At 55.4% G+C, this 141,461-nt stretch overlaps 1 protein-coding gene across 1 annotated transcript; it reads right to left on the bottom strand.

Annotated features, from left to right (window-relative positions):
* Positions 1 to 22,752: 22,752 nt before the first annotated feature.
* Positions 22,753 to 137,904, bottom strand: RXRA (retinoid X receptor alpha). Its single transcript, XM_050907826.1, has 10 exons — positions 137,811 to 137,904; positions 59,692 to 59,957; positions 54,490 to 54,640; positions 53,347 to 53,526; positions 40,511 to 40,680; positions 34,646 to 34,775; positions 30,132 to 30,264; positions 28,920 to 29,011; positions 27,113 to 27,218; positions 22,753 to 23,374 (listed from the first exon to the last, which is right to left on the bottom strand). The coding sequence occupies exons 1-10, from the start codon at positions 137,836 to 137,838 to the stop codon at positions 23,227 to 23,229; spliced, it is 1,404 nt and encodes a 467-aa protein (XP_050763783.1). The 5' UTR covers positions 137,839 to 137,904; the 3' UTR covers positions 22,753 to 23,226.
* Positions 137,905 to 141,461: the final 3,557 nt, after the last annotated feature.

The raw sequence follows: 141,461 nt of genomic DNA, 5'->3' as shown, positions 1-141,461 counted from the left end.
GATCTCCCGCATCTTTGGCTACTCCAGGTTTTACTAGGAAAAGACTCTCAGAGAAAAACCCAAGAGCTTGGCGTGCATCGGCTCAGGAAGATCTTCATCAAGCCGGGAGCTTTCCCAGGCGCGGGGCCATCCCCACGAGCCGGGAGGAAGCTCTCGCAGCCCGGCATGGGCGCTGGCCGCAGGCAGCCGAGGCTGGAGGCTGAATCACGGTGGCACCAACACCCCCCGCAAGCACAGATGGCAGAAACCAGCACCTTGGGGTGCTCCCCATCACCGCCTCCTTTCCCTGCACCCAGAGGCACCCTGCACCCCGTGCAGCCCCAGCATGCAGCAAGACACGGCTGCGAGAGCGGTGGGAGCTGGAGCAGAGCGGGGCAGGAGCAAGGGCTCTAGTCTCATGGGCTGCTGGAGGAAACAGGGAGCACTGGGTACTGCTTTACCTGCTGCAGTTGAACAGGGCCAGGGGACGGGCTCAAATGCTCCTGCACAGCCCCTGGCACAAGTCATGCTCCCCCAGACAACGCTGGGGACCGGGCTGCATGGAGGCTGCACCCTGCTCCGGGGTGGGGGAGAGCTCCGTTCACCGAGTGCAAGTCACGCTGTGTCACTTGCCCACGTGGCCAGAGAGCAAACCTTGACCCAGTTTACAGCATGGCCATCACCATGGGGTGAGAAGAGCCCAGCCCCGAGCCTCGCTGCTGGGATGTGCCCTGCAGCCTTGGGCACATCTCGAGCACCGAGAAGCTCAGAAAATCTGGCCCCATTTCCAGGATCGCTGACAGTTTCCCTGACTGACCTTGGGCAAGTCATTTAATTCTTCCACTTTCATTCTCTGTCCAAAAAACCTAAGACAATAACGCTTCCTTCTTCCTGTCCATTTAGACCATAAGCTCTTTATGGGATCGCTCTGGTGGCGTGCGATTGAGATGTGTGTGCCTGTGGCTGTGCTGGTAAGGGCAGGGGGATGTCTGCCATGAGCCCTCCTGGCCTCAACAAAAACCCACTCGCGGCCCCCCACTGTCCCTGGGGATGCTCAGGACCCGCAGGAAGGAGCAGCCTCTGCAGTGCGTGGTCCCTCGGGGGGCTGCCTTCCCCCCATGTGTTCAGGGCTACATCAAGGTAGGAAAGAACTGGCCTCTGGGTTGGATGGCCAGGAATTTTGGGGATGGAGCTGGGGAGGAGGGCTGCCTCTCCACGGCTAGGCTGTGGCCCCCAGGACTCCCTCCGATGCCTGGGTTTTATGAACTCCCTGGATTTATCACCAATTCCCTCTGTACAGCCGAAGCTCTGCCAGGATCTCTCTGTTGTCTTAAACTGCAAAGCAAAAAAAGGTTACAAGCTGATGGAGAGATGCCAGGAAAACCCCAGGAGGGCTAATCCGCGGCAAAACCTTCCTGTACGCGAGCTGATGGGCTGTTTCTGACTCCAGCCCAGGGGGAGGCACAGAGCGGGGAGCGCTGGACAGGCAAGGAGCCCCCAGGCACCGCAGGGTGGGGGTCCCCAGGCAGGACAGGCAGGCACCAGGCAGGTTTCAGACAAGGCAGATCTGTGGGGAGGTTTTACTCAAGTTGGATGAATTTTTCCATCTCTTCAGTGACGGGAAGGAGAAGGGAAGGCAGCGCAGGCAGCGGTGTTTTACCACCATGCCCCACGCAGCACTTCAGCATGGGAGATCTGTGGTAAAGAGAGGCTGCAGAACATCCCCCATCACTCCTGCCCTGCTTGGGGCTCCTCCAAAAACCCCGGCTACGCAGCCCAGCAGCCCAGGCCAGGCCTGAGTGGGACACGGGGATGCTGGGGACCATCTCTGGGGCCACCACAGCCACCCACTGCCCTGTTCTGTGCCCGCGAGGCCACGCTCTGTCCCACTTGTGATCAGGAGTTCACTCACGTTGGTGTTTCCACCCAGGCAGGGCAGGACTTCCCCTGCATTTGATTTTACGGGTTTTTTACTTCTCTGGACAAACTGGTGAAACCCAAGTTTTTTCTTTGGATATTTTCCTTCAAACAATCTTGGGTTTGTACTGAAATAATCGGGGTCTTTGCCTTCAGTGACAGTGAGCTGAGAAATTCCAGCTGAGCACCGTTTTCTGAGTTTCAGTAGCCAAAAGATTAGGAAATAATCCTTTTTTTCAGCCAAAACTCCTGGAGAATCTCCTCTGCCCTCATTTCTGATGAGCAAACACACACACACACACACACCCCTTCTTTAAAAAGAGACTTTTATGTGGAAGCTCCAGCAGCGCCCGTTTCCTCCTCGGCGTTAAATGCAGAGATGTCAGCCCGAGCCATGTCTCTTCCCTGCCACCATCCCCTGCCCTGTGGGGAGAAGGGACCCCAGCACCGCCCCAGAGGCTGACGGGTGCCTGGCACCGGGGTGACCGTCCCGGTCCTGCCCTGCGAGCGATGCCCAGTGTTGGCTCTCTCCAAAGCTACTGCTCCAGGAAACCCCGAATCACTCAAGCTTTCGTTAATGAAAGTGAGTCGCTGACATGTCCTCACATCAGCTGCTTAATCAGACACACTGGGATCCAGAGCTGTTCATTAAAAAAAAAAAGAAAACACAAGAAACCCAAATTGCTTCTTTATTCACAGCCAAGGAGCGACTCGCACATTTTTCTAATACCTCCGATCAGTCGCCGGCTCCCCTAGCATCAGCAATGGTGGCTCTGCGCAACTTCATTTGGCACAGGATTTCCCCTCCCCGTTTGCACACCTAATTTTTTCCCGTGGGAACTGGGGAGGGGAAATTTTTTCATTATTCCCAAGCCTATTTTATGACAGTTTAACCCCTGTCAGCTGAAAGCCCCGCTCTCCTGCAGCCTCCTGCTTTTTCAAATGGAAAGTCCATTAAATCTGACAGCAACATCTTTATCTTTTCAAGTGGCTCTGTCCCAGTGCTGGGCTCCAGAGACACCGCATCCAAACCTCCCGAAACTGGCCCAGGAGCCAGCATCAAATAAGCAAGGTTAGCTGGAAGTTGCCTGGAAACAGGAGTCCTCATGGTTGCTGAACTGGGATCAACAGCTCCTGCTTACCCCATTCACCAGCTGGGCTTCCAAAAAGTAACCAGTCCCTTGTCAGTGTGAGCAAGAAGAGCCCAGCCCAGGACGCGTCTCGGCTGGGAGCAATCCAGCCCCAGCTCTGTACGTGGGGATTTCAGGGCTCGTGGCAGAAGCAGACTTTCAGGACAGAGGAGGTTTGTTTGGATAGATACAGGAGGCATTTCCCCCTCTCCCAAGGGATCAGCAAGGCACAACGAAGGCTAGGAAAGCAATAAAGAAAAAGCCCATCTGGACGGCACCCTTCTTCTGATTCATAATGTTAAATAAAATGCCAGAAACTGAGCTCTGGGGTTTGTTTTTTTTTTTTAAGCAACCAGTAGGTCCTTCATATTTTCCCACTTACATCATCCAGCATGGTTTGAATCTACAGTGACTGGTAAAGCCTCAAAGGCATAATTGCAGTTGTCTTAGGAAAGTGAAATCATATGGTGTTCCCAAGATCCCCTCCCCCTTGCTTTTTTCCTTCTCTTTTCTTTTTTCCCCCCCCCTCTTTTAATGTTTCTCACTCAGCTTCCAGATGTTTCCTGAGGAAAAAAGAAAAAGAGCAAGAAGCAAAGCAAGGCGGAGAGGCGAGTGCTGTAGTGGAAAAGGCCACGTGGCAGCAAGAGCTCCCCGGCCAAAGGAGGGGAGCAGTGAAAGCCGCAGCCTTCGTTCGGAGCAGCCCAGCGACTCCCCGGCTGCTGGGGCACAGCAATCTTGCTGCCTGTGGGCTTGACACTGGACCACGCTCTCTCATCCCATCCCATCCCATCCCACCCCATCCCATCCCAATCCTGCTGGGATCTGTCCCAGCCTCTCCATCACCCCACGGTCCAGGCTGGGAACCCTGTAAAGGTCCTGAGCTGAGTGAGGCGTGCTGAGCATCAACATATGCCCCGGGCACAGTCAGCCTCCACATTTGGGGAAATCCCAGAGCCATGTCGGTCTTCTTGCAACCTTATAACTCAGACCAGGCTCCTCCTGTCGCCCTGTATTGAGGTGGTGACTCCTGACAGAGCCTTTGCCAGCCCCTTCCTGAGCTCTGGGCGCTTCCAGGACTTTGATAAACCACCGTTTCTATGGGTTGCCAATGCCTTTGTGGAGGTACTTCCACCTGCCCATAGACCTTCAGCTTAGGGTGTGAGTTTGCACCTAGAGAGCCTCACATGAGGCACTTGCATCAGTTTTTAAAGACCCCCAAGTGCGGCAGGCATCCAAGCCCCACTCACCCTCACATATGATGAAGGGTAACAATTTATGACTGTGCTGGAGTGCCAAATGGCCTGTTAGAGACAGAGCCCTGCACGCTGGCACTGGAGGAGCACCTCTGTCCCTGCAAGCAGCCTCACTACAAGCAGAAATGCTCACCCCACCATTTAGGCAAGCACAGTCTAGGCATGGTTTCAATTAGGGCTGTAATTTACTGAGCTGGCTTGGAGGAGGGTAACACAAACTCCAAAGGAGGTGCCTGAAACCCTGCCTTCTCTCCACCGAGCTCCCTTTCCTTGGGGAAAGGGAAGAAGGAGTCACACCCTGCTGAAAATGCCTCTTTCTTCCTGCACAACTCCTGCTGTGCTGGGTCCAGAAAAGCTGTGGTCCCAGAGGATCAGGGATAAACCCCATCAGTGGGGCAGGCTGTGCTAAGCCCACCTCATGCCTCTCCCTGCCCTGCGATGGGAGGAGAAGCCACAGTGCCCACAGGAGGAGGTGGTGAGGGGTGAGCTCAGACTCCGAGGAGGGGAGGGCAGGGAGCACTGTCTGCGGTAGCCAGACCAGCCTTGCCTCCCTCCCCAGCCAGCAGAGAAATCCCATCTGCGGTGCTTTCCTGCAGTTTTGTAGCGGCTGTAAGAAAGTGGGGGTGGCCCCGTGCTGCAGGAATGATCTTCCCTTTGAGCTGACAGAGCAAAGGATGCAGCAGCGCTCCCAGCACCATTCCCCTGCGGCACACAGGGTGCTGCAGCCCCAGGAGACCTTCACGATGACACCACTTGACCAGTGGGCCCAGCACAGTTGTTAGGGAATGAGGCAGGAAGAAAGGAATCAAGCACTTCCTAGGGACGAGAGAACCTGCCGAACTAGTAGCATGAAGGGGTGGGAAGGGATGCAGCCAGCCAAGAATTGTTGAGAGTCTGGGTCAAATGCATCTCTGAATCGCCTTAAAGACCTCAAAATTAAGTCATATCCAGTGTCTTCAGAGCATCAAACTCCTAATAGTGAGGGGGTGGTTTCCAGCCTCCTGTTGGGAGTGCAAATACAGCTCATCCAAACCCATTCTAGATGTTCTGCCCTTGCTGGAGAGGAGGGAGGAACCATAGCTGCAGCCCGCTGGGTATATTGCTGAGTTGTTTTAGAAACAACAGTGAGTGCAATGCATCCCATCTCCCTGCTCAGAGCAGGTAGTAGGCTGAAGGGTTGTTTAGCTGTGCAAGATTGTTGGTTTGTGCCTCCCCAGTGCAGGCACCAAAAGGGTTAAATGTAATCTGCATGGGAACGCATCTCATTTGTACAGAGCCAAGGCCTGGGAGGGCTTGTGCTTCATCCCACAGGCAGTGTTTGAAGGGCCTTCTCTACCTTTAGCACACAGTTTACCATTCCCAGTGGAATAGAAATCTAGCTCCACCCAGGGCAAGAATGAGACCTGGCTGAAGGAGCCAGAGTAAGAAAAGGAAATTTGGCCTCTAAAAGATTGTCTTGGGTTTCTAGATAGTCTGTACTTTTGCTTCTTAGCCTAGGCCAACCAGATGTTACTATCGCGGGCCACTGCTCAGCTCCACACCGAGGCCTGCCTGTCTGCATCCCTGTCCACGTTCAGCAGAGCCACTGTGTCCTTCCCCAGAGAATTCAGCGTGACTGAGCCTTGAAGTGGGCATCGCAGTCCACACACCCCGCAACACCCACCAGCACAGCAGCTCGGGAGTCCAGACAGTGAAAAAGGAAAGAAAAAGGGGCAGAGAGAGAAAGAAAGAGAGAGAGAACATGTCTGGTATTCAGGCCTGGGAGCGGCCGAGTCACAGAGGCAGCATTAGCAAAGCGTTCAGCCTTGCACAACCCTCCCTGTGTAACAGCGCGACTTGGTTCTGGCAGCAGTTTCACCCCGGTTCCCCCCCCACCCCCCCGCTGTCCTCCTGCTGGGGGCACGCTTTCAGGCAGACATGCGGGGGTGCCTCCCCGCCGCTGCTGATCCCCCGGGGCAGAGACCGGGGAGAGCAGAGAAGGGGGGACGGGAGGGAGTTTGGGGGAGACCCAAGCGACGGGAGGGTGGAGGGATGGGGGGGAGGCAGGACCTGTTGCCAGCGCGTTGCCAGGGCGACGCGCCGGCGCAGCCAATGGGAGGGCGCGGCGGCGGTAGATGCGCGGTGCTAGGGCGCCACCTGGCGGGCACGACAGGGCGCGGCATCGGCACCGGGGGAGCACTCCCGTGGGGACAGACCCGGGCACCGACCGGCCCCGGCCCCGGTCCCGGCCCCGGCCCCGGCAACAGAGCCGAAACCCCGGGGGCTCACCCACGGGAGCACGCTGAGGCCTCCCCACGTAATCCTGGGCCCCGCCGGTTTGTAAGCTGACGTATCATCGCAGCTGGTTTACGCCGTGCAATGCAGGAGCAGAGCACACGAGTTAAGGGAGTTCTTTTGCCTTTTTGGTCTTGATAAACCCAACGGGAACCTAAGGTCCCAAGTTTAAAAGATTTTCTTCCTCGCATAAACTTGCCATCATGTTAACAAGCCACAGGCTTCCTCCGGTCCTCCCCAAAACTGCTTTGCTATGGGTGCAAGCTCTAACTTGTTCACACTAGGAAACAAAGCTGGTCAATGACAGCTTCACGAGACTTCCCGAGAAACCTGTCCGTAGCACTGGCTTCTTGTTCTGGTTCCTACCACTGGTTTCCATACTCTTATCCTCTTCAGATCATGCAAATCATGTAAACACAACAGGTCCAGGGAGGTTCCCTTCCCTTATGACACCAAGCTGAGGTGCTGGATTTTCCTTTCACATGGAATTTTTCCCATGGGAAAAAAAAAAATGCTGTTTATTCAGCACTGTCAAGAGTGGAAATAACCCCCCCCCACACTCCTGGCATTACAGATGCTAGAACCAAAGCTCTGTGGGAGAGGGGCTAAACTCTGCAGCACCAGGCACCAAAATGTTTGGCCTCTCAGCAGAGCAGAGAGCATTATTGCAGTTCAGAGCTGTTGTAGGCAAAAAAACACAGCTTAAGTTGTGAAATCTTACAGGTGGGAGATAGTTGGATGTATATCTATGGGGAGGCGAATGGCAAACCAGAACTTTTGAGCTCTCAACCAGAAGCCTGCTACACACAACCTGCAACCAGTGCAGACGGGTTGTAAATTTTGATAAAAGAAAGTGGAACATCCTGAATGCTCCAACTAGTAAAGAGACGAGAGACAGAACCACTGATTAAGAGGCTGATCATACATTGTGCCCCTGCACATAGACTATTTAGATCGGGGAAAAATGGGGACTTACATTTCTGGAAAGTAGACAAGGCCAGAAAGAAGGACTCCCGAACTGAAGAAGTGGTTTTGGAAAGAAGTAGGAGGCCTGGAAAGAAAGGAATTTCCTCATGGCTGGAGGAAACATCCTGGGATTGATAAGATCCTGGAGATCAGGGAGATGCGAGGAGGCAAATGCGGGGGATGCTCAGGGAGCTTGGCCGCCCTGCCGAGCCGGGTGAACGCAGCACTGGGGGGAGCAAGTGAGCCTGTGTGAGGGAGCCGGGTCGGGGAAAAGCTCAAGTCTCGCTGATAAATAAACCCCAGCATCCAGATCCGGTCTGTCCTTTACTCTGTCTTGCCCATGACAAGGGCACATGGCTTTGCCATACCCCTGGTTTTCTCCTGTGTGCTCAGGATCAGTGCTCCAAAGACCTTGTGCTCTTTTCGACTCAGGTGGGGAGGCGAAGGGCTCCTCTCTTCGCTCTAGTTTCTCCTCAGACCCTTTGTCCTGGCTCTCTGCCCAGCTCCTCCGCCAAGTCCTCAACCTTCAGGTCACTGCCCAAGTGCCCTGCCTGTCCTCAGGGTCCCTCTGCCTTGCAGGCCGAGCGCTGTGATGGAGAGCTGCTCCGGTGGGACAGACGTAGAAGGGACCACCACCAAAGTCCCTTGAGCAGGGTCTGCCCCTGAGCCCCCCAGACCTCCCTGTGCTGTGACAGAGGACGTGTATTTATGGGCCAGCTCTCTGAACCAGGGATTATTATGGAGATGCTCAGGCTGAGGCTGCAGAATTAGTCTTCAGCCTTTTGTTTAGCTCCTTAGGACCCGGATTTTGACTTTTAAAACATTTTTATAAAACTCTATAAATAAATCACATTCTGTGCGCTTGAGTCAACATTAGCCTAAAAACCACCCTCCTTATAGCTCATGTCAGGCAAATAAGACAGGCTTGATAACTGGAGAGAGTGATTTATAAAGGCACCATATGGGAGCTTGTCTAAGAATTATAATTGATTAGTGAGCGGCAGAAATATTGCCGTGGTACGGAGCATGAATACCTCAAAGGTTTAGCTCCTCCAAGGGGCCTGGCACTACAGTGACTCTGGCGTTTGTTCCATCCCGAGCCCTGTAAAATCATTCTCCATCCACACCCCAGTGGCAGCCAGTTCCCTGAGGGGCTTCTCACCCCTCTCACCCAGGAGCAGCGGTGCTGAATCTGGAAGCATGCTGATAACTTGAGGACACGATTCATCCAAGGATAGCAGAGGTGGGCGTGTAAGCGCAACCGTCCATCTGCCAAGCCCTTTTGTTTTCTTGGTGCTCCAGGAAGAACTTCTGGCCTGGGATCTGTCTAGACATCACAGGCAGGTATCAGGCAGCGGTTATTCTCGTGGCAATACCTCCAAGTGCCAACAGACAGTCCCAGGCAAGCAGGGAGGGGAGGAAAAGTACCACAGCTTCCCTCTTAATCAGGGATTTGGGGCTCAGGGAAAGCGAACAAGACCCCACGGCACATTGAGCACTCAGTATGTGTCGGATTTGTTCCCCACTGCGTTGCAGCTCACGCAGCTTGCCCGGGGCCGTCCTCAGTCTCAGCATGAAGCTGGGGGGCTCTTGGTGCTGTCTATGCATAAAAAGTGTTCCTTGCAGACCTGTGGCCTGAACCGCCTCGGTAGGCAAGAAGAGAGAAATAAAAGACTCTATTTAGAGTGCGTGACAAAAATTCGTATTTCTAGCAGTAGGTAGCATCCAGTGCACATTAGACAAGAGTTGTTGAGTTAATTAGAAATGTATATTTGATACCCAGTCTGAACAGGGCCCTGCACGCTGCTGAGGTTTAATAATTGATTTGTAATTTATTTGCCCATTAATTCTTCCTCTTTCAGAGCGAAGCCAAGAACTCGTGCACACTCGTCCATCATCCTGGCCAGCAGCGCTGCAGCCCCTTCTCCCACAGAGCTGTCGGGGGTGACAGACTGGAGCCTCGTGCAGGCTGTAATTAGTTACTTACTTCAGAAGCTTTTTATAGGAGACTGTGTGCCTCTCGAGAAAGATTAACAAAGGGTTTATTTCCTGCGGGCTCGGGCCGCGTGTCAGCAAAACCCAGGCTCCAGAAATTATTGATTCGCTTTCCATAAGGTTTGCATTTTCAAGGTAAGTGATTTGGCTGTTACAGGCATCACGTCCCAGGGCTCCATTCATCACGGCACAGGAATGGGGCTGACCAAACCACTGGGAGCAGGTTCAGGTTTAAACAGAGGCTGCAACACTTTCTCTCACTGTCACCATGTATTACAACAGGAAAAAGGGTTTCCAGGGTGCCCATTCCCAGCTAATCAGAGAGAAAACATAATTGCAGGTGACTGCAAGACCCCCGCTCCCTTCTGCTGTCACAAGATCAGGGGGTTTACAGGCTCATTCCTATATGCTTATTCCTTTTATTTGCCACATGTTTTCCAAACCTTCAGGACTGTATCTGAGTCGTAGTTTTCAAGCCTTCTACTGCAAAGCAGATTAGAAACCCCCATTACTTTCCAGAGGCAGACAGAGTTTCCCAGATGACTGGGAGATCCTGGGATCCTGGAAACGAGCGACAGCCCGCATGGACCGGTGGATGCTGAGACATCCAGGAGCAGCAGGACAAACAAGCATGACACCAGCAGGATGGAAAAAGGGCCCAAACAACAACAGTTGGCAAGTGGGAAAGTATTTTGAATAGTCAAGATGGACAGTTCACAGAGGTGAAGAACACATTTTTAATAAAGAAACATGCAGCTCACACTCTTGCTAGGAAGGAGAGCCCTCTGTTTCTGTCCAGTGCTGCAGGGCAGAAGCGACCGTCTCCCCTCCTGTCTCAGCAGTCCTCGTCCTCTTTCCGCTGGCCTGAAGAACTCTGGCTGTGAGAAAGTGATCTAATGATAGAGGCAATAAGGAGGGAAAAAGTGGGTAGGAATGGGGTAGGAATGGCACCTCCCCACACGGGCATGGCAGAGGCATGGCAAAGCCCCCCAGGAAGGTCAGGAGGCCCAGAGACAATTTTGGCAGGAGCGAGGCCATAGAACAAGCCAATCTTCATGTGTGAAATCTCACATAGAGCTGCTGCTATAAATAAGGATGATGGATTGATTGCCATAAATCATAACCCTGCTGACATCCCAGAGCTCTCGCAAGCAGCAGGGATGCTCGTGTGGCTGGTTGTTCTCCCCTGGCAGAGGCAGGAGAGAGATTAGTCATTCGTTGTGTTTCCTGAAACCACCTCCTCCCTCCCCCACAAGACGATGGCTTGAAGAGAAGGAAGGATTTGAAGCTCCTTGTGAAAAGGCTATGACCGGTCTTAATCATTGAGTTCCCCAGATTCGTAGGATCAAGCCCTCATACTCCCGGGGAAAGTGTTGCTGTCAGCAAGGCTACTGCTTATTTCGAGCAGAAGAAAACAAGAATCCAAATCATCTTCCTTTGAGGTTAAAAACCTCATTTCTACTCTGTTTACTGAGATGGCATGGAGACTGTACGGCAGCCCTGTCCTCTGGACCAGATCAAAGGGGACATGTCTGCTCCCACCGCAGCTGGGTTCACCCTCGGCCGCAGGCTGACCGGGTCCAGCAAACCCTACAGAACTGTGGCAGGCGAGAGCTGCGGAGCGGGATCAGCTGTGTGCTCCGCTCACAGACAGCGATGGCATCTGCCTGGAGGATGATCCTCCTCAACAGCGCGGAAACCCCACCCAGGGCTCTCCGTAGAGGCACAGCCTGGTTTAGTGGTTACAACCCGGGGCTGCACAAAAGCACCTGGTTCCTTTGTTTGATCTGTCTGTAACTTCCCTGACTTCAACAGCGTTGTTCCTGATTTACATCCCCGTGAAGATATGACAGTCTCACCCTAGACAACGTCCCTCAGCAAAGCACCAGCGGTTGAAACCCAACAGACCCAGTGACACCCCCAGCCAGCAGCAGCCCAGGGACGGCTCCCCTCCCGTGAGCCCTTTAAAACCTTTTCTACAACCGTACTTTTCTTAAAGTTCAAAACGTTCTGGGCATAAATCCTTCTCCTCCCTTCCATGCTGCTGGAAGTTTGCTACCGGCTGTATATTTTTAGATTTTAAAAATGTCACCCTCAACTGCTCTGAGCGCACGTAAGTACTGTAAGAAACAAACCATATAGACTTCCTGTCAATAACACCAGCCTCAGATGGACTCCCTGCAGCCCTGGCAGAGTAAATTATAGCCTTTCCCCCCCAATTGATGGCTGGCTGCTTATTATTGGCTTTCATCTTTATTGCCTCTTAAGGTAAAATGGTTGGAGTGACAACAACAAATAGCTAGCCACAAATTGTCTCTCGTGCCGGCCTTCCTCCTGCTTGTCAGCAGGCTGAGATGCTCGGAGAGCCCCCAGCACCCAGCAAGGATGCTGAAGTGGGCTGCCTGCACCCTACCAAGCCATCCAGGGCGCCTTTCTAAATCCCAGCCATCCCTTCTCCTGCCACAGTCCCTGCAGGGACCAAGCGACACGGGAGGGACACTCACCAGAGGAAGCACTGGTCACTTGGCCCTATTTCACCCTCTCGCTTACACCACTACGAATTTTTATTGTGTGGGAGCATCCCATATTAGACACCAGTGAATCCACAGCTAGCTGGATGGTGCAAATGGCTCTGCACATGGGGAGTGTTTCATGTGGCTCATCCCTTGCTCGCTACCCCAAATTCGCCCCTGAGACCCACCCCACTCCCTCTGCTGTCACCGCAACAGTCTGGTTTGTGCTTGGGGACACGGTGCTGTGTAAGGTCAGAGCTAAAAACTGAGTGACCTGAGCTGTACTGGCTTTGTAATGCAGAACCTGAAACTCGTGGTGAGCACTTTTGATGTGCTTGAAGGAATCTCCTGTCAACGAGGCTCTTCCAAGGGGCAAGGCAGAGAGCTTGGGGCAGAAGAGGTGGGAATTTCCAGCACAGAAAGATGGCAGAGACAGTGGTCCCCTAAAAAGAAACAAGAAGATTTATCAGCAAGTGAAGACCAGATCCTTCCAGGCAGGGGTTAATCCATGGGGTCTTTGGGGACCCACCTCCACCCTCCAGATAGCAGGAAATTGTGCACAGCATATTCTTTGCCATAAGGAGGGAAACATTTTTGGAGCAGGAACAGACAGGCCAGAGCAAGCTTTTCTCATCCAACCGGAGTCTGACGGGAGGATCCGGTTTCAGAGGATTAGGTAATGTCTTCGGATCGCCCTGGAACCCACGTCCTGATGTGTCTGCTCAGGCAGCGAGCTGGGAGGAGAGGCAGATGTTGATGGCCATGGACACACAGGAGCAACCCTCCCAACCTGTCCCCACTCAGCCTCCTTGCTCACTGGTGGTGTGTGGGCAGGGATGGAGCAGGGATGGAGCAGGGATGGAGCAGGGGGACGGGGCAGGGATGGGGTAGGGATGGAGCAGGGATGGAGCAGAAGGATGGGGCAGGGATGGAGCAGGGGGATGGGGCAGGCATGGAGCAGAGGGATGGGGCAGGGATGAGGCAGGGATGGGGCAGGGGTGACGGGCCCTGGCTAGTGACTGATGGGGGGCAAGAGACCCAGCAGGGGGGCAGTGCCATCCCTCTCTGCTCATCCTGTGGCACATCATGGTCAGAGTCCATTTGATTGCCAGTCCAGGGGGTGAGGAAGGGTTTTTCCCTCACGCTGGGCTGGTGGGATGCTGCAGGGGCAAAGGTTTCCTCTGCCTGCAGCGTACATTGTAACCCCCTCCCAGGTTCTACCAGGGCATTGGAGACCACCTTCCATCGAGATGAAGCCCTCCGCCTCCTCCAGCCCCTCCTGGTGGCACTGTGTCCTTAGGGCCCCACCACCCTCCTATGATGGTGGCAGTGCCATATCCCTGCTCCTTGCCCACCACAACCAGGACAAGTGGAAAGCAACCCCTTGAGCGGGCAGAACGGGGCAGGGAGCCCCAGGAACAGGCTCCCGCCTGCAAAGTTCACAAGCAGCAAAGCAGGAGGGTGGTGGGAGGCTGCGGCAGGCGGACAGGGCTGGGTGGGAGCACCCTCCCCGCTCCGCTCCTGGCTCACTGGCTGACCTTGAGGCAGGCAATTCCCCCTCCCTCCTCTTGTCTCCCTCCCCGGCTCGCTCCAGCTCTGCGGTGCACTCATACAAGGCAGCCCCTACCATGGCGAAGGATGTGGCTGCACTTATTACAAGGTAGGGCGCTTTTATGTTATAAATTAAAAGGTCCAGACAAAATGAACACCAGCTGAGTCCTCAGGAATCACAATGACTCAAACACAAGCTTTTTATAAGAAAATAAATTAAATGACTTGGCTGTTTTACTCATCAGGCTGTTCTACCTTTAACAGTATCCTAGCAAACACTTGTGTCTTCATTTAATTTTCTTCAGCCTAATACCCACCATAAAAGAAATACAGCAGAAAGCCCGTCTGATAACTTTAGCGAATTTCCATTTGACCCTCCCCCTGGGTTTTGGGTTGAGTGTTGAGTGAATGAGCTTTAAAAGCATCTTTTCATTTAGTCTTCCACAGCAGAAAATCACTGAGCCAAGAATCATACCTCACTTTGTCAGTAGAAAAACAAGATGTGGGCTTAGTGGAATTGAGTTGCGTTGGAGCACGGTATGGAAAATCTTGCATATAAAGCCAAACAAGGTTTCACTGCCAGTGTTGTAAGGGAGAGAGATGCAAAATTTTTGTGGCTAGTATTTCTCGCCTGTGCCTTGGGATCTCAGGCTCTTTGGAAATGAAAGATACTCATTTTAGGCAATGCTTTACTTCAAGCATTTTGTTAACCCTTTGTCATACTGCAAGGAAAAAGCAGACGCTTGTATTCGTTGAAGGAAAAACGAGTTAAAATACTTAAGATACAGTGCTTTAGGCGGTGGGCTGTTGATCTGCACAACTCGCCGCAGCGAGACGTTTCAGAGTCAGGACAGAAATTTCAGAGCCAGGGCAAGGAGGAGGAAAAGAAATGGAGGTGACCAACAGCGAAGCATCTTTCAGGGACAGAAAGCTGCTCAGCAGATGGGCTCAGAAAGGCCTGAGGTCCACGCATGGCACCAGGGAGACATGCGAGGGAGGCAGAGCTTCACTTCACAAACTGCGCAGCCTTCCAGGATGCTGTCAAAAGCGAGTGATAAACCAAAACACTTTTTTTATGTTTTTTTTTTCACGGGTTGTTCTGTTCCAGCTTCGGGGCTGCTCTGGGCTGGGGGAGCGGGACCCGGGCAGGGGGAGCGGGCATCCCGGGCAGGGGGAGCGGGCATCCCGGGCAGGGAGAGTGGGACCCAGGCAGGGAGAGCGGGCATCCCGGGCAGGGGGAACGGGCATCCCGGGCAGGGGGAGAGGGCATCCCGGGCAGGGGGAGCGGGCATCCCGGGCAGGGGAAGTGGGCATCCCGGGCAGGGAGAGCGGGACCCGGGCAGGGGGAGCGGGCATCCCGGGCAGGGACAGCCGGCATCCCGGGCAGGGAGAGCGGGCATCCCGGGCAGCCGCTCCGCTCCTCCCGCACGGGCAGGGCTCGATCCGGTCGGGAGGTGGCAGCAGCACTTTGCTCTTTGCTCGGACGGGCCACGCCGGACCCCAGGGGCTGCCCGAGGCACTGCCCCCCCCCCCAGCACCCCGGGGGGGATTAGCCCCGCTCCTGGGAGCTGCTGGCCCGCAGCCTTCTCTAAATTCAGCCTCCTGCCCTGCGCGTACAGTCACCCACGCTCACCCACGCTCACTCCCAGCAGACGAACCAGCCCCGGGGTCTCCAGCCTGAAGTCCCACCAGGGAAACACCCGGAGCACAGTTCCCACATCGCCCTGGGGAGCCGGGGATGGAGAAGGGAGCGCAGGGGCAAGGGAGAGTGATCAGCTGGGTCCTCAGGTGTGTCCCCACCGCCTGGAGCCCCAAATTTTGTTTGTACCAGGGACTGAGCCTGAAACCCAGGTCCTCTGAGCTGGCTGTGCACCCATCTGCCTGTGCTCCCATCTGGTCCCATTTTCACCCACACATGGGCGAGGTGGCAGAGGCACCCTGGGGCACGCCTGAGGATGGGTGTCTGTACGGCTTGGTGATGCCATGGGGAGACCCATGGAAATGTCGCTTGGAAAATGTGATGCAGAAGGCCAAGGTGCCCTTTGCGGCCCCAGCGTGGGGGGAAGGCGGCCCCACGGGGGCATGGCGGGACCCCGACCCCAGCCCCGGGGCCAGCTGGGGTGAAAAGGCTACTTGAGAGAGGTCAGGAGGAGAAAACTAACCTGCTTTTCTTTGGCAATTATGAAGTGACAAATTACCAGTGAAAGAGCTCATCTGTCTGTATTTATTTGTAGAGCCCCTCCTCACTGCAAAACTAAGGCATGGAGAGGACCGGGATCACAGCCTTCCTCCTAAGGATTTCAAAACAGTCTGCCGACACCTCACTCCATCTCTGTCAGCACTGGGGATGCACAGAAATTAAATGGCCAGCCTGGTGCCACCAAGCAAGATGCATTTCCAAGAGTGAGCACCCCGAGCATGCTCTGCACCCCTCGACACAGCATCTTCCACTCTGTATCCCCTCAAGCACCCGGAGGACCCGGAATGGCGTTTTGCAGGGGAAGCTGAAGTCCCCTCCCAATCCCACGCCTCCAAGAGCTCAAGGCTTAAAGAAATCTCCTATTAGGAGGCTCCTGATAAACCAGAGAGCTTTGGATCCCTTTGTGTGGGCCATCCCTGAACTCCATGTCTCCATGCTGCTCACAGGGCAAGGGTGAATCCTGCGCACACCCAGCCCCGAGACACAACAAAAGCCCCAAGCCATTGCATGTGTGAGATGTTTAATTGCATTACAACCATCTTCTGTTATCAAGGAATCAGGAGGGGAGTCAAAACAGGCACTTTGATCCCCGCAGAAGCTGGAGAAACAGCAACGAGTTGGCCAAGGTGCAAACCTCCTCCTCCCTCCCCAGCAGCAGAGGAGGGGGAGCAGAGCCCTTCCCCAGAGCCAGGTTTGGGGGCCTGGGAAAGCCCCCCGCCTTCCTGGGGGAGCAGCAGCAAACACAGCAGCAATCGCCCACAAGAAAAAAAAATAATAAAAAGCAGTGGCCAGCTTGGCTTTGCTTTTCTTTCTGTTGTTAGCGATTTTAAATATAGAAGCAAACCCGATTTTCAAAGCAAAGTGTGGTTTTCGAGCCAGTGGGCAGCAGTAACCTGGCCGGCCCGTGGTACGAGGGTGGGCATCCCGGTGAGTGCTGCCCCACGGATCCCGGCTCACTCCACCCTGGGAGATGGGGGAAAAAAAACCCTCAGGAAGGGAGGTAAATATTTACTCTCTAAACACAAACTGCTGCCTGAAGGTTAACAAGACACACAACCACTCCTCTGCAACAGGAGCCATCAGACGTGTGAGTGTGGCTGGCTGGGTGCTCCCCAGTCCCTGGGGTCTCCCAAAGCGGGGCAGGGGGGGTGGGAGCGGGCAGCGACCCCGCACTGGGGAGCAGCAGGTTGCTGCTGAGGCGGATAATCCCCCGCGCCCCTTCCCCTGCCCTCTGCAAGCCACCTCCCAGGGCTTCCCAAATGAAAAAATATTGCGGCCAAGTTAGAAACACACGGATCGTCACTAACCAAATTGAAACTCTTATTTTCCTTCTCTATTTGACTGGCTCTGCAGCCGTCGGGGGAGGATTTATCTCTGCTGTAAACGCAAGAGCAAGTTCAATCTTGTTTGTACCTGGCAACAAATCCAGGTTAAGCTAAGGCCAGCGCTAACGGCTCCTGTTCACGCACTCGCTGCATCGGGGCTGCCAGCACCTCCCTTGCAGCAATGCTCCTGCTCCGCAGACACTGATGTGATTCCAGGAGGGATGGGGGCTGGAAAAGGGCCCGCTGTCCCCACGCATCCGCCGGAGCTTGTCAATACACCCTTGTCACCAGGCTGGGGGTGCTGCCCAGCTTCCGTGGCCCTGTGCTCTCAGGATGTGCCCCTAAGTCAGAGGCACCCCCCCCGAAGCCGAGCCCCCCAGGTAGAGCTGGGAGGGCTTTGCCGGGTGCCGCGATGGCACGGGGACCATCCCTGCCCGCAGCCCTGCCAGTGTCACCCCCACTGCCACCCACGCAGGGAAAGGCCACCACCCGCAGGCACCCGGCCGGCACGTCCCTCCGGCGGTCTGGCCATGCTGGGCATCCTGGTGGCCACAACGGCCACTTGTCCCGCGTTTGCTGCAAGGCAAGGAGAGGGAGACGCCGCGGGGGGAGTGATGGTGTCCCTAGTAGGGTGCAGCTGGAGATGTCAAAGGGATCTGAAATTCATTCAAGGGAAATTCCTGAGGGAAAGGGAAAAAAAAAAAAAAAATCTCTTTTGCTGAGTCTTGGGGTTCCCCCTACGGTTCTGCCGTTGCTCCTTACTTACAACCTGGCTGGATTTACTCTGACTTGGCCTCGCAGTGAGCAGGAGGGATGGTCCCCTGGGAACGGGGACCCTCCAGGGCGATGGGGACCCCCCCAATGGGGACAGCCCCCCCATAGGGGGACCTGGAGGAATAACTCAAGACACACCGCTGAAGAACAAAAGAGGACTTGGACTGGGTTATATTTTAAAATGCTCATATATTTTCTTTTTTTTTTCTCCTTTTTTCTTTTTCTTTTTTTCTTTTTCTTTTTTTTTCACAATTCTAATACAATTGTTCATCAAAATACTGGCGTTTCCAGCAGCAATTCTTTTTTTTTTTTCTTTTTTTTACTTTTTTTTAAGTGAATAATAATATACGGTAGTGATTTCACAGTAAAACAGACCTGCGGGAACGCCGGATATACGTGACAAAAGACACCCCCAGACCAGCCTGCCCCCCCCCCGCCCCCTCCCCCCCCCCGAAAAAGATTTTGGAAGTGGGGGAAAAATAAAAAGTTCATTCAAAAAAATTATTTCAAAAGAGATTTCATATAAAGCCTTTAAAACACAGTCAAAAGTTTCTCCCTCTTCTCCAGATCCCTGTCCCTGTGGCTGAACACTTACAGAGAGAAAAAGAGAGAGAGAGAGAAAATAGAGAGAGTTTATAACAATCTCTGTAGAAGAAACAAAACAATCCAGAAAGAAAATATCCAAGAATACGTAAGGGATAAAATTACATTTGTACAAAAATAGATTTTAACTTTATTGATGCTTTAGATATTTTTCCTTTTCTTTTTTTTTTTGTCATTCTAAATTTTAATGTATTTTATTTTTTATCTATGCATCCCATAGCCAAGGCATCCATCACTAAGTATTGGGAATTGCTAAAGCTATTTTTACTCAAAACCACCTGCTGCTCAAAACAAAAAAAACAAACAAAAAAAAAACCAAAACAAAAAGGCATCTTAAAATAGATGCAGTTCCTTTGTCTCGAGGAATAAAGATCCAGATTTGGCATCTGCCAATTCGGAAAGGGCTTCAGATACAATGTACTCGCTTACATGAAGCAAAAAAAAAAAAAAAAATAAAAGAGGCAAGAAAAAAAATAGGAAAAAAGAATCGACTTAAAACAAAAAACCCACAAAAAGTCTGTAATTGCTACGGTTATAGTATATGTATATGTGAGTGAGGATATTTATACAGTGTATATATCTACAGTACATACATGTATACACACGCACATATGTATCAACTTAAACCAGATCATGCACGCTCGTCACTGATGGGGACAGCATCAGCTCTTGAGCCACGGTCCCGCCATCTTCAACCCTTTTTCTGAGCAGGAGCTGAGCCCAGCCAGGGAGGCAAGGGCTCTCCTCCCCGGGGAGCTGCCGGGCAGGGCGGGGGGCACGCCAGGTCCAAAGTGCAGAGAAGCTGCCGGTGAGCTCGGGGCATTGGTGTGGGCTTCCTACACCCATGGGTGCTGGGGAGATGAAGGTCCTTTGCCCGTAACTCCATTCCTTGGGTCCCACCCGGCAGCGGTGCTCAGCCCTTCGGTGCGGATGGACGCTCAGGAAGCTTCAGCATCCTCACGGGGTGACCCGCGGGGGTGCTGGATTCGGCTCGGTTTGCGTTAGGGCTTGGTTGAAACGTGCACGTGGAAGGCGGCAGCGAGGAACATCCAGGGCGGCAGGTGGGTGGCTGAAAAGCTGATGTTTGTGCTATCTTTAGAAAATTAAAGATTGTCCCACCAACAAAAAGGAATTTAAAAAAAAATAATTAAAAAATAGATCACCCTAATCAAACCAGATTTTTGCAAGAGTACTAAGATCTGGTTAAATGAAAGTTCTACCTCTCTAGTGAATAATGTGCCTTTTTTTTTCTTTTACCCATTTATCACCTCTTCAAACAAGCATGTAGTATATTTATAATTATTATGATGAGGACCAAAAAAAAAAAAAAAAAGCCAAAAGTGAAAAAGAATACAAATGAAAGACTCAAACTCATGCAAAAGCACGTTGCTTTAAGGCTGCTGTGGCAGATGTTACCGGACGCACAAAAGCTTTTCCTTCTGATGGGGAGGGCTGGGCTGCTGATGTTGGAGGGGGAGGCGCCGGGGTGGGCTGGGGTCCAGGCTCTGGGGGTGGATCACATGCGTTCAGGACCCACTGGCAACCCGAAATGCCCGGTGTGGCTGCTGGGGGCAATCAGAAGAGCTTCACTGAAAGCAACAGTCATGCTGAGTTACAGCAATGCGGGGGCTCCCTTGACACCTGCCGAAAACAGAAAGCCCAGGACAATGCTCAGCCTTTCCCCAAAACCCTCCTCAGCCAGGGCCAGGAACTGAGGCTGTGCGCTGCTCCAGCAGGGAAACTGAGGCACAGAGACGCATGTCCTGACCAAGAGCCCCTGGCCCGCCGAGCCTTCCCCTTTGCACCACGCGACTTGCTGAGGACACCCCCTTGCTCGTGGCATTTTATTTTTATTGGGTTAAATGCTAACTGGGATGGGATGGGATGGGATGGGATGGGATGGGATGGCATGGCATGGCATGGCATGGCATGGCATCGGACGGGATGGGAGCTCCTGCTCTGCAGCCCGGCGGCACGCAGGGCTGCAGCTGGCCAGACGGCCACCTTGCAAGCCACCACAGCTCAGCACCCAGCACCAAACAGCCCCTTCCAAGCCACCAATGAGGAAAAAAGTGGTTCCACCCAACAAAGAACAGCGGGTTTATTCTAGTGCAATGTCCACCAACTCTTTCACAAAGCACCCTCGTCCTCTCCGGCAAGCGAGCTCCAGGCTCCTTTCCACCGGCGAGAGCCGGGCTGGGGGCTGCCGGCTGCCCGGGGGCTGGTTTGGCTCCGGGCTGAGCTCCGTGCCGGCTGGCTGGGAGCTAACACCTCCCTGCAAGCCCCTGCGGGGCTGCGCCAGCCTTCCGCTGGCAAGGAACAGCCTGCTCGTGTTTACTGGCACCCTTTACATATTTCATTTCTCTTGCCTAGTTTTCTTGGCAAATTCTTGCAGGGTGAAGCTGTTTAATAATATTTTCGGCGGCATGCAGGCTGCTGGAGAAACACAGCCAAAACACTTTCCCTGCCTCTGTGGATTTGCCACTTCAGGCCAGCCTAAGGGAAAGTTATGACCTGAAATCCTGAGTATTTATTTAGCAATGAGATGGCCTGGTTAACTGCAGGGGATGGAGCCGGGGACTCGAGCTGCCAGGCGGGATGACGACAGGCAGGTGACAACTGTGTCCCCCCCAAAAACAGAGGTGGGAGCTGGTGGGCACTGCTCCATCCCCCTCCAGGCACAAAGGAGATGTTTAACGAGCCAGCTACAACCCACGGGGAACAAGAAGAGAAATACCTTTGGGACCTAATACTTTGCTGTTTCAAAGCACAGAAGACACGAAAGCGGTGGGGAAGCCCTTGGCCCCAGGCCAACCACAGGCACCTCGTTCTTGGCTCCGAGCACCCGCCTCACGGTGTGTTCAGGACAGTCCGTCCTGCCAAGGGGGGAAAAAACCCTCCCCAACATCCCTCACTGCTTGCTCTGCCTTTTTTTTTTTTTTCCTCTAACTCATTTTTTTGGTGGGGCTCTGGAGACACCTGATGAGGGTGAAATGGGGAGGTGAAGGGGGAAACGCTCCCTGGCTGACCTCCTCTCCCCACATGCTCCCTGGGGAATTCCGTCCTCTGGGGTGTGAGCACGTTCCTGGGACCGTGTCCCTAATCCCCAAAAACCTGTCCGTGTTCCTGCTGTCACACCAAAACTCAAGGAAAAGGACCGTGCAAAAGCCAAGGCTCTTTTGGTGCTCTCAGCATCCTGGACGGGCCGGGGATGGGCACGCTGCCCATGCGGGCAGGGGTTGCTGCCGTGTCCCCCACCCAGCCGGGACTTCTCAGCCCCCGCATCCCTGCCCGATGGGGGAGATTCAGGGGAGGGGGAGCCCTGTTCTTGCTTCACCACTAATTAACAGCCACAATTACCAGCCTGGCCAAGCACTCCCACTAATTGTTGCCTTGCAGTGTTTTGCACGGCAGCTGCTGAATCAACAGGAGCAGCCTCCTGGGCCAGCCGAAACCCCCGTGCGAGGCGAGGGCTTGTGCGAGGCGAGGGCTTGGGCACCGCTGGCCCAGGGAAAACGCTTGCTGGTACCTGGGGCTGCTGCGTACCCGCACTGCGGGCACAGAGGGGGTGTTTTGTCGAGCCCACCCCATCAGCTAGAAATGCTCCTCCAACCTCACTAAACCAGGTCAGGACCAAAAAAACAAGAAGGAGCCATTGCTGACACACCAGCTCCTGCTGCTCCAACGCAACAACCCTTGAAATAAAGTGTGGGTCTGGCAGGACAGGCTGGACCGAGCCTTGTGAGTGGGGCCGTGCTGGGATGCTGGGCGCAGCGCTGAGGGCAGGGGTCCCAGCAAGACCCTGCGAGCTGGGAAGGGCGATGTTGAGTCCCTGGCAGCCTTAAAGCAAGTGCTCCAGCCGGCTCGTGTCCGCACGGGCAGCTCCACACCAAGCGCAGAGGCATCTTTAGGAAGAGCAGCGATGCCCGGCTGCCCTCTGGGACGGCAAAAGGGGATTTTTCAGGTGCTGCCGCCCATGGGACCCTCCGCGCAGAGGGTGAGAGAGTGCCCCGGCTCCCTGTGCCACCAGTCGCCTCGTTATTTGGGGGGGATTCAGCTCAATCCCAAATCCTCTGCTTTTAATTGAAAGGAGAAGGCTCTGTGCAGCCACGGGTGACTCATTCACGGGGCACGGGCCGGGCCGCCTCTCCAGCCCGCCTCTCCCTCCGCGAAGTAACTACCGAGACTACTAATAATAGTTAGAAACCAAAAATAGAAATTTTTTTTTTTTTTTTCCTTTCTTCTCTTTTTCAAAAACTCCATCCTCTGAAAATAGCCAGCTGCAATCCGGCGAGTTCAACCACTCCCCTCGGCTTGTCCAAACCCCACTGCCCCAAGGGCTGGGACCATCCCCGTCCCCGCTCCTGCCCCGGGGGAAGCACCGCCGGCCGCGGCACGCACACGGGGTAATGCCAAGCCCGGCCGGCGGCTCACCCCGAAACTCATGGCACGGCGGGGGCCGGGTTGCGAGCCAGGGCAGTGGGTGGCAAGCTCTCTCCGCTCCCACTTCTCTTATATCTAGCGCAGGGAACCAGCGAGCAGGTCTTGAGATGCAGCAGTGACAGCAAACGTACAAGGGTGAAGGCGACGAGGAGGCGAGGACGGCAGGGGGTCGCCCCGGATCAGACGGTGCCTCCAGCGCTGGGGAGAGGAGGGAGGGACAGGCTGGGGCGGCGGCGGAGGAAAGCAGAGGAAGGGGCCCTGCGAGACCCCGGCCGGGCGAGGGACTGACCCAGCAGCAGTTCTCTAAGTCATTTGATGGGGCGCTTCCAGCATTTCCATCAAGAAGGTGTCGATTGGTGTGTCGCCTATTAGCTTGAAGAAGAAGAGGTGCTCCAGGCATTTCAGGCCGATGGACCGGAGGGCTGGGAGACGGAGCAAGAGCTTTGCGAACCTGAGGGCAGGAGACATAACATGGTCAGACATCCCACTGGCAGCCCCGCTTCTGCCCCGACCCCCAAAGCTTCTGTGGCCGCTCCTGCTCACAAGGGCTGGGAGTCAGACACAACCTCTTTTGCTACCAAAGTCGTGGGGCTACACCCAGAGCTGTGCAGAGAAATCATTAATTATGTCCCTAGCCTTGAAGATCAGGCAGCCACGGTGGATATTCACAACAAACACGTGCCAATAGCTGAGCTCGAGGAGTAAAATAAAAAATGAAAGGCCATCCCCTGGACTGGGGTGCACCACTGGCTTCATGCATCTGTATCACGCACGTCCGTTACCGTTCAGTGGGCACTCTGAGGTGCTCATGGGGTCCCTGCACCGCAGGCACGGGGAGAAGGCACCACGGGGCCAGCCTTGTCGCAGGCAGTGGTGCAAGCAGCTTCAGCAGCTCGATCTTTGGTCAGGGCAAAGGGCAAGCAGCCGGGGAGGGGATGGAGGAGATGCTGAGTGGGGTTAGCTGGCACTTGGCTTGGCGATGCCCCTTTCCTGCAGGCACTGGGCACCTCCCAGGCAGCTCCGCCAGCCATCACTCTGGGCTGGAGGCACCTTGGGGGTGAAGCCAATGGAAGGAGACAAGGGCTTTGACACAAAAGCTGGAAGGAGCGCTGCAAATTCGCCGGGACACGGGGTGCTCCCCTTCTCCCTGCCCAGCGCAGGGCTCCAAGGAGCCCCAGCTGAACAAAAACCCTTTCTCCCCAGCCTGCCCTGCCCGGCGGAGAGGCTTGTCAGGTTGCACCCGAGATGCCGGCAAGAGCTGACAGGCAGGAGGGCTGCGCAGCCGGGCAGGGGAGAGCCAGGGGGGCTGGGGAGAGCCGACTGCTGCGGGAGCCGGCTGGGGCAAAGGAGACGAGCCCGAGGGCCGGCCAGCCGTGCCGGGGAAAGGCTGCTGTGTGTTGGGCTCTGAGGGCGGCAGGAGGCTGCGGAGCCAGGAGAAAGCCAACGGCTCCTGCAAGGGTGCTCTGGAGCACCCCGCGGTGCCACCCGGGGTGTCCCCACCCTGCCTGCCCGCATCCCAGGGGTGCAGGCAGCAACCCCAGACGCTGTGGGATGTTGCCTCCCCGCTCTCAAAACGGGGAGAAGGCCCTTTAATGGTTCGGAGTGCGATTATTTGTCTTTATTGCTGCACAATCAGGGCTTGAACATAAGCAAAGGCCACAACAAGCCCAGGGAGAAGTAGACTCTCTAGAAAACACATGCATAGACAGAGACATGTACAAATATACAGATATTATACATGTATGCGCACTTCTCTCTCCCTATTTTTTTTTTGCTGAGCTGGCGAGAACAGTGGGAGCAGAGCCAGGAAAAACAAATCAGTCCTACCATCCCATTCAGGAAGTTTCACTTTAAACCAAACCAGATGATGGCTCCAGCCCTCGGATACGTTTAACTGTGAGATAACCAGCCCGCAGCACAACGTGCCAGGGCTGCGGCCGGGAGGGGAGAAAATAGCCCCGATTCCCTGCGGCTGCTTGGTGTCACGTACGCACCGTGCCCTCCCTGCAGAGGAGCAGGGGCTGGCGCGGGGGGAGCACGGCTGGGTTTTTCCTAGGAATGCCTCCCTCCGTCTTGCTGCTGCAAAGAACTTCCCTTTTGGTGTTTACATGGTGCTCGCAAGCTCTCGATGGCCAGGGACTAGGCTGAAGTCATGCACCGAAGGGTATCTGAAGTGGTGAGGAAGGCAAGTGCTCGCTGCAGCGTGGAGCAGGCGAGGGAGCCTGCCACGGGCTCGACCAGGCGTTTGCTCAACCACAGGAAGAACTTGTTTCCAGCCCCAGATGGTGATCACACTGTGCCATGAGACCAGGAGGATGGAGAGAGCTCCTGAGAGCCTTCTTTAGCTCTTGTGCAACTCTGGACTCCCAGCCCACGAGTTAACCCTCCCGAGCCACCTGGGCTTATTCCACCATTGCCCTGCACCACAGAAGAGATGGAGTAAGGTCAGCAATGCCCAGTCACGGCTCTCAGGACAGCCCTAAGCATGCAAAAACCTTTAAGGTCATCAAAGAAGGGTGTGAGGATCACACAAGGAGGTCCCCAGCCCAAGGTCATTCAAAGCCAGTGAGAGATCAAACTCCGGAGCCCCCGGTGCAGGCTACCGAACCTAAAATGCTCCCTTACACATCGCTGATCACTGAGGTAGAGCCCTGGGGAACTGATTTTGACTGGTGGCTCAGCGATTTTGCTCAGTCATGCACAGCAGCTTCGTGGTGGTTTGGTCGATGGAAGAGCCGGGGCTGACCCCATGCCAGCCCCCTGCCCAGCCCCACCCCAGCCCGCAGCAGTGAGCAGCGGCGTGCGAGGGCAGCACGACCCAGCGGCGGACGCTGGACGTCTGTGCAAAGCAAAAAGTTCATCCCACTGGAGGAATAATCCAAGAGAGCTGCTGGCCACGATTCCCAAGGCAGCTCTCCTTGTGCCAGGTACGGCTGGCTGCTCGTTGTGAGCCCCAAGGGGAGCAGAGCTCTTCTGAAACACCAGAACAGCCAAAGTCCAGGGTCTGGGTCTGGATTTGCTTAGGAACTGCAATTTAATAATGCTTTTTGGAAGAGGAGTTGGCTTGAGAGTTGGCCTGAAGTCCACACAAACCACCTGGGAGAGGAGAGGTAATCACTCCTGCTCTGTGCAGCGGGCTCAATCCTCACTTCCCCTCCTCGCCACAAAGTCAAACACACCCAATAGTACCTTCATCCGAACTCTCCCTGCCACAAGCCAACCATGAACATCCAAGAAGCCCCTTAACAATGCATCTTTTTTCATCTGCCAGCACATTGGCACCCAAAGGAGGGAAAAAATAAGTCCAATATTCCTTCTGAGGGCGTGATCTGCCCACTGCATTCATTGCTGTAAAAGCATCCTTTTTTTAATTTAACCATCCAGACACGCAAGACCGGGAATGCAGGTGAGATGCAAATCCCAGTTGCTTGGGCTGTTTTTCCCAATATTCACGCCTCAGCAGCGATACGCACCAGCAACAGTTTCCAGTGCTTTGCTTCGTTTCTCAAATGACTGTCAGTCACTTAACTGGCAGTTGCCAGCTTCAGGCTGTAACTGGGAAAATGCGCCCACTCAGCTCTGGAGCGGTCCAGGAAAGCATTCCTAATTCCCCCTCCCATTCCCAGCTGGATTGGGGGAGGCGGGGAGGGGAGAAAAGAGCATCAATTGAGGCTTTCACTTCCCAGCAATGATGCTCATCTGCCACTGAAAATTAACTCCGTGTGCGTCTTATTTTCACTGTGGTTTGCTCTCCGTGGTTGCCAAAAGGGAAATGATACCCCTTCCCCCATGTGCTCATCCCACTGCTGCGGCCGCAGGAGCCAGGGCTCCTCAGGTCTCGGCACCGCCGTTACTTCCCGACCTTGTCCCGGCTGCGTTGCATTTACTGGCACGGGAACAAAGACCTCTCTGCACTTCACAGGGGGATTTTCTAAGGACGTTCACAGCTGAAGCAGGTAGAAATGAGTGGTTTTCTCTGCAGAGAACCGTCCACTCCCAGAAGACATGGGAACAGAGAGCCCTAAACAGAAGGGAACCAGCACCTGCAACGCAGGTGCAGCGACCCTGAGGACGGCACTCGGACCCTGGCCCGGGCTGCAGCACCCTTTGCACAGCCTGCAGCACCCATTGCACGGGGCTTTGCAGGGGTGTGAGGCTGCAGGAGGACAGGGCACAGCCAGCGACTCACCTCCCGGGCTGGTCGGGGTATTTGTGTTTGCAGTATGCCTCTAGCGACGCGTACACCTTCTCCCGTAACGCCTCCACTTCAGCTGGGTTGGAGAGACCTTTCGAGTCTGAAACGCAACGAAAGGACCATGAGCCAAAAACCTCCAGGCTTTGCAGGGGGCAGGCAAGGACCGTCCCCCCCGTGCACCCCCCAGCCCCCTCCATCCCTCCCGGCACCACCAGACCAGGGCACAGTGTGGATGTGGGGTCTGAACCCCAGGTATTCCTAACTGGGGTGTGTTCAAGCTCTGAAAGGTTTGCCCTGTAACTACAGACCTGTTTTACTCCACCTCATACCCCAAACCCAACCATTTTGGCTCATTCCAGTGGTCACAGGCCCTCATGAAAAGGGTTTAAGTCTCCTCTCAAGTCCTGGGCTTGTGGGATTTCTCCCTCCAGCACGAAGCACCGTGGCAGGGCTAAACGAAAAGCTCCCGCTCTGGCAGGTCCCCCGCAACGCGGCGAGGAGCTGTTTTTAGTAGGGTGAAAGGGACAGTCAAGCAATCGATATCCCCAAGCACATGCGCCATGGGAACCTCTCCAGATTCCCCTTCTTTTAACCATATACGGCTAATCCCAAATTACAGACAATAAATTACTGGTGATTACAAGGTGGGGGGGTGGGGGGAAGTCAAGCAGAAAAACAAACCCAAGAAACAGCAATAAACCCTGCTGAAATGCCCTGGCCCGGGTTCGGTGGGAAAGGCCAGAGAAAGAGCCGTGCCTGGGCACAAACCATGCTCCTGCGAGGGCAGGGAGGGGAAGGGGTGGCCGCAGATGTGGAGGTCTGTCCTCGGCTGCCATCTGCTTTTGCCCTGGACTGACCCGCTCTAAAATATAGAGAACCCCCCCAACAGAGCTGTACAGGTATCTGCAGGCTGGCAGTCTATGTCCTGCTGCAGCAGGGCTTCGCTCTCTGAAATGCTGGAGACAACTCCCAGCACTGAACCTTCTTCTTCCCTTGGGCAGCTGGGGCCAAGGGGGAAAAGCAAGCAGCATGAAGCCTCCTGGAGTCTGTAAAACTAAGCAAGCTGCAGACAAAAAATAAAGTTCTTGTGTATTTTATGAGCACGTTTCATGCCTTTCACCCTCTGCAGGCTCTGCAGAGGGCTTTTCCAGAAACACAATTAATAAAAGCCCTTGGATGCTGAGATCAGGAAACAGAGGACAACAAGGTCCATGCTCTAACTTTGCTCTAACCCATACTTTTGTCTTAAAGGATATCTAGATTCATTTTTGCTCCTATTCAGGGACAACTGCCTCAAGCACCAGAACTTTCTTTTTACAGCGTCGGCCAAAACACTGAAAATAGGAAGACTATGTACGCTGGTCAAAGCGAAGCCCCTCAAGCTCAGCAGAGAACTCAGCCCATCAGTAGGAGTCAGCTCCAAAAGCAGCATTCGCCATCTCCTCAGATGATCGCAGCCGAGTCCCAGCCAAGGCTGGGCCCTGCATGGAGAATATTTCGGACCATGAAACCGTGCTGCCCTCTATGAAGGAGAAAACACCCCTTGGAAAGGGAGGCCTGGAGAGCAACCCTGGGCATGGATCCAGATCCATCCCCGACCTGCAAAGGACATGCTTGTAAGGTGGCAGATGCACGTGCAGCACTTAATTTGACTTTCATTCTTGCCTCTCTTCCTTCTTGCCCTGTCCTCGAGAGTTGGGTGCCCCCGGTTATTTGCAATGGAGCTTTATAGGTAAGAAAAGGAGCCAAAAGGACACAGCATCAGCCAAGAGAGGACTGGAGAGAAGGTAACGGCATGTACCGGGGTTGAAGAGGACAATGGCTCGCAGGCAGCCTAGCTCTGTCTTGTCCATCTGCATGTCTCGCATTTTTGACACGAGTTCTGTCAGTACTCTGCAAAGGACACAGAAATCACAGGCATCAGCATTAAAAAGAAATGAGACAACACCCAGGTGTCAGAACCAGAGTGAGGTCCTCTGGTGCATGGTTAATGAAGTCATGGGATAGTGCTTGCTTATACCAGCTGAGGATATGCCCTCATTTTCCTCCTGTATCAAAAATAGCTCATTAGGAACATCAATAGTTCCTGTGAGATACAACAGGGACCATAAAAACTGGCTTCGTACATTCACTGAGAGGCTTTGGCACCTGAGAAAGCTGCCTAAAAATAAAAAATAATAATACAAAAAAAACCACAACAGGTATCTAAAAGCAATTTCCTCTGCCGGTAATTTTTATTACTCCCTTTGCTCTTACTGCAGGTGCCGGTCTTGAAATATTTTCCACTGATTGCCCAGTTTTTCCTGTCAGATCCTGCAGTGAAGTCATGATCTTGCACTTATGACCTCACAGGAAACAAATGATGTCACCCAGGTCCGAAGAACAATTTCCTTGCAAAGCAAAGAAGCAAACGTGATTTGGTTTCAACTAAGCTGTATCAAGATGAGTCTTGGGCAGAGAAATCAGCCACCATTTAAGCAGCGTCTGGAGCCACGCTGTGGGTCAAACACCCTGGAAGTCTGGCTTTAAAGCACTTTCCCAAAGCACGAGATTGAAGAGCCCTCAGGATACGCATGTGGAACTTGCTGCGTATTTTTGGTGCTTTTTCATTGTGAAAATAAAATCACGTCTTGGTCCAATTAAAGATGAAAAGAAATAAAGAAGTGGCCTCCTCGTAACATTAGAAGGCATCTGGACCCCATGAAAAAGGCTTTGATTTGCGCTGGGCAGCCCTCTCCCTGACTATTTCAGGCTGTTGGTTTCCGCAGGTTTAAGAGGAGGGATTTCATGGCATTGCCTGCAGCAAGGACCACGACATTTCCATGCACGCCGTGGGATGGACGCGCCTCAGCCCGGGCTCCTCCGACCACGAGCCCACGTCCCAACGCATCCGACCCCTCAAGCAGCTTGCAACGTGGGGAACGGAGGCAGACCGGTGCGGAGACCGAGACGGGGATGTCTAGGCAAGGTGGCCTGAGATGCGTTCCCCACCATCCATCCTCCCCCTGCCCACCTGTCGAAGATGGCCCCGACGCCAGCACTGTGCGCGCTGTTCCGGTGCACGTGGAGCCCGGTGGCTAAGAGGATCCCGTCTTTCACGGCTATGGAGCGGTGGGAGAAGGAGGCGATTAGGAGCTCATTCCACCCTGGGGAGGAGAAAACAACCAAGGCCGCAGGTTAGAGCCATGGGGTCCTCAGCGGGTTCGGGAATCAGCAACGTCACCTCCTCAGCGCTAAAAAGAGAGGAGGAAACCGCTCAAGCACCGCCTTTGCTAGAGTAACGAGGCTGGCTATGGGAAGGGAGCAGGGAGCCAACCCTTTCTTCGATGTCAGGGAAGGAAAAAACCATTAAGGAACAAACACACTAAAAATATAATGCTAATAAGGGAAGCAGTTTCCTCTATAAACCTTGCAGGCACCAGAGCAAACAGCTCTCTGCCCTGCTCCTCTCACTGTGAACCTACAAGTGGGTGCAGAGCCCTGCGTTCCCCCTCTGACCTTATACGCGGTGCCTCTGAGCAGTTAAAGACCTATTAATGCTTTATATCAGCTAATTGGGCTCATTTTCAGGCCGTAATGGGGCACAAAAGTTCATTCACCATTATTCAGCTGTGTAAATCGGGACCATGAAAACTCTTGCTTGCAGGTTTGTTGCTTCTGCCATATAAATACTGGAAGGGACTGCCTCTCAGCTGCTGCTGTACAGGGATGTCCCACATCCATGACTGCATTACTAACAGCCTTCCATAGCTGCTTGGAAATCAGCTTTTGTCTTATTAGTTACTGGACGTGCTACTTCAGGAGATAGGAAAACATATCCTCTGAGCCCGGACATCACGGGAGCAGTTTGAGCTAGTTACAAATGGGGAAGGGAAGGGAGATGCGACCTCCCTCCTTGCCTTCCAGCTCCCCTTCCTAACTTAACACTTCTTCAAATTCTTAAATCCGTTACCGGCTGAGTTCAAGAACGCCTGAAACAAACCCATAACAAGAAGAAATGCTGTAAAATTTGAAGGGTGGAAATTTTGGTGACTTTCAACCAGGAGAGGCATCTTCAGTAAGACAAGATGGATCTTCTGCAACACTCATCACGTGGCTGATTTACCCGGCCTGAAAATTTTCCAGGGTCCACAAACATCAGGATATTTGATTATTTTTTTTTCTCCAGGCTGGAAAAGCAATACAACAATATCCTTCACCTCCTCTCCTGCCACAGAAACCTGTCTTTTCTCACTGACTGGAATAAATACAAGGTCCACATGTGCTGTATTTACCTACTGTTGCAGAGATGGGTTGTGCCATTAGAAATGTTGACAAGGAATAAAGTTCACTCTTTCCTAAGTGGCCACAGGATGTTTCCACCCCAATCACAGGAACACTTATTTGGCTATTTACTGGGCGAGGCCTGGCACTTGCAGAAGGATTGCAACACTGTGAAACCCAAGGAGGACAGAGGAGAAGACGCGGGACTGCACCAGGAGCCTGCAGGAACCATGCTCCGTGGCTGAAGAGGACCTCCCAGAGCCAGACCCACAGAAAGGTGCCGTGGGTGCCTCCCACCAGCCATCACACGCCGAGTTAGAGATCAAACAAGTCTACCCAAAGAGTTCTGCATTTCAGCCCAAGCTCTGGAGAAGCAGAGCAGATTTCTTTGACTGTTGCGACTCCTTTCTCATCAAACAAGGTGGCTGCAGCCTCCAGGGATGCTTTGGCTCCTCTGGGGTAGGAAGGCACCTGGCAGCACAGTGATCATCGTGTTAATCCATCTCACTACCAAGTTTCCCCAGCAGCCCTATAAAATGAACTGCAGCTGCAGAGATGTAGTGCTCAGCATCCTCTGCCAGGCTGGCCTCGATGCAGAGAAAACATCAGGTTATTCCTGTCTCAGCCACAGCAAGCTTGGAAACAAGAAAACCCAGGGAAAACAGGCTTAAAAGGTCAGGTTTCCTTCTCCTCCAAAAAGCTCAGAGAGGGAAGATTTTTAAATGATTCAGGATTACAGGAAAGCTACTGCCGGCCCATCCAGCACCGCTCCTCCAAAGATGTGTGCTCCACTTAATTTTGCCTCCGAGGATGCATGACTGAACCTGACTGACGCTCTTAGCTTAAATATTTCATGGGCAGCTGTTCTCAGCAGGCCGCTCTGCCCACTCAATAATAGATAGAGACACTGGTTAAAAGACTTGGGGGGAGGTTATCTGAGGCCCCGACAGAGACGCTTGGAGCAGGGAGCCCATCGGAGCCACTCCAGGTGCTCAGCCCACCTCACGGCCATGGGGTTAGAGCCACCATGAAATCTGGGATGCAATGGGGTCTGCAGCCCCCTCTCCTGCCCCATGGAGTGGCCCCTCCAGGATGCCAGCTCGAAGCTGGTCGTAACAAGCACCAGCACAAAGGAGAGAACATCAGGTCAGAAAGTCTGTAGTTCAGCTTTCACTGGCGTTCTTCTAAAGAGAAAGGAAAACCTTGAACTGTTGTTGTGGGTTTTGTTTCCATTTCACAACAGAAAAAGGCAGGTTTTTGTCTGAATCCAGTTCTTCCCTGCGATATTTGCAGAAAGCCCTCAAAGACTTCTATAGAGATGCTTCCCCTGCTCATCCACTCTCACAAGAGGCTCTAGCGACCCTCTTCAAAAATACACTTTTTGTATTTTCCAGAGAGGGCCGTGAGCCAGCTTTGGCAATACTCACACCCATGGAAAAATCAGAGGAGCACCTTCACCAAAGGGCTAGCAGGAGCCGTCCAGGGAGGGCATGGGACTTGGCCAAACTGCAGCAAGAATAAAACCCCCAAATTCTTCATTCCCAGACTACTGCTGTAACCACTAGATGAAATGTGACTATAAAAATCTCCTTTCAGTAATATAAGAAGAGTGGAAAACCTACACCAGTAAACGGTGCGACTTAATCGCCCAGAAACCGTTGAGGTCAAGGATTTCAGAGAGGTTGCAAGAGGGACTGGGTATCTGTATGCAGGGCCAAGGTACGCAGTCACACTGGTTGACAGTCAATAAAAAATGGCAGAGTATTAAGATTCATGCATTTGGGCTACAGTCAGCCTTATTAAACAGAATGACAGCTAGTGTTTGTGTGGTGGGAAGGGGGAAACACCAATCCCATCATCTTCCTACTCTGGAGCCCTTACACCTTCTCCCGAAGCAACCTGGACAGACTTTGGACCGGAGGACTTCTGGCAGTTCCTACGTTTTGTGTGGAAGTGAATACTTTGCACTTGGTTCTTAAAGCACTTTCCTGCCCAATTTCGTGGGCGTTTATTTTGGGGCACACACTTTCTACAGTAAGCAGCCAGGAACGCTGCCATCAAGGTGGATCAGCAGTGTCTTGTCTACAGATGCCATCAACCCAAGGCCAGAAGAGTCAGAGAGAGGAGCACGCACCCTGCAGGGTTTCCCCCTCTTGAATTCCCTACAAAAGTGCATTTTCGGGGAACAAGAGGAACTTTTAAAACTACCAGCGACTTCAGAGTCCCCAGATTACTTGGGTTTGGCTGCCAGACTGGTTCACTCCAGGTAGCTCACCAGCTCGCCCTGCTCTGAGGCTGCACCTCTGCTCCGCACCAGACTCCTCCATCATTGCTTTCTGAATTCCCTTGACTACTTCGAGTAGCCAAGGTTGGTGTCTCTCACTGCCAAGCGGAGAGCTGGGTGCCACTGCCAGCCGTCAAGGTCTCCTCATTTCCTCTCCCAGTCTCACCCTTCACATGGAGTTTGCCATTTGCTGGAAGCCACTTCATCTGTCCCACTGACAACTTGCCTTCCTCTTTGTTTAAGGGAGCAAAACTCCCCGTTGAGTCAAGCCAAAGCCTTTTTAATCACTTATCTGATGATTGGAGCTATGCAAAGAGCCTCATGCCTAAAATGCACCCTCGTCAAGCTCTGCTCTTGATTTCTTGCCTTCCCCGGTCTTTGTGGACAACCTGCCAGCAGTAGGGGCTTGAATTTACTCGAAGGAAGAAGACCCTTTTCACAGCTAACTGCTTTTCACCTCCCAAAGCCTCCGTTCCTGCAGACCCCCTGCCGCACAAGGAAATTTAAAATAAGCCCAGAGAATTTTATTTTCATCTTGGTGGGTGGGAGAGGGAGGGCAATGTATTTTTCTCCCCTTTCTGGTTTTAATTATGATCAAACATTTTAGTTTGATGAAATTTCATGGAGTCCCAAGCCCACTTGGTCTTTCAAGTCTCAGCTTGGGAGGAGGCAGCACGTAGCTCCCTCGGTTTAAATCACCCAGCGCACATCTCCGAGCGCCTCGCTCATCAGAGATGAAGCCGGGCCATTTTTCAGCTGATTGGCAGCTGGTGCAACATTTCGGATCACATTCAGCAACACGTCCCTTGGGGCTTTTTAAATCCTATTTAGCAATTGAATTATCAGAGGCTATTACTCAGAATCAGTTAACGGCTTTCAAGTTGCCGAGACCTAAATCTAAGTGTAATACCTGTCACCGGCGAGATGTAGCACTCCTACAGCCCCGTGCCGGAGCCCACGCGGGGACGGTTCCCACTCACCTGCTCTGAGCAAGATGACCTGGTCGTCCAGGGGCAGCTCGGAGAAGTGGGGGATCCTCTTGGCCCACTCCACCAGGGTGAAGAGCTGTTTGTCTGCTGCCTGGCATATGTTCGTCACCGGGTCATTGGGCTGCCAAGAAAAGGAGATCGAAAGGCTCGGAGAAGGCAGAGCAAGGAGAAGAGGAGAGGCTGGAGGAGCAGCTGAAGGGGCTTGCTGCCTCCCTGCTGCAGGGAAGGACCCCAAAGTCAGGAGCACCCCAGAAGCAGACGTTATCAGTCACAGGGAAAGGAGGTGACTTGGCTCCTCCACCACATGGTTTGAAGTAGTTTTTAACAAGCTCCAAAACAGGAACCAGGAGTGTTGAGACCCAATATCCATCACACTGACTGATGAACCAAACTAGCTCCAGCCTAGGGAAGGGCAGGCTCCTGCACCCGTGCAGCACGCATGTTCCCCGTGCCAGCATCTCCCAGCTCCATAAACCAGCACCAGAGAGGGCATTACAGAAAAAAGAGAAAAACGCTTTCCTTTGAAGTATTATCCAGTAACAAAAACCATCTGCTCTCAAGGAGGACAGTCAGCCTAAATACACCAAATCCCTGTTTAAAGGAACTGCTAACAGCTCAAGTGGGCTTGTGATTAGGAACTGGAAGAGCCTGTCTACCCCTGGCGAAGACAGACCTTGCTAGTACAAGTGTGTATACAGGGTTTGCCTCTCTGGACAGGGATGTATGAGCCCCTCCACATATCCCACTGTAATCCCTGCTGATATCTAGCAGCTTTGACTGTACGATTATTTTTCTTCCATGTCCTTAAAAGAGCAGTTTCCAAATCAGAGGAGGAGTGTTTACTTCACCCCTGGATTGCAGGGGGAAGGGGTGTGAATTCAGAGGCAGAGCAGACACGAACACCAGCGTAACCTCTTCCTCCTGCAAGTCTCGGTTTCAGCAGGACAAGGCCATTCCTCATCACAAGCTGGCTGCGCTACGGCAAACCCCTCTCGCAGGCTGGGCAGACGAGAACCACGCTGCTAAGTCTCACTCCTCCTCCCTGGAGCCGTGCCCCGGACCCCTGCCCGGTCCCCTCCGCTGTCCCCTAGCAGCAAACACAAACTTTGTGCCTCAGTGGCCAGTGTCTCCCATTCTCCATGCTTAAAATAACCAGCATCTGGCAAGCTCAGGGGCACCCGCCTTCAAGTATTTTCACCTGTTGCGTGCAGAGATGGATGGGAATGGGCTCGCGTTCAGCAGCGCAGCTGAGGAGCGGGGAGCATCGTTACGGGGATTTTCCCTCCTTGCTCTGCCCATCTCCAGCAGTTCCCCGAGGGGTGCAAGGGCAGGGGAGTCTCACTCCGAGGGAGCTGGAGCTCTTCCCTGGGGAAGGAGACATGAGCAGGGACTGGGCTTTTCCCTGGGAGAGCGAGATAAGACGGGATTTCCTCTGGACAACAGGAAAAGCCTAAACTGGGTGTGAGGAGAAGCTTTGCAGGGTTAAGCGTTTCACTGGAAACACAGGGAACGTCGGCATTCAGAGGCATTTACAGGAAGGGTGAGAAGGGATGCCCGTGGCCCAGGCTATAGGAACATCACCAACCTCAAGTCATCTCAGTTTGGTCAGGAAGCTGGAGCAGCCAGGTGGAGAACCCAGGCATCCCGGCTCCCGCAGGGCGGGATGGGGATGGAGCCCTGCATGCCCCAGAGGGGAACATGACTTACGGGAGACCCCACGCTCCAGCAGAACCTGACCCACAAAGCAACAAGTGCCTGCACAGCCCCGTGAAAGGGGTATTTTAGGAAAGTTAAATGTTTTTGCCAAAGCTTTTATCAGGGATTGCTTCCAGGCAGGTTGTCACCGTTTCTAGGACTTGCCCTGATGCAGCAAGCCAAGCTCTGGGTCTCCCAGCCCAGGCTGTATCACCGCCGCTCTGCAGGCAGCACAAGCTGTACCCAGCCTTCGGTGCTTCATACAAAGCCGCAGCGAGGGGCCCAGCCTTTAGTTACACCTCAGATAGCAGTTCCTGGAACCACCACCGTGCTTCCTGGCAGAACTTAATCACCGTAGCCTTGAGAGACAGCTAAAAGTATCATCCCTGCAGGCCGAAAGGGCCCTGCCTGTCTCCAGGAGGGGATCTGCAAAGCGGTGCTAGAAACCCTCCCCGTGCGTGGTAAGCAAATCCCCTCCTGCAGTAAATAGCAAGGGCACGGTGCCGGAGTGTGACAGAATGAAAGGACACGCAGGCACCTGATCTTTCTGGAAAACTGGAGCTTGGAGACATCTTCCAGAAAATGGTGACTTGAAACCACCTGCTCAAAGGCCAATTAAGAGCTAATGGGGATAACACCTCTCAGTTACAGGCTTTGCCTTTCAGTGGCCAGGAGCCCATCCGAGGTGGTGCTTACACTGCAGGAGCCCAGCTTCGCGGCTGCCAGGGACACAGAGGCAAAGCCATCCTTGCACCCCGTCGTGCTGCCCGGGGATAGGTACCTGCTGAGGGCGTACGGCCAGTCCCCAGTTCCCGAGGGACAGGGATCACACGGGGTCTGGGGGGCTTCCTGGGACACACAGTGTGGAGGAATCCTGCAGCCATGCTCATTTACAGCTCGCGGGAACCTCCCAAAGGGTTTATCCCCTTTGCCACGGTCAGCAGCCAGGCAACTGTCGCAATTAGCAGCTATTTGCAGTGCGGAAGAGCTGTTATCAGGGACTCACCGGTGCAATTACTTCCAAGTGAGTGTTTTAGTGACGGTCATCGAAACACTAGTCTTGGCACTCTCCTACCACCCAAGGCAGGAGAGCAGATTTGCAGGGGCACATCCCTCTGTCTTAGCTGCTTTCTGCCTGGCTCAGCACCCTTCCCCATCCTGTCCGTGCCACCCACAAGGATCACACCCCACTGTACTCCCCTTTCCCCATCATGGGCTTCAAATGATGAATATACCCCATCCTCTCTGGGGTCAATCAAGGTGTCAGGACAGAACCATAGGTCTCCTCCCCGGTCACGTACTCGGAGCAGCACACTTCACCAACAACAACGTGTTTAGATACCAGGGCTGCTGGAACAGCTCACAGGCTGCAGCCCCCCTGCCCTCCCCTTGTACCAGCTCCGAGGACTGTGCTGAAGCCCCATAGTTGGGTCCCACACTGTCCTAGATGGAAGAAATCAGTGCCAGCGCCAGCCTGGCAAAGCAGAGGGACCACCCTCAACCAGAGTTGGGATCTCTGGTCTCAGACCAGCCAGGGGACCATGGCACAAGGCGACAGTCACAGACACGAGAGCATCTAGGAGAGGAGGGTGTTAACTCCTACAGCACACTGCCACCTCCGTCACAGCCCGGTTGAAATGTCCTTGCAAGTGCTGGAGCTCTCCAGCTCACCGGCAGCATTCAATGCAGATGGACTAAGGTGCAGGGGCACAAATAAAAGGACCCAACATACCAGGCTAATAGGAAACAGCTTGGTTTTTATCCCGTGTCTATTAGGGTCTGTATTTGTCTGCCTTTCCATCACATGGGCTCTCTGGGGAGGGCTGGGAGGAGGGCAGCTCCTCCGTCTTCCCTCGCCTCATCTGGTGGCCTCGTCACTGCGAGCTGCTGATCTCATACATCTGCTAAACTTGCTACAAATGTCACCTCATCGACAGAAGCCGCTTGACAATAATAGGGCATTTCAACAAGCCTCCTGCTTCTATTTAGATGCAACACACATCCTTGTTCACAGTAATGCGTGTTGAATTATGCAGGAACCAGCTTTCAATTTGCTACAAGAGGCTGAGGAGACGCAGTGCCAGACGAAGCCATTTATTTCAGCTCGCTCTCTGGGGTTTGTTTTCAAGTCAGCACAACGCTGGCTACAACTCCCCTGAAGTATTTTTAATCCTGATAGCCGTCAGAGCCTCTCCGAGCCCCTTGCTAACCACGGCTGAGCTGCCTCCTCCAAAAAAGTCCCTTGCAAGCTTCATGGCTGCTCTGGTCAGAGGGCATCACTGCCTGCAGGCTGCAACTGGGCTCTCAAATGCAGGGGAGCACCATGGCCCTGTATCTGCTTCTGGATTGTTTCACTAAGGAATCGGCTCTGTCCGTAGCAGGAAGCCTTAGGCACCAAAAAGCCTCACCTAGCAAGCCAGCCATAAAGTGTTCTTGCAGGTAAAGGCCAGAAAGAGCATCCCATAGAGGCAGTCACGACTTAAGATTCCTACAAGGAGAGGCCTGAGTTTGAGATCTCCTGTGAAGCCCTGCCAGATAAGGTATTCCTGGCTCGATCCTCCAAGCCTCATACAAAGAAAGAGATAAAGTATTATTGTAGCAGAAAATAAATACTGCAGAGTCCTTCCACTTGCTAGAAATAGCTGCATTCCATCATCTCAACCTCATAAACACCTAGCAGAGAGCAACAGAAAATGCAGAGGGATATTTCAGCGTATGGTCCTGCTCTCCCGGGTTAGCCAGCCTGCACGCTCGCAGAGCCCCAGCTAGACCTCTGTGCCCCCCCGAAGGACTGCTCGGCAGCCAGGAGATGCTCCCCACTCCAGCCTCTCCCCTCCCCAGCAGCAAGGCTGGCAACAGCTAGCAGGGTATCGGGGTAATTTACACCCGCCGCAGCCCTGATGACACCTTGCAGCGGCAGTGCCCCCTCCTGCTAACAGAGCGTGCCGTGGGATGGTGCGTGCCTGCCAGAAGGCATCGCCGTAAGGCAAATGAGAAATTAAACACGTGCAGCTGACCCCGGCCCCAAAAGCGCACACATACTGGCGTACGGCAATTTATTTTTTTCCTCTCCCCCTCCATCTCTTTGCTTTGAGACTTCGCAGTCCCTCAGTATCCCAGGGCTCCCCCGGTGTACCCGGGGTGGGGGTTATTAGCCCCACTCCTGACCCTACTGCTGTATTAGTTGCCTCAATTGCAGTCCTACCTTTTAGAGGCATTCCTCTATTCCCACTACTTTCACGGGAACAGAGGCTATTGAGGAATGGGGACTGCATCCTAAATGTTGCCTAGACTGGGCAGAAGGTACTTTCTCTGCAATAGGGCTCTTTATGAGGGCTTTGCACAGGGTCTATCCTAGAAACAGAATTTCAGAGGATAGGCTGGCTCTCACATTTGGAGGTAGCTGCTTTGCAGGGAGGCTTTCTCTAAGCAAGGCTATAACCTGCTGATAAGGGAATCTCTTAGGAAAGGGACCAAGACAGTTTCCCTCATCACAGCTTCTCACTCTTTTCCTGTTTCCCTGTCAGCTATCACAAGTTCACACAAGGTCCTGTTAGAGCACAGATGCTTCAAGCAGGCCCAGTTATAATGCAAGTTTCTAAATGGGAAAGGAACTTGAAAGCAAACTTCTCAGCAAACTTCTCCAGGTTTTCTCTTCTTAGAGCCAAGCAGCTGTATAATTCTGCATCTGAAAAGTCACACCCTAATTTTACAGCTCTTATCTCTTTGCACTTCAGCCACACAGGTCTGTTTACTGGCTTGATTGGACTCTGAGCTCTTCAGAGCATGGAGTGTCTTCCTGCCTTTTAGCACTAAGGGCTGTTAACCAAAATAAAGTCTTCTCTGTGAGCCCTTCTAATTATGCCTTACAGTATCTGTTCCTTCCCTATGGCTGTGAGACAGAAAAGTGCCAATGCTGGTGGTTGCACAGGGGCAGAGGGGTTTGCTTTCCTCATGCTTTCATCTAAGCTCAGACGTGGCGTCCACAGCAGAGCTAAGAAGTTGCATTTCTGAGCTCTATTTCTTTTCCCATAAGATAACTCCCCTCTGACCTAGGCTCACTGTTATATTCGTGCTAGGTCAATCCTGATGCCCCACAAGCCATCCCTTCTGTCCCAAGTGCCCGGGATGGGGTTGGGGCCAAGGGGAGAGGTGCCTTACCGAGCTCGGCGTCAAGCCCATATTTGCTTCGATGTACGTCTCTGTCTTTGGCTCCACTGCGAGTTCAGCTTCCAAGATCTTTTCCACGGGCATGTCCTCGTTGGCGCTACTTGTAGACTCCACCTCGTTCTCGTTGCGGTCCTTCCCCCGCTGCCTCTCCTCCTGGACAGCTGAAAGAGGACAGAGAAGGGACAGTGTCAGTCTAGGGCTCCCAGCCATGCTGTCACAGGCTGAGCTGGGACTCCGAAGCTCCATGGAGCTACAGGCGTTACTTAGCCATGAAAACCTCAAGCATCCTCAGACCTGTAGGATCACACAGACATCTGATGCCTTGTTCTCCCACCTGACCTTTCCACCACTGTGGTCAGTGGGTCTCGGGCTTGGATAGTCCAAGGGGGTGTGAGGTTTGGGGAAGCCGCCCTGGCCTGGGAGAGCTGCTCCGTGTGTGCTCCCCTGGGAGCACGGCGAGGGAGGCTCCCGCTCAGACCTGGTCTCTGCTGGGAAACTCCCCTTTCTGCAGAGGGAGAGGTCCTGGAAACAAAAAGGTTAAAGACAAATGATGAAAAGCAAAGGAAGCTACGCGGCAAGTCACCGCGGGAGAGGGAAATGGATGGGTACTGCTGCAGGGCAAGAAAACAAGGAGGTGAAGTGATAGCATAAGGGAATCCTAAATAAAAGATAAATCGGTCAGTTTAAAGCATAAGTCCAGAGTTCAACCATCTTCTGAGCCTGTTAGTGCTGAATTTCTGTGGAGGTCATGTCATGCATCTAGTTCCCCGGTCCAGCAGTGATGCTAATGGCTGCTGCAAGGCTCCGTGGCAGGACGGTGCTACCGTGGGACAGGAGCTGGGAGCAGGGATCTGCCGGCAGGCGCTCTATGCAAACCACTATCCTGTCTTTGTCTCTGGGCAATTTCTAAACAGACAGGAGAGACCTGTCCCAAATCCTGTGTGGTAGGAGAAGCTAGCTAACTAGCTAGAAGCATGTCACATGCTGATAAGTTAATGTCTGAGCAGTACGTAGATGAAAAACACTTATTAGATGCTAATAACATTATTATTAATGGTTTCCCTTTGAAACCAGCACACATGCTTTCCCTAAACCTGGGAAGTAGCTTTATGCAGACAGTTACATCGGTAACTATCTCTTTCTCTATCATCATGTTACATACCCTAAATCACACACTTTTCCACACACCATTGTTTCCCACAGTACGTTTTAGCCCAGTCTAGTTGAGAACAGCTCAAGCAACAGGAGTTTCCATCACCGGTCATAAGAGACAACTCCCTGAACTTATCCAGCTCTTTGTTGAGGACTGAATGAGGTATTCAGTAATGTAAAAGGCCTGCTATTTATTGACAATTATCCCAACACTTTACCTCTCTGCTGAATTTGAAGCTGGTTATGTGATGTTAAGAGAAAGCAGCAGGGGCACAGGTATTGTTCTAGGGAAATCAGAGCTGTCTGTAACACAGTAAGGCTTTTTAGGCAATCAGTGGGACCAGCTCTATGCCAAGTGCAAAAATAAAACCTAGAATATAAAACTTATTTCTTAAAAAACAGGAAATTAAGAGACATGCTAAAAGAGTCTTATATGGACATTGATCCCATTAACCCAGCTCCACCCCAGCACGCGAAGGCCTGGGGCTGATTTCCACCGCTCGCCCTCCCCTCCTGCAGCAGCCGCCGGTGCGGCGTTGCTGTTCGCTGCATGTCAACAGTGTTCAGACTCCTTCCATGTGAAAGCTGTTATGCAAAAAGCAAGAGGTTATTTTTTGCAAACTGCTCCTAAGTTTATGGGCTGCAGAGGCTCCCGAGGCCCACGCAACATTTTCTGCTTGGTCTGCCAGAGCCAGGTAAGCTGCTGCTGCTGTCAGAGCTCAGATTTGTGTCGTGGCTTTTGTCCATCTGGCTCTTGTCTGGCACGGATTCTTCTCTTCACTTTTCCAGGCCAACATAAAATCCTGCTTAAATTTCTCCTCCCACCCCTACTCCTGCTTTCTCAATCATCAGAAGGCTAGAAATTTTTGCTTAATGCCAACCCTTCTTCAACAGCACAGATGCACCAAAACTCCTTTGGGCACATTACAAGAGATAAAACACCTACTAAATAACAGAAAAGCCGAAGAGAAAGGCAAACCCTCAACAAATGGGATTTTATAAAACGACTTAAATGCCAAAGACCTGATGCACAGTCACAGCAGGTCTCAAGGATAAAGGTGCAAAGCGTGGTTCCTTGCTCTGAGATCAACCACCTCCACCGCTGGGGCCACTCCGCCGGGAAGGGGTGTTAGTCCAAAAAACACATCCTCTTGCTCAGCCGCCAGTGACTTAGCTGGACCTTGGGATTTGTGGGAAAGCATTGCAGAGGTCTGAGGAGACAGTGGCTACTTAAAGCCTTAAATCTGCAAATCTCAACCTCATCAAAACCAACAGTCACATTCTTGGGAGTGAAGAATCAGATACGCTTGAAGGGTTATAGGAGAGTGAATCTTACAGGTCATCGTGACAGCATTTGCTAGTGACTAGGCTGAATCTAGCCGATATAAACGATAGACGGAAGAGACAGATGGAAAGAGATTATACATATAAGTAGTCATTTCTATTGATCTGTGCTTTGAGCTGCTACACCACAAAGTTGGTGCTGCTGCTCGCTGCGGAGCTGGTCAGTGGAAAGCTGACTCATCCCAGCCTGCTTAGCCCCACACAAAACCCGACACTCGCCCCTGCCCAGCCGGCTGCCGGCAGCAATGACACACCAGGCAGAGCAGATGGCGTATTCTCACCGACTATGTCAGGTCCAAAGATAAACCAAGCCCTTGCCAGGGAGAGCGTTACCTGCTTTGCTACCCGCCGTGTTTCCAAGACCAGACAGCCCTCTCCAAAGCCAGGACAAGTCTGGTATCACTTTGTGATCCCCCCTGCAGCTTGGATGACCTCCATCCATCCCCTGTCCCTGGCTCTCTGGGCTGCGGGAAAGCAGTGACTGCTTCCCAACGCTGAGCTCAGAGATGCCGTTATCCTCCCTTCCCTCTAAGAAGCTGCTTCATGCACAGATCTTCACCGAGGTGTGCATCGGCAGGATGAGGTGACTGTACTACGTGAAGTTCAGTCGCTGCTTGCTCGCAGGACCCGCGGTACCAGGTGTTTATGAACCCGACCTGTTCCTCACTTGGAAACGATGCAGGACAGCTGCCCAGCCCTGGTTGCTGGATGTAGCTTTTGGGGATGCCCGCGAGGCAGCGACTCCTCTAGATGTTGACTCAGTTGTAGATGCTATTTTCTCTCCATTCAGGCAGCTCAAGGAGTGGAGTGGGAACAGCTTCATTCTTCATGTGAGCAACAGGTTCGCTCCTGCAACAGCTCTGCCTGGCATTGGGGTACAGTTGTCAGTGCACACATGAACTCCCCTCCGATGGTCATCTTACTGTCACCTTGTTCTTCCAGGTGTGGCACTCCCAAAGTCCCTCTTCAGGATCCAGAGGTTGAATTCATTTCAAATCTAGTGTCTCTACTTTCCTAGTTTCAGATTCACCCTGAAGCATCATACAGCTCCAGGGGTGGCAAGCCCAACGCGTTGTCCTGAAAGGCACAGGGATTTGCAGTCCGCATTCAAGACTCTTGTACCCTGTGGGTTCCAAGACTTGGACTTCCCTGCAGATGCAGCCATCCTTGCAGCCTGTGCTTCAGAAGCTCAGCAGAGCTGAGAGGACATCCAAGGTGCAAGGAGCAGGCAAAAGTGTCTAAGAGCTGCCAGTCATACAGCTTCTTTGCAGAGTCCTCCATGTGTCTGATCTCCACTGACGTAAGTCCAGTGGTAGATGTCTGCAATTTACTGCAATCAGTATTTCCTGAGGACCTGACAAGCTGGTGCTCCTTCTTAGTAGAGATGCTGAGGGACACATCGCCATTTCAGAAAAGAATGGGGACTGTTTCTTGAGATGTAGGAAGAAATAGCAGGTGGGGTAGGGGGAAGGAAAGAAGAAGCAAGTATTCAAGCAAATCAGCTTTTTTTTTTTTTAAAATCATGCAATACGGGATGTCTGTGTGAAGTAAAATCTTCAGTAGTGAGGAGACCCCTCACCGTAAAGACCTAGGACTTTATCTCTGGAGTCCACTCCCCACTCCCACTGGGGATTAGTCAAATAAACCACGGTGGAGGTGACAAAAATACATTTTTCAAATGGATTTGGTTTGGGAGCTGGGTTTCTTTGTGGCTTTTTTATTTATCTTTTAAAAAAGAGAAACACAAATGTGGTAGCTGCATGGCAGCTTGTCTGGTAATATTGAAATGGGAATACCTTGTTCTTCTCGGCTTCCCAGAAGTCTTGTGCGCCGGGATGGATGGTGCTCCATCCCTGTAATACAGTAAAATTTAGAAACAAAGATCATTATATCATTTGGTTCTTGTTGCTTCTGCTGGATTTTTCTCTTCCTTTCATGTAAGTTGTAAACTCACAGGCTAAAGACAAAAAAACAGAGGGGTTCTGCGACTGGCTCCTCCAACCCAAATTCTCCCCTGTGGCACAATCAACGTATATTTAAGAAAAAATAAATATTCTCAACTCTAGAGATGCCACAAGATGCTTCTCCCTCCTGTCTCACACGTGATGCTTTGCAGAATTAGCAAGGACAGGACACGGTGTGGCAATTCAGGGGAGCTGGTTCTGCTGCTAGCTCCCTTCTCTTGCTCATCATCGATGCCCCGCTCTGCACTGTGCCCTTCTGCTTGGCTGGGTGGGTAAGGAGACATCCAGCTTCTGTTCAAGAGGACCTTGGGAAGGGGCCTAAACTACAGAGTGCCTGTGATAACAAGGCACTTGACAGCCTGACCTACAAGGACCTTTCCAAAACTCAGCTGGGCTCTCTTGCTCTCACTGCAGTAAGATGGTGATAATGAGGTGAAGGGCTGGAGAACACATCCCTGCTGCTGCGGGCTGAGCTGCCGCTCACCAGGAGGAGGGAAGGGCTGGCAGGGGCTCTGCAGGACCAGCGTGATCCTCCCATCTCCCAGCGCACGCAATTACTGCCTCAGCAGACGGGCTCGTCTGGACAAACTATGGGGCTTGTCTCGGATGGATGCGGGGAAGCCATCGAGAGGAGTTCATGTCCTTGTCCTTCCACCTCACCGCTCACGCTGCAGCTGTTAGATGAGATCCACTCTTAGGACCGTGCTGTTTCCAACAACGCTGATTTTTCTGGTCATGCGGGTGGCACAGCATTTGATCAACGGTGTGGGTCTATTCATCTCAAATGCAGGAGGCGAGCCAGGCATATTGCTTGCAGCAACACAGAAAACACTCTCCTGCGAGGCAAAGCAGTCTCAGCCCTGTCTGCCACGCTGTGTTTTCAGATGAGCTTCCCCGCGCTCTCCTCTGTGTCGATGGCTGTGCCAATGCTTTTTATTTTTCTTCAAGGAGACTCGTATGGTTGAGAGGTTTTCTAGTCTGATTTTCTTAACATAAGGGAAGCATTTAAACGTTGCAATCCACTTGAGGAGAAAAAAAGATGTTGTAGTCAAAGAGCTCTGAGAGGCAGCCCCACCTCCTCCAGCTATGTCTCAGCCGAGCCAAGCACAGAAGCCTGTGTTTTCCATGGCACCTGATGAAGAGGCTTTCGTGTTATTCTGCTTGATTTGGCCTCTACTTGCCTAAGGCCAGTTGCTGTCATTTTTCATCTCGAGCTTCTCCAGCCCATCTGCACTTCCCCAGGCCATGGTACAGCAAGATATGGAGCCCCATGTGTCAAGACCACTTCTTGGTGACCCCTCTCTAAGAACCAAAATGTCTCGTCCCGTGGATTGCAGATGAGCCTCAGTTGCCCGTATCCAAGGGCTGACGTGCAAAAATGCCAGATCCATCCTCTGCCGGTGTGCACATCAACACTGGACGCCTTGCCTTTGCTCGTGGTGCAGCATCTGATGGCTAAATAAGCAGGTTTGAGTCCACTGCAAAGTGAGCAACCAACCTAGCTCAGGTGCCCAAACCAACCAGTGCGGGTGGCTGCGGCTGAGTAATGAACTTCCCAGCTGCTGGAGACGAACAAGCTGCTCACTGGGGCTCTGGGGAGGACCTGGAGGACACTGCTGAGAAACCACTGCAGCATCCCCAACTCCTGCCGCTTCATCGCAAGCCTTGTGATGAACGTCGCCAAGTCCCTGCTCTTTGAGCCATGTGAACACCCCAGAATCCCAATCCTCTGGCAAAAGTTCTTTCCTTTTTAAGCCTTGGGCTCGTGGAGAGAAACCTGATACTGTGATCCGCAGACTGATTAGATTTAAAAAAATAAAGATACCAAGTGCATGCTCTGTTTTTAAAGCCTGCTCGTAGATGCAACGCAGGCGCTCGCAGCCGGGTCCCCCACGCCGCAGCACGGCCACCCGCCACGGGCACTGCCACGCTCAGCGGGCACCATGCTTTTGTGCCGGAGGAATGTTAACGAGGGGAGGAAGAGGCACAAAGGGGACAGGATTTTCCACGGAGGCAGAGGCGTTTCTGAGAGCCCCCGTGGGTAGGAGCATTGCAGGCTTGTTTGTTTGCTGGGAGAGCCGTGGAGGCTACGGCGGCTGCTAATTACCACTTACCCAGCGTTAATACAGATGAGTGCTTGTTTCTGAGACAAAAATCCATCCTTCCAGGAACAATAGCGTGGATGTCTGGCTGGGGTTTGTTTCTTTTCATGGAGGAGGAGGGGGAAGGATAATTCACTCCCACCAAAACCGGACTGAATGGGGTTTTCTCTGGGCGACAGATCCAGCATCTAGAGTCCCTGGGCACGAGGAGCCCGGCAGCGCCGCGGGCAGGCACCGATGCTCAGCCCGGTTCTCGGGCAGTGCGAAAGCCGTGGGCGAACAGAAGATGCGCTTTTTGGCCTTGGCTCTCCCGTTCTTCTTAGCACGCTCTGATCCTCTCCTGCCTTCATCCCTTTTGCTCCTTGCCATTCCCCGGCAGAGGCAGGGATCCACAAAGCAAACAGGGATGATGATGCTTTCCAGACCGCTCCAATCTGGATGCATTTTGGGGACATGCCCCTGCATCGCCAGGGCACACCACCCTCCTCCTGGAGAGCCCGGAGGCTCCGGTGGCCTCCAAGACCCAAACCTGCTCAGTCTTCTCTGAGCCTACAAGTGGGTGGCTGCTTTATTTATGAAGTGCTGGGTGGAGGGTTATTGGGGATTTCCGTTTCGCTAGTGGTGGAATTTATTAGGCTCTGCTGCCTTTTTATGAAGCTACGTCTTAGCTGTGTATCATCGGCATCTTGAAGCGCTTATGCCTGAGGTACCTGTTTATATCGAAAATGCCACGATAGCTGAGGAGACTAATTCAGACAGTGTTTCTTCTGCTTTGCTTTCGTGTGCCTCCTTTTTTTTCCAAGATGCAGCTTTCTACTACTGTAAACAACCTCAAAAGCTGAGATACAAGAAATAAATGGTGGTGTCTTCTCCAACATTTTCAACTGAATACTGCATTTTTTTAAGATAAGCAAAATACCACTGCGATGATAAAAAAAGGGACCTTCAGAGTGTTAAAAAGTGGATTGAAACCTTTGCATTCAGTCAGTCCACATGGGGAACGGCTCTGGAAAACAACAGCAAAAATCTCTAGCTCACTTCACTCTCAAAAGCCAGACACCACAAAGCATAAGCAAACAGCAACACTGCTAAAGCAATGAGAGAAAATCATAAACCAAACCCTTTTTCTCAACCTAAGAGTATCCTTAAAAACAAAAAACAAACCCAGCATCATTTAACCAGCTGGTTCAAAGAGCAGCACTTTAAAAGGATATAAGAAACAAGCTCATTAAGCTGAAAGACATTTTCCATTCCAAAATTATTACTAAAAATAACTGTGCTCTTGAACTCTGCCCCTTCACTAGGGTACGGCCACTTGCCTGCTTTTACATTCACTTGGACAGCAGGTTGGAGACCTGAATTCCTGCTCTTTCTCTCCAGACTCCTCTTGCTCTTGTTGGTCCCAAGAGATGCTCCGGGAGGCGGGATGGCTCCAGCTCCGGGGGGTGTAGGGGGGATGCACAGCCATGGCAGGGGGATCAGGCACAGCTCAATGACTGCTGTGTTAGTGCAGGAGCTGAGCTCCGAGTCACTCTGGGTTAAAATGGGGGGAAACTTTGGTCCCTCTGGACTAGGTGATGTATCTGAGCGGCTCGCCGGAGACATGAGGAGGTCTCCAAGCCGCAGACTAGAGTCGCTCCCTGCGATGCTGCAAGCCAAACCCCTCCCAGGTTAAATCCCTCAGCTCGACAGCAGTGCGAGCGAGAGGGGGAAAACCCACCCACAAACACAGGGGAAGAGGAAGAATTACTCAGGCTGTGAAGTTTAATCAAGTCTTCAAGTTAGAGATCAGGCATGCAACTGCACAGAAGATGTCCTGGATCCTCAGAGCATGCCTCTGGATCATGTCACGGCAGCTGATGGAGGCAAGCTGCAGCCACACTGTACCCAGGCCACCGCCATTACAGTATCTGCACCTGGATTTAGGAATGATCTTGGGGGTCAGTTATGCAGCCTGAGCCGCAGCCACTGAGGGAGGACAGCCTTCTGGTCTCCAGATGGGCTATGAGCTTCCTGGCAGAGATGCATCAACATCCATTTTACCTAGTCGGCATCAAATGCTGCTGTTAGTGCTCCGCAGCGCGCTCGGGCTGCAGGCTTCAGCTTGGCAAGTGGTAGCCCTGTTAACAAACTGGGCAGCCCAGCAGGTCCTACGGAGACAGTCGGGCTCACGCGAAGAGCCGCTCATGTCCGGAGGCAGCGCTGGGGGAAGGAGAGGCAGGAGACGGAGCGGGGCCGGGCTGCGCCGGTTCCCAACGTCTGCTCCCTGTGAGCCGTCCAAGGGCGGCCGGCGGGAGCATGAGAAAGGGCTCCTCGCTGGTATTTCCTGCTCGCTGTGCGATCCGGCGGCGTTGCCAGCAATGGTTGGGCCGGGAGCTCGTCACACGAGATAACAACGTATTGCTATGCGAGGCCATGGAGTCTGTAGTCTCCGATGACCCCCTTCACCTCTGAAGTTAACCCCAGCTAATGGCACTGCATGCAAGACGCCTTTATCCCAAGACCCTCAGTGTTTACTCCCACCTCTTCTCGAGACCTCTGCCTCCCTAACTCAAAGGCAGTTTCCACTTTTTCCCTTCAAAATATAAGGCTGCTGATACACAGACACCTTAGACCCTAATGAGTAACAGATCAAGCGGAGAGAGTTATGCTTCTGGATGAAAACAGCCACCCCCACAATAATAACCCCTGCATTAGTCAAGATCCCTGATGGTAATCTTAATTTTGTTGACTATCCAGTATTTAGTGGGAGACAGAGTACAAAAACCAAAGCCTCACACAGCTGGCAGTAATTCATAGGGGAAAAATGTTCCCAGTTGCTTATTTATTATAGCTGCAATACCTCAGAGTCCATGAGGCTCATTCACCGTGAACACCACATCAGGAACTATCTTAAATGTTTTTAACAGGGAGCAGCAAGAAGAGATGCACGCACCAGAAGCAATCTTCCACTTCTGCAGGCTTTCACCCCTTTAAGCCAAGCCCCGTAGCCCTGAAGCAATCTCCCGTCCTTCCAGCAGCACCCTGCAGCCACCCCCTGCCCCTCGCCTCCGCGGGTACGCTGCTTCATCTGCCCTGGCCAGGCTCCTTCCCGGAGCATGTGGTCAAGGTCCATCCCTCCGGCTCTGCCCTTGGCACGTTCACCTAGAGACCCCCCACGTGTCGGGATCAAACCCTTCCAGAGCTCCATCAGCTGCCCAAGAGGTCCGGTTGATTTTACTCCTTTAAGCCAACTTCTTGGCTACGTAAGAGACCCTTTCCTTTCAGCCTTCTGCCACAGGTTTTTGGGTATGAACGTGGCCCTCACCCCTCTTCTTCCCAGCATCACTCTGCAGGTCGCAGCATGGCTCACCACCACGCAGGATGCCTTTAACAGTTAATTTTCTCACCAGAGCAATAGTACTTAGTTTAGAGGGTTTTGCTGTACTTCCATGACATACAAATACCTTTGGGCTACAGGAGAGATACTTCCCCAGCAGGAATCTGCTATGCCTTTATGTAGCTATAAATTAGGTCTCCAGAGCAAGACATTTTTTAGGGAAATGAGGCCCATTACCCTGGCTCTGTTACTTAAAAGATGCAACAGTTTACACTAGAGGATAAAAAGCCAGCTATGCTGTAAGTGAGTATTTAGGCAAAAGGAATTAGCAATGCAGGATTTAGCCCAAAACTGTTCCCCAAAACAGAGGTGATGGGGAGGCAGCGGGACTGGTGTAAGGACAAGGACAAGGCTCCCAGCTGGCAAAGTGGATGGGCAGCAGCAGTGAGCTGGGATGGATGCAATGGGAAGGAGACCTTTTGTTGACAAATCAGGTGGATATCACAAGTGAAACTCAAGAGGTGCTCAAAACCAAAGCTCAGCGAGACCCAACTTCTCCCTTTCAGGTCTAGGACAACACTAGGACATCTCCAAACCTGCCACGAGACAGTGTGAATTTTTAGGTTTATAACAAGAGAGAGCTTTATTTGGGGACCGGGGGAGTTATTCCAGCTTTCCCTACATGGGAATTATACCCCGAACACCTACTGCACCAAGTAAGCCAAGAAAGCCAATGCACCGGCTTTCTGCCCTTCTCCGAAGCTGTCCTCATGCAGCGCCGGCATCAGAAGATCAGCCAGCACCGCCTGAGTGCACTTCTAGAGTTACGAAGATCCCATCTGTCACACTTTTAAATAATTGGCTGATCGTTATGAATTCATTTGGTATTCATTGTGATAATGTTAATCAAGATGAATTAATAGAGTCCTCATACTGTACGCGCTCCCTGGGGAATTCCACCACCATTTAGAAATTAATTAATGGACCTATAATTTTAGCGGTGCTGCCCATGCAATCACCGTTAACGGTAGGCATGAGGCAGGTACCCGATCACAGGATGTCAGTGCAGGCTACAGAGTTAAAGCATTATTGCTGGTGTTCCCTTCCCTACAGACGTTGGCTGAGATGTTCCAGGGGCCTGAAGGGAAAGCAGGTCCCCAGCTGCCAGTGCAAGGCTCTGGGGGCAATGCCAGGCTAATGGGATGCTCCACATCTATCTACACCTGCTTTTCTCCCCTGAGAAGCAAGTGCTGCTGCTGAACACACAGGATACTTCTTGGCTCCTTTTTAGTCACCTGAGTCTCCCGCGGCTGGAGATCAGACTTTCCTCCTCCCGCCACACATCTCCCATGGGATCCAGTACGCTCCACGGCTCTGCCCATCTGCAAAGCAGCCAAGGCAATGCCAGCCCCTCGCACACGAAGCACTGCGCCTGCACTGTACCACTCATCTTTAGAGGCATTTTCTGAATGTCTCAATCTCTCCGTGTAAGACTAGAGGTCTGGTGGGCCAGAAAGCTTTGTTTGCAAGCACTGAAGGGTTAAGCTCGGCAGGGCCAAGGAGGTCCCCTGGGTGCCCTTGCCTCCCAGCCCACCGCAATCCCCCGCCACCGCTGCAATCCCCCCGCACCTCGAGCAGAGACGGCTTTGACATTTGAAGACTCTGCACATCGTGGGTCCTTAGGTAACCCCATAAATCGAGCGTGGCAGGGTCTGCTCAACACTCGGTGCAGCTCCGGCGCTGCCCTATTTAATCAATGCTCCAGACAAGACTAAGTGCTCTTCAAAGGGACCCGGGCTGGAGCGCTGCTCGCCGCAACCGGAGCGACCCGGCAGAGGGATGGGTTTATCGGCCGGTCAGGGAGGCAAGTGTGGCTCTGAAGATGTAAGGGGAGAAGGCAGCAGAGAACTGAGCAGCACCACCAGGTCATTTTCACGTCATGTCTGGTAAAAGCCTGTTCTGCCAGCAGTTTAAAACAGATGCAGTCAGCATTTAAAAAGAGCATTTAAAAGAGGCACTGCCAGGGAGTTTTAGATCCTAAATTTAAATTCCAGTAAGGGGAGAGATGTCTTTTACGAGACTGAATTTCTTTCTTCTTCCCAATGAGAAAAAAATCCAGTATTGCTATTGCTAGGGAATGCTACTGAGTTAGAGCAGCCGGTGCTCGGCGCTGGTGCTGGAGTAGCAGACCCTGACAAGAACAACAATAATTCACTGAGTTTCCCTGTTCCTCCTGAGCGAGGTGTGCACTACAAACAGCGCGCAGCTGCGACACACGCAGGAGCCTCTCACCTCCCCGGCAGCACGGTGATTAGTAACCAGCGGATCAAACGTGATCTTTATCTTGCCAACGTCCCCTAATCAGCTCCAGTTCTCCAGGATGCGACATCCCGCGTTGCACGGAGGAAGAAGGGCCAAGCCAGGTGGCAGCATTTGTCACCCAAAATGCACTCAGCCCCGACAGCTTTCGCATCTCTGTTTGATGGGGCTCTGCAGGGAAAGGGAAGAGCTCGGTGTATTTGCCATCGCTCCTCCCAACACGTGACAGCCGGTGCAAAACGGGGAGTGCAAGTTCCAGGGCAGCAAACAACCTCGCGAGCACTGCCTGCTTTCATTGCCCCCCTGCTCCCTGGTGCCGTGCTCAGTGCCTCTGGGCACTGGCTCGTTTACTAACATGCAACCATCCATCATCCGGGTACCATTCTGGGACTTAGCACCGCTTTGGAGCCCGTAAGAGGCCCTGGCTGTGGCGCAAAAGCAAAATATAAATGAGACACGCACGTTTTTGGCACCCCGATGCAGGCGGCCCTTGGCAAGGCTCATGCTGGCTCTGGTGCACGTGGTGCTGCCACGTTGCCAACAGGCAGGAGCCTACTGGAGCCTCCTAACGAAGGAAAGGTACCTGCAGCACCCATGGGTGCTCGGGCCAGGCTCTCTCTGCCTTACCTTCTCGCTTCATCCCCATCGCAAGACACTTCTGATAGCGGCAGTACTGGCAGCGGTTGCGTTGGCGCTTGTCGATCAAGCAGTCCTTGTTGTCGCGGCAAGTGTAGGTGAGGTCTTTCCGCACCGTGCGCTTGAAGAAGCCTTTGCAGCCCTCGCAGCTGTAAACCCCATAATGTTTACCTGCGGGGGGATGCGACTTGGGTTAAAAGGACTCACTGAGTGCCTCGGGTGCCCCCAGCTCCCCACTTTGCTCTCCCTCACCACAAAGACCACCAGCTCTTCCCAGGGCCTCTCCCAGCCGTGTCTGGGGGAAGCAGAGGTTTCTCAGAGCCATGAGCAGGAGCCAAAGAGCAGTGGCTTCGCCTTGACTTCACTTCCGTAAAATCAGGATGCCCTCCATGGGCTACAACCTGCCTTATACCCAGGAAAAGCCCTCGCCATGTCTTAGCCATACATCAGGGGCAAGGCAGTGCAGCAGTGAAACAGGGGGGCCCCCCCTGTACCCCCTGTGACCCATCCGGACTCCTCACGCCAGACACACGACCCAGCCTGCTCTGCACCACACGCCCACCCTCCTCTTCCAGCCCCGGAGCCTGACAGGCGCAGGAGGTGTCCCTAAGGACCTCACAAACTGGGTGACCGGAGCACTTCTGGAGCAGAAAGCTCCAGTTTTTTAAAACAGTATGAGAATAAAGGGAATTAGCACATCTTTATCTCCCACGAGGGGAGAGACTCCATGTGAAGCACATCTTCTTATCTGGCGCTATGTGACAATACCACTTCGGATCAAAGGATGGGTAGAGAGAGGGACACTCACTAATGCCTTGTCTTCGGACAGGCTGTGCTGCTCAGGGCTGAGGATATAACACCACTGCTAAGCAGAGACCTGGGGTCTCCTGGCTCGGCTCAGAGCCTGCCCCAGACCAGACGGGCTGGGGGAGGCTGGTCAATAAGGGACTTTTCATCCCCTCCTCTGAGGGCACGGGCTCTCTCTCCCGATGGCGAGTCCCCGCCTGCACTCGCTGTGCTGCAGGGAGCCGGGGAGCCATGCAAACCCTCGCCACGCTCTCCCAGGGCTTCCAGATGTGAGCACAGCCCGAGCACGCCGCTGTCAGCCCCTCCCGGGGCAGGCATCGGCCTTACCTGAAGATCTGTCCCCGCAGATGGCACATATGTGCTTGGTGAAGGAGGCCATCGTTCCTGAGGGATGTGCTGGCACTTTGAGGACTCCGTTGAGCCCCAGGGGTGGCTTAATGTCTTCTGAGCTGCTGACGGGATTCATGGGCGAGTTGAGCTGTCAAGACAGAAGCACAGGGCTCAGCGGGCAGCTGGGGCACGCTGACGCAGGCCCGAGCCAGCTCCGCAGCAGGGCTTGCCCATGCACTCACACATGGGGCAGGAGGGCCAAACAGGGGACAAGCTTCCAGTGGGGACAAGTACCGCTTAAAACACCCACCCACAAAGCTGAACCAAGAGGAGGATTTGGGCACATGAGTCCAGAGACCAAAGGCACAAGCGCTCATCTGCTGCCCTGGCATAAAAGCCAGTGCAGCTCTGAGCTGGCAGCAGGATGCCACCGTGTCTCGCTGCTGGCACCGGGGCAGAAGGAGCAGCACACGGCCGGTCCCCCATGCACTATAAGGAGCCACGCAGGGCTGACACCGCCTGCCCCACGAAGGACGCTCCTGCACGATTTAAAGGGAAGGAGAGTTCCTCCTGCACTGCCAGACCCCTGCCCATGGCACAGCCACGGCACAGCCCCCATGGCCAGGCGCTCACAAGCCACCCCGGCTTCACGCCGCCTCGGGATGCGGAGCAGGGAAGATGATTTGCAGCGATGGTTCGTGGGAGAGCTGCTGGCTGGGAGCGAGCACTTGCACGGATGATGAAGGCCAGGACACTCGTGCTTTAGCTCTGCAATTTATAGACATCCTTTTAGCATTATCTCTCCAAAGGAAAGCTTCACAGCAAATAAATAGATCCCAGATGCAATGGGGTCTGGCTTTCCAGAGCTGGCTTGCGTGGGACACTTCTTTGCAACTTCCAGGCTTCCAGCAGCCTGTCCACACAGCTCTCCTTCCCTCCCCGGTGAGCTCAGTCCCCAACAGTCGGTAAAAAAAGCAGAGAATTGGGTGGAAGCTGGGTGCCGGCATGGCCCTGTGGCACTGGTATTGAGTGAAGGATTCCCGAGTTGATTCCCACATTGCCCTGTGCAGCAAGGCAGGGCTGTTACTCCCCCATGTACGGAGAGAAACTGAGGCATGGAGATGTAGGACCAACCCATCTTGATAAGGGAGGCAAGCTCACAGGAACCCTGCCCAGCCCAGGGCAGGTTCAAGGAGGTCCGGGGGTGGACGGGGGAGCCAGGCTCAGTCAGTTCCGGATGCTGTGCCGGCCAGGACCGCTGTGGCTGTCCTCCTGGGGACCAGCCCGCCAGGGACTGCTGCAGAGCCTCCGTCCCTGCCAACTTCTAAATCCAGGGTGGATACGCAGGATTTGTGCTTCCGTTTGTTGTGCTTCTCTTCCCTAATAGAGATACTCAGCAATTGCACTTGTCACAAATTAATTCAGGGAAGTCCCAGGGCTTGTGATCTGTCAATTAGAGCAGCGCAGCCGTTCCTCTGGCTTTAAAGTCTCCAGGCTGGTGGGGAATATTTGGCAGGCAGATGACTAATAACCACAGAACAGAGCAAGGTAAACCCACCCTGGAGAAATGTGATGGATCTGCCTTGCTCTCCCGCCCTGCCTGTGCCAGCTGAAGAATCAAAGGCAGCTGGGACCCGGTGCCGCTGACAGATACGCTCCTGGGCTTTAGCTGCTGTTCAGTTATGCTGCAATAGGGCAGGGAGGGGAGGGATGAGCGGGTGCCCAGGCAGGAGCATCTCTCTTTGGGATCTGTGGGTCCCCAGGCACAGAGCCTCTCTCTGTGTTACCCTGCAAGCAGAAGCTGCTGGCACTGCTGCGGCACACCCCTCCATGGCTTTGGGGTCACCAGCTCCAGCAATTCCTCCCAGTGCACCTTCTGGGAAACGGAGCCATTTCCCAGGTGCAGCCGGTGGCTCGTGTCACGCTGCGTCACCAGCCGCTGCCACACGGGAGCGAAGGCAGAGGCCATCGGCTGCCTGTTGAAGACAAGCCTTTCGCCACCACTTCTCCCAGCCCCAGCAGCCCACAGAGTCCGCCCAAGCAGCCCCCCAAGAGCATCTGGGAGGGACAATGAGCAGAGCAAGATGGGGCAAGTGCTGCACCCTGCCCCTGCACCAGCCCAGGAGGGTGGGGGGTCCCGCCACCCTCCGCAGCCCTGTGCATCAGCAGGACGCCCCGGTCGGAACTGAGTCAGCCCCGGGCTGGGGTGGGGGAAGTCATCGGTTCCTCTCGCAGCGCCGGCCCGAAATCTCAGCGGAGGCACCACGTGCACTCCGGGGTTCCCACACCGCCCTGGCGCCTGCCCTGTGCCTTTCCCTCCCCGCTGGCGGCCGCCAAGCGAAACCGGCAGCACGTGCAGGCAGAGAGGAGGCAGAAGGGGAGGCAGTGGCCCCCCGCCTTGGCACAGCACTTCTGCTCCGAGGCAGGACAACTCCAGCTCAGCAAGCGAGCGGGGATGAGGGAGGAACCAGTGCTCTGCTTCCCCAGTGACGCCAGGACTCCTTGGCTCCTCTCCCTTCCCTGTTCAGTTCATTGCACCGGGGACTGAATCCTGTCCCTTCTGGCAAGCAGAGCTTTATTCCTCCTCCCATCCAAAAAAACCCACCCCTTCTCCAGTCCCTCAGGCACCCTTACAAAGAGCATTGTGCAAAGGCAGAGAGCAGCTCTGGAAAAGCCTAATCCTACGTCTGATCTCTCCCTGCTCGCCCCCAGGCACCCCGAGCTGCTGCCAGCGATGCCTGGGGCGGCTGCGCCGGCGCAGCCCTGCGAACTGCGGGGAAAGTCCCTCCCTTCTCAGCTCTTACTGAAAATCCTGCTTTTTTTTCCTGTTTTCCCAGAATTTTTAGGTAAGAGGGTTTAAATATGTGTTAAATCCCAGTAAGCAGCAGAGCTGCTGGGTCTAGCCTCCCGGTCTGGCTGGGACCTTGCTCACCACTGCGAACTACTCGTGCTTTCAGCCAGCTCCTGCCCCACACACCTCACCCCCGGCCCAGCTCAGCACCAGCATCCCCTCCCCGAGGGGGCCTGGGGGCCTGGGGGCTCCCTGGGTGCTGGGACCCTGCAGAAGGACACCCTGCTTCACACTCAGATTTTGGGGCTGCATTTGGAAACCATGCAAGGTCCCGGAAAGCGCACAGTGCCGCAACGAGGGTGCCGGGAGCGCTCTGAGCATCCCTCAGCGCTGGCAGCAAGGGCTGCTGGCTCCTCACATCCACCGGACCAAAATGGAGAGGGAAAGCGCCCCAGCTTTCGGGAGCCTGCCGGCTCCTTCCCACCCTGGTGCCAGCAGGAGCTGCGGTGGAGGGGACCCATCCTGTGGGACCCACCGCACCTCGCACGCCTCGTGCCCTTCTGCTCTGCTGGCTTTCCAGAGGCGACGAGGCATGGCCTGATGGCAAGTGGCATCTGCCATCTGATTCAAACCACCTTCCATCAGTGCCATCCCCGCCCAGCGACGGGGGCCGCACGCCTCATTACCCCCGGCGCTTTGCCGACCGGTGCAGTGGCGCGGGGGGCTACACTCCTCTCCGAGCATCGGCCCCGCTCCTGCCTGCACCCTCCTCCTCCTCCCGCACTCCTCCATGGGCCCAGGTAGGCGCCTCCGCCTGCCGCAGGGACGGGGACGGGGACAGGGACCTATTGCGCCCAGACAGGGAACAGATGGCAGGAGCCATTAGGCTGAAGACCTCCTAACTGTCACCTCTAGGAAAACCACTTAAGACGAGTCCCTGAACAACGGACAGGCGCTTGCACCGCGCCGAGAGGGCTGGAGCCGCCGCGCTGCTACCTCGCTCCCCGGCACCATCTGACCACGCTCTCAATTCCCCTTTCTGCCCTGTGGCTGCGTTTTATTTCGGTTCCCCTGGCTCACCAATCCCTAAAGCAAACCGCGCCTTATAATTGACGCCGGGGGTGCATCGCCGCTTCCCCATTTCCTCCCCGGCTTGCGGCTCACCCCCGCGTTGCTTCACATCCCCCCTTCTCACTCCTTCCCCACCATTTTGGCGCTCTCGCTGCAAATTTTGCTCTGGCGACCCATTCCCAGGCGCCATTTCAGTTCCCCTTCCCTCGGCCACGGGACAGGAGGAGGCATGTCCACCCCACTCATCTCCCGCACCGGGGAGCAGGGACCCAGCCGCACCGGGCTGCGGGGTGCAGGTCCCCACACATCTATGGGGGTCATGGGCCGGATCCTGCATGGGAGAAGCCCATCAAAAGGCAAATAAAGCTGCTGCCTCTCCGGCTGGCACGGGGATGCTGGGTCCTGGGGAAGCTGCCTGGGGGTCCCCAGGGACGGGACTCAGCACAGCACAGCCCTCCCCAGCCCCGGGTAGAAAGACCTGTTATCTCTGGAAATAAATCAGGCCAATATTTAAAAATAAAGGTGCTGGCAGGTGCTTGACTCCCAGAGAAGGCCTGGAATAAATAAACCGGCAGCGAGCGGCAGGTGGTGGCCAATTCCTTAATCTGCCCTTTTACTAAACATATACCATGCAAGCAGCCAGCAACAGGTGGCAGGGGCTGGCCAGCGCGCCCCGATCTTGCTATTTTTAAAAAGAGCTTATCTCTCCGTAGTTGGAGGTTTTTTACGTAATCTTCAGCCAGCGAACGCCAGTCCTTCCCCTGCGAGGAGAAAGGGGCAGCGGGCAGGGGACCCCTCGGCGTGTGCCATGGGGACCGTGGGCTGGCCCCCGGAGGGGACGTGCTGCTTCCCAGGGAGGGGACGGGAATGCTCGGGTGAGAAACATGGGGTGCAGACAGTCCTAGGGTGGCTCTGGCTCCTGCCCCCAGGTGATCCAGGGGTAGTCACTGCTCCCGTTTCACCCCCAGCCTGGGGACAAACGGGGCAGGACTGGAGGGGACAAGCGATGGGAGGTGATGGATGGCCATACTCCGGCTGTGCTGGTCCCTCGTAGCCCACCCAGGGCAGCCCCAAAGGCAGCTGTAGCCGCCCAGCTCTGGCCAGAGGAGCAGGATGCCTCCAGCTTAGTTTCCTCCTTGGGCTTCTGCTTTTTGCCTCCCTTCGGCGCTTGCCTGCAATGGGGTTTATCTCCCTGTGCTTGCCTGGCCAGTGCAGCCTCCTGCGAGCTGGGGCTTGCAGCAGGGAGACCAGAGCTGGTTCTGGATTGGGAAACCCACGGAGGTGGCTTCTCCCCAGCTCAACAGACAGCAGCGATGTCCCCGCCACCTTCCCCTTACCTGTGGGCTGCTGGTGCCAAATCCCAGGCTGGGGGTGGAGGGGACGGACATTGAGTGCGGGCCCATGGGGGAGCTGATGACGGAGAACGGAGGTCCCATGCCATTGATGGGTGAGCTCAGGGTGCTGATGGGCGAGTGGAGCTGGCCCGGGGAGCCCAGCGAGGAGCCGATGCCCGGCCCGATGGACGGGTGGAGGGATGGGGTGGCCATGGGCCCTCGGCTCGTGGGAGAGTTCAGGGACGTGGAATTGACTTGGTTGGAGAAATCTGTAAGAGAAGAGAGAAATGGGGTTGAGTCTCCGGTCTAGGACAGGCTCTGACACATCACCGCAGCAAGCCCTGAGCAGCAGCCCCCCGGCTCCTCGCCCCACCGAGGGGCTGCTTTTCAACCTGCCCCAGAAATTCCCAAGGCATCCTCCACCTTTCAAAACCACCTTCTGCTGGACTACCTACGCAGGCGTTCAGACAGGCACCGAGAGCATTTCCACCTCGAGAGCCAGTCGTCACTGCCCTCCTCCATCTCACTCACCCACTGCACCCCAGCTCTAAACTCTGCTCCAGAGACAGCATCGCTGCTCCAGCTGATGCACGGGTAGCAACCCCACCACGGGAGCAGACAGATGCCCTCTGTGCTACAGGATAATTCAGATTTTTCACAGCATCACAGGGCCAGGCCATGCGTGGGGAGCGTGGAGGGGCTGCGTGCTCAGCAGCACCCGCACGCTGCGGCGGCGGGGAGGGCGGTTCGGCAGCAAGAGCGTGTTTGTGCACTGCACGTGTGGTTTGTGCGTCCATCCAGGGCACGAGCGTGTGATGGGGAAGTCTGCGTGTGTCGACAAGGAGGAACATGCCTGCCCGCTGTGCGGGTAGCAGGGGGCAGCTTTCTGCAGGCAGCAGCGGAGAGGCTATGTCTGCCTGCGCCCCAGCGGCTCCGCCGTCCCAGGGGAGCGGGAGGAGGGGGGGGGGGCGGGAAGGGGGGGTTAAAAATAGACTCCGATTCTCCCAAGAGGAGACATGGAGCCATTCCTGGCACATTTCCTCCTCATCCTGTCACGCTGCCTGCAAAACAATCCCGAGCGAGGAAGGGGCTGGCTCGTGGCCCCCAGGCAGGCTGCGAGGAGGAGCTGCCGGAAGGCAGTGGGGGTGGACAGGCAGCGTGGGCAGGGGCCCCGCGGCATCGCCACTGCTCACCCCAACACCCGCTGGGACCCCCCCAGTTCACATCAGCAAACACGGATCCAGAGAGGGGGAGGCACCAGCATGGCTGCTCGGCCAGGGGCTGTTCATGGTGGTGTCTGGGAGCCACTGCTTTTGGCTACAGGCCCCAAAGTTAACTAAATTCTGTGAAATATTGTCTTCAGTCACCTGCATGGGGTCAGCTGTCTCCCCAGGGTTTTTGAGCAATTAGCATACGAACGTTACACAGTGGGAAACACACTTGCTGAACCCACAGCAAGCCCAGCCTCGGCAATCTTCCCCGGAGATCACCGATCCCGGCAGGGAAACCCCAGGAGGGTTATCCCAGGAGGGAGCAAAGGCCCAGCAAGGCAGCAATGTGCCTCTTGCAAAGCTGTGCAGCCAGCATCCCACTGCCGTATCCAGAGTCCCATCACTGGCCCCAGCATCCCACCACTGCACCCAGAGTCCCACCGCTGCACCCAGCATCCCATCACTGCACCCAAAGTCCCATCACTGCACCCAGCATCCCACTGCTGCACCCAAAGTCCCATCACTGCACCCAAAGTCCCATCGCTGCCCCCAGCATCATGCTGCTGCACCCCATGTGGTCACACCTCCTGCCCTGGCACCTTCCTTCCAGCCTTGATGCATTCAGCCCCATCCCTGCCTCGTGAGGGTGCTGGTGGGACACAGAGACCCCCAAGGGTTTCCCCCACGCAGAGCCATGGCCACGGGCAGCCGTGCTGTCCGGGCACCCAGAGCCCCCCGCGGCGCGTGTCCCCCCCGCGCAGCCCAGCCGTCCCCAGCACACCTCTGATGCGCCTTCCCCGCTGCAGGCATAACAGGATTACACACGCCACGGGAGAGGCTCGCTCCCTGCACGGAAAATTCCTTAAACTCCCAGACAAGAGCCAGAAGTGGGATCCCCGGGGCAGGGGGCAGAGGAGGGGAGGGGGCTTGGATGCAAAAATGAGGATTAGGCTCCAGGGCTGGGACGTCGCCAGCTCCCTCTGCATGGGTGTCCTGTCCCGTCTGGGACAGGCAGAGGGGACGTGCCCAGACCCTGTGCTCCAGCCACGTGCCACCATCCATGCCGAAACAAGCCCGCGAGCCGGCACCGCCGGCCCTGGCAGGCATCTCGGTGGCTGTGGCGGAGGTGAGCATCCCTGTCCCTGGGGGACTGGCCTTGCATTGGCTCTTGCAGGATGTTGATATAAAACAACCGCCGGCCACCACGTCACCCATGGCTGAGTGACGTGCGGGCGGCACAACAGGAACCCCGGGAAATTCCTCGAGGCTTCGGGCTCTGCTCCTGGGGTTTAGCATAGCGGGACTGTGCTTCCCGGCTCTCTGCTTTTCAGTGTCTTTAAACAGCCGGGAGGAAGAGCGGGGCTGGGTGCTGCGATGTGCTCCGGCGAGCTGGGATGTGGGCTGTGCCCCCGCCGCCATCCCAGGTCCGGGGGGAAAGGCAGGAGCTCATTCTGCAGCAGCCGTGTGTCTGGGTACGAGATCCCAGCCAGTTCTTCTCTGAAGGACCCCCAGAAACACCCGCTAGCCAAGGTGATGAATGGAGACCTTCCAAGGATGCACTGGATCCCCTGGCCAGGGGAAACAGGCACTTGACCTGCCGGCAAAGAGAAGGCAGCGAAGCACAGTCCTTCCTTTTAAAAGATCCTGAATATTTAAGGCCAGAGAGGTCACAGGCAGGTTACTGGCAACCAGCCTGTGCCTACTCAAGCACATCAGAAAGCAAAGCACGTGCGGGGCCGGCACCTCTCCCAAAATACCCATCCCCTGGGTACCACGGGAGCTCCCCGTCCCCAGGCACCCCACGCCTCTGAGCCAGCTCCCCTCACCCATCCTGTTTACACACTTTGCTTTCCCCACAGACACGATCCCTGGCACCCAGCAAGGAACTGGGTGTGTGTGGTAGGGCTGGTCTGGAGAAAATAATTCAGGCAACAACAACAAAAAGGAAAGGAGGCGAAAGGAGGAGTAACCTTGCATTGAACAGGCCTGTCGGAGAGAAGTGTGTGCAGGCACGGACACATTTGGGCGTGCTTTCACCCAAAACCCTTGGCCAAACACTCTGAAATCTGAACCGGACCTGAACTCCTTCAGAGCATCGTGACTCAAAGCCTGGTTCAAAGCAAGCCCTTGGACACCGGGATGTTTCCCCTCCTCATCCAAACGCTTCCTCCTCCGCAGCCCAAAACTCCAGTGCAAGAGCAGCAGCAATGGGAAACGTTTACCTCCAACCGACCAGCAAATATGGAAAAGGGTTTGTGGCTTTTTTTCCTTAGCAAAATCAAGAGTCCACCGGAGGCAACTCAGTGCAGACGCTGCCAGCCTCTGCTGCAAGGGGGAACGCTCCCAGTGGGAAGATGTGTTTGGGGAAAATAATGACTCGAGGTGGAGAGATGGGGATCCAGAGCTGGACATGAGAAGTCCGCCCTCCTCACTCATCACAAGCATCCTATAGGACCTTGAATGCTAAAGGAGCGCTAGAAAAAAATAAATTTAAGAAGGAAAAAAGCCTAGATTGAGGAAATATCCTAATAGAAATAATAAACCCCCAAACTGATGGATACCGCTTAGACTGCAGCAAACAGGGGAGGTATTTTCCCAAACGCATTGTCAGTTCAAGCAGTGTGAGACTACTCATTTTTCTTGCGTAGTTTTGCCATTTAAAGCCATTGTGTCTGACTATCTCTTGACCAAAATAAACTGTGCCTGTTTCTAAATTAAAAAAAATAAAAAAAAAAAGTTCTCAAAGCATTTCCCCTCTTGCCGCACCCATAAATTGCAGCTATTTTCTCTGTGTGTCCTTTGTTTAAACACAACGACCTCTATATATCTTATGAGATGCCCCATGGAAGTTGGGAGATCGGAAATGAGAGCTCTTCAGCAGCTAAAGAATTTCCAATGAAGCTCTTTTTCTTTCTCTAAACTATGAGCCCGCGAGCCACAAAATTTGGATGGGAATTTTTCCCAAAGAGTAAGACATTTAGGGCAGGGCCACATGATCCATCTCAAGCGATTGAGTTATGTGGCTGTACGGAGCCATGTGCGTGCTTTCAGCTCTCCTCTGCGGCAGAGGAACATGCCTCAGCTGAAACCATCGCACGGAGACTAGAACCAGCGGGTTTTGATCTGGCCTCGAGATAAGGAGCCTGGGTCTTGTTTTTCTGGCATGGTGCTCATCGCTGCCCTTTCCCTTAGCAGATACCTGTCTTTGCAAGATCTCTTTTGGATGCCATCCTCCCTGTTTCACAGGTGGGGAAACCGAGGCACGGGGAGAGCAATTCCCCCGACGAGGCAGCAGCCTCGCTAGCAGACACAGACGGCACAAGTAGGGCACAGGCTTACGTGACCTTCACCAAGGTCACGCAGGAAATCGGAGCCAAAGCTGGGAATAGATCCTGGCTATTGCAAGACCCAGGCTAGCATCTCGACTGCTCAATCAACCTTCTCCGTAATTTTTTTTTCCCCCTCCTGGCTCCGTGACAGACAGCACTTTTTTACTATCATTAATTTTCAATAAGGGAAGAAAACATCTTTATGAAACATTTGTCCCCATTCTCGTCCGGCTGCATCAGACACTCAGACCAGTGCAGACAAGTACCAAATGTCCCTGGGCAGCTTCACTGCTATTTTCTATCCCCTTGGCATTCTTGGGGCCAACAGCAGAAAATTCCAGTTTAGACCAGCAAAAATCCATGTCTGGATGCGGCCCGGACGGGCAGGTTAGACCCCCTGGGAGCTGCGGTTGCTGAAAGCATCTGACCGCGCCACCGGCCCTCACGATACTTTCCTGTTGCATTTTATCATCCAATGCACAGGACTCTTCAAGTTCTGCAGCAGCCCAACAGCTAGTAACAGCTTTTGCTGATACGGCAATGTCAAGAAGGGCTGTGAATTTCACATTTCTAGACCACAAAATGTGCCAGAGCAGAAACAATTACAACAGCGCAGAGGTGCTTTTTTTCCCAGGATAGCTCATTTGTACCAGAATAAACTGTACCAGCATAAGCTTTCACCAGTATAATCTTCATTTATGCTTAAGAGGCTTTGCCAGTAAAACTACAGTGACCTAGCTCTGCTGGAAAACCTTTTCTTACATATCCAGGGAGTTTACTCGGCAGCTCGGTGGCTCAGCAGTCTGCTTCTGAGAGAGGGGAAGTTAGAAAAAAAAACATATCTCAAGGCACAAACAGACTCCCGGAGCCATGCTTTTCTGCAGCCGAGAAGGGTTGCAAGACCCAGGACACAACCCCACAGCCCATCCGAGGGGGATCAGAGGGGTCTGCGGGCACCCTAGGGCTCTGGGGAGCTGTCACGGAGCAAGCACCCCACGTGCTCTGCCCCGACGCCAGCCGAGATTTGGAAAGCCACCCGCACCCCCCCGCTTCCGCTTTCTTTTTCTTTTTTTTTTTTTTCTTCTTTTTTTCTCAGCACCTCTTCCTCCTTAATCAGAAAGCAGATCAATTCTGGGTACTAAACAGCAGGAAATTCTAAATTTGGGTTGCGACTCCCTTCCTTAAGTCAGCCCTCCGCGTTCGGGCTTTGCAGCGCTGTGGGGCCACGTCTGGAGGGGATCGGGACCAGCAGCTGAGATCAGGCTTTCGGAAATGTCCTCCTCCTCTGCTCTCTAGTGTCACTTTGGTGTCGAGCAAGTTCAAAACTCTGACACCCAAATGCACGTGAATCTGCACGTAAATGCAGCGCACCAAGCGCTGAGAGCACTGTTCCTTCTTTCGGTGCCTCTGCGGGTGGTGAGTTTCCCTAAATAAACTTGGTAGTGAGAATCGCTGTCCGTTTGCTCTCATTCCTCAAAAGTAGTACAGAAATCTCCTCGTGTGCTTTCCATCCAAGGAACCTCAAATGACAGAGGTTTCCACCTCCCTCCTTTCACCTTCCCCAGTGCAGCCAGCAGAGCAAACCAAGGCACCGGTGGCAAACAGCCTGCACCCACGTACAAAGCGGGATGCTGAGAGCAACGGGCAGGCAGCGAATCTGGGCAGGACACAAGGGTTTGACCATAGTTTTCATGTGAAAATTGCCATGGGAATATAGTGACCACAAGAGGTCAGGTCCTCACTTTTGTCCCTGATCAAAAACTCGAGTGAACAGAGAGTATGTTTACAGCGGATGAATTTAAATAGCCCCTGGCCTACAATCTTGAGTAAGTTTGCTCTCAATTTATACCAGCACAGCTGAGAACTGAAGTGAGGATGGAGCAAGAACTGCTTCTTCCCCTTCCAATGGTGGCTGCTGCCGGCTGCTGCCATGGACCTCACAGTGCCCGACTTGGGCAAACTCAGGGAGACAACCTGCATGGTGCAGCGTGGCTGTTATCCCAGAAAATCACCCCTGGGTCCAAGAAACAAGCATCATCTTGTGGCCCAAGCACATTAAACTGCATTTATAGCACTTTGCCCAGCGAAGAGACACAACCGATCCCCTTAAACCACCCGGGCGCCAGACATGTGGCAGAAGCATCCCTGGGAATGGACACCCCAAGACGTCAGAAGATGCAGCTGTATGTCATCCATACACCCCTTCTGAGTATTGCTGCCACAGTTATAGGCAAAAGGGTGTAGAGCACTGGACCGCAGTGCAATCAAGCACGTTGGTCCTGAGTAGCTGTGATTTCACCAAAAAGTAACTTGAATTGTTTTTTCTTTTCACATTTCTGGACTTGAGTACAAAGACGAACTCGAGAACATCCCTCTCAGACCTCCCCAAAGTCTGCACACGAGACACCACACAGAAATGTGTCTTTTTGCGGGCGTTTAAAAATCACCACGTGCAGTTTCTCTTCGGGAATCTGCTCTGAGGTTTGGGAGAGTGTCTTCAGCCCTGCTCGGCACTTTCCCCCGAGAAGTGCCAGGCGACGCCGCGGCAGTTCGAGCTGCTTGGGGACAGTGAGCAACTCGGTTTTGGCTGCTCTCTGCTCCAGGTGGGTTCCTCCTCCCGCCGGGTTTCACTTTGACCAAACTAAAACCTCAAAGCCACACAGCTTCTCACCCCTAGCTCTCCGCTCCTGCCCGAGCCAGCTGAAACCCGACGGCAAGACCGCTCGGCACAGCCGCCGCCAAACCCAGTGAGGAGCAGAGGCTTTGGGGCTTCGAGCCCAGTCTCAGTGTCCCCTTCCAGGGGGTTTCCTCGGCTGGAGGAAATTCGGCAGCACTCCTCTGCATGCTGCCAGCCCAGCCCCTTGCAGGCGATCGACAGGCATTAGCTGCTGCCTCCTGCCAGCATTTCACCTTACGGGGCTGATGGGCTGTGGGCATGAGATTACAGTGCCCACGAGCAGCTTCTCCACTGCACTCGCACTCCAACCTCTCCTTCCCCCAGCCCCAGTCCCCACCACCGCAGCTCAGGGAAACCTCTGCTCTCCTTCCAGAAGATGAAGGGGAAGAAGCAGTGCAGAAGCACCCCACCGCTGGGCCATGCGACAGGGCAGATGCAGGCTCTCCAAAGTGGTACCCATCCCAAACCTCGCAGCAGTGCTCCGCAGAGCAGGCAGCATCCCCACCCCACGGGGCAGAGCCAGGACACCTCTGTCCCCGCAGCTCCAACGCCCGTTCTCCCTCTCTATCCTATTTTATTTTCTCCTCCATCCTCCGGACACAACTTTGCCGATAACATTAGACCTCCCCAGTGCCAAGGGGAAGGACAACCATGGGGTTGCAGCCGTGGGCTCGGGCTGGCAAGTCCTGGGTGGCGTTTGGGGGTCTCTCCCCAGGCAACCTGCGTGGGTGACCATGGGCTCAGCAATGTTCCTATTTTTCGGCAGCCTGGCTTAAAGCACCATGGGGTCCCCTTTGGGAGCCGCTCCCCTCTAACCCACCCCATTGCCTGCTAGAGCCTGGATGCCCAAAGGTCTGGTGACCCCCCACCGCAGGACCCACATCAAAAAATGGGATGCTTCTGCCTGATGCTTCAGAGCTAGCATGAAGAGGGGGGACTGGCCCCACTGCAGACCATGTGTGTGCAGGAGAAGCACAGACCCCACATGCAGGCTGACCAAGCATGCTCAGCTCCAGCATAGGGGCTCATTTTGTCTTTTTTTGCCTTAAAAACCCCATCCCACCCTCTCAGGAGCCCTGTAAAAGCGCAGCCTGCTCCTGGAGCCACTGGCAGAGCCGGAAGCCTGCGGGGGCTATTCCCATCTCTGAGAGGGAAGGAACCAAAGGCGAATTTTCCAGAAACCGCTCTCCCCGCGAGCCGCCGTGTCACCGGAGGAAACGCTTGCAAACGTCTCTTCCTCCGGCCGCCGTGCCGGTGGCACGCTAGCACTCCTGCCTTCCTGCCCCATGCAGACCCCCATCGCTAACCATCTCCCCCACCCGTGGAGGACCCCCCACCCATGTTTTTTCAGTTTGCATCTCCCAAGCACACGGGGCAACCTCCGAGCCCCCCTCGGCAGGAGCCGGGGCGGCGGGTGGAGAAGGCAAAAGCAGGAAGCGTGAGCAAGCGGGAAAGCATGACATACGGAAAGTGTGAGGAGCCCCTTGGAGAGAAGGGAAAGGCAAATGCAAAGGCAAGCCCAGGGGGAGGGGAGCGGGCAGCGCAGCTCGGCTCTCCCCCAGCCTGGCAGTAGCGGGCGGAGGGGGAGGGTGCACCCAGGCAAACAAGGATTCTGCTGATAAAGCAAATGTGACTCAATCACACGCTTGTGCAAAGATGTCACAACAGTCCTGAGAAATTACAGGCTCCTATTTCATCCCTCAAGGGCCAGCGCTGTCCTTGCTCTTACAATGCGCTCTGTTCTGCTGTCAGCGGCTCAGCGAGTGCCCCTAATTTACTGGCTGGGAACCCGCTGCAGGGACAGGCAATAATAGGTGCAGTGTAGTGCTGCTGCCAGGGCTCCTGGGCTGGCAGCGGGGCCGGGGAGACGTCTGCTGAAGGACTCAACGGGGCGGCTCTTTTGAGCTCGTGCCATTGCAGTCAGAAGCAGTCCGAAGCGGGGGCTCGCCGTCCTCTCCCGTGCCAGCGGGACGGGGGCAGCTGCCCCCAGCCCAGCTCTCTGCCCCATATACGGCAGCCTTAGGAGCCCCTGGGCAAACCCTGCTTGGCGTTGCATCTCTCCATCTTCTGGGGTGTCCCCATGCACCCCCAAAAGGGAGGTTTGGGGGACGCCGACCTCACTGCCAAAGCACAAAGGCTGAGTTGTGGGGACTACAGTTGTCCTCTGCCACTAACCTTCCCCAAACACAGCCAGGAGCAAACCAGGCCATGCCAAGAGGGAACTTGTACCTGCTGGCACTCTTCCAGCCTCCAAAAACCATTGGCGAAGCCAAAAGAGCAGCACAACATGCCAACAGAGGAGAAGATGCTCCCTCTGTTCTGCAATGATGGAGGGCTGCACCCATGGGTCCCTTCAGCCTTCCCTGATGGGCATCAACAGCGCAGGCACATGGCAGTGGTGGCACCCAGGTGCTTCCCCATGTCTGCTGGTCCTGTCCCGAGAACTGGGGAGCTCTGCTCGGAGCTCCTCATCCTCCCTGCAAACGCTGACCTTCACAGCCTCCCTGACTCCATCCCATTCTCTGAAAGGAGCAGGGTGAGAGCAAAAGCGCAGTGGTCCCGCAGGTTGCTGGAGCTCATTATGGCCTTTTAATTACATTCAATTGCAGTTTTATGGGCTTACGGGCAAATTGGAAGTGATCTAATTGCCCTTGAGGGGGTGCTACGCTCTGAGCTATGAAAAACCAAGCAGGATCCAGTGAGACGCAAGGGGAGCTCAGAAGCATTAGGCTCGCTCTAGCAGAAAGAGGAGAAGTTTCGTCTCACGTCGAAGCTCCCCCAGGACCTCGCGGTAATGAGCCGCACACGTGGCACGTGCCGGGTCCGCCGGCAAAGCCGGAGCACGCGCTGCCCCACCGCCCCAGCCCATCCCACCCGCTGCCTCCCAGCACCCGGGTCCCATCCCCACGCTGGGCTCCGGGTGGGAGGATGGACGTGGAGAGGAGATGGGTCTCAGACCTGGAGCTAAGCAGGCTCCTCTCCTGGGGAAGCTGCTACCTTGAGCCCTAAAATACTCCTCTCCAAAGCAGGCAGGGAAAGAAGCGGCCAAAATTGTGCAATGAAGCGGGGCTGAGAGCTCTGGTAAACGGGAGCTCCTGGCTCTGAAACGGGGCTGCCGACCCACGCTGTCAGAGGGGAAGCTCCACTCCTCGCAAGACATGCCCGTGCATGGGTTACAGCCCGCCGTGGGGCTCACAGCCCAGGGGATTCAGTAATAAAGGTCTCCGCTGCTTCCCACAGCGTTAACTCTTCAGATGTAGCTGGGGAGGGGACCCAGCAGCTCTCCGTATTCTCCCTCCAGGAGATTTGGGATGAGCCAAATCCTAAAGACCAGGAGCGGGAGCAGCCCGGCGGCTCTCCCTGCCACCGGCTTTGAGATCTGTGGGCTAAAACATGTGTTCCCCCCTTGCCAATGGGTCCTAGAGGCGTGGAGCCCTGGAACGCCGGGATAAGTGCTCCATCTACCCTGGTTTTGCTAATTACAGGGATTGACCGGAGGTGCTGGCAGGAGTGACAGCACTCCGCACTTCCCAGTTGCTCTTCTCCTCCCGTCTGCGGTCAGCTTTGAGAGCAACCGGCAGCCCACATCGCTTTAAAAGGTCCTACACTATGTGTGCAGGATCCGTCCGACGGGACAAGCTCCATCCTCGAAGTCTGAGATGGCAGCAGGAGGTGAGAGGGGGAAGACACGGCCGTGTATTGCAGACCCCTTTCTGCATCTGGCTTCCAGGAACAACGGCCTACAAACCACCGGCCAGATGGATTATATTATGGTGCTGTGCGCGCGCATTAATCCAGATTTGAGATAATTACAGTCATTCACTTGGCATAATGGGCTTTAATTGATCCAACGTGGCTGGCGCTGGTGCTCGCCGCCAGCGTGCAGCTGGCATCCCAACACCCCAAAGCTGCGCTGCCACCGGCCACACCATGACCAGCAAATGGCAATGCCGCTAACTTGTCTTCCAGAAAACCAGTTATGGTAGTTTTCCTTAGGGGATGCTGGATGACAGCAGATGACTGCAAGGCCACATGGGTCTTCCCATCTCTTAGTTGAGACCCAGCAAGCCTGGCTTGGGCACAAGGTGTCATCCGATCAGGAGACCTCTCATGAGCATCCAAGTGGGACTGAGCCATCCCTCCAGAGGGCTTCACTGCTGGGAGCTGTGCAAGGGCAGCCCATGGGAACACCGTTTTCCAAGTCTCCTTGGAGAAAGGCCCACCTCCCAGCCCATGCTTGGCGGTAGATTGGTCAACAGAGCCCCGGAGGTCACTTCCCACCAGCATTTTTGTGCTTTAATGCTCACAGAGCACACAGAGCTGGAAACCCAGATGGGCAAAGGATCCTGGGGTCCCAAAACAGCCATCCCTTCCCATCTCAGCTCCTTCTCCACATCTCCACCGATGACTGGAGCACGCTCCAGAGCGAGCTGGTTGCCTTAGGGACAAACCACCCACTTTGTGCACTGGAGCTGGAAGTCCAGGAGAAAGAGCCTGAGAACTGGGTACCTACCCAGCAAGGTGCCTGACAAGACAGGGAAGGCAGCTGCCACAGCCAGGTCACCTTCAAGAAAAGCAAGTTCCCTCTGGAAACTAGACGGCACGCACTGTTTTTCAAGAGAAAGAAAGTGCCTCCGGTCTTACGTGACCCCCCCTGGGTTCAGTAACACATGCTGGGTAGGAGGGAAGGTTTAAGCCCCGTCGACATCAGCCGCATGACCGGAGGGATGGGCAGGCAGGGTCGGTGGGTTGCTCCCCCTTCCTGGAGCAGAGAAGAGGCTTGGGAAAGCCTCTCCCTCCCCTGGCAGGCTGCAGCAAAGGATAGTCTGCCTGCAAGATGCCTTTGGGTTTGACTTTCTGGTTCGAGTCCAAAGCTAATTAGGCTGCGCCAAGCCCCATCAGATAGCCTCGGCTAATTGAGCTCGGCACGGACGGGTCAATGTCCAGCGGGTCTCCATGTTCCAGGCGTTTTGTCAGCCTGCAGATAACTGCCAGGGCCTGGGAAGGGGAAGGACCCTTACAAAAATGTTTGCTTCATGTGCAGTCAGAGCCTTTCCCTGCCGGAGCTGCATATGGCCTCAGGTTAACCCCTCGGACGCCACCAGCATCGTCCTCGTGCCTGAGGAACCCCAACGGATGAAGATGCCCCGTTGGCAATGCTGGGGCAGGGGTAAAAGTGGAGGATGTGACTGGAAGATGAAATAGGGCGACTGTTCACCACGCTCTGGTGTGCATCTCTCATGGTGTCACCCCAAGAATAGGCGCTTGGTGAGCCATTCCACGTGCCATACATCACCCGGGCAGCAGACCCACCAAACCATACAGCAAGAGCAAAACAGCTAAATTCCCAGCCACGCAGCTACTGAAAAACCAGCGACACTAACGTGGCGCGCTGTGTGCTCCATGCTCTCCACGCAGCTACCAACGCCTCCTCCAAAGCTGGCTTAGATGTGTCTGCACCAGACCGCAGCCTCCAGTCTACAAAAGTCAGCTTTGTCCAAGCTAACACCACGGCTCTGTGAGCCAACACGGCTGCCGGCACAGGGTTAGCAGCGGTTCCCAGGCATGCCTGGGCATTGCGACCCGGCTGTAGTCAGATGAGGAGCACGGGGGAAAACTGCAGGGCAGCCAAGCACTGGTCTCAGGCAGAGCAACAAGGAAGACGTAGTGAGTGCCAGGGTGAGAAACGAGCTGGACGGGAGTGCTTCGTCCCCACAAGCAGGTCGGAGCCGTGGAAAAGCCCCACACAGACCCATGGCCAGATGCAGAGCTGAACCCAGCAGCTGAGGCTGCTCCCAAGGCTGCCAGGCGCATTTACTCCCAGCTGCTGAGTATCCGTCGTGCCTTCCCAGAGCAGACTACAAGTGACTGCACCCGAGGGCAGAGAGCTGGGCAGAAGAGCAGAGAGGAGGAGTCGGGATTTGAGGAAGGCTCCAACACGTCCTTCCTCGGGCAGTTATCAGCCCCGCTACAGAGCTCTGCCGGCTCCTGACTTCTACGGCAGATTACGGCGAGGAAAATGACAACGTCCAGCTTCCTAAAAACCACGTACTTCCTTTTTCCCTCTAACCCTGCCTTTGCTTTTGGGCCCGAGCATCATCCACCTGGGCAGGAAGATGGCAGCCTCGATCTCTGCGACGGCAGCGGGAACACCGAGTGCAATCCCCGCGTCCGCCCCCTCCACCTCCGGCTGCTGGGGAAAGGCTGTTCCTCTTCAGCTGACAAATAGATGAGACGTTTCATTAATAAACCTCAGCTTCTCCTAACACTTCTGATTACGATCTCTCTGTTTGGATTCATGCTCATATTACACGTTCGTCTCAATTATATATTCCCTTCTCTTTAAATCCCCACTTATCTCCTTTACCACGTAAATCACCGAGTGGGCTCTGGTTTTTTTTTTTTCCTGCCTGCCTGCCTAACTTTCCCTGCTCCAACAGTAGTTAGAAAATAAACAGCAATTTAAACTGCAGCATGTCCGGGTAGCCTCCGAGCTCATCTCCCAGCAAACCCATCCAAGGGGGCCGACATTGGTCCTGCCAAGCCCCCCACCAGTGCTCGCCTCCAGCTCTGCCGTGTTTGCAAAACACTTTTATTTACTTCTTGCTCAGCCTGGGCCAAATCCTTACTCTGGCTTCCCTGGGGACATTTGCCCCCACGAGGCCCTCGGTCCAGCCCGAGCAGAGCATCGCTGCGCTGAGTTGTGAAATGCCATCCGGAGCAGCAGCACAGGCAGAGCCCAGGCTGGCTCCCCTCCCCACTGCCCCACGTCCCTCTGGCAATTAAGGCAATTGCTTGTATGGAAACCTAATTATATTAGGGAAGTATTTAGTAATTTTTAACTATTCTGCTGGTGGCTCGGCTCCCTCCCCCTCCTGCATACCAGCAGCACCGGGCAGGAGTTGTAGCGCTGGATTCCCCTCCTCTTCCACCGCTGCTCTTAAGAGAGCGAGGAAGAGAAGCAAGATGGTGTGACTGGCTGGCAGCGGGCTGGGACTCGGGTGGTGGCCCAAGTGGCCCTGGGTGAGCCGGGGAGCCTCTGACTGCCCTCCAGCCCTGCAGCAGTTTGCCTGCAAGGTTTGCATGGGATGACTGTGCCTCACCAGCGTCACAAGTGATGTCCATCTTGACTGCAAATTCAACACCCCAGTCATTATAAGGTTTTGGCTTGCCCTGGATCCCGGCCATGTGTCTCCATCCTCCCCTGGTAACTGCTGTGCAGAAAGCCCAGGTGGGCAAGAGTGCAGCAGAGAGGCACCACTACGCAGAGACCAGGAGCTCCCACCAGGCACCCACCCTGCACCCAAGGCACCTTGCAAAAAAATAACATCCCCAGGAGCATCTTGGTCCTGTTTGTACAGGGACCACGGGCAGCAGAGCAGGAGCCCACCATGGAGAGCGTTGCACCACAGCGGGCTTTGTGCTGCGGAGAGCTTTGTGCTATGGAAAACTCTCTACCAGAGAGCTTCGCACAACGGAAAGCTTTGCACCACAGAGAGCTTGGCACCACAGAGAGCTCTGCACCACGGAGAGCTTTGTACCACGGAGAGCGTTGCAGGAGCCCCTTGCGCCGGCTCCCCTCCACGGGCACACCCAGCCCCAGCTCACCCGGGAGCCGGCAGGCATGCGAGGTTCCCCCAGCCCAGCCCTGACCCCCCGATTCCCACACCTGGGGCTGGCCTGGCGGCCGGCTGTGCCTTTAAGAGGCGAGGAGGGGAGCAGGATGGCCGGCGTTTTCCGAAGGACCATTAATTTGCCAGCGTCACATGCTTCGCAGCTGCAGCCTGGCAGTGATTTATATGCCTCTGAAGTTCATCAGAGGGAAAAGTACTTTCCAGGCGCAGCGTATCCCCCTTCCCCTCTCTCTTCCTCACCGGCGTGAGCTGCCTGCGTCCAGAGCCCAGCCAAAAACCTGAGGCCCCATCCATCACCCCCGCGTGTCACCCCCCTGCCCTCGCCACCCAGCCCAGGCACTCCTCTTCTCCCCGGCATCTGCGAGCAAAAGAAAACTTCCTCTGGCTTCCTCGCCTCCGTGACCCACTGACGAGAAAGCCATTAATTAATAAGGGGCAGCACTGATCTGGCTCCTCGGCCGGCCAGGGGACTGGCGAGCCCCTTCCTCCCCATCCCTGGGCCCTGTAGCCAAAATAAACGGCAGGCAGAAGGCGGGCGTCCCCTCCTCCTGCCGCCACCCTCCTGCACGCCGTCCTCCAGGGAGGTTCAAAAGTTCAAGATTTTCACATTTCCCTAACGTTATTTCAGGAAATTGCTGGAGAAAGGAAAGACGGCACTGCCGAAAAAGCAATCCGTGTGTGGATATAATAATACACATAATCCAGAGGCAGGACTCGGTGTGCGCCAGGCGTGGTTTGGAAGGAGCCCCATTCCCACCCCGCACGATACTCGCCTTTTATTTTTTGGCTCGGGAGCTTTCTTGCACACCTCTGACTTTCGCAGAGTTATTCCTAAAGCAACGCCGAGAGCAAAGCCCGGGCTCGCCCACCGACGCTCCAAAGCAAAGCAGCCCCAGCGGTGGCAGACGCCAGGAGATGCTGCCGCAAGGACCATGGGTCAGCCCCAGGAGCGACAACGCTCAGAGTGCCAGCACTTACCGAACCATAGCGGCTGGTTTGGTGGCGATGCTGCCAAGCGGGTTCAAATCATCACCGAGAGCATCCCCCGGCACAGAGCTCAGGTGCCAGGCGTGCCGGCCCAGCAATGCGGGTGCCTGGGTCCCGGGTCCTGGGTCCCCAAGGAATTACAGCTTGGCCCCAGATGTGCGCAGGGCTCCCTGCAAACGCTGTCGCTAGCTCTGACGTGCTTTTGCGTTCCTGCCTTCCCTCCTCTTGAAAGCCTTTGAATTTCGCGTTTGCACAAACCTCAAAAGTTGCTCAAAAGTGACTGAGTCGCACCTGGATTTTCATCAAAACCAGGTTAAACTACAGCCTTTGCTGAAGGTTCATGGGAAAGGTTCATAAAACTACTGAAACTCTTGGCCAACCTGAATTTGGGGTTATAATGAAATATGAAACTTCACTACTTTCATGTGGTTTGGGGTTTTTGTTGCTAAACATTTGGTGTAGCAGCTTTGGGCGAGAGCACAAATCCAGTACACAACAGCACGTCTATAGGAGTGAGGAATTCAGATACGCCCCGGCAGCATTCGGCGGGCAAATGATTAACTCTTATTTGAAGCCATCTCATTAGCGTGGGGGCTGGATCCCTGCCACCGCATGCTCGGGGACGTGGGGCAGAGCTCTCGGTGCTGGCAAGGACCCAAGGCAGGAAGCTCGCCTTGCATCGTCGCACCGGTGCAGCTCCAGCAGCGATGGAGCCGCGGTCACGGCAAGAGCCCGGCTCTGCCGGCATCTGCCGCACAGACGTGCTGTAGCACGCCGAGACGCGCCCCAGGCAGACCGCTGGCAGCTACCTGTGGGAGGAGGGGGATCGCACCCATCGCACCCCCAGGTCCATCTCATTCAAACAGGGCACCGCATGCCTTTTCGCTGTGAAGGGCGACCTCGGCTGACGGCAAAGAGGGGCTGGGAAACCTTCACGCCCAAGTATTGCTTCATTCCTTCGAAGGATGCAGTGCGGAGGGTTGGGGTTGGTTTGCTGCAGGTTTTTTTAAGTTTGCTGAGTTCTTGGGGTGTTTGGACTTGGAGCTTCTGCTTTGGGTCCGCTTTGGATTGTGCTGCGGATTCACCATCCTTCAGCACTGTAAAGGGCTGCCCTGAAGAGTGGTAAGACCTTACCAACACTGCAAGGTCAGCTGAGGTGGGGGGGGAGGAAGAGCGAGCTTGCCTGCGCTGGCCCCACTATTTCCAGCTGGAAAGTGGTGAGGAAGACAACCCCTTGAAAATGAGCAGCATAAGCATCCCAGATGATCGATTGCTCGAAGGAACGCGATTCTCCCTGACGAGCACTTCCCAGGTATCCATCACCCTCAGCCTCCATTAACCCCTTGCACTTGCTCTCCGAAAGCTCACGCTCCTCAGGGTCTGGAGGGTTACTTGCCGTGACAGAAAGTGGCTGATGCATCTAAGGAGGTTTCTGAAGATGAGGATGGCACCTGAAGTCTGCATATGTGCAAAGATGGCATATTGGCCAAGCAAATACTAATGGTGGTGAAAAAACTGCCTGCATCCCTGGTCCCACTGAGATGCAGCGTGAACGGGTCCTCCTGCGCTCCCACGACCTGCTGGCATCACCCAGACCACCGCAGGCAGGGAAGAACCGCGATGGATCGATATCTGCATTTTCACATCTGCCCTTCAGGCTCTGCACGGTGTCCATGGCCAGGAGAGAGCCAGGATGGTGCAGAGACAGGGCCAGGCTGCTGACGGAACTCCAGGCACCAGGCATCGCCTCCAAGGGAAACCGCATCCCAAAGGAGAGAGCGGGACACCCAGCCTAGGTGCCCGGAGGTCAACCGGAATCCAGGACATTTGGAAGGCCAATTAAGGAAGTTTGCAACAATTACAGAAATGTGCTAATACCCTGGGAAAGCCACCAGCCCTGAAATGTTGTGCAAACACAGCACTGTTCCTCCTAAGCCATCGTCCCCTTCTGCATGCCAGCACCCAGCTCCCCCAGCGCGGCTCAGCCCCACTCCACCGCAGCCTTCGCTGTTCCACCCCTGCACCATACCTCTGCCAGGTCTCAGCCCCCTCCCTCCCACCTCCGCCTATTTACATCCCTGAGCCATTTCTTCCCCCTCCCTTATACATTTTAAAGCTGCCTATTTTAAAGCGCTGCTGAAAATCCCCGAGACATCCCAGGTAGGTTTGTGGTTGCACAGAAACCAGGGGCCAAGAAGTAGCACTGGGATGTTGGGTCACTTTCTGAACACGGCCCAGGCTAGGAAGGGATTAAACTCATTCACATCTAAACAATAAATAATAATAATAATGTCCTTTTTGCAGTGCAGTTTTTTCAATATGGGCTGATTAATGTATTTGTAATGAGCGACGGTAAAGATTTTCAAGCCATCTAATTAGAAGGCCGTTTCCTTTCCAGACATACCCAAGCCCCTTTGGAAAAGGAAACGTGGCTTCCAACGCTACCTCGGTGCTGTGGAAACGCTACTCTGTGTCCTGAAGATTAATCAGACACTCAATATCCCTGGGGCACCATTTGCAATTCCCAGTCTCCGATATCCTGGAGCCACCTCCTCGGTGCCTCACGCTGAATGAGCATCAAGCGGCAGCCGGCATCGCACAAGCTGTGCTCCAGAAAGCACCGAAAATCCCAGGGAGGTGCCGGTGTGCAGAGCCGTCCCAGCTTCCTGCGGCAGCAAGTCAAACATGATGGGGAGGAGAAAGGGACGGTGCCACCTTGCACGCACCCGTGCAAGCGATGCGTGCGTGGGGCAGCTCATCCTATACATCACGGCTCCCACCACCCGTGTTGATGTACTTTTCCGTTCATGTCTGGCATTCCCAGAAAACACTAACTTCATTATTGATTTGTGCTCGTTTGTCATTTTTATAACCTGGCCAGCACTTCTACTGAAGGCCGTGACTAATTCCACTTCCCCAGGCTGGAAGGGGCGAGAGCCTTTAACTCTTTCAGGACGGGCTCTGCCGACTCGCTCCCCACTTGCAGACAGAAACCCCGGGGTGTTTGGCAGGGGAGCAGGCAGGACTGAGCTGAGGAGCAGGCAGCAGCTCAATGCAGACTGATTGGGGCTGCGCTGGGTTTTGCAGCACCCTCTCATTCCTTTCTCAACCCGAAGAGGCTGGAGCAGAAAGGCAGATGGTCCAGTAGCTGAGATGGAGCTGAGTGATGCTCGCTGCTGGCAGTAGAGAGCTCGGGGGAAAAAATGGACTTTCCACCCATTACTCTTATGCCAAAACAAACCATCTCCCACCCTGTTTTGGAGGTGAGCTGCATCCCCACACAGCCTGCCCAGTGTGCAGATCTAAGAGCAGGGTGGGTTTGCCTGCCAGCGCCGGTGAGCATCCAGCCTCCAACGCACACTCACGGGGTGGGCAAAAGAAGCCAGCCATGTGTCCATCCACCACCCTGGGGGGTCACACAGACCCTCCCGGCCGAACCGTCCCTCCTGGCCAGCACGCTCTGCCCATCTTCAGGGCCAGCAAAGCCCCAGAGAAACCAGCGCCAAGGAGAGGAAACACCCGATGGCTGCATCTCCAAGCAAGCCTCTGGTCCCTGACTCCACGGCGGGCAGCAAAGGCCACTCAAGCCATGCCTGCAATTGCTGCCCGTGCAGCCCCAGCCATGCTCATGGACAGGTTATCCTCAACCAGGAGCACCTCGGGTTCATGTACCATGGGGCCCCCTCCAAGCCTTGAGCTGCTCGTGCATCCTCAAGTGCCTTCTCGTCCAAAGGAAAACCAGCAGCAGGACTTAGTCCTGGCCTCGGCACACTCTGCTCCTTGGGGTCCAGCAAACAGAGGGAGCAACAATAACTCCTAAGCGATTCTCACAAATATCTACATACAAATTAAACTCCTGCAAATATTTTAGGCAGGTAGGAATAAAGCTTGACCATGGGAAAGGGGAGAATGCGCCCGTGATGGGGGGGACACTTGCCCTCCCCATCTGAGCAACCAGCACCCACCACGTACCAGGGGAAAACCCCCAAGTGCTGGGGAGGTTCATGGGACCACGTCTCCTTCCCTCCTTCCAGGCACTTCCCAGAAAAGAGTCAGGATCGAACTCCCAGAGGAGAAGGTCCACTGAGTTAAATGCAGCAGATGCTGCTTCCGAGGGGTGGGATATGGGGAGTACCAAACACGACATCTGCAATTATGGAAAGTCAGATAAAGAAAATCAAATCTCATGCTTCAGGGCATGGGCTGATGAGTACAAGGGTCAGGAAGGAATTTCTCTCCCCTTACACAGCAGTGCACAATTGGGTCAGTGCATTACCGGGCGGCACAAGTCCTTGATTGTTTTTCCTTTTCCTTTTTGAAGCCCTGCGATCTCGCCATTGTCAGAAAAGCTGTATCTGAGGGAGCAATAGCTTAACCTGGTGTGGCAGAGCCGATGCTTCTCCTATCACCCACCTTGCTAAAGATCAGCATCCCTAGTCCCAGTTGAAAGATCACATGAGGACCTCGCTCAAAGCCGCTCCTTCTGCCTTGCTGCTCTGACACTGGTCTGCAGTGCTGCCTGCCCCCTCCCAGCCTTAATTACTTCTACTACAACCTTCTAAATTATAATAAAAATTCCTCTGAGTAAGGACCTTTTCTTCCCCTGTGTTTGTAAAGCGCCGTGTACACCTCTGGCACCATTTAAATAATAAGCAGTAGTAATAAAACTTGCAATGTTGGCTTAGAAAATAACTGCACTGGAAAAGGGGCCGAACGGAGAGAAGCGAGCAAAGAGTGCCGATGGTTTTGTTAACAGAGGTCGGGAAGCATTTGCGGTAACAGCGGTTGCTCTCACTTTACACCGCGTCCAGCATCCTTTCTCTTCCTTAAGCAACTTCTCTCTGCTAAAACTTGCTTAGCTGGGAGGATCTAACCACAGGGAAGAGGCTTGAGTTTCAAATTAAAACAAAGCGAGTAAACAAATGCAAAGATGGTCCGTAACATGTGTCTATCTGCATTCAACCCTTGCTAAGCCAGGCTTTGCCAAACCACACGCTTCATAATCCGGACACAGTTATTGGTCTTTGCCTGCTGCCAAGCAGCTATTTAGCAGCGATTCTACGTCACCAGGGGTGGCATTTTTAAATGTGCTCTGTATTGGTCTTATTCTACACCCGCTGCAGCCAGCAGCTTTCCATCGACCCCACGACACCACACTTTGCAAATCGTACCAAATAGGGTTGATTGGGTTTTTTATCAAACAAGACTGATGATTAGTGCAATCTGAAGTATGAGATTAATTAACGCTGACCACTGTCTGACGACATGAATGCGCCCAACTCTACTCACTACGACCGTCTACCCGGAACCGAATCCGGGGTGCCTATAGCTCTACAGGTCAGACAGGCAGGCTGGGGCACGGCATCCCTGCCCTCCTGCACCCAGGCACCCACAGGCGAGCCCAGCACCCACGTCGGGAACCTGAGCCCCCTGGCCAGCATCACCCGCCTGACCCTGCTACCTTGCCGTCAAGCTAATTTTGGAGTTTAGTGCAAGATGAATTGTCCCAGAAAGGTGTAAATCAGCCGGAGGCAGCCAGAGGGTGGGTGTCGAGCTCCGAAACCCACCGCTATCTGGCAAACCTCGCAGCCGTGCACCGCGCCAGCACATCCACGGGGCAGTGAGTCACGTCTGCACGGCCTCCGGGATCCAGCCTCGGGTTGTCAGGGGAAAGGTGGAATCAAAGGTATGAAACTGTATTGAATGGGAATTGGCATGCCCAGACTTGGTCCCTATAATCCAGAAGCTGAGCCAAGAAAATAAAGCAGGCGCAGAAGGTTGGGATGGGGCAATGGGAGTTTCAGCATTGCAAACACATTGCAGACAAGTGGGAGAATCATCTTTGGGGGAATGTTTGAAGGAGCCTGTGGTGGCTTGCTTGGGAAAATTGAAAAAAAAAAAAAAAAAAAGAGAAACAAAAGAAAGAAAAGAAGAAGAAAAAAGCAGCTCTGGAAGCGGCCGGGTGCTGTGGTCAGGCGCTGCGAGGGCTGCGTGTGGCAGCATCTCTCAGCAGCACGAAGAGCGCTTCCTCCCTGCAGTGCACTGGCGGGGCTGGACGCGGTGGCCAAGACTTGAAAAACAAAACCAAAGGAAGCGGTGGACGAGGCCAGGAGCCGAGCGGTGGCTGTCGGGCGCAGGGAAGCGCACGCCGCTGGGGATCAGGGCAGAAGGACAGCACGGGGCTGAGGACGGTCCTGCCGGGGGGCTGGCACGCAGCGATGGGGAGAGGAAGGGGCTGCGCTGGGGCATCTGGGCCGCACTTCGAGCTGGTTCCTGTCCTTAGCATCACTTTGTGCCCTCAGGTCTGATATTTCAGTTGCCTGCGTGCCTCAGTTTCCCCTGCAGGTGATGGAGATGTGAAGCCTCGCCTGCTCGCATCTACCTCCCTGTCCCTCGTCTCAGCAAAGCTGCAGGCATGCCCAAACCCACTGAAAGGCAGCGCTCGCACGAAGCCAGGCAGCTGTGGCCACCATGCAGAGGAGCCTCACCGAGATGCCCTCCTCCAGCAAACACCCCTCTTGCACCGCTGATGCCACCGTGTCCCAGAGCTCATGCAAGAGCAGAGAGGAAGAAACAGTCCCTTCCCCTCCAGCCCCGTCTGGGACAGTCCCGGGCTGGCGGAGCAGCTCGGAGCAAGCTGGGAACAACATCAACCATGCTGGGAACAAAGCAGTGGTTGTATCACGGTCACTGGGAGAGCTGGGAGGGGAGTTTCTTTTTTAAGTAGAAAGGCTTGGGGGGTTGTTCTTTCCTTTTTTTTTTTGTGGGTTTGCTTTTTCCCTTGTTAACCAAAAATGTCAACGAAACCAAGACTGTTCCCAGAAAAAGGACTTAAACAGATGAATTAATTTCATGTTTGGGGGGAAGGGGGGAAATAACAATGGAAATTCTCAAAAGATCCCATGTTGACAGTTTTTTTAAAAAAACAAGTTTTGTATTGAAACAAATTCTTGTTTCTGCTCCTTTGCAGTGACATGAAACTCTCTGCAAAGGCTGAAATCAAACCAAACCGTTCCAAGTGGTCCTTTCTGGGTCTCTGGTCTGTGTTGGGAGCATGATGCTCTGGACTCAGAGACGTTTTCAAAGCCCCAGGGTCTCCCAGGAGAAAGCCATTCCCCCACCCAGCCCTAGTCCTCTTTATCCTTTGCTTTCCTCTTTTTGCATCGAGAAAAAGCCAGGTGAGAGCAAGGACGGCGTCTGAGTGCCCCAGCCTCTCCGGAGGCACAGCTCTGCTCCCCTCCACCAACCCAACCAGCCAGCAACTTGCACGCAGCGCTGGGCTGCAACCCCGCAGCCCTTGAAGGCAGGGCGCAGGCAAGGACTGCGGTTCCCATTACCAAACCTTTGTCCAACCTCACCGGGCCAAAAAAGAGCTTGAGAGAACTTAATTCAACCCATCAAATACTTTCCCCAAACACCCTTGGGCCTGGGCTCCCAAGGGCTGTGAATTTGGTCTTGGAAGGAGGGGTTGGTTCACCATCCAAACCCTGCAGGTAGGGAAGAGGTGACACATCCCCACATCCCAGTAAGGCCACCTCAGGGGCAGGACCTGGCTCTAGGATCCCAGGTCCAGGTGAGCAGCTTCACCCAAAACATACTCTGACACAGCGCAGTCTTGGGGACACCAGGAGGTGACACTGGATTACTGAGCTCCAGAAGATCAAAAAAATCCCCCAAAAGAGAAGGAAGAACCACAGGCTGAGCCGTGCGTTAGGGCTGCACCATTGCAAAGAGGCGTGCAGTGTCAGCCTGGGAGGATTTGGCTCTGTAGCTCCAACCGGCATTGCAGAAATGGTGTTTTCCTTCATTCCCCACCACCTCTCCTCCTCCATCCCCGGGTTCCCACTAGAGCCCTTAGATCTGTCATTTGCCACAAGCCTTGACTCAGTCTGCTTCAAATTACCGTAACAATGCTGGGCCCCAAGTGGACATGTAAAGTGTCTCAAATTTATTGTAATTTTAAGCCATCCCTAAAACTGCACAGACATTGCTGGAATATTTCCTCCTCCTTTAAGACCCTCCGACGACTCTGCAAGCCAGCGAGAGGGATGCAAGGACAGGCAGGAGAAGGAGATGACTGGAGCCAGCTGCCTTTGCACGGGGCTTTGCTTGCTGTGCTGGCCGGGCTGGGGCATGGGAAGGGAGCAGCGGGGCTCCCCGAGGTGATGCTGAGACAGGGGCAACGTCCCCTGGGACACGCAGCGCTGGACGGGGCCGAGCAGCTGCCGAACCCGTGCTCCATCTCCTGCTTCGGGGAGGGAAACAGCACAGGGCAGAAGCGCTTTTGCTGGGGGCAGGACCACCGCGCATGGCTGAAAGCCTGCGAACGCCAGCCCCTTGCTGCCCGGCAGCTCCTTGCACAGAGGCAGCTTTTCCCGGTGTAGCACTTGGGACAGCCTGGGATGTACCGGGGTGGTTCTGCCGGTGGGGCTGCATCCTTGCTGCCGGTACCCGCTGCCCCCCGCATCCCTGCCAGCATCTGTGCCACCAGCAGCCGCACCACCAGGCAGGCGCTGAGCCTCTGCCTGGAGTCAGCGTAATGTTGTCCCACAAATTGCACCTGTGAAACTGTTACAAGAATTAATTGATCATATAAGTACAGTAATTGGAACTTGCAAAGCATAGATAATTACCTTTTATAAGTTCTTGTAGATAATCCATTATGCACTGATTAGGCCTAAGTAAGGATCTTACAGTCCTAGTTTGATTAATGGCAGATTATGGATATTAAACTCAAACAGGAATAGATAACTTACTATTTTCTTTCTTGCCTTAGGAGTATGTCACCCTATGAGTTATGGTCACAAGTTTTCGAGGTGCTTGATTTGTCCCGGGGGGAAGTCAGGCACACCCGAAATTCCCACCTGACCTGACCGTGGTCCCTCTCCCAGGGCGGGTACCAGCTCCCAACGCTTCCCGGCAGCTTGAGAGCCACCAGCTCAAATCTCAGCAACGTGCTTGCCCGCTAACAGCCGTGTGTCACGCAAGGCCTGACCAGCTCCCAAACCTGTTTCTAGCTCAGAACAACTTGTCATCATCCCTTCCAACCCAAAACAGCAAAACCTCTCCCAAGCATCTCGCCCCCCAGCTCAGATACTCTCGTTTCCACGGAGGCTCAGACCGTACATTTATTTTCCACGATCCTCTGCCCGAGACAGAATATCCATAGGTATTTTGCACCTGCAATCGCTCGATTGCTGGTCCTGCCCGCCCCTCTGCCAGGCTTGGAGGGACCGTCCCTGCACTGGAGCCACCGTGTCCCCTGCAAGAGGAATCTGCCTGTAGCACGGGGGTTCTGCTCTGATTGCCATCACTCTCACGCCCTGTTTGCAGAGCAAGAAGCACAGGAGCAGGATGGGGACAACCGGACAAAATCTGCCTGCAGGCTACAGGAGGCTTTATTTAAGAGGAATAAATAAAAAATAAGGCTGTGATTATCTCAGGCCACTCTCCAGCTGCCACCCAGAAACAGAGGGGGGGGGGGGGGGGGGGGGGGCATTTTTCAAGTGAATAAACAAAACCGAGCGGATGTGACATGCCGAGGCACAGGGACAGATTCCTCCTTTCTTCCTGGCCAGATAACCCCGTTATCTGCACGGCGGAGGGGATTAGGAAGGAGAGGAGGAAGGGAGGAAAACAGCAAATGTGGGCAAGGGGGGAAAAAATACCCAGCGGAGAAGCTGGCCGGAGGGAGTGCAGGAGCGAGGAGGCTGCGTTCAGCGCCAGCCTATTCATCCTGCACGCTCCTGACTGCCAGGGCTGGGGATGAATGAGATTTACTGCCCATTAAAATAAAGCCCTTTCTGTAGTTTATAAACAATGTTGCTGCTCAGTGGGAGGTTGGACATTTTAGTTCATTAAGCAGCAAATAATCTCTGTCACTTTTTATTTTTAAGTTTATTTACATGTAGGGTTGGGGTTTTTTACCCCTTCCTCCTCCTCCTCCTCCTGCCGCCCCCCCAGCCAGCAGCAAAAGAGTGTATGCGCACACAGCCAAAACGCTGCTCCAGACCCTGAGCTCGCTCCTCCTGTGGCCGTTGGCCAAGCTACTAAAATAATCCTGTTTACGTATCAAAAATGGTCCTTACAGTAAAAAGAAATTTATTTCTGCCTAAAAACCAGGCGTGGGTGAATGGGGTGTCGGAGCAACGCTGCTGGGGCACGCAGGGAGGCTCAGCAGCCGTCCTGGGAGCAGAGGGCAGGATCGAGCCCTGGGGGAAAGCCAGAGACACCAGCAGTGACTGCCAGGTCCCACCGTGGCCTGGGACACCAACAGGGACAGGGCTGCCAGCAGCATCAGAGACCCCAGTGCCGGGCAGCCTGGAGCACGGCACATGCAGATGCCCAGTGGGAATGCAAACCGGACCACTTGCCCGAGGCTCCTGGTTTAGAGTAGAAGACCTTTCCCTTGGCATTACAACAATATTCTGGATGTCTGTTTAGAAATGCCACCCCTGCCTGGGAGCCTTTGCTTGTGCAGGGCAACACCTCGCAGGGGCGGAGGTGGCGTGCAAGGAATTGCAGGAGGGTGCACGGGGTGACACAGCTCCAGCGGAATCCCTGTGGCACCTCCAGCTGCGCGTGGCTGCGAGCGCTGGCCCCCTTCCAGCAGCTGGCGGAGGCAGCGGGAGATGCTGCCGGCCAGCGCTCCCCAGCCCCCGGCTCCGCACCAACACGTTGCCAGCAAACTCCTGCGGCAGCGGAGGGAAACCTTGCGCATCAGGCTGGATGCTGCCGGCTGCTGACACCGACTGTTCTTCGAGGCTACGGATGCTCGAGCCCTCTCTACCCTAAAAACACCCCGGCGCAGGGGTGGCACCGCAGTAGAGCCGGGAGCCTTGGCTGAGGGGTCGTGGTCCCCTCTCCACCTCCAGCACCACGCGAGGCTGGGAGGGAACAAGGGCATCGGGGAGGGTCGACACCTGATTTAGTCTCCAACAGCCATAAAGATGCTGTGAAGGTCTTTTGCAAGAGGATGTGAACTCCCTTCTCAGCTGAACTGTAGCCTGGATCATGGATACCCTCCTGAATCGTGCTTCCACTGCAGCGCTAAGTGGCTCCCGCATCCTTCCCCACATCTAGATCCTAAAGCACTTGAGCAGACGGCAAATGTGCAAGCCATTGTATCATTCACTCGCTATCAAAAGCTCACACAGTGGCACTTAATTACAGCCCCGGAAGCACAGGCTTCCTTAATAAATCAAAGAAATAAAGTCAGGGATGATGCACTGAACAGAGGGGGTGGGGTGGGGGGAATAAAGAGCTTACAGTTTCCCACTGTGTGTCCCCTTTAGATAACAGATGCTCTCTTCTTAACCTCTCACTTCATCAGATCAGCTCCAGCTGTGTTTGGATCAAGTGCGCAGCCTGGCCTGCGTCCAGCCTGCCTGCTTCCCTGCTCCGGTGCCAGCTCCATCCCTCCGGCTCAAGGGCTGGCTGCGCCGGGGTGGCAGGGAGGAGGGGAGCCCCTGCTGAGCCAGGCCTGTTTCATTAAGCACATTTTACTCTATTCTTGCTTCCAGTGACCCCAACTCCTTCATAAGAGCACCTCTGGGACTCTCAAAGAGGGCTGAACGCTGGTCCCATCAGCACCCTGAGGCTGTCCTGGGAAGGGCACGAGCAGCCTGGGAGCCGGTCGTGTCGCAGGAACGATTCACGGGTGATGTTTTCCACTGCAACCCCCGCGAGCAGCCCACACCGGCGTAACAGCCAGGAGACGACACTGTTAGTAAACAGCTTCCAAAGGCCGTGCTGATAGCTCCGTGTCGTCTTGGCCATAAATCACGGGAGAAGCCCCCCGGGACGCCCTCCGCTCCCTGCCTCGACGCGCACCACCCACCTCCCTGTTTATTTGTAAGTGTCACCTCCTCCCTCCCGCTGGCGCGCAGCCCGCCGCAGGAGCGCGGTGATGAATGGGGCTGCAACAGCATTAAAAGGAGATCCCTCACGGCAGAGCCCCGCCAGCCTCTGCCGGGGCCGGGCACAAGCAGCCCCCCATGCCGGGCTCCCCCTCACCCGGAGCCGCTGCACCCACACCCACCACCCGCAGCCTCCGGCACGTACCCCCACGGGAAGGCAAGCAGTGCCGGAGGGCTGGCAGAGCCCAGGTCCTCTTACCCGCCTGCAAACGTGCCTTGCAGCCCAAGGACCTTAGCAGAGATAAAGCCTTTGAGAAATCCCACTGCTCCTAATCCCCCAATAGCACAAAAATAATGAAGCATTATCTCATCAGGCCTTATTACCCAGGGGATGGCTTAATAAGGAAGGGACACCCACCTGCCAAACACAGCCTAAACCTGCCTCCTGTCCAGTTACACAACACAAGGCTGGGCACGGCCGCGTGTGCATCCTTCAGCCCTCTTGGACGAACCCAGGCAGGGAAAGGGGAACAGCTCTGTCCCCAAACCGGGGGGTCAGAAGGAGCCCAGACACCCATGAGACCCAACTGCTTCCCCAGACCAGGGGCTGTCACTGCCCCAAACATCGTCCTGGACCCAGCCGGGAGGAGGCAAGCCCTGCCACCAGGAAAAGCTGTCTGCCCCTAAACTCCCTGAAACGGCCCCAAAATCTCAGCCGGCACAGTGGCTTGGCTGAGGGAAGCACCCACTCACAGGCGCTCCGCACCGCCCTCCCCTTGCCAGCTTGGCTGATGCCATGCCACCTCCTCCTCGCACCCCACATCCTTCCTGCCAGCCCTCCCGGGCACACCCCGATACTCCAGCCATGACGCCTGGACGGCTGGGAGAGGAGACAGCAGCGGGGAAGGCTCAGAGATGGGTTTATACCCCATCCTGGCAGCTTGACCTGCAGGTGCCAGGGGATGTTTCTAGCCCATCCCGCAAGACAGACATCTCCTCGCCACGACGGCCCAAATCACGAGCAGCTTCAGCAAATCTTAGCCAGGGCTCAGACTCGGACCACGTGCCCTGCTCGGTTAACGGAGCTGGAGCGTGAAAAGTGAGCCGGTTGGAGGAGAACGCTTGGGTTACAGCTTGAAGCAGCCGCCACGGGGACAGAGCGGGCTCTGACAGCTCCTGGCTGCTCCCCGAGCAGCGATATCTCCAGATCTTTTACAAAATAAATATCATTGCTCATTATCTCGGCATTAAAGTTACATGCTGGGCAAGATGGGTACTGAGCTTTCTCTCGCTAATCTAAAACGGATGCCAGCATTTCTATTATTAATCTCCCAGGTCGCGGGCTCCCTCCCCCTCTGTCGCTGCTGGCTCTGCCACCGCCACCCCCTGTCCCCACGGGAGGAGAGGGGACAGCAGAGCAGCACGACAGCCCCTCTGTGCTTGCTCACACGTGGCCCGGCAGCTTCAGTCCCCGGCTGAGCTACGCTGCTCCTGGGGGAGTAAAACCTCCTCCGAGGCCAGGGCCAGGCGTTTCCTGAGGTTTGATTTCGCTGAACCCATTTCCACGTGCAGCCGCAGTGAAGATGGGCAAGCGGCGGTGCGGCAGAGGTGGTTCCTCCCTCCACGGCAGCATGGGGCATGAGGACCCGCAGAGCCAGGAGCAGGCGGGAGGGTTCACGTCAAGCCTTCGGCTCAAAAAGGTCAGTGCCTGCAGAGTAGCTATCTGCTAAGTGAGGGCTACCTGCCCCAGGGAAGGTCTTACAGTGGGAAAATCATGTCACAGCATCGCCCCTCCACCTGAGCTTTCAACCAGGATTCGAAGTCTGGAGAGAGAGACAACCAAGACACGATGGAGAGCCAAGCCACAGACCCCCCCGGGGCACAGAGAGGGCAAGGACAGCCAGGCAAGCTGCCCTGGAAGCAGCTCCCATCTCCGGCACGGCCTTGCCTTCCTCATCCTCTGCTAAAATCCTACCCTCACAAGCAAAACCAAGACCAAAAACTCTTGGTCCTTGTGTCCACCCCAAGCTAGAGCTGCTCAGGAGCAGCACGCCGGCCCCAGCATCCCAGACCGGCTGCTGGAAGGATCCAAGTGGGTTTGATTCCCACACTGTGCCGTATCCCGGGCTCCTGCTCCAATGTGGTGTGGGGCTGAGCTGCTGCAGGATGTGGCCCGGCAGGGCAGAGCCCAGCACTGCCCTGCTGCCCACGCACATCAGCATCTCCAGCAGCCGCTTCCTCTGAAGCCAGAAGATACTGAGTCACTGGCACAGAGCTGCCTGGCTCATCCTCTCGCTCTCTGCAGCTGGAGGCACCGCGGGCACGTTTGCAATGCGGGGCCCAGCATCAGCAGCGGCAGCAGCAACAGCTTCAGGACAGGGATGGATGTCGCGGCCAGCAGCCCCCAGCCCACCCCGGGATAAACGCAACGTTTCCTGCAGCCCGGCAGCAATCCACACCGTGCCGCATCTCTAGTGGGCTTTAATCACAGTGACGGGTATCGTGGTTAGATGCCGGCTTGTTAAGAGGAAGGAGAGAGTGGTGGAAGAGCTGAGCACTGGGGCTGACCAAGGGTGAGCCGAGCCCACCGTGGAGCAGGGACGGTTTAGCAGATCCCCAGGAGATCAGCTCGTCCCCACTGCCTACGGCACACAGCAGCCCCAATGCCCAAACAAACCCCGCTGGATGTCGATCTTAAATAGAGAAAGTCCCAAAAAATCCCCAAAGTGCCAATACAGAAAGCTTCCCCTCCCCAAATCACACACAGAGGGACCAGGGGAGAAACCAAAGCAGCTTTTCCCATTTCCCCGGGAGGAGTGGGCCAGCTTTGCGGGGGGCGGACGGGGTTAGTGCCTGGGGCACCCACCCTGTCCCTGCTCCAAGCACCATGAAATCGTCCACCAGAGCCCTAAGACACAGCAAGGTGACAGCACCCATCACCACTATACCTCCCATCCCAGGCCAGCTCCCCTCCCCTCCCTTCGCTTCTTCTTTTTAAGAGAACTATTAAACTTTAGCCTTTTTATCATCCACACCAGACCCCAACCACAGGGTTGCTGCATCCTCCCCAGCTCCCAACCCCTCCTCTCGCATCTTACCCGTGAGAGCTGGCCGACCCCCAGCCCCTAGCCAAACTACCGCAGCCCCCGCAGGACGAGGGTGCCTCGTGCCGGGCACTCGCTTGCCAAGGGGGGACGTTTGCCTGCGTCCCCTGACGTCACGCAGCCCGCATCAGGAAATGAATGCAGATTTCGACATCCTTTGGTTCATCAGCTGCTCGTTTCAACATCCCCATGGTAAACCCTCAAAAAAAGCACACCCTGTCACTCCCTCGCAATCTTCCTTCTGCTAACTCGGCTTTATCCAGAAGAGTATTTGTCACCTCCAAATAAATATTTATTAACCGAATTGCAGGTGTCTGGGGCTTCCCACCTCCTCTGCTTTCAGCTGCGCTGACACCAGCGCTCTGCTGAGCGCCCAGATGTCAGCTGGTAACAGCTCCAGGAGCGTTTCTGCCGCCTCCTTTGAGCCTGGCATTCAAATAACTTCTCAAATCTTCCCACTAACCTCAGCGGGAACACCCTGGTTAAAAGACATCTCGGTGCAAGCGGATGCAGGGGGTGATGGATGAAAAAAGCGGTGGTGGGAAGGAGCCTTCCTTGGGCTTTTCCTCTTGGTAAAGTCATGGACAGATAGAATGGAATGCAAAATCCAAAGCCAAGGGCCGGTCCCGAAGGACAGACCCTCCCCAGCCCTGCTACCGCAGGTGTGGAATAAAGACTTTCTGGGCAACATCTGCTCCTTTGCGCCAAATCGAGAGATTCTTGGTGTCCTCTGCATCCCCTGAGCAAAGCTCCTTGGAGGGAAAGACTCCCAGCACTGGAGCATCTTCCTCCAGCTCATGAGCTTAAAGAAATGTCTACAACCCCCCAGCACATTGGACTTCTTGGCTTTGGAAATGCAACTTCAGCTCCCAGACTCCAGAGCTGCACAGCAGACGAGGGGGACATCCAGGGGACAGAGCCCCTCGCGCAAAGCCTGGAGAGTCCATCTCTAAGAGAAGCTCATCCAGGAGAGCCAGGCCAGGCAGACCACCGCGCTCACGTGCACCTCGTGGAGGAAGGCATGGAGGAAGATGGGGCAGCAAGAGGCACAAGGGGAGGTGCAGCCAGCACCTTCCTAAAGTCCCAGGACCTGCAAGAGCACCTGCAGTTTAAATAGGGGGGTGAGCTCTGCGCCCCAACACGGCCCCAAATTTGTAAGAATTGGGAAAGGAAAGCCAGAAATAGCTGCAAATGGCGCTGCTTCCCCCAGCAGTGACCTGTGAGAAGCCAGCCTGCAGCCCTGGCGAGGGGGGATCCGACGGCCTCATCCCACGCTGCCGCAGGAGAGAAGAGCCTCGCCGGAGCAGAGGCACAGGTTGGCACGGTTGGCCGGTATTTCCTGCCGACGAGCCCGGGCCGGCAGCGGCTGGGGCGGTGCAGAGCCAGCCAGGCGTGTGCAGGCTCTGTGCAATGGGAAAGCAGCCCGGAGTGGGGCTGCAGGGTGATGCTGGTGCTGGATGAGGCCCTGGAGACCAGGAGAGAGCTGCACGGAGGGGGGCTGCACCCCTGCAATGAGCCACTGCGGCTCTTTGCTCCCCGGAGCATCACGTTCACCCAACGCCAAAGCAAGAAAAAATTAAGCTGCAGAGAGCCGAAGGGAGACGTGAGGGAGGGCGGGGTGCATGCCGCAGATGGCTCCAGCCCAAGGAAAATGCCCTGGAATTCATATAAAAGCTGCAGGATTTAATTATCAACTTGCTTTATGGGGCAGGGATGTGCCGGGAGCCTGCCCCTCTCCCCTGGTTCTCCCTTTCAGCGGGCTGGACGTTGCCTCCCCGTGCCGCCAACTGGGGTTGGAGCTGCAAAGGAAGCCAGAGAGACACCAACAGGTTGCAAAACCCTGAGGATTCCCCTGGCCAGACTCTGCCTCACCGGGACAGGAGGAGAAAAGTTAATTTTAGGGCATTCAATTTTCATTGAGTCTCTGGGCAGAGCCCAAGGTCCCTGGTTAAACCAATGGGGCTGTATTTGCTCATTAATTTGCCAAGTAGGTACCAGGACATTCATTCAGCAGGAGGGCTGGGACTCCAGGGTCCCCTTGCTGCTTCTGACCCAGGTTTCCTGCCCGATTTCGTGGGGTCACGCTGGGAGCACAGAGCCAGCCAGCCCCGTGTCCCCGGGGGCAGGCGGCAGCTCGACCCGCTTTGCGGAGAGGATGGGGAAGAGGCCGTGTGCCTGCCGAGCAATGCGCTGCCTGAATCTGCAAGCAAACAGAAGTAAGAGCCACCTGCTGTGGTAGTTCATCCCAGAGTAATGGTGGGATAGATTTTAAAAATACTCTTGAAAAGAGAGTTTCCTTGTCCTGCCTGCTCCATGGCGGTACGGGATCAGGTGATGGGTTCGCCGGCTGCCCTCCCCGTCCCATCTCACCCTTCTTGGCAACGCACAAATGGGGGAAAAACGAGGGAAAAAGAGAAGAGAGTCCAAAACAGACTAGCTGCAGCTCAGGGCAGTTCGACTGTAGGAATGGAAACCTTCTGAACACGCATCCCTGGGCATCCCCGAGCCCCAGCCAAAGGACAACGGGAACCACAAGAAAAGGGAAAGCAGGAACCCGCAATTTAGCGCTCCACGGCAACAGGGCAGATGCTCACACCAAGGCCAGCATGCAGAAAGGACACGGGGGTCCCTGTCCCCTCTGGGGACAGCCCAAGGCCACCTTGCCTCCCTTGAGGCACAAAGCAAAGCGATTTAGGCACCTCAAATGCCCCTGGGGACACTGCCGGGCTCCTCTCCAGTACAGCCTCCCACCCAGGGTGATGATAAATCCGAGACTGGGAACGGTCAGATGCTGCGGCAGACACGGGGAGCGTTTTAACAGCCTGGCCTCTCCCCCTCCATCCCCTGTCACCGCTGTCACCGCGTCCCCTTCCTCCCTCCCACCCCTTTCGAATTAGCAGCCATCGACCTCCTCCCCCTGCGGAGCTGACATTAATCCGGCAATGTTTGTTTAACAACAGCTCCCATTGATCTGTAGCCTGATCCCCCAAGTCAATACAGGCTTTCGCCAGGGTCTGGAGTGCAGGATCCGGCTCCAGAGTGGCCCGTCAAGCTAAAACGGCTGCGCGGGCTGATAGGATCAGATGCTGTCAGTGCTGCTCTGGGACCCATTAGCTTTAATTAGCTGATGATGCTGTAGAGGCCACATAAAACAATGAAGGGGATTGATCCCTCGTGTAACACTATTGACAGTGGAGCTGCATCTGGGATCAGTTTGGTGCCGGATGCATCTGTAGGGTCTATAAAACCCAGGCCTGTTTTCTTTTTCTTTTCTTTTTTTTTTCTTTTTCTTTAATTTTAAAATCCCATAATGGTAGGCCTGCCAGTTTAAAAGCAAGTGCAAAAAAAAAAAAGAAAAAAGCCAAAAGTCAACTGCAGGGAGCCCTCTGTGATTCCCGTTGATGATAAGTTAGGGCACATTTAACCACTTCCACCATCCCTCCCTGCCAAAGACCCTCATGTGTACTGCACACGCCAATCATTAAGGCACGCAAGCCTGCTTCCAGGTCACTGTCATTACCCCTGTTTTAAAAACAAGACACCAGCTTTCTCCACATCCTTTGCTCTGAAGGGCACATCAGTCCCCGAACTGCCTGCTTTCTGCAAAGCTCCTTCCCTCCGCGCAGCGTCACCCATCACATCTGCAGCAAGGGACCAGGGTGCCACAAGGAACACGCTGCACTAAGGAAGGAACCCAAAAATACCAGGATGCTGCAGGGAGCTCTTTCATTTTCATCTCCCCTGCTGCAACCATCCGGCTGAGCATCTCCGTGTGCCCCCCACACGCAGTGGGGATTTCCCCCAGGGGACTGAGATGCTGACAGCCAAATGCCTTTACGCCCCAGGTACCCCCTTACGTATGAAGAAATCCCGGTGAGATAAACCCACAGTCATTACGAGCAAGCACAGCCACGGTTCTCCGCGCAGGGAGTACTCCCCAGACACCTTCCAGCAGCACTGGGGAATCACACAGGTTTCACCCTCCCCTGAGCTCCCTTCTTTAACCCCCAGCATTTAGCAGGCACAGCACCACATCCCTACCACCTTGCAGCCCAGGGATGCAGGTTTTGCCAGCCCAGAAACAGGGCCAGGAGCCAAAAACTCCCCTGAGCCGGCAGGGAGTCCCCGCAAAGCGTGCAAAGAGGAGGATTTATATTGCATCTCTCCCCGCTGCCTCCCAGCAGGCAGCAGAGCCGAGGACCACAACAGAGCATCCCTGCCTGCAGCAGCTCCTGCCTGCAGAGATCAACCCTTGGGGGTCCCTGGAGCCATCTCTCCCCACCATCCCCATGGCAGCTATAAAAGCTCCCTCAAAACTCCCCAAAAAGAGGAGGCAGATAAAACTCAGCCCCGCAGCCCTCCGAGGAAGGCAGCTTGAAGCCTGAGCGCAGTGGCAGGCAGGGTGGCAGGCAGGCAGGCAGGCAGGGCAGCGGGAGCGAGCGTGGCGGGGGGGGAGCGCATGCCAGCCGTCGGGCTCTGACGGCTGACACCCTGGCCTAACACTTTCCAGATGTGGCTGCAGGAAGACAGAAGCAGAGCTGTTCCCTGCTGAGGAAGCTGGAAACGGTCGGAGATAATGTGGAATTCCTGAACGGGAGCCAGCACCGGCCGGGGCCGGGGCGCAGGGACAGCCAGGGAGAGGCAGCGCGCCGGGGCCGATACAAAACTCCTCTCTCTTTTGTGTGTGTGTGTGTTTTATTTCGGGAACTCTGCATGTAAAAGCCCTTAATTTATACGCTGTGTGGGTTGACGGCTGTACCCAACAAATGGAACATTTTCTCCATACCCTTGTGTGTGTGATAAACAGCCGCTGCGGAGAGGCAGGGAACAGAGCCTTTTTCTTCACCGTGATAAATATGCTCCCAGCAGCTCCGAGTTTCTTGGCTTGGAGATTATTTTTTTTTCCTCCTTCTCAAAGGGGGAGGCCTCGGCCCCCTCGCCAGGTACTCTGCACAGCACCAGGCAGGCAAGCGGGGCGGTGGGCAGGGCGGTCACTGCTGCTGGTCCCTGCCTGCACTGCCCGTCTCGCCTTGCGCCCTCTTCCCCCCCGAGCAGCGCTGAAGCTGACGTAGTCCTGTTTGCAAACCCCGCTGCCGGCAGCTAACAGAGGAGGCGAGGCCAAAAGCAGCAGGGAGCAGTCCCTGCCCCGCACCGGGCACAGATGGGCACCCATCCGTTCCTGTCTCACTGCAGCTCCCTCTCTAGGGTGCTATAGAGGAGGCACTCCATGCAGGGAGCCATTGAGGAGGCACCCCGTGCAGGGTGATACAGGACCCACCGTGTGCAGGGTACTATAGGAGCCACCCCGGTGCCAGGGTGCCACAGGAGGCACCGTGTGCAGGGTGATATAGGAGGCACCCCCTTGCACACCCATCTCTCAGCTCCTGGGCTGCTCAGCAAGGAGCTGCAGGTACCACCATAACGCAGATTTTGGAAAGGGTGCTGCTTCAACAAGGGAGGGAGGGAGCAATGGGGGCATCGCTGCAGAAATCCCCATGCACCATCGCTCAGAGGGGGAACCCGGAGAGGGCGGGTGAAGAGCAGAGGACGATGGGGTACGCAGCTTCAGCAAACCCCCAACCTCCAGACAGATATCCCGTACCTCCTGGGCAACCTGGGACAACGCACCCGGCCCCTCGAGCGAGCCCACCCCACCCGACTGCTCCGGCTGCCCCAGCCCTGCCAGCGGAGCAGCGGCCATCCCAAACCTCGCCGGGCAGCGGGTCACAGCGCCAGGCAGCTCGCCAGCAGCAGCCCACCGGGCCACGCCAGCAAGCGGCTTTATGGTCCTCCACCACCCTGTCATCCAGCAAGCCGGGGTGCAGACCACCCAGCAACTCCCCTGGCACCAGTCTATCATTGTGCATCTATTATGCAACGGATATAAATATCTACGTGATACCTATGCACGCACATTGCCTAACATGACATACATTCGTCTTCAGGAGAATAAAATGCGGAGCTATTTGGGGTGGCCTGTGCAAGGAGGGTAACGCTCCCCAGCACGCCGAGCCGCCCCGGCTGCAGCAAAGCTGGGAAGCCGCCGGGCAGGAGCACGAAGCACCCGTGCAGCCGCTGCTCCCGGCGGGGGTCTGCAGCACAGAGCCACTTCCTCCGCTGCCGGTGTATTTGCACAGCCGGTCCTGACGGGAGTCCAGTTAAGCTGGCGATAATGGACTTGCAGCGGGATAAAACGGATGTTTGCTGTGAGCGAAAAAAAGGACCCGAAGCCAGAGACGAGGCCAAAGTCAGGAAATTTGCCTCCAAGTCAGCCATGCCCCAGGATATCAGCGCTCGCGTGCAAAAAAAACCAGAATCACAGTCGGTTTTGCAAAATGAAGCCCTGGCCTGGCTGCAGTGAACAAGTGCGGGGGCCCCCGGTGCACCCCAAGCTGGCTGCCACGTTCACCAGGACAGCCACCACGCACATTCCCCCCAGTGCACCAGGGCGTGCCGGGTCCCCAATAGCCAAAATCTGCCTCCTCGTGCTTCCCGGGGACCCGCCAAGGTTGCTGCAGCCAGCACACAGGCACGCAAGCCAAGGTTTCAGCAGGCAGAACAAAACTCAGCCCATTTTCCTCTGGCACCCTAGGAGGGTGCCGGTGCCAGGGTGCAGGCACAGTGGCACCCACAGCCATGCCGAGCCGCTCCCTCGGGGCCACTTGCGCCTATTTTGTGCCCAAACTCTGGCCAGTTCCCGGGTGAAATGAACTTCAAAGAGCTGAAGCCCAGGATGAGAAAACTGGCCTTTCATCCAAAATCAGGGTTTTTTTCCCATTTCTGGCCGAAACAGATATCTTGGAAAAATAGCATTTCCTGTGGTATTTCAACACTTTCTTTTCTCAGATGGAGCCATCTGAGAACGGCTTCCAGGGCCGTCGACGAGCTTTGGAGGAGGCCCAAGAGGAGAACAACTACAGGGAAACGGGAGGGTTTCTCGGAGCATCGCTCAGCTGGCAGAAATGGGGCCGGCACAGGCACGGGCGACGCGGGGCAGGGGCAGAGACTGCAGCAGCGAAGCACCGGCAAGTTCAACTGGGAGCCCTACAAATGCCTCCATGTTGGCAGCCGATGGAAACTGGGGTATCCCAAACGGGCTGACGGCTATTGCCATTTGTAATCCAGCTGATGGGGAGTTCAGGCATCCATCGGTGAGGCAGCTGGGTATGAAATGTTTCCAAAAAAAGAGCGTGTCGCTTCAGGCAGTGTGTGGGAAGGCAAGGACGTGCCACACGCCTTGGGTGTGGCACTGGGGAGACCTCGGCTTTGCTGTTTTGCCACCCGTTTCCTTATGGCATTGCTAATATTCCCCGGGCATCTGCGGGAATGGGATGGCTCAAGGGACCATGAAGAGGCTGGGGCACACTTCAGCTCAAGGGATGCTTCAGGGTCCTTCCAGACAAGCAGGTGCGGGTGCTCCAGTCCAAAACCCCTCCGGTGACACCTGGGTGACAGCTGAGGGGTCTCCTGCGTGCTCCGAGAGGATGGGCATTTCTGCAGCGCTCCCCCCAGGCAATGCCCAGCCTGTCCCCCGTCGTGGCAGAAAGGAATAGGCTAAAGAAGGCAAATACCCCCATTGTCTCCCAAAATGGCCCCTTGGTGACCATGCAGGGGCTGCAGCTTTCGCTGCAGTCGGTAACACCAAAACATCTCCCAGTAGTCCTTTGGCGGGCTGGAGCCGAGCCAGCGGGGAGACCCTGGGAAGCAGCCTGGGAACAGCGACCAGCTCCTGCCGGCCACCCCTGCCCTTCCCACCTCGTGCATCCAGGGATCTTCTCACTGACACCTACAACCTGCCCCGTGCACGGACCCAGCGCCCTGCTCCCCATCACCGCAAGGCGCAGTGGCAGCCTCCCCTGGGGTGAGCAGCACCCATCTCCGAGACCTCCCCAGCTGCTCCGGGGACGCCCAACCCATACGTATTTTCCACACCAGTTACATCTTTATTTCCCTAAGGGACAGGCCACAGGGACTGGCTGCTCCTTGGCGGGAGCTCTGGCACAGCTACCCCCTGCAGCAGCAGTTGCTCCCCTCCACTGCTCCCTCCCACCCTTCCCAGTGACGTTCTCCCTCTGCTTGGTGAAGCGGGTGGGTGGGTGGGGGCAGCAGGGCGAGGGGGAGGCTAATGAGCAGCGCCATCGGCAGAGGTTACCATTAATGATTTTCCCAACAGATCACACCACTCCCCTTTTAACCTCTGTTAGCGAGCCGAAGTCCTTGAATTATACAGCCGAGTGCACCCACCTCACCTCCCTCCCTCCGGCTCTGCCCATAAAACCCCTCACGCTGGCCGAGCCCCCCCGCACCCCAGCAGCCTCCCGCGGGAACGGCAGCCCAGCCTCGCACCCCAGCCGCTGCCACCGCCGGCATCCCGAGATGTCAAAAGGCAGCAAAGCTGCTGCTGATGGGCATGAAGGTCAGCGGAGAAGGAAGGTCGTCTCCGGCGGTGGAGCCGGCCGCCCCGCGGGCAGCAGCGACCGCCGTGTGCCCGCTCCGCCAGCCCTGCCTGCGCCGGGGCATCCCTTCCCAAAGTCTGTCCTGGGGGTTTGTTTGAGCAGAGCTCAAATAAACCTTGTAAATGCATCGCTGGGGGAACGTGAGAGGAAAGCAAACCCACGTCTGTATTTACCCTGAACAGCACTGCTGGTACCTCCGAGTCCCACCTCTCCCCTTCCCTGCTGTCATCTCCACTGCGAAAGCCAAAGAGGTCAGTCGGCTCCTGCTCTCCCACCTCTCTCCAGGGAAAGTGTGGGGCTCTGGCAAGCTCCCGGTGCAATGGGAAGAACAGGGATGCTGTTTGCCACAGCGGGGTGTGATTCGGGATGGTTCAGTACATGGGGGATGCACCCAGCACGGGCAGCAACCCTTCCAGCCAGCCACAGCCGTCCCATTCCTATTTCACTGCTGGGGGAAACTGAGGCACGGAGGGACCCTACCAGGGCTGAACACCAATTGCTGGAGACCAACCCACGTTACAGCACTGCCCTTTCCCCTCCACTGCAAAACCCACGCCTGGGTGGCTGCAGTCACCCCCCTTAGCAGCAGGAGCCGGCGCTGCAGAGCCCAGCGAGAAGAGCCATGCCCCTCGGCGCTGCCCCCCGACCAGCTGCGGACAGGCCAGCGCCATGCCCGCCTCTCTCCTCTGCTTTCCTACTTGTTTCTGCCTGCAGTCTGTACAGAGAGGGTGCAATGCTCATGTATGCCTTGGGGTCCACAACCCTGCCCGCCTGGCTGCGTGCGTGCACACACGCGTGCAAAAAAGCTGCCCATAATCTCCTTTACATCTGCTGTTCCTAGCTCGTCCTCATGTGAGCGACCCCATCATCTACCGAACACAAGAGGAGTAATGCAAATTCACTGCCTTGGTTCCTCACCGCTGTCCCCACATGGCGAAGGCTGGGGTGCACACATCTTCCCAGGGGGGCACAACTCCTTCCCAGCCCAACTCCGCAACTCAAGGGTCGCATGGCGGCCGCGGGGTTTGCAGAGAAGGAGAGGCCGTGGCCAAGCAGGACCTGGCTGAACGGGGGAGAAGAAAACCACACGTCCAGGGACACAGGGGTGGGACACAAGGAGGGATGGGAAGGAGCCCACATCCCGGGTGGGCCGGGCGTCATAAGCCCCAAGCCTTGATGCTCTGCCCTTCCACTTCCCCATCTTTAAATGGGGGGTTCACCCTCTCCCCTCTGACCTGGGAAGAAAACACAGCCCCTGAGGAGAAGCACAAACCCACCATGCATCCCATCTCTCCTCCGACACCTCCTCCCGGCCGGCGCGTGAGCGACGGGGGCTCCAGCCGAGCGGCTGTCGCTTGTGATTTGTGGCGTTAATATTTCAGAGGAGGGGAGCGAAGGGGTGACAACGGCCGGGGAGAGCCAGCTCTTGGAAGTCAACTAGCAGGGTTATAGCTGAAGGCAAAGCAATAACACTGATGGATCTGAGGAGCTGGGGTGGCAGAGGCTGGAGGAGGAAAAGACAGAAGAAAGCAGACGAGGAAGGGTGACAAACAGCAAAAATACATTCTGCCTTTACATGAGGTTGCCATGAGCTTGTTACAGCCGTTTCATCAATTAGCCCTATCCTGCACCAGGGAGCATCACGCCATCTCAGAAGGGGACCAGGAGAGCCAGGCAGCAATGGGACAAGGCGACAGACCCCACTGCTCCCAAGGGGCTGCGCAGCCGCCGTGCTGGGCTGGATCCCCAGCCCTGGGACCGTTTCCCTGCCAGCCGCTCTGCTGCCGGAGGGTGCCAGCAGCCGCCAAAGCTGCACTCATCCATCCCACACACCCACGGGCATCTTTTCCTCAGCCTCTTCTTGCTGCCGGGGGAAGCCGCGGTTCAGCCAGCCCCACTGCCCCCAGCCTCAATAATGCCCCGACAGCCCCAGCCCCCTCCATCCCGGCGGTGGATGGACTCGACAGCCGGAGCCGTTTTTAAGACCTGCAACACTTGAGAGGCTTAACGACAAGAATATCTTGATTATCCCCACCAGGAGCCCTTGAGCAGCCCCTGCTGCTCTCAAGCAGCTTAAAGGATGGGAATTACCGGCGGGGGCTCCCCAGACCCCTCTGCGGCATCCCCCGCCTCCAGCTCCCGCAGCCTGCTGTGCCTCTCCTTCCGAGGGACGGCGAATATCCATATAAACCCCCCCTAATCGCCACCCCGGTCTCCTCCCCGGTGCTTTTCACACCTTCCATCAGCAGCGAGGCATGTGCGACTGGCAACGGGCCACAGCCAGGCCCGCCGCGGCGCGGAGACGGTAACATTTTGCTGGGAAAAGGGCAATTTAATTATCCTGTCTTCTGTTTCGTGACAACACAGGAATGTGCTGCTCAGACACAGAAAGCACCATGCAGGCAAACGGCAATCCTGCCTGCTGCTTCCCAGAGCCGGGTCCTCGCTTCCCAGCTTTCTGCTGGTGGCAAAGAGGGGCTGGGAAAGGCGAGCACACGGAAACGACGGGGTTAAAGCAAAGCCCCAAACCTCCAAGTTTTTCAATAGTCCAAAGAAGCAGGAAAAATGTTTTTGTTGTCCAGCTGCAATGCTTCTTCCCAGCTCAAAGCAAGCGCCATGTCTCATCTGGGGGCTGTTTGGCCAGCGTGGGTCTATTTTTACATGGAAAATGGTATTTTGAAGGGGAAGGTTGATCAGAAAACGAAGAAGTATTAAAAATACTGCAGTCCTCTTTTGGGAGATCAAACTATTCACTGAATCCAGCCAGACTTCACAAACCGTGTCTGACCTTTCAAAGCACCACTTACCAGCAAATTTACTATTAAAATATATGAAATAATGTAAAATATATTAAAATCCACCCCTTAACTAGCTCTACCCACGGACAAAGGCTGAAGGCAGGAGTGTGGTGTCTGTCCTGCTGGGTGGGTTGCAGTCGGGACCACGCAGCGAGGCAGCGCTGGCCCTGCTCCGCTCCCCCGGGGCCAGAGGGGACAAGGACAGAGGATGCTGCCGGGAGCAGCTCCCGTACCATGGGGTGGGCAGGAGAGTGCCGGGGATGCTGGCCCTGCCCGGCTGAAGCCCTGCAGTGGCCAGCCGGGCTCGGTGCATGGGCAGCACGTGTGCCGCGGCGTTTGTTGTGACAGCGGCTCCATTAGCACCGAGGAGCCAAGCCGCCTTCCCAAGGACATGGCGCAGACACCCTAATTAGTACGTTAATGAAACTCACTGGCCGGGAGAGAGCAGGTGTGAGAGGACGGAGGAGGAGCTGGAGTGTCGGTGCAGGACGATGGCAGCCCGAGCGCCGGGGCAGCCACACCGAGGGACAGCCTGACCGCCCAGCTCAGAGGCAGGGTAGGAGGATGGACAGCAGGAGGAGAGCCCGGCTGCAGCGGAGCACAGCTCCTCCTTGCTCCTCCGGCCAAGCAAGGTCCTTCCAAGATCCCCCAGTGCCGCTGCCGCTTGCAGGGCGAGAGCTGCAGTGACAGTAAATAAGCATGAGAGGGAAGAAAGGGACCTTCCAGACAGGAAAGTCACAGAAGGGGAGAGAAGGAGAAAACAGATCAGTGTGGGGCACACAAACAGGGCAGGCGTTGTGCCAGCTCAGTCGGGGAGCACTGCCTCGGTCCCTACAGCAATGCCGCAGCCACCCGAAATCCCCAGCACTAGGAAGCTCCCACACCTCAGCGCAAACCCAGTGACAATCCCCGCAATGTGGCGGCGTGTCCTGCGACATGGTAAATGACCTGGCAGCCTGGCTTACCAACAGGTGACAAAGCAGCGAGCTTTCTGCCCACCCAGGAGGGCTGGTGGTGGCACCTTGGGGATGCCAGTCCCGCTTCCCTGCCAACGGGCTGTGTGCCGCAGAGCCCCAGCGATGCAGGAGAGCCCCGGGAGCTTTCCTCCAGGGTCCCCTTAAGAAGCAACTTGCGCTTTCACGGGTCCCCCTGATTTAATTTTCACTCCCTTCCCCACATCCAGGAGCAGCACGCTCAGAGGCTCCTGGCCACGCAGCCGCACGCAGCCCCTCGCTGCAGGTCAGGAGCGGTAACAGACTGTGGAGCCACTTTGGAAGTACCCGATGCGACAGAGGAGGCCCTATAGCGAATGCCTGATACCAGGCTGGGTGACAAAAAGCATTTCTCTCCTCAGAGAAATCTGTTCCCCCATGCCTGTTGGGGAGCAGCCAGGGCTCTGCTTTTTGCAGCGCCGGCCAGCTTTGCATCAGCTCAGCTCCCCGAGGAGCGGCACGGCTATCCCCCCTCTCCTCCTGCTTCGTCTTTTATGCAAGCAATGAGTCACAAAGCGCTCGCAGGGCTGCGCCATCCCCAAAGCACACACGCAGCAGCCGCAGTGCCCGGCATCGCCGCCCGGCAAAGGACAGGTTAAGCCAGCCCCGCGCTGCCCCGTCTCCAGGCAGGTGCTCAGCCGGGCAGCGATGGGTGCCGCCGGGCAGGTCGGACCCCAGTGCCCTGAGTACCGGGCTGGCTTGTGCACAAGCTTACATTAACCGGCTCTGATGGCTGCTTCGAAACGGCCGCCGCAGGGAAAGCCCCGGCTGGTCACACCTGCCCCTCACTGCGGTGGTGGCAACGGGGGGGCCACGGGGGTACCGGCCCTGCGATGCTGTGGTTCGGGCGACCGCCGCCTGACCCTCCTATGCTGGCTTGGGGTCAAACTGACCGAATACCTGAGCAGGGCTGATGGTGGCCAGAGGGACCGGCGATGCAGCCGGCCGCACGCTCCACCTGCTCCCTGCACTGTGCTGAACCTGGGTCAGCACCCACCCGAGCCCTCCCCGGCCCCCCGACAGCCCCAGCATCATTGGGACCACTCCCATTCACAGGCTGAAGCAGAGCCCCCCAAGACTGCACCACCCCACTGCTCCACCTCCTCTCCCTCGGCAATTTACACATGGGTTTTAATCGTCCCACGGTGCAGAGCGTGCACAGGGCTGGCTCCAACGGCTCCTCCGTCCGTGGGGGTGGATGTGCATCCCCCCACCACCCCACGCTGCTGCATCCCACGGGGCCTCGTGCCGGGAGATGCAAGGTGGAGTGTGAAAACCAAATGTCCTGCCTTTTAGGGGGATGCAGGGCGATGCCAAGTCAACCCTTGGGCTCGAGGCACACACGGCCCCAGGAGAAGCTGGTTCCCCCCGTGGTGGCCAGCAGCACGACCTCGGCTGTGCCTGCCAAGGGAGCCGGAGCAGCGGGGGACCTTGCAAAAGGGGGGGACCCCAACCTGCAGCTCTGCACGGCTCACAGACACGTCCCCGCACCAGAGCCCGTCTGTGCTGCTGCCCGCCCCGGCTGGGCATGGAGATCATAGTGTGCACACAGGTGAGCGAGGAGGAACACGCTCACCTAACTCATCTCTCAGTCTGTCTGCAAAAACAATCACGGCCACGCACATCCCTAAGAGGTGTCTGAATTGGAAATGAGCAACAAGAGTCCAGACTTCAAGGATGTCGGCATTAGATGTCATTTGGGATGTTTTTCTTAATCAGGTCCATCGTCAACACTCAAAAATGTGCCTCTGACACCCTGGGGATGCTTATTCCTGATGCTGCCTCAGGAGCAGCAAAAATGCAGATGATTCAGCTCCAAAATTATCGACAGTGGGATGTAAGCCTCCAAGCAGATCTCTGGCTATTCCTGGGCAAAAGCTCAAAGCCGCCTTTGCTTCTCTCTCCTCCTCTTGAAATCATCAGAGAATATATTCCCCCCCCCTTTTTTTTTTTGGCTTTTTTTTCCCCCCGCTATGAATACATTCTTCTCCCTCCCAGCCCTGCAAGAAGGGAACAGAGCAGGAGCTCTCAGGACAGCTGCCCCGCTCCCCGGGGCCGCAGCCGCTGCCCACGCTGGCCAGCAGCCCGGCGTGCCAGCGGTGCCGGGGCACACGTATGCCAGGAAGGGCGAACACGACCCCGTCGGCCTTTCCCATCTGCTGGCAGGATTTGCACCGACTCGCGCCGGGGCTTGGACGACGGCACGCTGCTGCTGCTGCTGCTATTTTCTCTCTGGTCTCCTAGACATTTACACTTCCTCCCTTCACCCACAAGATGGTTTCCAGGCTTCAATTCTCTTCCCTATGGCAACAAAAACCCAGCCAGGAAACCTCAACCCACTCGCCCGACTCTCTCGCAGGCAAGGGAGGTGGGGGGAGCCCCAGCCCCTCTGGACTGGTCACTTCAGCTCAATACAAAACTATTTTAAAGCAAAACTTTTGACACTATTATAAAGCAAACTTTGCCACACTTGTGGCTCATCTGGGTCCAAGGCTGTGCAGTCCCCAGGAGCATCACTGGACCCTCAGCGAGGAGGGGGACACCGGGAGAAGGAAGGGACTTGCAGAAATCCCCATTGCACCCGCACCCCGGCCCAGCCAGGGCTGAATCCGCTCGGCTGTCGGGCTGGAGCATGGGACAGATGCTGCTCTCCAGCCTGCAGCCACACTGCTCCAACAGCAGGTACACCAGGGATGCTGCACGATGCACACGCTTCTCCTAAAATACCAAATTTGTTCGTCAGGGAAAGAACAGAGCAAAGAGTGGCTGTCAAAGAGGAAAGGGGGAGGAAGGATAAGAGAGCAAACAAATCATATCAACTCAAATCAAAACAGGCCACGGAAATGATTGCACTTAAGCTTTTCACGCCTGGCTAATTTTTTTATTATTCAAAGAATTCCTGTTTTTGTTTTGCCTCCTCGAAGGAAGAACCAGAGGGGAGAGAGCTCCTCCAGCAATCACAGATAATAACCGTCGCGGAAAAAAGGCTTCCTGCTCAAACAATGGGAGACAATTAGCACGAGCCGTGATACGGGAGCATCTTTTAATCGGAATCTGCCCTGCCTTGTCAAAACAAAAAAAGAAACGCTTCACGGGAAAGAGGGCTGCAATTAGGTATTTACTTTGGGTCGGAAAGCCGTGCACCCTGGCACTGCATCGCGCGCTTTGCTGCCGCAGCAAAACGGCAGCGTTGCAGGATCTCCGGGGGAAACTGGGCCAGGGGATGCTCCAAGGATGCCAGGCGAGTCCAAGCAGCGAGGACACGCTGCACCAGGCAGGATGCAACCCTCGAGGTGGCCGCTGGGCTCACAACCCCATTCACATCCCTCATTTCAGCTGTGTTTCTGCTCGGGACTGCCCGGCAGGCAGGGACAAGGAGTAAACTGTGATCAAGCTCAGGCTTCTGCAAGACTTTGGCGTGTGTCTTTGCTTTTTCACAGCACTCCCACGCAGGTTACACAAAGCCACCCATCAGCCTTAGAAGGACCTTCTCCCTCTAGGATAGCTCTCCGATGCCAACGGAGGGCTGAAGCCCTTCGATACCCACCACACGGCATCTGAGATGCTTCTCCGGCCGCTCAGCCCGGTGCCAAGGCCGCCTGAGGAAGAGCAGCTTCCCTCCTGCACCAGCCGCTGCTCCTTTAACTCTGCCGTCGGAGCTCCGGGAGAAGACGCTCGCGCTGAAAATCCAACTGTGCGTCATTCAGCTCTCATTTTGATTGTTAAAAATTCATTAATGAGAGCAGATTGGTATTATATCGCTGCCTTAATTAAAGAGGGCTACGGAACAGCATTTTAAATAGCAATGTCATTTTCTAATTGACACAGCTACATTATAAAGAAAAATACTTAAAACAGAACTTGAAACCGAGCCGGTTTCTTCTGATGGCAGGGTTCATTTTGGCTTAAATTTTTAATCTGCTTGTGAAATATTTACGGGCAAGGAAAGGGATAATGTTTCTCCAGGTGTATGGTTCTCCTCCTCCGGCCCAGTCCCCCACGAGGTTGCTGCGGGAGGAAGGCTCCACCACCCAAGGAAGCTGCTTCTCCATCCTCCTCCATGCAGGACCCCGTCGTTGCAACCCTTCCCGAGGCCCGGGAGCTGCACCGAGCCCCGGGGAGACCCCAAGCCCTGCTCAAGTCACTGCTCCGCCTGCATCCTTTCAGCTAAACCCCACTGGATTTGAGTGGAAAATATGCTTTTTTGGTGCCTTTCTTGGGCCAAGCATTTCTTCCCTACCAAGGGCAGAGGGATGACCAGGGCTGAGCACGTCCGTGCCTGCGGCGGGTGCCAGCGCCGGCTGGCTGGGTCCCTGTAGGCTTGATGGGGAGGCATAGGGATGCAGCATGGGGGTGCAGCACGGCTCAGGCACCGGCCAAAAGCATCCCTTGCCAGGCCACGTTCAGATGCTGAATCTCCCCCTCTCACACGCAGACGCTCAACACCTCTCTCCTGCTATTTAACGTGTTTCACACACAAACCTCCTACAGCCTACAGCTAATTCCATGCATTTAAGAGCACAGATTCCTCCTGGTTTCCATTTAGGAAAAAATCTGGTCACCACTTCAAGTACCGGAGCAGCAAATCAGGGAAGAAAACGGCTTCATACGCCTGGATGCAAATTCCTCTGCAAGGCAGCGTGTCCCCCTCTCCCCCGCCCCGCACGGCCGCTCGCCCCCTGCCCACAGCAGCCTGGGAAACCAGTCCCCGCTCACGCCAGCAAGAGATTTTTCCACCAGCGTTAGTGGAAATTAGTGGCATTAGGCCACGCCTGCGTTTCACCAGCCAGCCAGAGTGAACTCATAGAAAAGTCGTCCGTACGCCAAGTCCATCGAAACCGGTAGCACCGTGCTTTGGCCACCGCGCTCAGCACAAGCACAAGGGCAGGGTGAGCCAGAGGACAGGTTGCTCAGAGGCTTAAACTCTGGATCTGCCTCTCGCTAGCTTTTCAGGTGACCTTTCAGATCTTAGAGACAGCCCACCACCCTGCCTCAGTTTCCCTTCTTGCCAAACATCGCTGCCTGCCTCCTTTTTGCAGGCGCTTTTGTGGCATGCCCGGCTGCGGGGGAGCGGGGGGCACGGGGGCCGGGTGAGCTGGGAGGCAAGGGGTGATGCTACACCCGGCTGCGGGTGTCCGCTGTGCCCCTCACACTTTGCCTTTTCACAACAACAACTTCCAAAAGCAAAACGTCATCAGCCCGCAGGGTGGCCTGGCATCACCGTGTTAGTTTTTTAAAGGGGAAAAGATTTGGAAAACCAACAAGAGAGGGAAAACGTCAACTCCTCCGCTCCCCCTTCTCCCTTGCTCTCCGAGGGAGGGATGCTCACCTCCATACCCCATGGATACCCACGGGAAAGCAAAGGGCAGGAGCTGGCACAACGCAAGATGTGCCCAGGGAGGTGACAGCATGCCCAAGGGATGCACACCCCGCTGCAGGAGGGTTCAGTCCAACCCCTTCCCCATCCAAGCATCCCTTTGCCACCCTCCGCCCTGTGTCCCCAGCTCCCGTCGCTTCCCCTCCTGTCGCAAGAGGGTGAGACTGTCCATCTGGCTCGCAGAGGATCTGGACAGGCTGTTTAATCAGGGAGAGCGATTCAGCTGTAATTCCTTCTGATAAAGTATTACAGATGCTACATTTCTAGCCATCTGGCAGCAGGCTGCGTTTCCTGCCTCTGCTTCTCGCGCTCTCAGGAGAAGAGGGGAGAGAGGGATCAAAAATTAAAGGCAGGATGGCAGGGAGGGCTGTGCCGGGACGGGAAGGGGAGCAGGGCAGAAATTCCTGTCTCCCATCCCTCCCGATGCCACACTGCCCATCCCACAGGCTGGCAGCCCACAGGCACCGCTCAGCAGAGGATGGGACCAGTGAAGAGCGCATCAATGTCCCCAGGAAAAGCAGAGCAAGTGGGACTGGAGCTGTTAAAAGCCAGGCTGTCCCCTGGCAGGGCAGGGACAGAGCCCCCAGACCATCCTCCTTGGCTGGAAACCCTGGCGGGGTGAAGCCCCTTGTCCCCGGCTGCCCCATACATCGTCCCCAGCACAGGCACCGATCCGGATCCCCAGACCCTTGATCCCAATCACAGTATCAGGGAAAGCATCTGCACCCATGCTCATCAGACCGGGGAGAGCCCAAAAACAAATGTAGCAGAGTCCATCCAGCCTCACAACCTAACGAGTAATTTACCCCGAGACGAGCAATCCGGCGGCACGGGGGAGGCTCTGCAAACAAAAGGCAGCTCGCTCGGATTTACCAGAGCCTGAGCAGAACCGTCGCAGGGTTCAGCGCATTAAAAATAACTGAAGGGAAGGGCTCGCACTTCATTACTTTCGACAGAACTGGGTCTTGGTCACGCCAAGTATCTGCTGGGGAGCAATCACGACACCGCACACCGCAGCCCTCCCCTGCGCCACTCAGGTGTGAAGCCAAAGCTAAACAGGGCCAGGGATGAAAGGGGGCTGCAGGGGGCTTTATTTTCCTCTTCTCCCTGACCTGCTGTTGCAAAATGACAGATCCCTTACGCCCAGCACCCTTTGCATCCCTGCTCCTGCTCTCAGGACCGCATCCCTCCATCCATGTTTCAGGGAGATGGGGATGTAGGTACCCCCGGGAGGGCTGGGCAGCATGGCACGAGGCAGCAGCGGTGCTTTCGTCAGCAGCACTGGGCTGCAAAAACACAGGAGATGCCTTGGCAGAGGGTGCCACCGATGTCGGCCGTGGTGCGTGGGATAAGCAGCCCCGGCTGAAGTTTCTTCGTGAACCACAGAGAGTTAAAAGGCTGGCTGAGGCCCTGAAGCATGAGGTTTATGCATATGTAGCTAATGTAATACAATTATACATTAATATATAACTAACAGTCATGGTAATACAACATTACAGTAGGTAGATTATCCCATCTCCTGTAATTTATTATTGTTATTTGTAATCCATTAGTGTCCAGAGCTGAACCCGGGTCAGAGTGCAGTGTCCTGGCACACTTTTGCTCATCCTGGCAGGAGCGGGCAGGTGGAAGACTCTCCTGCTATGGGGCCAAATCCTGCCCCAAGCTCCTGCAGCAGCGAGTCCTGCCTCCCTGCTGGGACCCCGCTCCCAGGGCTTGGGGTCCCCAGCGGGACACATCCACCGACACCGGAGAAAGCCACAAGGCTTTGCCCACCCAACACTCCCCCATGCTCTGCCCCAAAACGCTGGGGCCAAATGGGCCAAGGGGCTCAGCAGGTACCTGGCAGGGGTACCTGGCAGCCCTGGGGCCAGGCCACCGCCTCACCATCACTGCAGAGCCATTCCAGTTGCCTTTGAGGGGAACGAACAAAGCCCAACTGGTTTCGCGCAGCCACCAATTAATCTTGATCGACACCACCCTCCATAGTGAGTCATCCACCCGAAGTCAATTTACATTTTTATTAAATCACACAGGAAAATTAGAAGCGTTATTACCTCCCTCCAATTCAATACATGTTCTGTGTTCCCCCACCATTCACTGTGTGGGAAAACATCCCGGCATCTCCGGTTTAACCGTTTCTTCCCAGCACTCCCCACCCCAAAGCATCCCCTTTTGCGTAGCCTGGAAATAAATCAGGCCAGCCTTTGCAGGAGGGGAGCAGGAGAGAAACCAGATACCTCAAGAGAAAGCGCAACAGCCGGCGATGTTGCTACCCGGGGAAGGAGGACCACAAAGGCAAACAGCGGCAGCCCCCGGCATGGTGCATCCCTGGACACACCAACACGTGCCGCAGGCAGCCCCGCTGATCTGGACCCTGGAGGGAACCCCCCCCAGCTCCAACCTGCTGCTCTTCTCCGCAGGGACAGATCCTCCCTCTCGTGCAACCATCACAGCCCTCGCACGAAGCTGGATCTGCCCCGGGGAAGCTCACTGGGAGGGAAAGGCAGATCCGTATGCACCACAGCAGCCGGGCGATCAATACACATTTATATCCATCCTTAAACCCATCCCATTCTGCCATGTCTGCTGTGCGCAAGATTATATCATCCTTGCTGCTACAACACAAGCATCTAAACTCAACATCAATTTATTTATGGTCTCCACATGATACAAGTAGATCTGAGAGAGAGCAGGAAATGTATCTTCGGAGAAAGATAAAAATGTGCGTGTGCAGGAGTGAGACCAGAGGGCTTCCCCGGGAATAGCTGCGTGTCTGCGTGAATCCGGGTTTGTGGTGCACGCCTCTACACTTATGTGGCTATTTAGTGGGGTAAAACAAGAGGAAGGTCCTCCTGTCACTGCTAGAATTAATATTTGCTTGAAGGGAAAGCCCAAAAGCTCCCACTGGGATCACATCTCCGTTCTGCTGGGGACTGGGATGGAGAGTCTTTGCTCTGAAGAGCTCTTAATCTGACTGGGCCAGAAAATTATTTCTCAACGATGAATGCTCCTATGACGGAAGTATTTCCCAAGGATGAATGCTGATTGTTTGCAAAGTCTGATCTATTTGGACCATATTTCCTATGGACGGAGCAAGAGGAAGGAGGGGAATTTCCATTTTGCGATTAAATTCTGAAAGTACTGTCTTTTTCTCCTAAATCAGGACAAAAGCACGGTTTGAAACCTCTGCGCTTCCTGCCAACGGGGAAGACTCCAAGTTTCAACCACACTCTCTGCAATTCAATTAGCTGTGTCCTAGACAAGGACCGAAAACCAAGTGACTTGCCCGCGGCCGCGCAGGAGGGCAAGCGGAGCCCGTGCCTGCCCACCACCTCCAGGCGCCGCATCCAAGCTCTGATCCCCACCACTGTTTGCAAACCCATCACTGCAACTCTCCAAAAACTCTTCTGCTTGGAGACCTGCACGCTGCTGCATAAAAATGGGCTTTTCTGGGTGTGTGCACGGCTGGTATAGCGCAGGCAGGGCGCCTGTGAGCTGCCTGCCCCTCGGCACAGCCCAGTGAGCGTAGCAGGCTCCAAGCTGGGCACGGCCACGGTCTCATTTCTGCTTGTCCACAACGCCCGGCTGCCCGCTCGCGAGCCCTGCACTGAGCCCTCCTGCCAGGCACTCAATGCACCAGGAGCAGAAAGCTCCCAGGCGCATCAGCTTATGGCACAGGGACGCTCGTGGCACAGGGATGCTCGTGGCAAGCGGAGCTTTTTGGAAGGACGCCGCTGTTGAACCCCAGCTTTGCAAACACCCAGCACGGCCCTTTCTGCCTCTCTGGGCTCTCCCCTCCGTCACCTCTGCGCAGATCTGCTGGCTCAGCATGGCAGAGCCTGCTCCCACCCCTACGTCTGAAAGAGAAGCCATGAGCGGAGACGGGAGAGGGAATCCTCTCTCGCAAGTGAGGTGCGGAGCCCCGCTCGCCCCGCCGCGTCCCCACGAGGCACGCTCCTCCTTGGGGAGCAGCCACGATGCAACTTCGGATTTCCCAGGCTGCCTGAAAAGGGCCTTTCGCGAATTCCTCCGGTGCCTGCAGCGCTTCTGAAGTCCTGTTTTTCCACTCCAGCAGCCCCCCCTCCTTGTTTTCCTTCTCCGGCTGCTGACCCAGATTTCATAATGAATGAATCCATGCAGCGCTCTTCAGACTTTAATTATTTTTTCACTTTTTCTCATCATACATTATGCATCAATAAAAAAAAAAAAAAAAAAAACCCCACACCACAGCACAATTAATTTAAGCTTGAATGGTTAACTCCTGCCTATCACTAATAGCAAAAGTGTCTGGAAATTGCAGCTCTTATTTTAGACCCTGCATTAATGTCAGGGATGAAAACAAACAGTTTTTAAGAGGCTGCGGTAGCTTGGGTAAGACAGCAGACGACAACTAATGTATTTCTTCATAAAAGCTTCTTTTTTTAGGCTATTTACAGCGAGAACCTGCCACTCACCTGCCCCTTCTTCCCCTGCTCTCGCCCACAAGCGAGCTCTGCGCGTGGTTCAGGCAGGATGGCAACGGGATCCAGCGCGGCCCCGGGCAGAGCTGCCTGCAGCGGGCAGGCTCAGCCCCGCGGCCGCTGCAGCCCCACCGCGCTCGGCCCCCCGGCACTCAGTGGGTGCCGTCCCCACGGGCCACGCTTCCCTAGTGGGTGACGGCTGGGCTCCCGGGGAGCGAGCCCACACGCACGGTTCCTGTCTCCATGGCCCGAAGGCACTTTGCAAACATTCATGAATGAACGCTCCCGGCAGCCCGGGGGAAGGTTATTATTAGCCGGCCCGGAGGTCTGAGCAGCAGAGAGACTTTTTTTCTCTCCGCTCTGTCGGCTCAGCCCTGATGCTTTCAAAGGGGTGGCATCAAGCTAGCGGACTCGGTGCAGCCCTGGCACATCCTGAGCATCCCCACCCCGGGCTGCAGGGAGGACCCACGGCTTGCAGGGATGCTCCCATCCTACAGAGACGGACCGGAGCAGATTAACACCCCAGCATCACGACAGCTGATTTTTGGCACAAGTACAGCGATCTCCTCTCAGCGAAGAGGTCCCAGCGGATGAGGCGCTTAACCACAAACCTAATTACTGTCCTCCTCCCTGCTCCTCAAGCCTGCCACTAGCGGAAGGCCAGATTTCCCTGCGCCTCCTCTCCGCTCGCGGCTGTTTCTGCCGGCTGAGAGCGCAGCCAGCGCGATGCTGCCTCAAGTGCGGCGATGGAGCAGCTGCAGAGGGGACAAGAAGCCCATGCTGGCTGGAAATTACGCTAATGGCTGGTTCATTGGATCAGCGTAAAAGCAAGGGGGTGTCACGCCAACAGGCCCCCCTGGGAGAGGTGCGGAGGAGCGCATAGCAGCTCATTTTCAAATCACACATCCATCCCTCCCTCTGCTTCCCAGCTGCCACCTCCTGCTCCGGCAGCACGTGCCTTTGGGCTGGAGCATCCATCCTGCAAAGGGCTCAGCACCCTCTGCACAGCACAGGACCTCGCCAAGCCCACCCTGACCCAAAAGGCAGCCACGGCATGAGCGGGACCAGAGGAAGCTCCCACGGGATCCCAGTCGGAGCATGGGTGACACTGGGTGGGGGAGCACCCTGCCAGCTCTTCCCGGCAGAGCTGAGGCAATGGAGGAGCAGGAACAAACTCCCCCCTTCCCCAGGACCGCAGGGACATCGGTGGAAACCTCCCAGCTCACAACCAGCGGGATGCCATCTCTTTTCCCAAGGGATAAGATTTTAATCCGTCCAACCCCCAGGCCAAGGAAGTCCCTGAGCCATCCCTCCCGGGGGGGACTCGCAGGGGATGCTGCAGGCTTGGCAGCTCTGCCGGCTGCGCCCACGCCTCTCCCTTCCAGGCAGGGCCAGAAACGCATCCCCAGCTGAAGACTAACTTTGGACCAATTCTGACCTTTCCAGCTGAAATCCCAGCCCTGCTGTGGGCAAAGGCAGCACTGTCCTGATTTAAGGATGGTCAGGATCTGACCATCTATCCGCCAAGCTCTTCTTGCACCCCTGCCTACACAAGTCTCTTTAAAGACAAAAAAAAAAAAACAACAAAAACACGCACAAGCAAACACAAAAGGCCCTAATTTGATCATATTCCTCTGAACTAAAAGCACCTTTGACCTAAATTCCCACTGCAGGTTGGAATTCACCCTCTGTAGGCAAAGGATTACGGGAGAAAATAGCCGTGCATGCACGGAGAGACGCAGGCTCCTGCTCCCACCCGGCCCTGGGGTCTCTGCCTCCCACCCTGGGCAGAAGGGAACAAGGACAGGAACCCCCAGCACGCCCCACCCAGGCCTAAAAGTACTTGGGTGTCTCAATTTATGTAAATTGGAGCTAATTTCATATTATCATATGATACTAAAGCAGCCTACCTCTCTCTTCCATCCCATGTGCAAAACCTGTGAGCAGAGCTATGGGAAGCATATGGAAAAACATCTCCAAGCACAAACATCCACCTACTGCGTGAGCTGTTGAAAGTTAGAGAGCTATCCAAAAGAAGGGGATCACAAAAGAGGTTTTAACCAAAAGAAAACAGCCTTGTGTATATTTTTTTTCCTCCAAAAACACCCAGAGACTGAAGCTATGCCTAAACACATGCCTTGCATTTTTGCTACTTCTGGCGGTTTAAAAGGCAGCTCGACAGCGTTCGCCGGTTTTGTTATTAAGGTAACAGCCAGAATTATTCCCACTCTGTCATTACGAGCAGGTTTCCATCCCCTCTGAGCCAGCCAGGCTCCCGCAGGTGAGGAGAGGCTCTGGCAGCAGCAGGAGGGTTTGGTGGGTGCTCGGCGGACCGAGCTGACCGCGTGCTGCTCCTGTGCCACGGCTCGTCATAACCTCGCTCACAGCATCCTCTGAGTTTGTCAACACCTTTGCAAGAGGTTTCCTGGGGAGAAGGGAGAAAGGAGATTACAAGGTGCTGACAAGCTCACGGGATGTTTTTGAGATGCCCTGCGAGCTCTCAGCCTCCGCTGAGCTTCCTCCCGGGGCTGCCTGGAAAGCGGGGACCCCACGGCAAGGCATGGCACGGCACGGCACGGCACGGCCCCTGCTCGGCAGCAGGAGCGAGTGGCCAGCCCGCCCGGGATGAGACCATCAGGTCATGCTGGGCTGAGTCACCTGAATTTACCAGTTCTCATCAATCCTTCTGGCAAGAGGAACAAATAATCCTCAGGGAAAGCTGTTTTTGGAGGCTGTTGAATTGTTCTTGGCACTGCTCGGAGAGCTTCAATTCGCTAGAAAATCCCAAGCATTTTAATATAGCCAGAATATTTGCTCACAGGATGACTAGCCCCGCCACGAAATGGGATCCAGCCTCCGCGGAGCCGGCCTGTTGCAGGGACGCTTCTCCACTGCCTTTTTAATGTCGAGGGGGAAGGATGCCAAGACGGAGCCTGGGGTGTCAGGGCCATGGGGGTCTGCGGACACGGGACCCACCTGGCCTGGCCGGGAACCCTTCCTCAGCAGGAGCTGGACCAGCCCCAACCCATCGAGGTGGGTTGCTGCAACCAGCCGCTTGCTCAGCACAACCGTGGGTCCCCAGCACGCATCCAGCGCGGCCAAGCACCGCAACCTCCCCCCTGTCCCCACAGCGCCGGCGGGTGCCATTAGACGAGGGGCTTAATCCTCGCCTCGTCCCCACACCGCTCTCTGCCGTGCCCTTTCCCGGCAGCGGCCGCTGCCAGCCAGGAGCAGCCCCGGCCACCTCCCGTGTTGACTTTGGCCGGCGGCAGCCGCGTCTCTTCCTTGGGGCCACCTCGCAGGTGGTCAGCCGATGCCGGCAGCCTGTTTTCCCTTGGCCCAGGGGAAAACGCCTAATTATTATTTTTTTTTCTTTCCTTTCTTCTATTTTAAGATCAGAGGCCTAAAATTAGCTCTGCTCGCACAATGGGCCTCTGAGATTTAATCCCTTCCCTCCCCAAAAAGCTGACAAAATAAGTTGCCGTTTGCAGCATTTCTACAAACTTCTCAGGCCACTAAAATAAGTAAATAAACAAACAAACAGCAAGCACATGAGGGCCAAACCATTCTGTCCAGAGGGATTTAAAAATAGCTGTACTTGCACAAACCCTGCTGCCCACCTACTCGCACCCAGCAAGGAGCCCGCGCCCTCGCAGGGCCCCTCTCCCTCCGCAAAACCTCCACCGCGCTGTGTGTACTGCAGACGCTGCTCAGATGCTGCTGCTTCTGAGGACCACAGTAAAAAGCCAACAGACACGAGATTGCCTGCGTGGGCTGTGGTTACCGAGAGCGTCACAGTTACGGCTGCCTCTCCCTAAAAAGCACACGGGGACGGAGCAGGCAGAGAGATGCTCAGGCTCCAAAGGCCATGGGGTGCAGCTGCTTCCCCAGAAAAGTGGATAGGAGCCTACGGTGGGATCTGACCCTGCCGTGCCTGAAACCCCAGGTGACTGTTCACCACGTCAACAGGAGTAGAATTAGCACCCGGCTTTAGTCACAGCCCTGATGCTAATGCACCTCGACTGCGGGTGCACGGGTCCTCCACACCTCAGTGCCTCAGTCTATAAGGTGGGGTAATTGTATGGACCTTGTTCACAGCAAAACAATTAGTTAATATTTGTAAAGTCTCCTGGAGTTAATTAATTGCCATTAACTCATTAGCTAGATTGTGACCTCCTAAGCCCAGCCCCGCTAGGCAGGGACTGGTGCACTCAGCCGGCTCCGTGCGTGCAGAGCCCTTGCACAGCTCGCTGCACTGGTGCCCGAGCGGCGCTGCCTGCACTCTGCAGGGCGTTTCTGCACGGCTGCACAAGGCTGGCGAGCCGTGCCACCAGCACCCTGCCCGGCCCTCCTGTGCCGTGCTCCCAGAGGAGGCTTCGGGGCTGTCCCCCGTGGGGGTCCGGCCACACCGCTGAGCGCTGCCCGCCTGCATGTGTGGGAGCTGCACGGGCCCACCGGGGACCGGGGAAATGGAAGCAAATACCCATCTGGCACTGGATTACCTGCCATATGCTTCCCATACGAACATGTCTGCCTGCAGCTCGGTGCGAGGGGAGGAGCGCACCTTCCCCCTGTGCCCCGTGACATCCCGCGCCCAGCACGCATCCCTTCCCGCAGCGTCCCCAGAAAGCAGCTGGCGCCCGCAAGAAAGCAGCAGGGTGAAAACCTGCCAACACGGTCAGCGTGGACATCCATGCCCTCTCCCTGTGTGCGTACACCCACGGCCATCTCCCCCTCTCCAAGAAGTGATGTCCCTCGCGGGGGAACATCCAGCATTACCTGAGACCACACTAACTCTGGCCGGCAGATGCAGCACCCAACCGCTGCAGCTCCATCCCTGCAGCCAGCGCCACAGCCCGGGGCCAGATCTCCCCTCTCCATCCTCAGGCCAACGTTTGCTCAGAGCACTGGGTGGGAGCCGGGAGCCAGAGTTGCTGCCCCCCAGAAACCACCGCCTGTCCTGCCAGACGCTGCGGCACTTCCAGGTCTCCGGCCCGGCACAGGAGTGATGCTGCTGGACCACGGTGCGGTCCCTCTGGGACGGATGCTGCAGGCAACAACCAGCAAGTGATGCTGGTCTCTGCTGGAAAATCACCTGCCAGCCCTCTGCAGGAAACCCCAGCATTTTATTTCACCCCAAACAGATCCCTGCCGTGCCAGCAGCAAGTCCCACGAGCAGCAGCATCTCTTCGCTTTGCAAAAGCACCCCAGTCACCGCCCCGCACAGCCGCCCTTCTCAACCGGCTTTCCAGGAACAAACCCGCGTGTACCACAGAGCAAAACTCACACTAGTGCAGCGGGCAGAGCCCAGCCCTGGCCACCCCACGCCGGCTCCCCGGGGCAGCCCACTGTGGGCCAGCAGCAGCTCGGCACGCGAGACCACGGCCTCAGGAGCAGCCAACAACAACAAACTCGTGTGTGAGCGACAAAGGGAAAAACTCGCCGAGGAAACAATATTCAGCTCGACTCTTCCCGAGCGCGTATTGTAAATAACGCCGCATATGGGTTTGTTTTATTTGTTTTAATTATGAAAACACAGCCCGGATTGTCCTGCTGGCTTGGGCAAGCTCTGTCCCCAAGCAGGGGAAGCGAGCTAGCAGCCCCGCAGAGCCACGCTGCATCTAGCAACCCTACAATAAACAAAGGACCCGCCACACCTCGCCGGCCTCATCCCTGCCCTGCGGAGCTGTGAGCTCAGCGCAATCCTCAGCGGCCACATTATCGCTTTACCAGGCTGAGCCAGGCTTAGGTGCAGGAGCGGCTCGGGCTCCCTGGGCTGCGGCGGGAGCCGAGCACCGTGCCGCTGGCCGGGCAGCCAGCCCAGGCGGCACACAGAGGCCAGCGGTGCCGGTGCCCTGCGACAGCTCCACAGCTGGGAGGGAAACAAGCACCCGGAGACAGAAATATCGCACACTTCAATGGCTGTTTCCAAGGCAATCGCATATCTGGGTCCGTCAGTCCTGCGTGTCGGGGGCTACAAGCCTTTCTGAGATATTTATCCCCTTTCCTTCTTTTCCCCTAACTATCTTAACACCAGATTTTCTCGCCGATGTCTCCATCACTGCTGCTTTTGTCCTGACATACCAGTGCCATCGCTCCATGCCCCTGCTGTGTACGTCGGGCAATGAGGCCAACCAGGAGGCACCTTCTGAAATTATTTTTTTTGCGTCAGAACAAACCTTTCCTTCTCTCGCTTCCTCCTCCTGGTCCAGTCCGGGATGGAGGATCTGGCCCTCACCTCCCAGTGCATCCACCTTGGCGCATGCTGGGCTAGGACAAAGCCAAGCAGCCCAAAGCCGAGACAAGCTTCAGACACAACCAAGTTAAAAATACCTATTTTTCAGACAAAAGTTCAGTCCCCAAATGGTAAGAGAATCCAGGAAAAATGCGGCAGGCCCGGCTGGTGGCCGGCTTCCAGCGCGAGTACCTCCCTTCGGAGGAATCCGGCGAGGAGTCTCGACTAATCCACCCAGGACACACCAGCATTTCTTCCTTGTATTATTGGGTTGGGGTTGGTTTTTTTTTTTTTTTCTTTCTTTTTTCCGTCTGCTCAGCAGATTTGACATTTGCTGGGAAGGCGCTCGCAGCCGCGGGGACCAAGCCAGGGTGCTGCGCCGGGGGACGGCCGGAGGGACCCCACCGCTCACTGCGTGCTCCTGGCACCAGCCCAGGGATTGCAGGTAGGAGCGGCTGGAAAAGAAGGGACTGGTGCAAGAGCCTGGAGCCACCACGCATGTGCTCAGCGCTCAGGCAAAACAAATACACAACATTATCCCCGTGCCTCAGTTTCCCTTCCCCTCAGAGGCGTGCTGGGGGGCAACACAAGCACTTTAGGGGAACAAGGCCATCGAGGTGACACAGGGACAGTGCTGCAGGCACCCCAGCAGGAGAGGTCCCCAAGTGCCTCCTTCAACGCCAGTGAGGACCCAGGTCTCCCCCCGAGGCCATCCCACCCCACCGCACCATCACGGACCCTGCCTCCACATCCTGCTCCTGCCCTCACTCACCTGCAATTCCCAAAGCAAGCACCCCAAATCCCCCCTCTCCTCGCTCTCTACCACTGCCTCTCCCCAGCTCTGCACCCAGGGACCCCTCACCTCCCTGACAAGCCCCACGTGCTCCCCAGGAGCTTTTCTGCCCAGGGCAGATCCACCGTCCCCGCTGGGCACCCAGCACGTTCCCAGAGATCCCCGCAGCCGGTTCCTTCGTGCTGGCTGGAGCAGCAGGATGGGGACAGGACGGGGACAGGACACACGTGGCCTTGCCATCCACATCGGCTTGTTACTGTCGGGAGGGCCGGGAGCAGGGGGCTCATGCCTGGCCCTCGTGGACTCGGCACCGGCCCCTCCGCAGCCCCTCAACCAGGGAGGAGCTGCCACTTTCGGGTCAGCCGGCAGGCGCTGCTTTCCCTCCCGGTGAGATGCCCACTGAGGAATGTGCACTTCATTCCCTGACACCCGCTTTAATTATAGGTATCAAGTCAGCTTCTCTCTTTCACAAGAGCCGTGAGCTAATTTCCTGCTCCCCTTTCTCTGCGAGGGGTTCATGAGTCACTCGCTCCCTCTGTATACAAGCAGAGGGTGGTTGGCTCTACCAAAGCCCTCCCCAAGGGCCAGGGCATAAATTCCCAGCACTGAAGTTGTCGGCTGTAAGATCCCAGGATGACCTTCAAAATTTCAGCCCCATTTCCCTGCTGTTACCAAGACAAGCAGACAGGTAGTAGGTGACACTGAGACATGATACGCGCTGTCTAATGTCGACGGCACACAAGGATGCTCTCTGCTCGCCCGCCGGCCAGCGTGGCACGCTTCTCCAACAGCAAAACGCTGACAGTCTCTCCAAAATCCTTACCCAGAAGCACAGCAAGCACATCCCGAGGCGAGGCTTCTGGGGAAGCCCGGCACGCATCCCCGGGATGCAGACCGTGCCGCTGTCTACCAGGCTGTGCAGTTAGCAGATATACCCTGATGTCGCCTTTGCTTTCCTCCCCAGCCGCCGAAGCAGAAGCAGGGCTGTGGCAAGAGCTCCATCGCACCGCTGCCCCATCAACCCCTTTCTTCCTGAAGGGGTTTCCTTTTCAGGGTCATGGTTTGGGGTTTTGGTGGTGGTTTTTTAAACATAAACTCATTAATTTCAGCATAATGAGGACTTTACTGGTTGTGGATTACCATTATTCAATTCAAGGAGACACAAATAATTGTTCACAAGCAGATGAATCTCTACAACCTATGAAAGGATCCTCAGCCCCACTGACGGGAGAGGCAGTGGGTCCCCAGAAGCGGGGCAGTCGCCCCTTGCCTCGCTCGGGTGTGTGCGACCCGGCATGGGGAGGGCTCCCGCCCCAACGCCCACCTCTCTGTCCCAACGCCCACCTCTCCATCCCCAGCCGAGCCGCTTTCCCAGCCGGACAGGTCGTTCCACTGCGACCCTGCCATTTGCCTTTACCCTAGCATCCCCAGCACGTTTTCCTGCTAACCACCCCCGGAGCAGCCCTGCTGCCTGTCCCCAGTCCGCACGGCTCAGGCACGGGCCGGGAACCCCATGGGGGCTCAGGGAAGGGACCCCCCTGGCTCACAGCAGCCACGCTGCACCACTCTGTTTGCTTTATTTTTTAATCAAGTCACGAGACAAGGCGGATGCTGCTCGAAATAAATCATCAACCACAACAGCAATAAAGACAACCAGGCAGCCTCAGCTCAGACTTTGCGAGCACGGGACCGGCAGCCAAGCCACCACCGCCCCATCGCTGATGGGGTGACAGAGCAGCTTGTGTGCCAAGCCTGGACACTGCAGGTTGTCACCGGGGAAATGGTGACGTGGTTGTACCAGCAAAGGAAAGACAGCAGTGGACGCAGCCAGCCAGGCCAGCTGCACGCTGCCGTATCACCAGGAAAAAGTGATCAAGGGTTGCAATAGTCCCTCGGATACCCACCCCGGGGACAAGCATCCCTCCTCGCTCAGGGCTGCATCTCCCCTTTCCAGCCTTCTCCAGCCCCGGGGCCAAGGGTAAAAGGGGAAAGAAAATCTGTGCATGTCTCTCCCCTGCCGGGTGCCCACACGGCTCTTCTGCAAAGATTGAGCAATGTGGGGATGGCAACAGAGCCAGCAGCATCTCCCCAGCCCCCAGGAGGCCCACACGGCTGCCTGCACCGCTGTCTGCACCCTGCATCGCAGCACAGCCAGCATCCCAGCCCTGCAGGGACCCGCAGGCTGGCTCCCAGGAGCTCCTCCAAGGCCACCTGCCTGGATCCCCTGCAATAAAAAGCATCTCTGCTCCTGCACAGAGGATCTAGCCCTTCCTCTGCATCAGCCAGTGCCAGGCAGGATCCGGCCGGGCAGGAGCACCGGGTTGCTGCATCCACGCCAGGGTCCCTCCGACCCCTGCACGGCTCACAGCAGAAGGATGTTCTCCCTTTCTTCTCCGGGAGGATTAGACACACTTCTTTTCTGTCATCGCTTTTCAAAAGAGAGGCTTTTTATCACTGCTGATCCCTGGGGGAAATCTTTCTCTCTCTCTCTCTCTCATGCTTTTATAGCTTGGACAGGGGAAAGGAAGTTTTCCTTCATCTCAATCTCTCTGCTGACAGGCACCGCGAGCATGATGGACAGAGCAGCTCCTCAGGTCCCTGCCTGCACCCGGGCAGCACCCAAGCATCGCCCCGACGCCGCCGGGGCTCCCTACCACCTCCCGGCGCCGTGGGCTGCATCGCCAGCAACGCACCCGGCGCCGAGCCCCGGAGAACGCCCAGGCAAAACCCTTAGTTATTTCGAAAGCCACGTCGCCATTGCGAAATCCCAGCTTGTAAAAACCCCAGCAGAACAAAAGCAGCAAACCCAGCTCAAGGCAGCTACAGGTGCTCTGCCCTTGCCAACCTGCTCCCTGTTCTCTGGAGGCTGCAATTACATTTTCCAGTGTTTCTTAAATGGATCCCCCCCCCCCCCCCCCCCCCCCCCCCCCCCCTTCCTGACTGCTGCAGAACAGATCAAACCAAAGAGAGGAAACCAAAGCTTGGAGCTGGCAAAGCTTTAGACACGCACAGCTATTTTAATGGACCCCTCGCATGCAGAAAGCTAAGAACATGCCTAAGTGTGTGCGGGATCGCAGCACGATCAGTTCTACAGCGAAGCAAGTAAAGCCAGTGATCCCTGAAGTGCTGTCAAAAACTCTAAGTACCCAAAAGTGAAATCATGTTGTTTTTTCACCCTCTGAGCTCTCTCCATTACCGAAATCAGGGCTGAGGTTTGTCACAGCGGCAGACCGGGTGTTTTTTTAATTGTCAACCATGCTGCAACATTTTCTCTTTATTTTTAGGTGCCCCTTTAAAACTATAGAGGAAATCATCCAAAAGAAGTTTGTTCAAACGGCCTGTCAGTTTGAGGAAGTGAAATTAAACCAGAAAAAAACCCCTGAATCCTAATAAATCACACATCCACACACACAAAATTGGAGAAATCTGGGCATGCCTCCAAAGCCAAGTAAATGGATGATAAACAAAACAAACCTAGCTCTGCCCAGTAATAAAGGCTTCCACAGTGGGAACTTCTCACCCGGGAATCACTTCCACTGAGGGCACAGCTCGTGGCACACGGGGAGCTTTCCCGCTCCCCTGCAAAGCTGTGCCTCCAGGGACTGCCAGCGATGCCATGCCTCCAGGGACTGCTAGCGATGCCGTCCCATGCGGAGCTGGTCTCAAGGGGCACAAATCCTGCATTGCCCCTGCTTGCACGAATTTCCCCCCTGCAAAGCCCTGGCCCTTTGGGGGAGCACGCCCTGTCCCCATCCCCGCCGCAGACGGATCGATCACCCCGTGACGCAGAGAGAGTGGCTGTTTGGTTTTGCTGGAGCCACGGGAAAGCCCCGCTCTTCGCACAGGCACCGCTGGAGCCCTGGGCCGGCAGCGAAGACCCGCTCAGGGCCCGCAGACCCACCCAGAGCAAACAAGACTGACAACTTGCAGGAAAAAAAAAAAAAACAATATGCAAAACAAAAGCAAGGGAAAGGGCAAGAGGAATAAGGATGAAGATGCTGAAATAACCCCCCCCGGGCACCTAGGTGCCTGAAGCAGGAGGCAAAACCAGCATACGGGACAGGAAAAAAAGCAGCAGCCAAGTCTCCTTTCAAGCTTCAGATGCAGCTTCCCATTGATATGGATGCAGGAAAGCAATGCCCACCCCCTCCTCACCGCACAGGGTTCATCTTTTCAGGCCACGCAGCGGGAGGGAGAGCAAAGGGAGGAGGGCAGGGACACACACTGAGATGTGTCCCAAGGAGGACAGTCCGGTGACCCTGGTGCAGCCTCTACACGCCCAGAGCTGGATTTTGGGGGGCCCATACTACATGGCACAGCTGGGCTGAGAGCCGAGGGTATGACAGCAAAGCCAGTGACACGTGCCGTGACAACCCCAGCACCAGCCGGCACGGTCCCCATCGCCTCCCCAGCACGGCCGCAAGCAAGCCCCCACTGCAGGGACCTGACCCCGGGTGGGCAGCCCACCCTCTCCCCGATTCTCTCTTTGTTTTCCAGCAGAGATCGCCACGAAACAGTTAAAGGTTTCTAAGCTGGGCTCTCCTGAGGACTCCAGTTAAAAGTCCACCGGGCATTTTCCCACCGTGGACTTTAGCCCCAGAGCACGGGCTGCGATAACGCACGCGGAGGTGCCAGCTTGACGCGGGACCCGCCACCGGCTGCTCCGCCGCTGCCGCAGCGGGATGGGCTGCCACCGAGCTGGGCAACCCCTGCAAAACATGCAGGGCCCCATACAGGGCAGAAAACTGCATAACAGGCCTCAGAGCAGCGTTTTGGGGTTTGGTAGCATGAGGTTATACGGAGCATTTGCAGAGCGGGGAGCAGTGGTGCGCTACAGGGCTCCGTGTTTCTGCCAGGGGAGCTAACCCACCTCCTGTGATAATGATTTGGTGCCCCCGAGGAGCCCGTTCCTCCCATCTCCAGCCTGTAACGGGCACCCGGGCACAAACTCCCCGCAGGGATTTTGCGCAGGGGCAGAGCCCGGAGATTTCTCTCCCCGTTGGTCCCGAGGGAGATTCAAGGGCAGAAGCCACGCTGCTCTCCCTGCTGGGAACAGACACCCGGCTCTCCTCTCCAAGGTTGTCTGCAAATCCTCTTTCACCAGGACTACATATACCATTTTTTAAAAGCTGGGTGATGTAACCAACCAGTATTTATAATGCTGAAAACATCCCAAAGCTCCATCTCTTCCAGCTCCCAAGCACACTGTGTACTCTTAATAAAATAATTGCAATGATGAATAGCTCCTTGTAACATTCTTCTGCAGCTACTGACATGGCCAAGAGCAGGGATGGAAGTCTTCTCCTAAACGCTCCTTCAAGGTACATTGAGGATTTTACCTCTTCACTGCAAAAGATACAGTGAAAATTTGGAAAAGGTGTCAGTCCTGTACCAAGCCATCCCACCACGCAGAGACGGGAACCACAAGCTCCCTCTCCCCCAGCCCAGCCACATCATCGTCTTAATAATAAAGTCAGCAAATCACTGCGGGTCAATCTCAGTCCTTAGTTAAGCTGATGCGATCCTGAACCCGCTCGATGAAATCAATGCCGAGCTGCCGATCCCACCGGCGCTCACCGGGGCCGCGCCAGCCGAACCACCCTGGCAAAGGCTCCTCTGCTGAAGGGTCACCCGCGACCCCCGGCCCCGGCGCAGGGCCGGGCAGCACTGGGAGGCTCGTTTTCTCTGCTTCTGAAATAAGGCTGCGGATTTAATCATTCGCTTGCAAGTCCTCATGTGCCCATGATTTCCACACTGACAATTACAGGGCAGGCCAATGCACTGGGGTTTGGGTTTGGTTTTTTTTTTGGTAGAGTCACTTCTACCTTACTAATTTGTAAAGGTGCATTCAATTAGGGAGCGCGCTGGCTTTGCCTTCCCTTCCCATGCAAAGCAAGCTTTTACTCCCAGCCAGGGCCAGGCTCTCTGGGTGCTTTCCCAGAGTCTATACTCCCAAAGACTTACAATTGAGCCATCAGGACCAGCCAAGGAAGAGCCTGGGGAACCGGTGGCAGAGAGGGACCCGGGATCAGCCCTCACCCCGGCCTCAACTGCAGCTCGGGGGACTTCCCAGCGCCCGGCCCTGCGTGGGGGAGAACTGGCAGGACTGGCTGCTCCTGCCCCACGGGCACCTCCCCGCACCCAGCACGCACAGCCGGCCCCACGCTCGCCCCTTCCCACTTGGCGTGGGTGGCGAGGACCCCAACCCGCACCCTGACCCAGTGCAGGCACTTTTCCACCCCGAAGCGTGCTCTCCTCCCTCCAAAGGGCTGTTTTGGGGTCCCCACATTTTGGGTAGGACTGGGAGCATCCCTCTGTTCTCGGGGATGAGCTTCGCCCTCCATGCCACTGCTGCCCGGGCCGTATCCTGCAGCTTGCCTGCTCATGAATCCCCAAGAAGAGCTTTTGGGCTCCCCCAACGTCGACTGCCGCTCCCGGGGTGCTGCTGAGCTACACCAGGCTACGGCCCCAGGGTGGGCTGCACCTTATGGCAGCCGGGGCAGTGTCCAAGGGCAAATGCCACTGCTCCAAGAAAGAGACCTGGGAGGATGCCCGGATCAGCCTTGCATCCCCTGCACTGCCACGGGGTTTTGGGAAGGCGCAAGGAGAGGTGGAGCCTCCCCATTTGCGTAGGTGGGGGCTTCAGACGGGCACCGCGCTGTTATCTGCCACCCAAGGCTTGCTGCAAGAAATCCCTGCCCTGCAACATTTCCTGCACACACCTAGAGGCCGTGAAACCTTGCTGGAGAAGCCAGACGTGGTTTTCCGTGCCCGCCCAGCCTCGGCTCCCATGGCATAACACCCAGCCGACCAGAGTGCCTGGGGGGAGCGGCGCCGAACACCCCTCGGCGATAGCAGCGCAGGCGGAAAAACAACAAAGATGAGAAAACTGAGCGCCCAAGCTAAACAAAGCCCGCGGTGACCGATGGCCTCTGATTTCCACAGCCTAAACCTGCCCCACAGGTGAGGCATGAAGAGGGAGCGACTTGCCGTAAGGGAACTGCTGCCTTTTCCCTTGGAGAGGAGGGTGAAACCGTGAGGCAGAGTTGCACCGGAGCTCCGAGGCAGAGCCCCAGAGCTGCAGGGCACGGCAGCACCGCTACCAAAATACAACTCGAAACACAGGCAAAAACCCTAACGAACTAAATGTGTGTGCCCCAACCCTACAAGCAGCAGAGAAACCTGCTGGCGGGGTGTAATTCGGGGTGCTGCCTTGCTACGTATACCTCAGGAGCAAGTCCCTGCCCAGCATCAGCCCCCCCTCTGCAGCAGGTTAGCAGAGCCCCCTCAGCGCATCTGGGATTCCTGCTCCCAGCAAGCCCCGGCTCTGAACCACTGTTTAGATAAAGTCTCCGACATTTGCAAACAATAGGTATCAGCTGGCCTGGGGCCAGGCTATCTCCAGCAGGGATCACAGCTAAGCCTTCCTAAGTGCTTAAATGGGGGCCTGCAGGTAATTGTCCCAGGAGTCTTAACTCTTCCAGGAGCCACCTCTGATGTCCGGTCCCTGACACAGGGGCAGCCGGCCGGCACGGCTCACCTGCAGAAAACCAGCCCAGGGAGGAAGGCAGTGAAGAGGACAGGGAATTTAGGGCTGCACCACGACAGCACAGCTTCCAGCACAGGTCATTGCATCCTGCCCTCCCCAAGCTCTGCTCCTGCTCCCCAGCGTAGGGTCAAACGGCTGCAGTGCTCCCCCGGAGCTGCCTGGGCATCCTATAAATACCACGGCAGAAGCTTGGGGAGAGCCTACTGTAAAGCACAAAGTATTAACAGCACGGCTGGCACGGCTTGCTCACAACGTGCCCATCCAGCAGACCACAATTTGCTTAGGGGTGCAGAAAGTTTCGGCTTTAGCAGGTTTACCCTGACAGGAAGGGAGCCTGGGTGGCCTGTGTAGGGTACAGGAAACCCCTTTCTATCACTCACATCACTCCGCTTCCTCTAGATTTCTTTAACCTTTCACTCTCGGCCTGATTTATGCCTTCACACTGATTTTTGCATGCGTGCACTTCCCTGCTCTCCACTCCGGTGCTGTGGCTTCACACCAGCAAAAACGCTGGCAGGGCCTCGGCATCCGTCTGCCCAGAGCTGGAGCAAGCTCTGCAGGGAAGCCTCCTCCTCTGCCTCTCGCCAGAGGAGCCAGGTTTTTGCAGGCAGCGAGGAGGGGAACATGCACATGTCCCACGCTGCTGGGCTCGGTGACGTGACGTGCTTCGGGGCTGCGCAGCCAACGCACGGCTCCCAGCCACCCATGGGATCCGCACTGGTCTGCGTGTGATGGGGAGGCAGCGGGCAAAGCACTGGAGTGGCTAATCTGGGACCCCAGGGACATGTCCCAGCAAAGGAAAATCAGAGATGGAGGCTTTGCTGCAAAGGTGCTGGGCAGTGAGCCCCAGGCTGCGGCGCAGCAAGCCCAACAGTGCAAAGATGGACTTAATTTTCCTTGCAGAGAGGGAAAGGATCCATGACCAGCTCAGTCCTGAGCCCTCCGAACAGGGGAGCAGTGGACTCGGGAGCCTGACTGCTGCCACCCGCTCCCTGTCCCTGGGATGAGCCAGCCCAGTCGGGATGCAGCAGGCAGCACCCCACTGAGAAAGGGCATCCCCAGCACCACGAGCACGTGGAGCAGTGCCCAGCGATGACTTCGGAGGCAGGAGGGCACGAGGACGGCGGTGACGTAGCCTTAATGTCACCTAAAAGGCCTCTTGGGTGAGAAGATTAGCAACTTGTTGCCAGCCTCGTGGGGATCCCGGTGCAAGAGGAGCGAAACGTCAGACCATGTCAGGAAACATATCGGCTTCCCAGGAGCGGATGGGGGGAACGTGCCTCTGCTGAGGCCAAAGGGTCCGGGGCGGCATTGGAGCAGGGACAGCAGCACAGAGCCCAGGGGAAGCATCGGGGTGGGTGTTTGGGGAGGAATCGCAGTTAAGGTCATTTCTTCAGGCCCCCAATTTGGGGCATTTTTAACCTGTGCAGCCGGATAAATACGGAGGGTGGGAGCGGGTGGCCCTGGTGCCACCAGCCATCACCAGGGAGGAGGGACACAGGGACACAGCCAGCACACCGACCCGGGTTTTCCATCCCTGCTCTCACGGCCCAAAGCTCCACACAACAGCCCGCACGGTCCCGTCCCTACAGCTGCCACCATCCAGGGAGAGAAAGAAAAAAAAAAAAAAAAAAAAAAGAGAAAACTCCAAAGCGAGAGCAAGCCAGGAAAGCATCTCTTCGTCCAATTTGCATGGGACATGGTAGGTCACCCCCAAGAGCCACCCGCTCGCAATGCTTCCCCAGCCCTGCACGGCCACCACAGCCGAAGGGAAATGAAGTTGCAAAGGTTATCGTTTCGGTGTTTGACTGAGCATAAAAATCCTGCTCTGAAAACAAAAAAAGGGAAAAGGGGGACGGGAAGAGTGGCGGGGGAGGAGAGGGGCGGCGATGCATGGCACGACGGCCCCATAAACACGGGAGAGGGGGTGCAGGGGCTCACACCACACTAACACACATCTCCATTTCAGAAGAGTTTCCTGGGAAAATAAATGCTAAGTCTGTTATAAAAGTTTATCTGTGTGTGCGAGAAAGAGCAGGCGTGCCTGACTACGGTATAGAGATGTCATTATTTTCATGCATCTGCCTTACCCAATTTTATTTAGTTGCTTTCTGCACCATTTCATGCTCATTCTGCTGCTGAGCTAGACAATTGCTTTATAACTCTAGGGTGCAATTTCACTGTCTGTGAGCCACACGCACGCACACGGGGTCTGCGCTGGGATGGAGCAGGGAGCTGCACCTCCCTCCCTCCCCACCCTGACGTTTGGGAGCTTGCATTGAAATGGGTTTTCTTAATAAATAAAAAAAAAAAAAGAGAGAAAATTAAATTAAAATGCTAAGCCACCATCTCTAATGTATTATAATTCAAGGAGTGCGTGGGGGGGGAGCAGACCCAGAAAGCAACGGCTCCCCATTAAGAATGAGAAGGATGAACTGGAAGGCAATTTGCTCTCTCACGCTAAGTGAATGCAGAGAGACGGAGCCCGGCGGGCTGGAGGGCAGAAGCACTGTGAATCACGCTGGATTTTTATGATCAATTGAAAGTCACACTTGAACAAGTGCAGGTCAAAAGGGAGGGCTGGCCATGCAGGTGCAGAGCTCTGAGACAGCGGTTTTCAACTTGCTGAAGTTGCCTGGTCCCTCGCAGGGACCCCTGCTTTTACCCCACACCCCTGGCCCCCCGCTAAGCCTCCCCCAGCCCGCAGCAGCCCCACGGGTGTGGGTCGGGGCAGCCGTAGGGTGCAAGGGGGTCTCCAAAAGGAGCCCCAACACTGATGTAAAGCAACACGGGGCCGCACATCTCCCCACCACGGTGCGAGCGAGCATCTCTGGCACAACCTGCCGCTGATATGCTGTTATCTGCCACCAGCCGGGTCCTGCTCGGTGGCGTTAGAGGCCACAGCTTCCTGGGCCTGATAAAGTCACTCATCTTACAAAAACGGGGCAGCACAAAGAGGAGATGGGGGCAGAAGGGGAGCCCAGCATGGTCTGGCAAGGATGGCCTGTGGGGAAAGGGGGTGTCTCTTTCTTTTTTTTCCCCCTTTTGCAACAGCCCCCACCTACACACGGGTCCTCAGGGAGAGGCTGCTGCTCCCCGGGGTGCAGTGCAGGGAAGCCGCAGCGCTGGCAAGCCTCTCTCACCCATCCCTCGCCCCCCCGGGGGCAGCCAAAACAGTTTCCCCAGCTCGATGCAATGCCCCCGGGTCTGCTGCTGCCTGCCTCTGACCCCGCTCCTCTCTGCGCCCCTTCGTGCCTCTGCCATCACTCACCATCTCACCCGCTCGCAGCAAGCCTCCTCCGTCGCCTCCCGTGCCAACCCCGTCTCGTCACCTCCACATCTCCGGGCGGATCTCGGCTGGAAGCGCAACCCCTCTCCCGCGCTTCTCCTTCCGCTCTTGCTTCACCCCTGCCATTGCCTCATTTCGACTCTGTTATGGGCACGTAGGAGACGCGCTGCCCACAACAAAACTGTCTCGCAGCAGCCCACAGAGTTCACAGCAAAAAAAAAAAAAAAAAACAACCACCAAAAAAAAAACTTTCCAGCACTTACTTGTCAGCCAAAAATGGAAAAACAATAATCAAATGTTTCTGCCTTCGCGCCCAGCGTCGCACAGCCAGCTGAAACTAGACGGGGCATCCCTCCCTAATCCGCTCCCGGCAGCCCCAGCACAAAGGATTTGCTCCATGAGCTGAGGGGGCTGTAAACCTCGGGGGGCTCCAGGGCTGCCCTCAGCTCCCCCTCCCCTGATTTTTTCTTTTAAGTCTGTAAAAGCTGAAAAAAGCCAAAACTCCACAAAAGAGGAGACCATGAAAAGTAACAACCAGATGGGAATTCCATTACCGTTTTATTGGTCACAAATACCAGTACTGCACCTTTTATCTCTTTGCTCTGCAGCGATCTCGCAGCCAGTGCAATCCGGGGAAAGGCTTATGGCTCAGGCAAGACCCAAACCCAAATACACCACCAACCTCCACTCAGGACCCACCAAAACCAAGAGATTAACCCAAAAAAAAAAAAAAAAAAAAAAAAAAAAAGTCCCCCGGGGTTTGAAGGAGCAATGCCCATGGCGAGAGGAACCATCTTCTACTAGAGCAGCAAGAGGATGCGAGCCCTGCTCCTGATGCTTAATGAAACAAATATTTAGGGTGTTTCTTCCTTGCCCTCTGGTTTGGGAGCACCTGGCTTACACACAAACCCCATCCGCGAGCTCTTCTTTGCTCCCAGGCCAAAAAGCAGCTTGGGTTTTTTTGGCTACCGGGAGCTGGGACCCTCAAAAGCCTACGGGAGCCCTACAGAGCTCAGATCCCAGACGGATCTGCTCCGCGGGGCTGGAAGCTGCCATCCCAGCCGAGGTTTCACAACCGCCCCACACCCTCGCTCCGGGCCCCGTTCCCAGCTTCGTCGGCGCTCAGACGCACCCGCGTGCCTCAGTTTCCCACCCTGTATCTGTCTCATCTGGGCAGACCATGAGTTTTCAAGGCAAGATCCGTCCTCTCCTGATGTGCAGAGGCAGGAGCTGGCACAAACAGGGCTGCGATCAGAATTACAGCCCCAAGGTGCAACCTTGAAACTTTTATTGTAGATCACAATGAAAGAAGAGGGGGAAAAAAAACACAACCTTTTTATGCTTACGAGTGGTCTGTTTGAACAGGATTATTTTTTAACTCCATGTTAAACAAAATTTCAAAGGAGAGGAGCTGCATTTGGGCTTAATTTGAACCCTTTCTTCCCTTTCTTGCAAGGGAATTGTTCCCTGTTTATCTCAGAAAACACCTTCCATTTTGAAATGCTCACTCTTCTCTAAATAAAAACTCAGGTTGTTTCCCTGACTTTGCTTTGCTTTGGCTAGGCAAAACGCTGTCAGAAAAGGCAAGTTCTCACAGCCAGTTTCCATCTCAACAATAGAGCATTTTCCCAGGCTAAATTGCTTCTGTCTGAAAATCTTCTAGCAGTTTGAGCTGGCTGGCATGTGTGGGGATCCTTCTGTAGGGTTTTTTAAATCCTTATTTGCAATATTATTCCGTCTGCTTTGCGCTGCCTTGATGTTCGAGCAGCCTTTGGAGAGAGACAACCACTCCTCCCTCCTCCTCTGTCCTCCCTCCAGGCACACGCTTTCCTTTGAGGAGGAGGAGAGGGGAGAAATAAAATAAAAGACAAGCAAAGAGGAAAATGTCAGAAAGCTGCTTTTTGTGTGCGTGTCAAACGTTCAAAGTTATTCCAGAGTCTAGTCTTTAAATGTAATAAAATACAGCAACTCCTGACAAAATCAATTAAAATAAAACCACCCAGGCTGCTTCCCCTATTGCTTCGTAGCTATACTGACTTTGAGAGCCCACCTGGGCCTTTTAGGAAGCAATTATGGAACTGCCGGGTTGGATCCTGCACCAGCAGCACGCTCGCTCTGCCGAGCATCCCTTCGCACCGCGGGCCGGAGGGAGGAGAGACCCAGTTCCTTCGCCCGCCAAGGAAGGTGACGATGGGGAGACGCGCTGGGGATCGGAGCCAGAGAACAGGATTAATTAGAGCCCAATTAGGTTACCGAGCTCCCAGGGAAGGTCCCCGCAATACCCAGCACTTCCCCGGCAGTGATTTGAGGTGTCCCCGGCTTTGGTTACCACCGGCAGCCCAGCTCGGCAGAGAGGAGCCCAGCCGGGAGGCAGGGACCCCCTCGGTATCCCCACTCCATCACCACCACCCTTGGTTAAGCCCCTTGCCAAGGGCCACCGCCTCTTGCTGTTTCACCGCCTCCCGCAGCAGGGTCACGGGATATTTATAGCAAGAATGATTCGGTGATTTCAGGCAGCCGAGAGCCTTGGGGGAATACCCTGCTCACAGACGGTCCCCTCCGAAAGGCGTCGGGATGCTCGTAGGAACGAGCACCCTGTGCAAGAGGCAGGACCGAAGAACATCCCAAAGCCCAAGCCCCTGCCCCGCGGCGCCCACAGCTCCGCTGTTTGTTTTCTGAACCATCCTGCAAAAAAAAAAAATTAAAAGAAGAAGAAAAATTCAGCCGCGTGGCAGAGCTCTGGCATATGGGAATCCACCCCTGCTCCCAGAAAACAATACTCCAACAAAAAGGTTTTTAACCCGTTTCTTAATAAATATTTATTTTCGCCTTCAAGATGTGGGTGGGACAAAGCCAGGGTGTATTTTCCAGTGAAATGTTTTGATTCCCCCCTTGATTTTTTCTTTTTTTTCAACGGGAGCAAAATGCCAATAATAATATTTGCAATGAATAACTAAAATTCTGTGGCTTTCTCCCCCGCTCTCTTTTAAATAAATAAAATGCCCTAAATACGAGAAACACAAACGCTCTCTCCAACACAGCAGGACAACGCAGAGTAAACTCAGGGACCCTCAGAGGATTTATTTAACTGTCACAGCCCAGATTCTGAAAAAGGCAAAAATTCCTTCCCAGCTTGTTTTGCATATGTCAATTGGGAGAGGTCGAGCCCTACACTATGCTTCAGCAAGAGAGACCGGAACATGACTATACTTTATCTCTCGCTCCTACGAGGCCCCTCTCTAGTGCAAGCACTGGCAGCCCCACGGAGCCGGCCAGCATCTTCCAGATGTGGGGCAGAGGATTCCTCCTTCCTCACAGGGATACTCGGACAAGCCGTGACACTTTCTGCATCTTTCAGAATTTTTCCTCTCTATGGATTTTCCTATCAGCTGTAAATTTCTGAAGCTTAAAAAAAAAAAGGCAGAATTGAGGATCACGCTGAGGTCTCAACCCAGACGTGGGCTCCCAGCAATCTGCCTCGGGTTTTGCACAGCATCCAGGCTCATCCCGGCCACGTGCCCGATGGCAAGGCCAGGGGATGCGGGATGAAGATGCCTCATGGATGCTCAGACTCCCACGCTCTCTTCCACCTGAAGCAGCCCCCACACTCCGGGTTGCTCCCCCCCCCCCCAGATGGACACAGGGAGTTGTTTTGCTGTTTTCCTCGGAGGCGTTCCCGCTCCGGCCTCGGCAGGGCCACGCACGGCCAGTTCTCACCCCACATCCTGAGCAGCTGCAGCCATCCCTGGCACGGCTGCACGGGTGGGAAGACGGACTCGAAGAGGTTGCAACCCAGTGGTGAACTGACCTCCGGGAGGGAAGCACCGGCCTCAGACACCCATTAACTGTTTCTTCCCCCCCCATGAGGCTGAGCCTCGAGGGAGGGCTTCCCAAGCTCACCATCCCCCTTTTGCTCCCCAAGAGCTACCACCTTCTTAGGGGAATGGGCAAAGAAGAAAATGAAGCAATAAAAGGATTGCAATGGTCAGAGCCTTGGGAACAAGCAGCTACCCGAAGAACCAAGTTCCCTGGTTTGCCCATCAGTCCCCAGCCCGGCCCCAGGCAAAGCCTGACCTCAGCACGTGCACCCCACCAGGCTGGAGATGTGGATCCCCCCCAGCCTCGCAAGTACTTGCGTAACGGCTTTTTCTTGATTTTTCCTCCTCCTGGAGACTCGGCACAGCACAGCCACCCCAAAGCAACAAAAGCAAGACATCCCCAATCCTTCAAAACCGAGTAAAGGGAGACCTGTAGCCCCAGACAGCTTCTAAAGCAGCATCCGCTGGACCCCGAGATGTTTATGAGCCTCGCCCAGGGCTGCGGTCATACCTGCGCCATGCAGAAAGGCTGCATGTAGGCAGACACGGGGCAGGCGCAGGCAGCCCCGCTGCCCACAGACCCCACGATCGGGCTGCAGGTTGTCCTGGGAGCAGGATAGCAGACGGAGCCGCAGGACGACAGCGTCCAGCCTGGGAGATGCCCAGGGACGTGCCGTCCTCGTGCGGAGCCTCTGCCTGGCATCTGCCAGCAGCTCCCGAGACGAGCAGGAAAATGAGATACTACTATTAAAAGTGCCCAGCGCTGGCCACGCTTCCACCCATGACATCAGCAGGGTTATATGAGTCTAACCACGGGCAGGACTTGGCCAGGAACCTCCACCAGCTTATCCTTTTTAGGCCAAACTGAGCTGAGATTTTGATGGGGCCACACAGTAATGGAGCCTGATTTTGGCCCCCAGTTGCTCCTGTTCTCCAGCTCAGGCCCGTACTGGTGTGCAGGGAAACAAACTCCACAAGCCTGGCTGTTTTTTTCCCCCCTCGGCTTGCAAATGCCAGCTCCCAATCATGACATGGGATGGGGTTGGCGAAACACCCTGGCGCTCTGCAAAGTCGGGACCCGGCAGGTTTTGGACCATCCCACCTCCAAAAAGCACCGAGGCCCCATGGCCCCACCAGCTCCGCTCTGGTTTCACTGGGAAGGTCTCTGCTCTGGTTTCACTGGGAAGGTCTCTGCTCGCGCTCCTCGCGGCTCCCCTCGCTCTTACAAACTGCTCACATGCTTTCAGGCTCTACCTGCCTCCCATCCTCAGAGCAGGACCATAATCTCCCCCTCCAAAACCTGCAGAACCCACTGCCCTTGCAACCAAAGCTGATTTTTCCAGTTATCGCTGACCAAAGGCCAGTGGATAAAGTTTAGGAGTCACTTCTGCAGCCGTGCAACACGCAGCAGACACAAACCCAGACCACGCACCCTCAACAGCTCCCGCAGGCAGCTGAATTTTCTCCTAAGCCAGCACCACGAAGTTACAACCCCCACCCAGCACCGCTGTCCTGGGGTGGCTGCCTTGTTTTTCCTCTGGATCCTTCCCGGTATGCTGCCCAGCATGTTGCAAAGACCCACCCCTCTCCCTGCCATACACACACACACATTTATAAATGAGCAGATAAATCAGTTGTTTTTCATTTGCACCAGGGTGAAAATCCTTACGCTTATGCGAGCCAGCAGCAAGGTGACACACGCTTCCCCTCTCCTCCCCCGTCAAAGTCAACCTGACTAATAACACAACGTATTATTTAGCATCTACAGCGTAACAGGAGAGCTCAGGTCTGAAAGAAAACGCAAGTATATACGTAGGGGCCTGATCCTGCCCGTATCAACAGAGGTTTGGACTGTCTTCCACAAGAGCATCAAAGGAAATGTTAAGTCTCACAACAGCCACCCCTAAGATTAAACTGCTTCTGTGTGGCAAGAGATGGGCACTTTCTGCTTCGCTCCCCGACACCTGCATTTGATCCACCCAAAAGGAGTCGGCTTGACTTTGAAAGCAGGACCCGCTCCTGGGGAACGCTGCAGGTGGGATGCTTTTAGCCTGAGCAGCAACTCTGGGTAAGTCAACCCAGCAGCATTTCCCACCTCACAGCTGAATCAACGAGGGGCACTGCAAAACCGTGGTTTTTAGGGAAAATAGATGCCAGCTGAAGATCTGCCAGCCCACGGGGCTGGGCTCTCCCTGCCAAAGCCCCCAGACCACAGCAGTCCTGGAAAACCTCCTGGGGGGCAGGGCTAGCTGGGGACCTTGTGATGGTGTTTATATTTATTCCGCTCTTACAAAGGCACAACTAAAATTGCAATTCTTAAACCGAAAAAAACCACATTAAAAAAAAAAAAAGAAAGAAAGAAAACACACCACCACAGGCTAGCAGAGGTTAAGCTCAGATTTAAAGCCCAGAGAAGCTGGAATGGATGTTCTCACTGGCTGTGGGCTTGCTCGGCCGGAGGCTGGGAGCCCACGCGCCGCCGCGCTGAGCGGTGACAGAGATGGCAGGATTCGTCCCTCTTCCCCCTCGCCTGGACTTGGCGCCGGGCTACTTCGCCAAAACTTTTCTTCCCCCCACCCTGCACACTGAGCTCTGCAATATCACTTCTCCTGAAACCGAGACGCAAGGAGGCATTCGCCCTTACAAGCCAGGACTTGACTCAGTCACCGAAACGATGGCAAACTCCAGCTGGAAATAGGTTTTTAAAATATAACTAAGAAGAAGAGGGGGAGGGAAAAAAAAACAAGGGAAAGAGAAAAAAAAAAGGCAGGAGGGTCCCAAGCGTGCCGGCTTCTGGGAGCCACCAGCGAGGGAGGATGCGAGCGGAGGGGCCGGTGCGGGCGCAGCACCGGGGTCCCCCCGGGCGCTCCGCCTCCCCCTGCCCGGCTGCGCGCCCCAGATGCCGGCGGGGAGAGGCGGGGAGAGAGAAAAAGGAGGAAAGAAAAAAAAGAAAAAAAAAAAAAAGAACCCGAGAGAGAAAAGCAAGAGAAAAGCAAAGGCTGCGAGTTGCCAAGCCCTCCTGCAGAACTAGCCCTGGGCGGGGAGGGGGCTCTCCCGGCCGAGCCCGGGTGCCCGCTGCCCCGTTTGAAAATACCGCTTGCGCCGCCGCCGCCCTCCCGCCGCCGCCGGCCGCTCGCCCGGCCCGGCTCAGCTCGGCTGGGCTCCCCGCCCGGGGCCCGCTGCCCCCTCGGCTGCGCCTCAGGGGGGGAAAAAAAAAAAAAGAAAAAAAGAAAAAAAAACCAAACCAAAAATAATAACTAAAATAAAGCGGACAGAGCGGGGGCCACGGGGCAGGCCCGCCCGGCACTTTCCCCGGCGCTGCCCCGGAGCTGACACCAACTCTCCCCGCGGGGCTGCCTGCCCTCCCCGGGGAAGGGGCGCAGCGCATCCCCCGCCCGCTGCCTCCCCAGTGCGGGCAGCTGGAAGGGGAAGCGGACGAGGGGGCAGGTCAGGAGCTTATTTTATTTTATTTTATTTTATTTAACCACCACCAACAACAACCCCCCCCGCCCCGCCGTAGGAATGGAGAATCTTTTTCGGAACAAAACTCACCCAGTGGCAGGAAGTGTTTGGTGTCCATAGCTGGTGCTTAACTCATGCCAAGGGGCTTGGTGAAGATCGGCGGCGAAAAACACACACACACACAGGGCGCGCAGAGGGGAGGAGAGCGAAATCAAAGCGAAAGGGGGAGAGGGAGGGGGGGGGAAGGGGGAAAGAGGGAAAAAAAAAAAAAAGCCCAAGGGGCGGAGGAGGAGGAGGAGGAGGAGGCGGGGAAGGCTGCAGCCCCGCACCGGCGGCCCCGCGCAGCGCCGGGCGCGCAGACGAGGCCGCGGAGTTGTTGCAAACTCCCAACAATGTAACTCCGCCGCTCGGCTCCGCTGGGCGCGATCGGCTCCGCGCCGGGGCCCGCGCAGGGGGGAGCGAGCGCCGCGACCGCCCCGCAGCGACCGCCCGCCCCGCCGCGCAGCGCCGCCCCGCGCCCGGCCCCGCCGGGGTCGGGGGAAAGAACAACAATCATTTCTTTTCTTTCCTTTTTTTTTTTTTTTTTTAAAGTGATGGGGAAAGGGGTGGGGGGGAAAGGAAAAGAAAAAAAAAAAAATGGGGTGCGGAGCGCTGCGGTGGCAGCCTCGGGGGGGGGGGGGGGGGTGGGGGGGTGGCTCTTCGAGTGATGCTGAGCAATCTCAGCTGTCCCCAGGCCTTAGAGCAGGCAGCGAGACCCTCAGCCCTGTTCCCTGTCCCCCGGGGTGTGTCACACGGCGGCCGGCGTTCAAAGCGCGATTTATTTCATTTCCCATAAATGAGGCACAACAAATAACTCTCTGTGCCTGTGCGGTTCGTCTGCAAACTCTCACCTCCTCGGCACTGCGGGTACCACCCCACCGGTACCGCTGGCTGCTTCCCAGAGCAGCCGGGGCCCTGGCCCCCACTCTCCCTGGCATGCCTCCAGGTTTAATAAATGATACTCAGCCCTGTAAGAATGTGTATTAGTGACTTGATGGACCAAAGCGACTCCACTATGCATGAAGCATATTAAACATCATATCGACCCCTCACTCTTGATGGCCGTAACACGCATAACAAACAGGCTCGGTCCACGGCTGCAGCTGCTCACACACGATGGGGAGCAACGCGGTCACGCAGGAAGCCTGAAATGACACCAGGGACAACTGCTGGGGGTTTGTGCTGGCACAGGTAACTCCCAACGCAGAGCCCAGCTCTCCTGCAGCGAGTGGGGTTGGGGGAAATCAGGGGGGAGCTGGGAGAGCCAGGGCACCCCATCGCCGTCCTGGTTTACAACGCACACGCAGAGGAGAAGTTGCCACAACACATGGGTGCGCTGCCGCCGCCAGCCATCATCTCACTGTGCGGCGGATCCAGCCGTGGAGCGTTTCCGAGCCTCTTATCTGCCATGATTTATTCTTTAATTGGCAAAGCGTCTCGTGTCATAAATATTAGCAATCTAGCACCTCCTCCTATAAAAATTAAGCCTCTTATCTTTCATTGCCATATCCCTGTCTATCACCTGCGTGCACTTATCGGTCTATCTCATACCTGTCACCATAGTATCTGAAGCCGCACAAGAGAGGCCCTGGAAAGGCCCTAATACCTGATTTCTCTTACAACTCTTGCCTGCTCTTCTGTGCCTGTCTGCCAGGGGATAGACCCTGCCTTTCCTTCTGGGCAGACCCACACGCGGACGGTTAGATGAGGGGTACACCACTGGCAACCCCGCAGGATCCTGGTGCGGACCAGCTCAGGACCCCCTGCCTCTTTCCCGGCTCAACGAGAGATGCGTTGCAATTCATCGGCTTTAATTACAACAAGAAGAAGAAAAACACCAAGAGGACCCATCTTGCGTCAGGCAAGCGGCTGCAAACTGACACTCACGCGGAGCTGCAGAGTTAAAACAAAATAAAACATCTTGCATCCTTTTTATCCTCTGCTCCTGTAATTTCAGCATGTCCAAACAGATTTTGGTGTGTGTTTATAACTGGTAACTTCATTTGCTCCCGGGCTGGGACCTTAAATGCCAAGTTTCATCTCCAAGTCAGTTTTTATGGCTAAGTTACATTAACTCCTGGGAGAAAAGGGAAAAAAGGAAATACATAAGGATATACAAGAAAGTTGGGGGTTGTTAGAAAAAGCAGGTCCAAAGCCTCTAAGAGTGGGTCGGCGGGGCAAAAATCATAGATCTCGTGGATACCTGCGTACAAACCCCGACAGCAAAAAGGCAGAAATCAGTTTCCCGATACGCAAACTAAAGCTCATCCTTGTGTCTGATAAGGGAAACCACATCTGGGGGCAATGCTCCTCCGTGCCTCGCCAGGGCAGATCCAGGCTCTCGCCTGCCTGTACCACACAAATGCCATTTGAGTCATCGGTGCCATAACAGCCGAAGATGAGTGTGGGCCTTTACGGCTTTGAGCATGTCCATGGTGATCAGATAGCCTGCCAGCCGCTGTAAATGGCTTACCCCGCCACCGAGCACGGGTGGGGATCTGGCCCCAAACCTCAGGATCCCAAAGCACGCTTAGCTTGATGGCTGCAGCAGATATCAAGGTTATTAGACCCATGGCTGAAAATCCACCTTTGTAGACTCTTAACACATGAAATTACCATAACTAGGACATTTCACGCTCCTCTCCCATCAAGCTGTTTAGAGCAAATTAAATTTCTCCCTAACCAGCCTGTAACAGTTCGTGTTAGATGTGGATCTAAATGTTAATTGCAGTGACAATAACAGGTCTGATCCTGCAGTCCTTATTTGGGTAAAACCTCCCACAGAAGCCAAAGGAATTTTGCCCCAGAGAAGACAGCTGGATGCAGTCCCACATTTCCAGTCTCTTGAAGATGCCAGAAGGTAGCAAGGATATTTCTGTGATGTTACAAACCTTCTCTTTCCCTTTCCCCCCCCACCCGCCTCCCCTCAATTCTTTAATGCACTATTAATTTAATAAGCTCTACCAGGCTGCCTAATGCTGTGCTCAACTTCAGCTTTGCACTTCCTAGCTAAGGACTTAAATCATCATGGGGGGTGATGGGGGGATGTTAAGATAATTTTTGCAGGTCATTGGCTTGCACATCTGCTTGATGCAGGGACGCTTGAAGGTCCTACACTGTCTGCGAGAACTGTCTTGTGAAACCCTGAGCAGCTCTTGTTCTCTCTGCCCTTGGGTAATGCAAATAGCCTTTAGCCTGGGATCCTAAGGAAGGCAGGCTTATGCGATGGGATAACCTGGGGTCCGCCTGTCCTCATCTGAACAGCTTTCAGTCCCGCCACTCAATTCTAGCTGAATTTGACAGAGAGAGATACTATGTTCATTCACATGTAGGAGTCAATAAGGCAAAGGCTTCTCCCTCCATCCCCACGCTCCCACTCTGTTGCTGCCACGTGTGCTCAAGACGTTTGGGGCGAAGGGATCTAGGTGCGTGTGGGCATCAGCAGGAGGTAGGCACCGAGTTGCTTTGGGGGGCTGAGACCTGAGACTGCGTTCAGAACTGGGAACTTGGGCCCAGTAAGGGGATTTGGAAATCACAGGTTTTATTATTTTTTTCTAAGTGATTCTAGCTTATCTTGTCCATAACCCAGAATTATCTGATGGGACAAAAGCAAAACCTAGGGGAAGCTGTGCTTCCCCTACTGTTTCATGCCCTCCTGCACAGTTAGAAAAAAACGCATCTATATTTCCCTCCCTGGCTGCA

Source organism: Gymnogyps californianus, chromosome 18 (genome assembly GCF_018139145.2).
Source record: "Gymnogyps californianus isolate 813 chromosome 18, ASM1813914v2, whole genome shotgun sequence".
Classification (NCBI taxonomy): domain Eukaryota; kingdom Metazoa; phylum Chordata; class Aves; order Accipitriformes; family Cathartidae; genus Gymnogyps; species Gymnogyps californianus.
The sequence above is the reverse complement of the archived record's forward strand: the minus strand, read 5'-3'. Positions and strand labels throughout refer to the sequence as shown.

What these genes read in the sequence shown, in the direction of transcription:
- RXRA (XM_050907826.1), bottom strand. Translation starts at nt 137,838, where the DNA reads ATGGACACCAAACACTTCCTGCCACTGG. An exon ending in TTGGCACCAGCAGCCCACAG is followed by an intron (nt 54,641 to 59,691) that starts GTAAGGGGAAGG and finishes CTGTCTTGACAG; the next exon opens with CTCAACTCGCCCATGAATCC. An exon ending in GTCGGGGCCATCTTCGACAG is followed by an intron (nt 29,012 to 30,131) that starts GTGGGCAGGGGG and finishes TGTCCTTTGCAG; the next exon opens with AGTACTGACAGAACTCGTGT.